Source organism: Polistes dominula, unplaced genomic scaffold (assembly GCF_049000335.1).
Source record: "Polistes dominula isolate Pdom_NZ unplaced genomic scaffold, Pdom_raw_medaka contig_82, whole genome shotgun sequence".
NCBI lineage: Eukaryota > Metazoa > Arthropoda > Insecta > Hymenoptera > Vespidae > Polistes > Polistes dominula.
The window spans coordinates 5764327-5877104 of NW_028301046.1; the positions used below are offsets into that span (position 1 = coordinate 5764327).

General features: G+C 38.8%; 3 protein-coding genes and 2 long non-coding RNA genes across 5 annotated transcripts; 3 read left to right on the top strand and 2 right to left on the bottom strand.

Annotated features, from left to right (window-relative positions):
• Positions 1–269: 269 nt before the first annotated feature.
• Positions 270–5577, bottom strand: LOC107074706 (uncharacterized). The gene is made up of 5 exons (XM_015336371.2): positions 5458–5577; positions 4709–5360; positions 4463–4570; positions 2744–2854; positions 270–1849 (listed from the first exon to the last, which is right to left on the bottom strand). Exons 2-5 carry the CDS (start codon positions 5028–5030, stop codon positions 1329–1331), a joined length of 1062 nt encoding a protein of 353 aa, XP_015191857.1. The 5' UTR covers positions 5031–5360; positions 5458–5577; the 3' UTR covers positions 270–1328.
• A 527-nt stretch (positions 5578–6104) lies between these two features.
• On the top strand, positions 6105–30778 carry LOC149031652 (uncharacterized). Its single transcript, XR_016177583.1, has 3 exons — positions 6105–6450; positions 17057–17230; positions 29601–30778. It is a non-coding gene; the product is annotated as an uncharacterized LOC149031652 (long non-coding RNA).
• Positions 30779–37824: 7046 nt separating this feature from the next.
• On the top strand, positions 37825–56770 carry LOC107074707 (uncharacterized). Its single transcript, XM_015336375.2, is given in 8 exon segments — positions 37825–38738; positions 40898–41577; positions 42335–42565; positions 48054–48179; positions 51502–51696; positions 53744–53863; positions 53866–54033; positions 54342–56770. Coding segments are annotated over 7 exon segments (1503 nt in total). The 5' UTR covers positions 37825–38738; positions 40898–41258; the 3' UTR covers positions 54686–56770.
• An 11294-nt stretch (positions 56771–68064) lies between these two features.
• Positions 68065–100117, top strand: LOC149031653 (uncharacterized). The gene is made up of 6 exons (XR_016177582.1): positions 68065–69823; positions 82144–82385; positions 82462–82573; positions 93649–93865; positions 93959–93998; positions 94072–100117. It is a non-coding gene; the product is annotated as an uncharacterized LOC149031653 (long non-coding RNA).
• LOC107074683 (uncharacterized) lies at positions 91225–112433 on the bottom strand. The gene is made up of 7 exons (XM_015336347.2): positions 108137–112433; positions 107663–107893; positions 100383–100496; positions 100128–100214; positions 93657–93857; positions 93367–93549; positions 91225–93203 (listed from the first exon to the last, which is right to left on the bottom strand). Exons 1-7 carry the CDS (start codon positions 108447–108449, stop codon positions 92491–92493), a joined length of 1842 nt encoding a protein of 613 aa, XP_015191833.1. The 5' UTR covers positions 108450–112433; the 3' UTR covers positions 91225–92490.
• Positions 112434–112778: the final 345 nt, after the last annotated feature.

The following is a 112778-nucleotide window of genomic DNA, read 5'->3' on the forward strand; positions in this document are numbered from 1 at the left end:
AGAAAATAGAAGAAATATAAAAAGAAATAGAAAATAAAAAAAGGAAAACCTAGACAAATGAGAAAGGCAAACATTTTTTTTTGTCGCATAGAATTCAGTTTTATTTCTCTCGTTGCACTCTTTATATATTTACTTCTTTCTTTTCTCTTTTTTTTTGAACCATCTTTTTACAACAAATATCATCTCTGACTTATCAATAATAGCAATACTTTTCGTCTTTTTAAATAATTTTTATTTTTTTTACTTCTTTTATCTATCTTTTCACCCTTTTGTTTTTTTTTCTTGCACGTAATCAGGTTTCAACAAACACTCGTATATGTTTATATAGGTATACGTGTGTGAGCAGTAATCCTTCCACTTACACGGTTAATTGGTTCCACGATAACAGCGCGTAAATGGAAGCATGAAAAGCTATTTCAAATAAAAATCTATTCTACGTTTTAAAATATGAAATAGGTGTAACAATTAGTTCGGTGTTTTAATATTAAATTCATTGCAACAATTTGGTAGTTCATCGAAAGGTGTGAATTAAAGTCATCGAAAATAATAGAAACTATTTGGAAAAATAACGGATGTATGATTATTTTATAAATCAACGCTATATATGTTTAAAAGGCACCGAGTTAATTGCTTCACCTAATATTTAGTTTCTAATGGGATAGGAGAATAATTCTACACGAATAAGAAATAAATTACACTAAGGAATCACAGAATTAGGGTTTTATCGTAACTCGTTAAAATGAATCCCCGCGTAAATGGACGGAATCCTGTACATATGTGTGTGTGTGTGTGTGTGTTTGTTTGGGTGTCTGTCTATGTATATATGATTTGTTTTAGGTGGGAGTCTATTTAAGATTTCACACACACATATATGTATACACGTATAAATATATAATATTTATAATCTATATAGTATCTTTTTTTACTATCACTGTATTATTGTCCATGAACTAAATCTACACATATATACAAATTTTACAATGTTAACAATCTACAGTAGAAGATATTTCGTCTTATGAATATGATGATACATTAAGCGAGGTGTGTGTATCCTTTCCCTAATACAAAAGATATCAGCACGCGCGTTTGGTCTGTTATATTGGTTTCCTTCGTAAAACCGAAGGCAGTTAATCGTATATGAATTCAGTATTAGAATCATTTACGATAAAACTCGATAAACGAAGGAATCGAAGTATGATATTGGGTTCATGTTTTTTTATTTTCTAGACTCCTAACATCTTCCTTCGCGTGGTATCACTAGCCTTCCAGGGGAACAGAGGATCTAAGTTCCTTCATTTCTGTTTCATTTTTGATCTTTCCTATAGAGTTCAGTAAGGCCTCCAAACGACAGCTTTCGTAGTAGTTGTAGAAGATAACTTGGTGGTCGTCGTTGACGGTGTTGTTGTATTTGGTGTTGTCCTTTTTGATGCACTTTTGTTAGAAATATATGCCGTTGGTGCTTTCAATTCGTTTCTGGTACCTTCCGTCGGTTTCTTCGGTATAATTCTTTCGGGCGAAGATGAGGACGGTTTTGTGACGGGTGGTAAATGGTGTGGTAGGGTGTTCTGCCTGATTGGAACGAAGGCGCTACTACGAACTTCTTCGGTTGTGACTTCGCTACCGGATTCACTTGGACTTCTTGGTGGTGTTGTTCTTGCTGGGCTGCCAGGTATCGTTAATGGGGCTGTCGTTGTCGTAGTTGTTGATATAGTCGACAATGTTTTTCCTGTTAATGGTATATACTCCATTGCATATTTCGACGGATGATCAATGGAATAAACGGCGGGTAGTACGCTAGTTGGCGAGAACGGCTGTTGAAATATATCAGTCGGTGGTAATTGGAGTGTTCCTGAAAAAAAAATCAAAAACAAACTTTCTTCCCTAAATTCTTCTTTTTTTATTTTTTTATTTCGTTTCATTTCGTTTTATTTCGTTTCATAGGGGTAACAGGTTCGTGAAAAATCTTTTTTTTTTTATTTCGACAAGTTGTAGATCATTGTTCTTAAGATTGCATGCGACATTTATTTATATATATAAATAGTTGTTGTTTTCATGCGGACTGTTTTGTCGATGGTGAAAGATAGAAAGAGAGAAAGAGAGAAGCGTTCTTTGTGGGGGAGAGTGGGCTTGTAAGTCGTATTGTTGTTCTAACGGAAGGGATGTATTCGGAGGTCGAAGGGGGTCCGTTGTGGGAAAAGGGAGCACAGACTCACCCCTCGGTCCAGCACTACGAGGTATGAATCATCGCCAGGCGTCGCGGACTCGACGAAATCGATAACACGAGTTCTCTTTCTCTCTTTTTCGTTTGCACGCGCGTTCTCTCGACGAGCGAACGAACGAACCGAACGAGCGAACGAACGAACCGAACGAACGAACGAACGAGTGGGGCCTCTTTCGAGATCTTTTTTTTTCTTTTTTGTTGCTGATTCGTCAAACCATCACGCGTACACAATGTGTCCGTTTTTTTGGTTTCTTTCTATTCAAGTATTTACGTATCCGTGTAAGTGCAAGTTCCTCGATAACAGGAGAATCCGATTTTTAATATCCAATTGTGAAACTGTTTCGAAAATATTTTTTACGAGTCTGGGTTTTACAAACTTTCGAGATAAAATGAATTGACTATTTTTCAAAGAATTTATACGCACTCTACCCTACTATCCACGATTCTATCTTTTATAGTTTTTCTTATTTTTATTAGTGTTATTTCGGAAAAAGAAATGTATATTAAAGAAAATTTCCTTACCTTTCACTAACGCTGGATGAGGGTACGGCCATGCGGGTGAGCAAAAGATCGCGCTCTCCACCCACGGAGAGAATAGGCCAAGTTGATGGAGTCCATGACCATATTGGTAATCTGTAAATTTAACGTTAGAAATTTAGATAAGAAAAGAAAGAAGATAAAGGGAGAAGGGAAAATAGATATCAGATTTATCGATTGAATCCTAATCATAATATTAAACTTTTCTTCAAATTTATCAAATTGTTTTTCATTTTTCTAATAAAAATAATTGAATAGAATAATCCCTGAAGAAAAAGAAATCAACGGTGATACGAAAGAATAGTTGACGTAAAAAGCTCACAAATTTCACGAACGATTTGTAAGAGTGATGAGAATAAAAGTAAAAAAGCAAAAAGAAAAACAAAATTATCTTTTTTAGCGATGAACTATGCGTTTCTTAACGAGAAGGAGTAGGAGGAGGACTGGTAAAATCTCTTTGGCGGGCGTAACGAACTGACAAACACCGTGAAAAAGAAGATGCCGGCCACCCAAGACCTATAAAACGAGGATTAACGACGGCTCTCTCCGACTTGGCGGCCCGGGTTGAAGCGGGACTTGTATCTTATGTTTATATGAGCTTGGTTATAACGTTCTTTATACGACGCGCCGCGGATTCTCGTGGCGCGCACATGCTACCGCCATATGTGGCGCGATAAACAAACGCATAAACGCGGCTTCTTTATATTCGTTCTCTCTTTCTCTCTCTATTTCTTTCTCATTTCTTTCATTCTTGCTTTCTTTCTTTATTTCTTTCTTTCATTTTTATTTCAACGACTAAGTCTCATCGTAATCTTTAGCCAAGAGATAGAGATGATGAATGATGAAAGAAGAAGAAGACATAGATAGTAGTATTAGTAGTAGTAATAGTGGTAGTAGTAATAGTAGTAGTAGGCTAATAAACAACGTCTTTAACTAACTCACGGTCCAATCGAATAGTTCGACTTTTCGGAAAATAAACAAGAACGTCGAAGATTGAGAGAGGAAGAAGACCTACGATAGTCGCGGCTTGAAAACTTGCCAAGTTTTCTTCTGTGCGTTTGTGTGTATGATGCTCGTCGTGTTCTCTTTCTCTTTAGATGCGTGCTAAATGCGTGTAAGAGAGAGGAATAGAGAGAGATAGAATGAGAAAAAGAGAGAGAAACGTGTCTCTGTGCGCGGGCGCGTGTGAATGCACGTGCCGTGTAAGCGGTTCCACGTTTGAGAGTAACTGAGAGAGCAAGAGAGAGAGTATGTGTATAAGAGAGAGAGATAGAAAGAGAGAACGAGAGAGCTTGCAAGCACCGTCCTGTGACCGCCGCGGCTCGCGGTTTGAGGTCCGCCAGCTATACGCCGGATTATTAAACGGCCGCGAGCTTCCAACACCCGTTTGTGGATTCTCGACTGGTCACACCGCCTCCGCCGATGAGATGAGTCTTCCCTCTGATACTTTCTTTTGCAATCTTTTCAATTTTTTGTTTCTTCCTATTATTTTTACGATTCTATAAATTCTTTCTTATTTTTTATCTTTCGACGAAGCATCGATACCTCAAATAATACACCGTTATTTATTTTCAATACTTATCTCTACTTTATCTGATTCTCGTATGGCGATTCGACGTAGAAAAAAAAAGAAAAAATATAAAAAGAAAAAAAGAAAAAAAATTTTTTTATATTTACTTTTATTACATTTTTGCCAAGACTTACTAGACTTGGATCTTGGTTCTCTTGGTCCGTCCACGGTTACTTTGATTGCCTTGTTGTAAGTTGCTATTTGATTAGTACCAATCTGTATCGTCAGTGAGAAAGATTTACCTGAAAGTATAATCTACGTTGTATTTCATTCGTTTCGGACGAAATTATGATTTTATTCTCGTTTAGTATATAGAATTTAATACGATACGAGATTGTATATATATTTATAGATAAATATAAACGGATATGAATTCTAACCTCTGCCGCTACGACCAACAAATCTTAGATCATTGAACTTAGCGACCCCGTTCTTCATGATCGCCGTGAAGTTCCTGAGTTCGCCGCAACAGTTTTCATCATTTCCTGCCCTAATCGTGACAACCGTTCCGTCTTCGACGTTATCAAGTGTAACGACCTTGAACGCCAACGGAAGCGACTTGTTCGATCTCCAATGAGTCGGTAACATACTGCAAAAGATTGCTGGACTTCCAGTTTGTACGAGATCCCCATGACAATGTGCCAGAGCATCGCGAATCGCCTGGATTGGATCCAGCGGTAATGGTCCCTCTGGTAGATGCATCTCCAATGATCCTACTGCGATCGTAACCCCCAAAGCGCCAACGTTTGAAACTTTTGAATGATCCACTTTACTTGCGTTACACAATTATCCTTAGTTTAATCACTTTCAAATCTTTTTTTATCTTATTTCTCTTTCACAATTAATTTAAAACACAAACACTTAATCTCTTTGTTATTAATAAAATTATTTATAGTCCTGGAGGTTATTATTATTGTTATACTCTAACAAATGAGATATAGGAAGGGCCAACGAAATGAAACACGAATATATCCAGTTTGCCGTTTGTGAGTTTCACGCTTTACATATATACATGTACATATATGTGCGCATCTAAATATACATATAGGTATATGTGGATATATATATATATATATATAGATATGTATACATAAGCATATATATATTTATGTATGTATGTATCCGTTACTCTGAACACTGTATACTCTCTCTCTATACGTATCTTCCCCCTAGTTTGGTGCGAGCGTTACAGAAGGAAAATGGTAAAAGTGAAGTTTATCGCGACGCGCACTCGATGCCGGCTGAGCGGATTCTAGTTTTTCGTGGCCGCAGCCGCAGCTATTTAGAGGGGATTTTTCTCCCCTCCAATTTTTCCGGAGCCCCACCCAGGGCAAGCGCGTCGACCAATGAGGACGGCGGTCGTGTTGTGGCCTCCGCGGCTCGCCGCCTTCGCCCCTAACCAGGCTTAGGGGGTCGCCTGCCTTGCGAAAGGGGCTGCCTGCTTGCCTGCCTTGCTTGCTCGAACCGAGTTGAGGGTGCCTTTCACCTACCATCTCTTTCTTACCTCGCCTTCGTTCTGTCTCTCTCCTTTTTCCTCTCTCTCTCACCTTTCTACCATCTCCCTTTTCTTTCTTTCTTTCTCTCGTTTTCTGTTGGCTGTCCCTCTTCTCTGTCATTCTCCTTCCATTTGCTTTTCTATTTCATCCCTCCTTCCCCTCCGCCCTTTTTTCCCTCTCTCTTCGTCACTCTTTCTTTCTTTCGTATTATCTCATCGTATCTCGCCTTCTCCTTTTCTACCTTTCCTACCTACCTACGAAGCCACCTACGGCCACGCTTACGTGACGACGTGAATTTTCACGCGCACGTGTTCAACTCGCCCCACTATATCACCGTCGTCGTTTCAACCACCACCAGTTCTCTACCACTGCCACCACCAAACTTTCTATCTCTTTCTGTTCAAATAGTTCTTCCTCTATCTTTCTGGCTGTTAGTCCGACTATCGGTCTGTTTGTCTTTTCTATCCATCTATCTTTCTATGTGTATTCCTATCTTTCTCTCTCTCTCTCTCCTTCCCTCAACATTTCCCATCCAGAGCCACACACGTTTCTTGACCTCGACGGCCTATGCACTTGTGATTGCAGTTACGTTGGATTATTAGATCGAACAACGATCCTACTTTTTGGTAATATTTTATTATACGCTTTTTCTCATTGTTTTATTTTATTTTATTTTATCTTATTTGAAATTTTTTGTATTTTCTCGTATTAAAATTTCTATACCGAACGTACGATTTTCGACAATAATTTTATCTATCTTTTTGTTTTACAACTCATTCTTACCTTAAGGTCTTATTATATTTTATATACTCGTGATATAATTTCTCATATAAATACGGTCGTAATGAGAAAGAAACACAGCTTGTTTTATAACTTTAACGATCGGAGGTCTATTTTTGACCTAGGCCAACAATTTTACGAGTTTTCTCGTCGAAGCGATTAAGGTCGTTTACGCCTAAACTCGTTTCACAATTTCCTTCGAAACTTTGGGAATCTCTAATCGGATTTCTCTATGAAGCTTTAATGTAGCTCATGAAAGGGAATATAGATCGATAGGTGTAATGTTGTGATATTTGGACAAAAAGGAGTTCGCGCAAATCCCATCGCGGGTGGTCTTACAGGTCTTTCGAAATATTGGCTGATTAGTTTGGCGAGCATGCTGCTACATAGTATCGTCCTCGCATTAGAGTCAACGAGTTTCCCTCGTTTCAACAAGAAACGTATTGATGAATCATAATTAATTGTGACTAGTAAGTTCCATGAGTTTTATATTCAAATTTGCGATTTTGACCAATTTAATTATCGTTTAATAAAAAAACTGATTTTATTATAATTATATCCGATAAATATATATATATATTTTTTTTGCTACTTAGCATGGTGACTTTCTTACAGTTTCATTGGTTAGAATGACCAACCTTTTCCCCCCACTTTTGCTTAACGTCGCTCTACTATGCATATATATTTTCCTTATTGGTAGATTTACGTCCATTAACTCGAAATTTGACCTAGAAGGAGAAAATGAAAAACCTCGAAACAGTAGGACATCGTAAAAGCGTGGATATTGAAATTTATTTTACCTATGGTTAACTATAGAATTTAAATATGCCCACAAAATAAATATAAAGAACTTAGGACTTTGTCAGAAAAGTCTTTCATCATTTGATTTGTGAGAGTCAAAAGTGAGAATAGATGGATACATCTTGACCTTGTGCCCTTTTTCCAGATGCTAATCATGAATAAAGAATCATTCTAATTCAACTGTTCAAATATTTCTTTTTGTGAAAGAAATGTTCAATTTTTAAGTATTGAATATGTAGATACGCTCCTTTCTTGAATACACAATCCTGAAATATCTTCATTGTTCATCTCTAGATATCTAAATTAGAAAAAAAATACCTAAAACGAAACCAGAAAAAATGTAATTTGTTGTTTGAAAATAAAATATTAACAAATAGTTGATAAAAATAGTTAAAATATGGTAAGTTCTTATTCCATTGATTTTTGTTGTAAAAGAGAGCCCCCAATTTGAAGCTTTTCGGTTGCTATCAAAGAACGGCTGATAGACTAGCTGACGGTATAGTTGTAAAAGTCGACTGGAACCCATTTCTCCTTTATGCGAAACTCAGGGAGGAAAATTCAAATCGATCTCCGACGAGTTCTCAATGTGAGAGGATCCAACCCTTTGATTTTCTAGGTCAGCGTGTCGTTGTCGGGTGGATCCGAGCGAGATTTACAACGAAATTGCAGCCACAGCCTTGCCTCTTCCTATCCACCAGCTATACTATCCACCACTTCCACCTAGAATCCACATCACCTACACCAACACCAATACCAACATCAACGTGCTGCCCTTTAACGAGGCCAGATTAATTTTCTCGAACGCGTGACTCCTCGTTGCACTCTGTTTACGTCCATCTACGTAACGTCCAACTGAATCGTTAGTTGGATAGTTAAAAATACGACAAATTTATCAGTCACTTTTTACTTACTTTCTATAATATATTGTAACTTTGTAAAAGGACGATTTTTCATCATAAGAAAAATTTAGAAGCCTTGACATGTTTCCATTTGATCGTTTTGAATAGATTATTGTAGTAATAATTTATACCATATCATAGTTGTCTTTATTTTACTAGAATAAGAACAGTGATCTATATAAAAAGAGGTTTAGTTTAAAAACTTTCTGGTGATGGAGATTTAGGAAGAAAATCGTCGTCGGTTGTGCCGATGAATGGAAGAGTTCTTTTTTTTTTTTTTAATCACCATCTCATCCTTGTAGGGTAAAAGTTCTGACGAGTCTTGAGACATTTTTTTTACACCTTGACGAGGATTAGCTCTAGATTAACCCAATTTTTCTCCCCTACTTTTTTACCATCCACACAAGTTTATAGCTTCAACCTGGCCATATTGTGGCATTTTTTTACATTGCATCTGGCTAACTCGAAACCCGAAGGGGAGAAACGAGAGAGAAAGAGAGAGAAAGAGAGAGAGAGACAATAAATATTGGAAAGTACGAACGTAACTACCGGTTCTTGTTTTCCTTCTTTTTCTCTTTTGAACATTTTATAGGTTTTCGAACCGCATTAGAAATTGCATGATGATTTTTTCCAACGTTCTCAGAAGGTACACAAGTAAAAGCTAAGGTTTTCAAGAAGAGTTCTTCTTTCTCTTTCTTTCTCTCTCGACCCCTTACCATCTTTATTATATAAAATTTTACCACTCGTGAAAAGATTTACTAAAAAGAAATAGAAAATAAAAGGGAAAAAGGAAAGAAGAAAAGGAAAAAAAAAAGGAACAAAAAGTCATAAAAAAGAAAAAAAAGAAAGATCGGCAAAGAAAATATCTGGGAAAGAAAAAAAAAGAAATATAAGCACAGGAAAATGGTTAGTTAATCGTGAAATAGTATGCATTACGTACATATGGTATATAAATAGTTACATGCATGTGTATATTTTTTTATATAAAGTGTATGATAACAAGGGTAAAGCGTGCATTGTGTTTCCGACGAAGGCTGAGTGCATATACATGCACCACGAATGCATCGTCAACTAATTAAACGCATGGCTCTCAACGAGATGGCGAAACGAAGACGCGGAAAACAAAAACAAAAAAATAGAAAAGAGAAATAGAGAAAAAGAAGAAAAGAATGTGTGAAAAAATGTTTGTGTGTGTGTGTGTGTGTGTGAGAGAGAGAGAGAGAGAGAGAGAGTGGAATGTTATTTTTGTCATTTTTTGAGAACAACAGAGACTAATTTCTTAAAAAGTCCGTACACGTTAGGCTTCCGTTTCCTCGTCAGTGACCAGCAAAAGGGACGGCTTTTTTAATATCACCTAGTGCTGCTTGTCGGCACTAGGAAAAGGACAATAAAAGGTGAATGCGCACCACCGTGTGTCGAGTTTGGCGTCAGCGTCGGCGTCAGCCTTCGCGTTCCCGTCGGTTTGACTTTCGTTGAGAAGACTACGAGGCTGCCAAATACGGCCTCCTGTCTGACTACCAAATAAAGACCTGCCAGATTTTAAACGTTCATGCAAAAATAAGTTTTACTACAAAAATCTAACGAAGCTTTAACTTGGATAGGATAATTTAAATCATTATATTTTTATCCTATTATTACATTTCAAATTGATGTCATTGGTTTATTCATTATTAAAAAAAACAAAACAATTATAATTCGTATTATTTAATCGCAATTGTAATTAAGAGAAAAAGAAGAAGAAAAAAAAGAATGAGAATACATAACATTTTAATTATTTTACGTAACTTTGAGTTGCGCGAATTTTCGAGTCAGTCAAATTTTTTTAGAAGAAGAAGAAAAAAGCGTAGGAGATAGATTGTGTGAGAGAGAGAGAGAAAGAGAGAGAGGAGGAGGAGCCCTTCTTTCTTGTAGGGCAGGGTCACGCATTCTGATTATCGAATGTTGGAGTAACAGCGGGGGTGCTTTACGAGATGCATAGAAATCGCGCGCGGGTTTTGACGCAGAGTTAGAGAAAGAGAGTGATAGTGTGTGAACGCTAAAAAGAATAAGAGAGAAGAAGATAGAGATAGATATAGATAGATAAATATACGTATATGGAAAGGGAGAGATACGCTAGTAGTGAAAGGTTGGAGGAGCAAGCAACGGGGCACAGAAGTTAACACGGCAGCTCGCATTGTGTGTGGTGAGCGAGCCGGAAGCGTCGCCATACTGCGTATCTCCCCGCGCCGCTTTTGTTTCCGTTCTCGTTGCCCCGATCGTTTTCTATCCCACCTCCTGCTCCTCCTCCTCCTCCTTCCATCTCCTCTTTTCACCTCCTACACCGCGTTCTACACCCTTTTGTTTCTACCGCTTCTCTCTTTCGCAAAACTTTATCTCTTTTTCTTTCTCTTTCTCTTTCTGTTCTGTTCAGTGCTACGAGAAGATCTCTCTCTCTCTCTCTTTCTCTCTCCCCCTTATTTCTTTCTCTTTCTTTCTCTTTGTGTTTCTATATGTGTAATACTACAGAAGTTTAATTCGAGCTCGAATAGATCCCCCGTATCTCCATCATTTCTTCTTATATCACTTTTGAAGATTATTATATAGGGTGAGAATTTATGCGAGTATGTTGAGACACGAACGATTCAAAAGTATTTGTTATTATAAAAATATCTTAAGCGATCGCAATGATAAAAATTTTTATGAAACAACATAAAAAGAGTTGGAGCATAATGGTAAGAGAGAGAGAGAGAGAGAGAGAGAGAGAGAGAGAGAGAGAGAGAGAAAGAGAGATAAAGAGAAAGTGAAATAGAAATCACAGACAATTTAAAGTTGAACGAGATTTTGGATGATTTCAGTGTTAGAAGTGTGGTATGTGTGTGTGCATATATGTGTATGTATTATATATACCTAATATTCGAGATACGTCAATCGATAAATATTACGAGATGCGTTTTTTTATGGAAAGATGAGTGGGGAATGTGACATATTTTTAAAGTATTCGAAATACCTTGATTGTTAATTAATCGAAAGAAATAAAATTTATATTTTAAAATCACGAAGTATAAGTTCAGGGAGAGAAAGAGAGAAATGTATTGTCTTCTTTGAAATCTACCGTTAACCTCGTTCATTATACTTTATAAAAGTTAAATGTTGTTATTTCTTCGGAAAGTCATATAAATAAGAATAAATAAAAACATGTTAATCGACTTTCATTGATGATATCGAGTCAGTTCATTGTTGGATTTCGAAGAGAACGATTGAACTTATACTCCGTGCTTTTATATTATAATATATATTTTTTTCGATCAATTGATAATCATTTAAAATATATCGCGTATTTTAATGTACTTTATTAATATTTTAAATTGTTTGAACTAAAGTACACTTGTTTTATAGGTTCTTGGCCAGTATTAACTTTAAATTGAACATTTTCAGATCGAAATTGTTATTCCAGGTATATTAATAGATATTTCATTTTTAAATAAATGTATTTTGTATTATTCTTATTTTAAGGGGTATTAAAGTGGTTTTGATACTAAAAATTAGGTAAGCTATGTTTCGATATTTTCTCTTCTATTGCACAAAGATTTTTTCGTAAATAGTGTCATAATAAACAATTTAAAATTATTTACTTTAAAGACTAAAAATTTCATTCTATTTACATGTTTGAAATAAAACCCTGAACGTTAATCATTTCAATGATCTACTGCGTTAATCATTTTCAATCAAACATTTACAAAATATTTCATAAGAATTTAATTAAATTCAATAACAATATCATTATAAAGATCAATTTGTTTCTAATATTCTAGAACTGACATAAATTTCAGCAAATGTTTCATTAATTTTTTTGGGGAATTTTTTCTATCAAAACCGTAATAAATTTGTGATATATTTTTTTTTTTTTTGTAAATCTCCATTACAATCTCCTTTTTATCCTTCATTACTTTTTTTTTAGAGGGGAAAACAATCATCCCACTCACCGAATTTGGTACAGTCGTCGAACGCATGAGCGAACGCATATTCACGAACGATATCGTGAGTAAGGGCGGGGGGCGTCCTTTGATATCCATTATCACCGTCCGGTTACCTGCCATTAATGGCCGATATCGATGGCTATTAGTCGGCGCACCTAATAACCTACAAGCCAACTATAATGCTACAACACGAGGCGCTCGAGATTCCAGTATACCCGTGGCACATTCTCCGACCAAATGCCAGGCTCGCTCGCTTCGCCGATAAACGTATCCGCGTCGTCTCCAAGCTTCTCTCTCTCTCTCTCTCTCTCTCTCTCTCTCTCTCTCTCTTCATTCCTCTCGACGTTGGCATCGACAGCAGCAGCAGCAGTAGCAGCAGCCGTTCGCTTCTCTCCTCTGCCGTCCTTAATTCGAGTCAAGATTACAAATTGATTCCGTAGCAGTCTGTGTATGAATCAGGCGTCACGTGTTTAGGACGCACCCCTCGAACCGTTCGCTTCTCTCATACACCCACCCAATTCTCTATGTGTGTGTGTGCGTATATATACGTCTCTCTCTCTTTCTCTTTCTACTTCTCTATTTCTGTTTCTTTTTCTCTTTCTCTTTCTCATTCATTTTATAAATATATGCGTGTATACACGTATGTTCTCTCATATTTCTCCTACTCTCTTACACTTTTCTATTCGCGTGAAAGCCTACACCAAATTCGACTCAGTTCTGCTACCGGTAAAAAGAGAAAGAGAAAAAGAGAGAGTGTATCGAACCTACTAGCCTGTTTCGCAAGCGAGTGTACGGTTTCCACGCAAACTTCGGTCCATCGAATGGCTCGATAATTCTTCAAAGTGCCTCTTCCCTCTGTGCTTTTAACGTTTACTCTTCGACTTCGTACTACCTACTACTACTACTACTTCTACTGGTAGCGGTAGGAGTATTACTGGCCGTTGGGTACCTATTAATTAACGCGGTAATAGCTCCAATGATACATCTTTTTTTGCGGTACTTCTCGACTAAATTGCTACTCGTTTTTATCAAATACACCTCATGCCCCCAATCCCCCCTCCCCCACCTTCTCCATACACCTATCTATCTACCTCATTCCTCCCGATTGCTATTATTTTCTTTTTATTTCTCCCATTTCCCAACCCCTATTCTCTCTTTCTCCGACTTATATCTCGCATGCAAAATGTTTTATTTCGTTTATACTAATCTCTCTTTCTCTGCCTTTCTTTCTTTCTATCTATTTCATCAATGGTCCGACATTATTATAAAATTTTGTATGAAGAACGTTTTCGATATCTTTTACACGTATAACCGTATAAGTTTGCTGCGTTTGCCACATGATTGATGCCCCCGGCCATTATTACTTGCAGCCCCTTACGTAGTATTGTTACGAACCCCACGCAGAGAACGAAGCCGAAGGAGGAGATCGTGATGGTGGTTTATATAGGAAGGGATGAAAGAGAAAGAAAGAGAATGAACGAGAGTGTTAAAGAGAATCAGAGAGATGAACGGGGAATGTTCGTGATGCGTGTGGAAAATCTATGCTACGTGACGAATTCTAATTGAACGATTTTAGACCGACGAAACGATCGGGATATTATCATCTCGATAAACACATTTACTGTGTCCAATTTCTTTTTTTTTCTTCTTTTATTATTATAATAAGATCCTTTGTTAATCAACGAAGAAGATCGAATTGAAAATCAAACGTGGGAAGGTGTGAGGTAAAAAAGAAACAAATATTTGATAAGTAATTTTTTTTAATCGTTTGAGTGCTGAATTATTTTTAATGAAGCGCCTTAATAGGGATAATATACATTATTTCTAGCGTAGTTGTTCCATTAACTGATGATATTAATCGTAGCTAATGATAAATTGTAATTTTGTTATTCTTTTATGTGAAATAACACAAGAAAGTACTTTTTTAAATATAATTTTAATGTGACGAGACTCAAAAAAATACACACCCCAACATTACATTATTAGCAATCATATCGACAAACACATAAAGTAAATTACATTAATATTTCAAATCATTCAAATTTTATGTATAAAAATTTGACAATATTGTATTACAAGATAATAATAATTGTTTTAAATTAACAATTGAAGTACGAATACTTTTGAATTAAATGTATACGCGTCCATAGTCCACGTTGACAATTTTTATCAAACATCATATGTGTATTCACAATACTCAAAGGATTGAGAACAATTTTGACAATACAAAGAAACGGTTAACTATTATCATTGAATTATAGTGTTTTTGGTTTTGTTGTATTAACTTTATTAGGTTATAAAGTGCGATACTAACGACCGATCGCGTTCATAAATGTCGTGAAGTAACGGCATAAGCATGGTGGGTATCGTCCGAAGACGATGTAATTCGGTACGGCTCATCGAGTTTAGATCGAATGGGAGGGATCTTTCTCTATCTCCCTCTCTTTCTCTCTCATTCTATCTCTCTCGTTCTATCTTTGTTCGTATTGCCTCATTAGTACCCTTTCCATCGAGGTCTATGCGATACGGTAACCCTTCGTCGGCATTTCTCGTCCCTTTAAACGCTCTCACGCGAACTCCTAAGTAAGGTCACCCAGCAATTTCCGGTAGCCATCTTGGCCGTCCTTAGACGCGATGGTATATTTCCTCTTAGCTATATACTCTCCTTCAAGAGAATTCGTTAAGATATAGGAGTACCACCAGTAGATTGTTCATCTTCCTTCAACCCCCGTTTTACTTCCTTCTACTACATGCTCGAGAAGAAGAAGAAGCAGAAGAAGGGGGAAAGTTTCCAGAGACGAGGGCTTCAACGTGATTTGTTTCTAACCCTCGAAAACGATGTAGGTGTCTCCGCATTTTCGGGTCTTTCGAATATCCTGTCCAGCTAAAACTTCGAATTCGATCGTCTTTGAAACTTCGTTAACGTAACATGCCTAACGAGAAAAAGAAAATAAGAACAGAATATTCGCGTTAAGAGAAAGAATAGTTCTTCAGTAAAGATTTTTCACGAAAATGATTTTTTTTGTTCCCTCTTTCGAATAATTTTTCTGTAATTTTTTGTTATGAAAAAAAAAACAGACAAGAAATAAAAGCAACAAAATAGAAAGAAAAAAATTATCAACCATGCGCATTCTCGAAAAGGGGGCGAAACGTACGATGGTACATTGGAAGTTCTTTGATCGAAATAGTAGCAAAGTGGAATGAGAGACTTTTTGCAAAAAGTAATGACGGTATCGACGATAATAATCCGTTTAATTGGCGCACCAACCAAATCCAGGCACAATGGGATTAATTTAAAGCAGCGGTGCTGTTCGCAGCAGCGCCGGCTTGCAAACGCGCTGCGCGCATGATTTATTTTATTAGAGTACCTGCGCTTCAGTCGGGACAAGCTGGCCATCATTAGAGTCGTAAAATGCGATGCTGTGCTATATTAACGTAAAACACTAATGAGAGAGTACAGAGCAGAAAGGAGAGGGTGGGTAGGGGAGTTTAGAGGGTAGAAATACGCGCGTATACTATAGATAGAGATAACGTACGTAGATAAATATATCGGATATCAAATCTATTAGATCGAAAAATATAATTTAAATTGATCAATATGGTTTGACTCATTTTCAAGATTACAGTTAGTCGCGGTAACAAATACCGATACCGAGGGGTTCTTTTCGGAACCTGCTGGTTGCTTGGTTGCATGGTTAAACGCGTTTCTCAATGGTTGAAGTGAAGAAGGGTCGGAACGATGTATCCGCAAAAAGAGATCCTTTGGAAATTGTGACAGAGCATCTGGCCAAATGTGATCCTCGCGAATAATTGTTACCATAGGACATAGTAAAGGAAGAAAAGAAGGAAGAAAGGAAGGAAGGAAGAAAGAAAGGAAGGAAAATTTAGAAGACCCGCTTTCGAGTCAGGGGACTTTCGGTCTAACCGAGGTGTTAATTCCATTTTAACGTTTCAACTCTCTCCCCTTTGCCACCTCTTCTACACCTACCCTCGTTTCAACCCCACCCAACAACCTCTTCCCTATGTCTCTCCTTTAACTCCCTCTTTCACCCGATCGAAACTACCCTCTAAGACCGTTGCATATTTTACGAACCTCCACTACGTTCATCGGAGACCGAAGTCTGAAGACTGGCCGATCTATAATTCATGCTCGTGCCTCTCGACTCTCTATCGATTGCCTCATAGTGGGCTAGCGAAAGAACGAGAGAGAGAGAAAGAGAGAGAGAGAGAGAGAGAGAGAGAGAGAGAGTGGCTTTAATGAACTTTATTTCAAAGTGATCCCGCGCTGGCGCGAGAGAGGATGTCTCTTTCTGTCTCTCTCTCTCTTTCTGTGTACTTCCTCCTCCCTATCTCCCTCTTTCTCTTTTTCTCTCTTTCTCTGTCTATCTATCTCTGTCCGCTTTCCAATATTTTCGTAATGTATACATGACGGGACGGTGGTCGAAGTAATTGTTTCGAAACCGCGCTTCGGGGCTGCTTGCGATAAAAGCTTTCTCTCTCTCTCTCTCTATCTCTCTCTCTCACACACACGCGCACACATACATACGTACACACAAACACATTCTCTTTTCTCGAGCACTTTCAGTCATCTAATTCTTCGTTATTGTGTATTGCTTGAATAATTGTTACTTTTGTAAATAAAAATAACGACAATTTTGCTCTCTTTTTTTTCGACGAAAGTAAAAAAAAAATAAAAAAAAATAAAAAAAAATAAAAAAGTAATAAAAATAAAAAATTAAGAAATGATAGGGAAGACACGTTTTTTCTATAATCTAATCCGTTCTTTACATTTTCAGATTTATCCACGAGTATGTTTGATCAAGAGACACTTTAATCCTCTTACCTTCGACCATTCACGAGAAGATAAAAAGAGAAGGATGACAAAATGATCGTACGGGATTACGCGTAGGGGGGAAGAAAAAGGATATTCCACAGTTGTCCTGATTTGTTTGATAGACTCGAGGAAAGAGGTAAACATAAGTTGGGTTCTCTGTCATCCGATTCCAAAAAGGGAAAACACACAGTGAACTCTTAGAGGAAAAGAAGCTAGATAAATGTTACTGTATGTACAAACATCTTTAGGAGAGGAATTTTGCGGAAGGGCGGGATGGGGGGAAAGGGCTCTACTCTACCCCATATACTCCCCATTTCGTTTCGTACCGCATGATACAAAAAATCATTCCCATGACATAACCTCGACTATCCGCTTTGTGTATGCTCTGACGTGTTAATCGCATAGATCGTGCACGAGAGAACGATCATCCCTAAAAGTGTGCACGCTTCTCTTTCAAAAACTGACGGATGGGATGTAGATCATAGGGAAGAGGGGTAGGAAGGTAGAGATAAAAAAAAGAAAAAAGGGCTTACAATCAGCAGATGCCAACGGTGGTCGAGAACTACTCGAAAAATTGTTTACTTTTTGATCCGAAATGATTTTGAGAAGGAGGGGTCTGCTTATTTTTCTTTTATACAAATAATTCGTTAAATCGTTTTTTTTTACTTTATTTTTACTTTATTGGCTTTATGTTCCTTTTTTTTCTTTTGGCTTTTTCTTCTTTTTTTTGATAGCGACCATTAAAATCATACCCGTTTGCTCGAGTATATTGATACGAGCAAATATTTGTTTAACGTCAATTGTAGAGTACCTTATTCGATTTTTGTTTGTTTTTTTTTCGTAGATATAAGTAGCAATTGAACAGAATTAATGGATAAAACGCAACCGTTGCAGTAACTCGTAGTTAATCTGTTTTCTAAGGATTTACCACGAGAGATCCTACTTCGACTAATACAATCGTTTCTTTAGAGGTATCGACGAACATCAGTAAACATACCGTCTTTCCTTCGGCAAACCTCTAATTCTCCGTCTTTGAGGCTTTCGAGCTGGTAGCTCGAGGTTAAAGTTTAAGACGAGCTTGGCACACGACCAGAGGCTACGAAAAAAAGAAAATAAATAAAAGGATACCTATCCGTCCTTTTATTTTCGATTCTTTTTTTCTTCTTCTTTATATTGATTTTTTTATCTTTCGTATAGTCGATATTTCAACGTGATAATTCTTTCAAAATATGAAGTAGGTAGATATCACGAAGTATTCCTTTAATCAAATCTCTAAATCCGATCTTCTATAGTATGAAAACAAATATATGTAAAAGAGCGTAAAAAGAGAATGACCTTTGATGGGGACGTTGATCATCGTTAACAAAAAGATGAGATGAAGGGAAAAAAAGAAAAGAAAGAAAAAGTGTGTGCCGCAGCAACGGATTTTCTGGAAAGCGCGTTCTTTCTTTCATAAAAGTAGCTAGTTTTTCATCGGCCTACTCCGAGTCGTTGAATCTCAGATTCATTGAACTGTTCTAGTATCTTATTTTATTCCGAGGGATAGTTTGGAAAAGAAGCTAGCCGAGAAGTAGTAGCTAGTGACACGTAGAAGGGAAAAAAAAGATAATGGGAAGAGGTGGGGTGAATACTGTTGGGAGGAAAAAAAGGAAAATAAAAAAGAGAGAGAGTAAGAGGAAGAGAGAGAGATAGAAAGAAAGAGAGAGACACTACTATACTCTCGAAGCGTGCTTTGTGCGAATCGTTCACCTGATTTAACGCGGACACAGCACCACTAGGGGGAGTGATACCTGACAGATGTTTTGGGATTTCGAGTATTTTCGGTTCCGCAAGACCGCACTCGAGAGCAAGCGAGAGAGACTTTGAAGTAGCCGGCTGGTCGTGCGTCGACATCTTCTTTCCTTCTTTTTTACTTCTTCTTCTCCTTTTCTTCTTGTTATTTTTATTTTTATTTTTATTTCATTCATCCCTCTCTTCTTTTATAAATTGATTTTCTTCAAGAAAAAATTTCCAACCTATTCGCGATCCTCTTTCTCGTCGGCACAATTCCAATTCGTTTTGCTGCATTTTACACATTATTTCTTTTCTATGCGAACATTTATAAATATACTTCCTTTAAGTGATTTGTTGTTGTTGTTGTTGTTACAGTCGTGTTGCATTGTTGCGGTATTCGTAGGTTCTATTTCATCAGGTACTTTAATTTATTCCCACAAATTTAAAAATCTTCCTGTATATTTTTTAAACTATAATCTATACCAAAGTAGAGTATTTATAATTATAAAATTAATGATATAAATAATAATCTAATATAATAAATGATGTATATTCGAATAAAACACCCATATGGGATCAGAGAAATTTTAGCAATGTTTGAAAAATTCTTGGACGCTTAATGACCGATAATAGCAATAATTAAAAACCAGTCAAACAATACAACGAGTATAGTATATTTGTGAGTTTATGATAGTGAAAGGAAAAATACCGTAAAGTCTATAACCACTGTCCTTAAAATATTTTTTCGAATAAAAAAGATTGTTAAGTGAACAATTTTGGAAGTCTTGGTAGAAATTTTTTTTATTATCTGTAAACTATGTATATAAATTAAAACTAGGTATAAAAAGAGATTATAAATAAATTGTTAAATATAAATAACAACAGAAGCAATACTATCAAAATTTCTCAACATACAATTTTTACATTGCGAGAGAGAAAAAAGGTAATAAAATTGTATTTCAAAGATTCAAGAACGTCAATTCGTATGTGACAATAACTTTGTATGGAAGAGAGAAAGACAGTATAGTTTCGCGATTGGAAGGATGATCGGTTTTCAGAATCGTAGGTTGAGGGGCAAGAGTTAGGTCGATCCATCGACATCCGTGTGGGTTGGCTAGCAGTGGCGCGTAAACCGGTAATTCCATTGCGTATATGAATCCCAAAAGCCGAAAGCCAGCTCTCTGTTTCATGGAAGCTTCTCTCTCTCTCTCTTTCTCTCTCTATCCCGCTAACTCTCACTCTCTCTCTCTGTTCAACAATGCGTTGCAACCATGCTACCCCTGGAAGTTATCGAGTAATCAGTCGCGCATTGTTTTACGAGTCGCTGAATCGGAACGCCGATTGGACGGCGATCACGTGTACGACGATGACGAGCGTCCACGGTCGGCTAATTTGGCACGGCGCGATGGCGAAAGTATTTTCGGCCATTTTTTTCAATGGTTTTATTATCTATCTCTGTCTCTTTCTCTCTTTAACTATCTATCTATCTATCTATCTATCTATCTATCTATCTATCTATCTATCTATCTATTTATCTATCTATCTATCTTTCTCTGTATGTCTACCTGTCTCTCTTTCTCTCTCTTTTTCTGTGTATTTTTCTTTTCATCTTTCACTCTGTCAATCCAAGTACTTGCTGGCTTTGTACCAAATTCGCAAGGGCGAAAGTTTTTCACGATAAAAATTTCCCACTCGCGCCTCCAGTACAATAGCTTTGCGCGTCTTTGTTTGAAAAAAATGTTTTTTTTTCCGTGGTACGACTAGCCGTTAGCGACTACTACAAGAGAAAGAGAGATAGAGAGAGAGAGAGAGAGAGAGAGAGAGAGAGAGAAAGAGAAAGAGAGAAAGAAGAGAGAACCTCAGTGGTTTTGACTTTTTGGTGCTACGTCGATGTAGAATCCGAGGACCAACAGGTGGCGTTTAAGTTTCTGCTACTTACAAAAATGTCTGACCCTCCTATACGGATACCTGATCCGTACTACTTACGAATTAATGATCATGCATGAATAACTGACTCGTACTACTTTAATAGAAGCCCCGTTCAATGGTGATTCTTAGCTTGTTGTTTAATACTTTCGAATGTATGAGAGAAAAAGGAATACTCTCTTCAGATGATTCGATGAAGCGTTTTTAATAAAACGTTATACAAATTAAATTATATGAAGAAATACAGCAAAATGCGTCTATGGAAATATTGTCAGTAGATTTTTCATTGATTTCCATTTCCATTAATGTTATTACGACCCTTTATTAAATAACAATCGTTTATATAAATTTAACGTAAAAATAAAAAGAAAAGAAGATTTTCTTTTTATTTATTTTAATTTTGTTATTTTGTTTTATTTCGTCATCATGTTTTTTTCCGCTATATCGGGAAACTATATCGGGAAAGATCACGAAACTTTGTTATCTTTTAATTACGTCGTGGTAATTACCCGAAGGAGTGCTCAAGGTAACATTTCAAATAGCTTTGAGGATATTTGTCGCGTCGTCGGCCAGAGAACCGCCCGTCGTGCCGTTGATTAGCGGTCGAATCAGTCGTAATTGTCCGTAACCGAAACAGAATTATCGATCGATCCTCTTCGTTCGACTGTCGCGTGTTGTTTCTGCAAGTCGTGCGACTCCGTGTGTACAGATCGGTAAAAAAGTCCTGGTCCCTGATCGCGAGTTTGCTATTTAGCAAAATCGAAGAAACAAGTCTCTATTCTGTAAAATTTAAATAAAGTCTTTTTAAAAAGTTACGAACAATTTTTTTTTTATCAATATTCTTACAGATATAATAAAAACGTCAAATAAAAAACGTAAGTAGCAGAGGGTGCACAAACATATCGTTTAAATTTTAATATCAATTTATTCTAATTCAAGCATCATTCGAACATGGAATATAATTTTGTAATAAGCAATTTAATATTCATGATTAAATAGCACCCCCCAAAATTTAATTCGCCATTCAAAGCTACCTCTCTCTTTTCGATATTATTAACAGACAGTGAACTCATAGGCACGCACGGTAGATATTTTATAATCACCCTGTAGAGAGACTCGCGAGGCAGATCGTGGGGGTGGTGATGGTGGTGGTGGTGGTGGTGGGTGAGCTCGGACGAGAGGTTAGTGGACTGACCAGTAGGGAGAGGGGAGGGGGAGAAGGGAGAGTAGTGGGGAAGGACACATATACCTACCCGTGTTAGCAACCCCATTGATCTGGCGGTGGACGCGGCAAAAACGAGCTCGAATAGAAGAGGAGGTGGGGGATGAGGTGGCTCGGGACCGGTGGAGAGAGGCATGCTGGTGTGGGTAGTGGATGAGAGTAAGCGAGAAAGAGATAGAAAGAGAGAGAGAGAGAGAGAAAAGGGTGGCGGTTGAAAATTTGCGGAGTGCCGAGCTGCACTGACCAGTACTATTTCTCTTTCTCTCTCTCCCTTGTTCTCTTTTACTGTATCCATTCCATCTCATTCTTTCTTTTTCCAACTCCATATCTATCTATCTACTTCTCTCTCTTTCTCTCTCTCTGTATCTATCTATCTATCTATCTATCCATTTCGTCTCTTTCTCTCTTGGGCCAGCATCGGCTCTTTTCATCTCTTTTTGTCGCGGCGAACGAAGCTTTCGTTGGTGGTCCACACGGCGTGTGCGCTGCGCTTCGAGTGGCCATACTTTCTTTCTCTTTCTTTCTTCTCTCTCTCTCTCTCTTTCTTTCTTCTCTCTCTCTCTCTCTCTCTCTCATCCACTACTTCGTCCAAGCTCGTCCACACGAGGGAGTCAACATACACACACACACCGCGTTAGAAACTGGTGCGGAGTGGTGACGGTGAAAACGCGGCCTACCCATCCGTCCTGTCGAGATTCGGCCGGTTTGTTGGTCCTACGATATATGAATAGGTACTCTGCTAAGCTCTCTTACTTTCTCTCTCGTTCGTATACTTGCTCATCGTTACTCTTACTCCCTCTAGTTTCCTCCAACCCTTTCCACATCGCGCAGCCCTATTCCTCTTCTCTTTTCTACTCATCTCTTCTGTGTTCTTCGAACCCTTTCGTTTCTACTCACGATCAACATCAGAATGACCTATCTATTTCACTGGGTTACCGTTACGTTTACGCATGCCAAGAACATATGGAATTGACGTAGGAGCAAATTATTTTCAGAAACGGGGTTACTACGCGAGATACTTTTTTAAAGTATTTTGTTGTTTTACTTTAAAGTATCATCTCGAGATCTACTTGCGTAGCGTTAAAGATCTTATGTACAGCGCGTTATCCAATTCTTTTGCCATGAAGATTGTTGGAAAATAAAAAAAGAGAATAAAATAAAATAGAGAAAGAAAATTAAACAGAAAACAAAAATATAAAATTCTTCTATCAATATAAACGAAGAAGCACGCGAGCGCGCGTAACACTTCGCACACTTGTTGCTAAGAGAGAAATAATAATTCAGTTGTAGAGGAGCGTACCTTTCTGGATGGCGGTAATAACCGGCGCTTCCGAAGTGAGGATATACGAAAGGAAGGGACGGGGGCTTGGTGGACCATGCTCTTTTGCCGTTTCCTTTCTCTCGAAATATTTCATTCAACGTATATTTTCTGTTTTTTAAAACGCCCACTGCGAGTGAGTATGAATCTGTTACTATAATACATTGGTCAGTATGTATCATAAAGTATCTGCCCAATGTGTTTTCCATTTCGTTCGTTTCGTTTTAACAACGAAAATGCATTTTAATCAGTTTCCTCTCCTTTTTTTCATTTTCATTATTATAATTATAAAAAACAAATGGAAAAAGAAAAGTTCTTAAAAAAAGGGATCTCTTTTCGTTTAAAACTTTTAACGCGTTCAGCACCGTCGTCGTTGTTGACGTCATCATTGTTGTAGTATTGTAGTTAGTAGTAGTAGTGGCGACGATTTTTGACGAAGAGGTGAAACTCGCTCAAAGCAGTGGTAACATCAACGTATAATCAGGCAGATCGAGGAAAAAAGAGGAAAGGGTAAGGGGAGTAGTGCATTCAGAGATGAGCGACATCGAAAAGGAAACGTTGGTGAGTCGAAAAAGAGAGCAAGAAAGGTTAACAAAAAAAAAAAAAGTTAAAACGAAAAAGATAGAAAGAGGAAAAGAGAACTAGAAAGAGAGAGAGAGAGAGAGAGAGAGAGAGAGAAAGATAGAAACGGAAAGAGAGAACGAAACCGACTCCAGCATACGTATTATAAAAATCCACAAAATAACCGAGGCGGTGGCCATTAGCGATGCTCTTTTAACCCTCGCCATTCAGGTTCGCCCTCGTGATGCGTGTAAATTTTCCAGCGGCGGTCGCTCTCTGGCTACATTTTTCGTCGAGTGCCACTGTGTACCAGCGTTGGCCGGCGCACACACATAGAAGAGAAGAGAGAGAAAGAGCCAGAGCGAGAGCGAGCGAGAGAGAGAGAGGCATCGGCCGCCACTGGCCACCCTTTTCCTCCCTCAACCCCCAGCCACCCGGCGGCGACCTCGCAGAGTCGACCCAACGACCCCCTCGAATCACCCTCCCGGTGGTAATCCGACTGGCTAGCCACTCACGCCAACAAATACCCTCACCGTCAGCCACCCGCTGCCACTACCCTTTCCTCCCACCCCTATTTCACTTCTATCCTCTCTCTCTCTCTTTCTCCTTCTCTATTTCTCTTTCTCTTTGCTAGCATCACATTTCCCCGTTCACCCTCCAACTCTCTTCATCTCTTTACCTCCGGCAACGGCTCGCACACGGTGGACGACTCATCCCACCGTTACCCAACCCGCGGTACACTCTCTGGTGAACCACCCCCGACACCCCGAACACCGCGAAATGCACGCTCCTGGTCTCGTACACGGGCCACCACACGTCGACGGGAAAATTTTTCACGGCTACTTCCGGCTCTCTCTTTCTCTTTCTCTCTCTCACTTGTACTATAGCGCGCGCGCGTACTATGGGGAAAGAGGTAAAGAGAGAGAGAGAGAGAGAGAGAGAAAGAAAGAGAGAGAGTTCATCTCGTCGAAAGATCGACCAGGATTCGCCTAGCCTCTGGTAACGTTTATCGTTAGACGTTCTCGAACGACGATTTTTCTGCTTCCCTTTTTCTCACTTCTCTTCGTTTCCGTAGTAAACAGACTTATAGACAACAATTCTGACGTCTATTCGAACGTTCCAGAGATTTTTTTTACCTCTTTTTTGTTCTCTTTTTCATTTTATTTTATTTACTTTTTTTCTGGTTTTATTTTTGTACTTTGTTTATTTTTTTATTTTTCTGTTCTCCTCCTACCCCCTATCCCTCTACCCCATCGCAATTCTTTTTATTCCACTCGAGTTATCTCACGCAGGTTTTTTCTCCGAGTCGATCTAGGGTATATTTCATACACTTGTTTCCTGTATATTTGTTTGCTTTTTGCAAGCTTACCTTTTTTTATGATATCGTTAGTCATGTTTTTGGAGTAGGATCTATGTACAAATAGATACCCCGATCCAGCTATGGTTAATATTTCAAATTGGGAATCAAATTCGATCGATTTAACAGGAACAACAGCCGCTCTTTTCATTTTCCGAGAGACGTAAAACAATATTATGCGTTAGTTAAAGGTTTCAGTTTTATAAAGCGACTGTAGGCGGAACATTCCTGGCTACCACCGATGGCCATGAGGGGATGATGAACGTGAGTCGGCATTTTCCAGCATCCACCGACGTGTGTCCAGCATCTCTCTCTTTCTCTCTCTCTCTCTCTCTCTCTCTCTCTCTTTCTCATACATGTTCACTCACTCTTCTCTTTCTCTTCTATCCCTCTCTCCTTCTCCCACTTTTCCTCTCTCTCTCTCTCTCTCTCTTTCTCATACATGTTCACTCACTCTTCTCTTTCTCTTCTATCCCTCTCTCCTTCTCCCACTTTTCCTCTCTCTCTCTGTCTCTCTCTTTCTATTTCTCTCTCGTGTACACGTTATGGCTGGTTCGTACGGCGAAACGAGGTCCAACGCAGAACCTGTCACGGTCCTCCTGCATCCCCCTTCTCAACAAACCCCCTTTTTGACCACCCCTTTCCATCCTCTTCTCCTTCTACACCCACAACTGTTCGTTTGCTCACTCGCTCACTCGCTCGTGGCTTCGTTGAACGAATTGCTCGGTTTTTAGTTAATGCCTGCCGACCCCGTCACCTAACCACTCGTGATGGACTCTGAAGTAACATTTATGACTTTATTAAAAATGAAGAAACACTCTCCTCTCTATTGAAAGAAACAGGATTTAGTTCGCATTATTAATGGTTCATTCGTCTAATAATCGTAATATTTTGCAACATTTGCCAATAATCTCTGTGTCATTTTTGTTACCCTTTTACTATAAAGGTGGATAGTTATTAACGGTGACTAGCTCGATTTTAATATGAAAGTTTCGTTATATGTGCTAGCAATTACAACGATAGGCTACGTTCAAAAATTACAATCGATTTTTTATTTTTTTTTAATGATTTATTCTGTATTATATATATATATATATATATATATATATATATATATATATATGAATGATAAAAGAGATCATATAAAATAAACATTGAAAATTATTAATTATATATAAATCATAATTATTAATTGTCACAATTATTGGCATATTATTTTGAAATGAAAAATTAATCTAATAATTGAAAAAAAGAAAAATAGCCAAAATTTCAATAGAACTTTTTTTTGTTTAAAATCGATGAAAATAATAATCGTGTAAAAATGTAATATAAATCGTAGAAAATCGATCGGAAAAGCGGATCGAAATCAATGGGAGGAAAGATAACGGTCCGACGCTAATGGGGTATCGGAGCTGCCGATATACCGAGTACCTTTAAGTGGCGGCAAAACAGTGGCCGTTCTCACGAACGGCGACAGTTGCGTGTTGGAAAGCAACAAACTACACAACGGTCAGGTATTCGTAACATCGCGCTCGGCCAACCGGTTAACCGGCAATTAGCCGATCTCGCTCGTAAATGTAAATTAACCGTCGGCCGGCCGGATCGGTAACCGAAAAAAGAGTAAATTATCGCGAGGTAAGGGCAGGTGAGCGGATGCTCACGGACGGAAATGAGGGTGGTCGAGAAGACTAATCGTTTCGTGCTTTCTTTAGAAAATTACTCTGCTTTTATCTAATTTTTTTTTTGGATGAAAAGATTTTTTTTTTACGATTTTCTTATTCACTTTAATCGTCGATAAAAATGCGTAAAATTTTTGTCTACATCTAAAAATTCCGTAGAATTTAATTCGATCTTTTAAATGTCATAAGATAAATCTAAAAAAAAATCTACATAAAGAAAGATCAACCGACGTATTGTAAAATTGAACGAACGAACCACAAAAAGTTTTAGAAATTTGAAGAAAGGATCGAATAAATATCACAATTTTGTTCATGTAAGTTCGGTTCAGAGGTCGTTCATCATCCAGTTCATTTAGTCCCAAAGCACTATACGCGACCGAATTGTTGTCTTGCTGACGACGTAGATTCCGAGGCGCTGATAGGATGCTTCGGAGTTTCCGGTGCTGAGCCGGTTTTCCTCTGGTTATCTCTGGAGACCCTTCTTCGTGTGGAGTACACTCCGTCTCTCCATTTCCGATCGCCCTCGGCTTTCCACTCGGACTTTATATATCCAGTCACTAAAACATATTGTTCTCCGGAACGTTTCCGCGACAAAACGAGTCGGAAGCACATCGGAGGAAACGATTTTCTTTTCTCCCGCTAACACAAGAAATTGATTTCTTCTCTTTTGTAAAAGTTAAAGAAAAAATAATATAATAAGAATAAACGAATAATCATATATTTAAAAGAATAATCACATAAAAGATGATCGATTTGTTTCTCAAATTTAACTACATTTCGAGAAAACGAAGCGGAACGAAACGTTGACCTTATGTCGTTTCCTTTCCGGGCCAATTAATAATTCCAAGTAATGCCATTGTATATCAGCCGTACGTCAGAATGCCTTTCTTAATTAGTACGCATCTTCTTCACGTCGAATCCGTAGTAAAGAAAAAGTGAGAAATAAAGAGAGAGAGAGAGAGAGAGAGAGATAGATGGAAGGAGGAGTCGAAGTAGAAGCAAAGGAATTCGGACAGGTGCGTGATAGGATCAATTACTGTTTAATCTTCCTTTGAATTTACCGACTATGACACAGACTCGACTAATACGTGATTGAGAGATTATTTAAGCGATGGTGATGGATACATATTTGATAAAGATACCAACTATTTCATTATTTTCATCTCAACGTTTATAATTTATATCCAGAATTCTATGATATACATCTATACCTTGGTTATAATTTTAAATTAATTTACAAAAAAAGAGAAAGTGAGAGAGAGAGAGAGAGAGAGAGAGAGAGATAACAATGAAATTACGTAGGTACATTTTATAATATTTTCATTTATAAGTATTCAAATATTCTATAAAATAAATGATACCTATTAATAAATATATCCGATAGGTGAGATTAATTTAATAAGATAAAATGAGTTAGAGAAAAGATTAGGGTTCACGTTCATGAATCACGATCTTTTGCATTATCCGGATGACGATTTCTTTTACCTCGGACATCTCATACCTTTGTGACAGGACCTACCATGGTACCATGATCGGCCCACATTCCGCTACTTGTGGAATCATGCCATGTCGCTTACATTAAGTTACTACGATCGATGCGGAAGTGCAAAATTCCCTCTTTTATCACCAACCTCCTCACCGACTTTTCCACCCTTTTCCTCTTTATGTTTCAGTTTTTACGAAGTCACCACAGAGTATTTTGCGATACTCTTAAAAAAGTATTATACCAATCGAGTGATGCTTTTTGACCCCTTTAGGACAAAAAGTTCTTCCCTTTCTTTCTCTCCCTTTCTCTCTTTTTCTCGCAACATGTAACAAAATTTTTGCGAGTTCGTTTTTTGTCACGCCGCAAGCTTGTCCACCACCACTAGCATCGCCACCACTTCCACCACTATCACCACTACTATTACAACTACTACTATTACTATCAATACCACCACTACAACTATCACAACCACTACTACTACCATCAAAACTACCACTACCATTACAGTCTGTGTTAACGGCAACTAAAAAAGAAAAAAAGTCGAACAGCAAAAAAAAAATATAGGAGAAAGAGAGAGAGAGAAAGCAACACATTTGCTAGATGGAGAAAAAAGTGTGTGTGAGTGAGAAAGAGATAGAAAGTGATAGAAAGAGAGGGCTGACGTCACACACTGGTAACGGCGCTTTATCGAACTCTCATTACCAGCGAGAGAAGGTAGAGAAGGGGTAGAAGAGGGTAGGTTTGCCGGAGAGTGTGTTTTTCGGCCTCGTGTGGTCGGCCGCCACTCCCTCGCGTTGCACGCCAGCATCCACCACTGCCACCCACTCACCTACCAACCTACCCCGTCTCTCTCTCTCTCTCTCTCTCTCTCTCTCTCTATCTCTTTTACTCTCGTTCGTTTGCTAGCCAACTCTCTATCTCTCTCTCTTTTACTCTCTCACTTGTCCTGTCGCCCTTCGTACACCCCACCACCATCCCTGCTCGCCTAGCCCTTTTGACTGGCCCCACCGTTCCTCACCCACCCTCTACGACCGCTGGAAGCAATAATAAACAACCGCCGGTCACTATGGCGACGCGTCCATCGCGCGCGAACAAAACACTGAACTCTCGCCCCTTCTCTCTGTCCTTCTCTCTCACTTTCTCTCTCTCCCTCTCACTCACTTATTCTCTCTTTCTGTCTTTAGCTAGCTGCTCGCCATGTTCTTCTCTCTTTCTACTCCACCACCAGGACATCCACTACCACCAGTAGTAGCTCTTTCTCTATCTCTCTCTTCCTCCTCCTCCAGCCACCCGAACCCACCCCCTCGATCTTTCTCTGGCGAGCTGCACTCCGCGGGTTTGTCGCTCGCGCTGTGTGTTACGCGTACGATGCACGTCCAACGACAAACTGCTACTGCTGCTACTGCTACTGCTGCTGTGTTGTTGTTGTTGTTGCTACTACTACTACTACTACTACTACTACTACTACTACTACTACTACTACTATCTCTAGATTAAAAGCGGGAAACGAAAGCGTAGGGCTCTTTCAAACGATGCCATCTTCTTAAGACCGATCAAAAATAAATTACAGCGAGATTGATTGAGAAAGAAGAGGATATTTGATGAAAGTTTTGTTATTCACATTGCGATTTTTTATTATTTTTAATCATTTGTTATAATCAAAAGGAAATATTGAAATACTATTTTCACTGTAATTATATTGCGAATTTATTTTCTTTTCATTTTTGTGAGAGGGAAGATGAAACATTTACGATTATAATTTTAAATCTGAATAAAAATAATATCCTCCTTTTTTTTTGCATGTTTTAGTTAAGAAAAATATTTATAAGTTTTAATTATTTATTTTATAATATTATTTGTACTAGAGTACTTTTATTTTTTAGATTTAGTATCAAATTGTATCCAAAAAATATGAATAATCTTAGGTATGAATGCAATAGTTATGTTTGTTGAGAGAAAAACGAAATGAAAGTTATAGGATTTCTATATCCGTAACTTCCAAGTTACATTGGTTAATTATAGGAGATTTATTTTAGATTTATGAGTATTTAATGTCTTTCTAATATTTTTATCGAAATTCAAGTTGTCACGTTGACGTAGTTACGTTAAAAATAAAATTACCGAACTATTTTCGCCACATCTGTCAACTTTACAGGAAGCATCTAACTGCAATAATTTATTTCTTGCCGTTTTTAATTCATTTTATCTTACGATAACAAATGAACCAAAAAAAATATAGATTTAGATAAACAAAAGTGATTGTGTTAATTTTTGCATAAATTCATGTTTTCTTGTTAAAACATGATTCTGCATCGCTATACCAATTGTAATTGACATAAATTCTTAAAAAATTAAAATTCGCTATTTCTTTTTACTTATAGCAGGAAATTTGTAAAACTGATAAGTTTACAGGTTTATAATTCATTTTTTAAATAAAATTATTTTAATTTATAATTTTGAGGAATTCGTTTTTATTTGACAAGGGTTTCGTTATTGTTAAAAATATTCAATTAATATAGATATAAAAATAAATATCAATGATTATTATAACTCCAAAATATAAAATCTGAAATGTGTTAAATTAAAGGTTTTTATTTAACGATCGATCAATCGTTTTTATTTTAGCGGACGTCTAATTGATCTAGAATACAAAACTGCTAGAAGATATTTAATTCGTTAACGTTTTACGATCGTTTGAATTATTCTATTTCGAGTCTATTTATTTCTTTTTTCATTGTCTTGTTTTTTACATTGTTTTTTTAATAACACATCCAATGTGGATTACGTTTCTCTATCGATCTATTAAAAACTTTTAATTCAAAATATCGGTTAGTAAAATTTATCGAATTAATTTGTCCATTTTTCCTTTTCTTTTTACTCTCTCTGAAATTGAAACAATATTTTTATCGAAAGTATTATGTAAGTGGGATGAGCTTTCAACCCCTTCGACATAAAGAGGCTTTTCATTTCATTCAGAAAATCGATAGATTATTTTGTTTTTATTTTTAATTACAAAATGCAAATAGTTGTGATATTAAATATCTATACAGTAGTAAGCGTATCTTTGAGAGAAGGGTGATTTCAAAAACTGTTTCCTTTTACATGGGAACAACCTTCGGATAGTAAAAGTATATTGATGCTGCCATCTCTGTACTGAGAGCTGAACGATAGTCTCACTTTGTGTCATTCGCGCAGCATTTTAGCGCCGAAATACGAAAGTTTTCTGTACTAATATTCGAATGTGAACACTTATGAAAGATTTATTATACAATCGTTTTATTTAAGAGAAAAAAAATTATTAATTAAGAATAATTTTTTAAATTACAATATATAAAAACAGATAAAATTTAAAGTTATTGGCAAAAATTACTTTTGCTTTTGTCAATGTACGTAGAAGTTTTCTATAAAAAATAATTCAAATATTTGTCCAATATTTTTGGAATGAAATTTATGTTAGTTAGTTTTATGAGAACAATCGGATGTCTAAGTACATACGTACGTACGTACATGTATGCGCGTTTGTGTAATATTTGAAAGATTTTATTAACTTTATAGGCGAGTATAATCCAACGTGTAAACTCGTTCGAGCTCGTTCGTCTACTTTTAGAAGCTCGAAAATCCATCTTTCTCGTACACGTAGGAGGCACCCCTATGTCCGTCTCACTCGTGCTTGCAAAGTCTGGAACCGATCCCCCCTCTCTAAAACCGCAAACTTCCCTTTACCCTCCAATCGTTCTCGTACCACGTCGCTACTAACCATTCAAGAAATGTTTATTCTACCCTTTTACCTCGTGCTTTACAGGAGGGGATGTGTTTTTTTGTTTTACATTCTCGACTTTTCGATTGAGAAGGATCAACGACTTCGGTGTGTGCTTGATGAGAAACTTTCGTGCACAAAGCTCTCTGAAATTATTTACAGTCAAAATTCGTCGTTTTTCTTTTTTTTCTTTTTTATTATTTTGCTTTTATTTTTATTTCTTCATTTTTTTATCGTTATCCCAACATTTTTTAAATTCTATCTGTTTCGGAGAATTAATTAAAATTTCTATTTTATTTAATTATGGAAAGAGTTCGTCATACGTCATTGCTTTGAAGTTACATGAATTCTATCTTCTTTTCTTTCGTTAATATTTCCATTTCAAACAGTTTCGAACGTTATTAACAACTTTAAATTCATAAAAAAATGATAGAGAAAGAGAGAGTTAAATTAATTTTTTCTTTTCCTTTCAAAATATAGATTTTTATATTCCATATAGTTTCATATTAAAATTAATAGAAATTTTAAAATTACAGAAAGTATCGAAATAAGGACAGGGAAAAATATATTTAAAGAATTTATTGTTTTTAATTTATTATTATAACGTAAATTATTTCGTATTGAAACAATATTACTGCTGATGTAATTAAAATAAAAAATAATTTCAGAAAATAATCGAAACCAATTTTGCAACGATGGAGAAAAAAGGGGGAAAAATATCAATTGATATTAATCCTTTTAATACTATAAACGCATATATGCGTCCAATGAAAGCAATCCGCATTGATTAAGAACACATATATACTATTATAGATTTTTTCGATTTTTCTTGGTTTGGAAGGAAATTATTTTCCTTTTTATTCTTTTATATAATCAAAATAGTTAAACAGTAAAATAAAAAAAATCACTTATCCCCAGCAACTGCAATCGTTAACCGAATTCCACATTCAAAGGGTCAATCGTGTCACTTAACCCTTTGCACTCCTATTACTCAACATTAGTTTTTACCTCAGAAGATATCATAACCTTGAAAATTACAAAATATAATAATTATGTGAATAAAACGGATATTTAATTGAATTTTTTTTTCCTCATAATATTTATTTACATTGCTTCATTGTTTAGTTAAAATAAATTTTAAATAAAAATTTAAAAAAATTGGAAGCTGATAGAAACAAAATAGAAAAATAAGTAAAAGCGCAAAGTGTTAATGTTAAAATATTAAACTTGGTGGAATAGGAAAAGAAAAAAAAAGAACAAAAAGAAAAAACAAAAGTCATATGTTTTTGTAAGAGAATAAGAAAATATATGAGACTTAAGGAGAGATCTTACGTTTAGTCTGGTTTGATAGAGAAAGAAGAGAGAAGGAGGATGCGCCAGTGGGCCGGGCAGGCCACAGGACCGCCCCTCGACTCTCGACTTACTTTTGCCATCTTGCCTCCGATTCTGCGGTTAGCCCCACTTCGACCAGAAAGCAGGGAAAAGCCGCGTTCGTATCGTTCGTTCTCTTTTCTCTTTCAAGAAAAGCCGTCGCGTCGTTTTACGCTAACAGCAGCCAAAGAGCACCCGTGAAACGGCACATGCGTTACGTTCAGACGAGTTTTCGATTTACTCTAACCCCTTCTTAGACTTGTCCAAGGGTCCTTCAACTATAGCCAAAACATTCACCTGTTCAGTGGTTTCTCATTGCCTAAAGTTACTTGTTTTACACGTTTAATGATATTACTCGGAGTATCTTTAAATTACATTTCAACGCTAAGATTGTAAGCGTATCATATTGATTAGTCGATTGCTATTGGGTTTTAAAGAAAGATTCTTTTCGTATTACGCAATTAAGATAATTTAATACAAATATTTCTTAATAAACGACTTATATTAATGAATAGTATGTGTGCACGTGTATTTGCAATTCGAAAACTAAAGTGGATCTTGATTAAAAATTTGTGTACCTTTTTGTTGACCGTAGGGATATGAGTCTCTCTCATTTGAGTGCCTTTTATCAGTGTAGAACATTTAAACAAATGAACGAGTAGTACTTTGCATAAGACCAACTATACCATGAGTAAAGTATATCCATAGTAGACAGAAAACAACCACCCTCATCGAATTTCAGTTAGATCATTTCCGGTTCATTGCTTGCTTGCCAAACATTTAAATATTACTTGCACAATTCTAAAACCCAAAAATAAAAATTCTATAAAAATTTTTCTCAGTACATTTATAAAGAAATTCTATTATCATAAGTAGAATTGTTTAATAATGTTTATCTATCCATAAAGTTTTATTCAATGCAAAATTTTAATTTCCAATAATTTTTATCGAGTACGAACAACAAAATGTAAAACACACCGTGTAATATAATAAGGATTAACGACAGGGCCCTGGTTAACGATGAGCCGCGATCATTTAAGCATTAACCAAATAGATGTTCGACTCGCTGGCGCGGAACGAGATGCAAACGATTCTTTTGCACCGTCCAACGGGCAGGAATTAACGCAGATTCGTCGTACGTCTCCATTGAACGGTTTAATCGAGCCCTCGATCGATAACGCGTTTTCATTTCGCTCTTCTCTCTCTCTCTCTTTCCTCTATCTCTCTCTCTCTCTCTCTCTCCCTTTCTCTCTCTGCCACTCCCGAAGCCCGTCGGGCTATTTAGAATCGCGTTTCTAATTACGGCCGCTTTCTACTCACGAATTAACGGCCATCGATGATTTCAAACATCGAGCGAATCAAAGAATCGCCTAAACCGAATACGAGAAAACATTAACGTGGATTATGTTACCCATCAACGCGTAATAGTGGCGGTGGCGGCGGCGGCGGTCAATGGGAATTGAACTAAGTGAGACAGAAAAAAAAGATAAATGTTATTAATAAAAAAGGGAAAGAAGTGTTAGGAATTTTGAAAATATCTGAAGAAGGCACTAGAAAAAAAATTGAGAGAGAGAGTATAATAAAAAGAGAAAAAAGTAAGTAATAGCGATGGTAGTAGGTCGAGATAATAATAATAATTTTTACAAGGCCGCGGGCGCGTAATCAAGGCTGCGTGTTACACATGTTCACCGCTGGGAGTCGAGATATAGAGAAGGTAGAGGAATAGGAGGAAGAGTAGTAGAAAGATGAAGAGTAGAAGGTAGAGGAGGGAGGTTGGATGTCTAAACGGCATCCTCCCTCCAACTTGGAGGAGCACCCCCATCGTCGTCGACGTCGTTGTAGGGGTGGTCGAGTCACGTGGAAGGGGCGGCACACGGAAGGGTAGGGGTGGTTGGAGAAGAGATAGGGAGGGGAGAGAGTTTTGCTCGTGGTAAAGGTATCGGGTAGGAAAGAGAAAGAGAGTTGGTTGAGTTTATCTCTGTCGTCGTAGCATAGTGGAGAAGAGAAAGAGAGTAAGAGAGAGAGAGAAAGAGAGAGTAGAAAAGGGTCGGCGGAACGAAAGGGGTGGTTTAGCGTTCACGCGGTACGGTTGCTGCTACCGTTGGCGTTGCTGGTGTGTTGCTGGTGCTACCGTCAGCTTTGTTTCTCGCATGCACGCACGTTACCATTGCACGCTGCCAGTATTCGTTTCTCTCTCTAAGCCGCTGGTAGAAGAGGCTTCCTCGGTTTCGTAGATATCGCGAACGAACACCAGAATCGGTTTTTAAAACTCACACCGTTTGTTTATTCCTTTTTCCTATCTACCTACCATCTTTTTTTCTTTCTTTCTTGACATCGATCACTTATCACAAATATTTTTCATTCAATCGTATGTGAACTACCACATACACGTTGTCTTTTTTATCTCGCTCGTTGAACGCTAGAGCGAATTGTCATTCTCTAACCAACACTCTTTTTCTCTTTCTCTCTAGCGTGACAACACACGTGATCGCTACAATCCTCTTTCGTGAAACCATTATTTGTTATTCCGATAGATTCTATTTCTCATCGGATACTCGACTTCTCGAAGATTCGAATTACTCTTCGATGATTCGTGATCTCGTGACTGGATAAAAGTGTGATATTCATTTAAATAACTTCATATCGTGATTATCGTGAGTGACCAGAGACTATTTCGGATCCCCAAGTTGGTATGTACGTACGATCTTGTCATCGTCCACATTGTAAATTGTATCGTATTCCACGTGGATAAAGAGAATGCGAAAAATAGGGAGACACACACAGAGAGAGAGAGAGAGAGAGAGAGAGAGAGAGAGAGAGAGGGAGAGAGAGGGAGAGAGTAGAGTGAAAGGTTAGTTTTCATTTTCCCGATCGACGAGAAGTGCATTCGAGTATCAATTATCAATCGACGACGAGTCCATTCAGTGATATCGTGTCCGTGTGACATCCTGTGGGTTGTTTCCCCTTGCTCGTTTTTATCAACGATTAACCTAATTTAAAAAAAAGTTTTCCCGAATAGCTAAGATAAATCCTCTGAAAAGTGTCTCGATGAATGCGGTGTTACAAAAGTATCTATCAGATTTTGAGATAAAAAGAATACAAAAAGAGAATAATATTGAAATAAAAGAAGAAGTGTATGTCAGGTGGAGGGGTTGGCGTTTAGGAGCAAGAAGGGAGTAGTCGAAGATCGGATCGAGTTGTTTGGAACGCAGGAAGTATCTCGTCGGCGAAACGCGTTGATCGGAGCGTGACGAGAGGTAATTGAATGTAGGTATGGCATTTGCATTGACAAGCTCCAACAGAGATAATTCGAATCTCGTCGAATGCAGCGGTCCACACTGGCGTTAGGTCGTTTGTCAATACGACGACGGCCGTCCAGTTTCCACGTTTCCACCGTATCGCTGTTTGTCACCGTCTCGTCGGTGATCGTTCGACTGGACCTTCGAATACCACCCACTAACCCCCCTCCCCACCTTTCATCGATACTCGTACTTTTTCGTTCCTCTCTTTAACATTCCTCCTCTAGCCTCTCTTTGCTTTTTTCTTCCAAATTTTGAACAATTAGAATTATCTTTAATTGTTTTTCAATTATTTTTTCTTCTTTTCATTTTCTTCCATTTTCTTTTTCTGTTTTTTCGTCTTTTAAGCATGGAAAAACTTTTAAGGAAAGGATTACACTCTGTCATGTTCCCAGATCATGAGGAATGATCGACATCTTTGCAATGATAGTTTCGATTCTTTACCGAGGCCCAACATACTAGCTCAACTCGCGATATCATTCGCGTCGGCATACGGCGTACAATGGAATACGGCTTCACTTTCGAAAATCAAACATAGAGAGTTCGCCGGGCGCATCCTCACGCTGCACTGTTTGTACGAATGTGCAAACAATGGAGCTACCCATTTCCTGCGCGAATATATCCTGACGATATCCAACCGGTCGCAGACTTGCCGGCAGGCAAACACGCAGGATAACCTCGGATTTCTCTGAAAATACGATCATCATCTATTCGGTAGCGCATAGGTAGGGTTGATTCGTTACTATGAGAAATGAAAATTCTTTTTTCTCTCTCTTTCCTTTTTTGTTTTTCTCTTTTTTTTCTTTTTCTTTTCTATTTTTTTTTCACTTGATCGTTTCAATTTTATCACTGTGTCATTTGTGAATCGTTAAACCTACTCTCTCTCTCTCTCTCTCTCTCTCTCTTTTATCTTTTTCTCTCTCTTTCTTTTTTATTATTATCAGAAAGAATGGGTTAACAAAAATATAAGGAAAAAAGGAAAAAAGGAAAAATAATAATATAAAAGTGTCAGGAAGTTAAGCCGACTAGAGAGAGAGTTGAGAGATCATGATTTTGCTATGAAAATCCGTGGGCGCTTAATTTTGCAAAACTCGCAAGTCTCTTCGCGAACGATCTAATAACGATGGTGGCGAATTCTTTGAAAAGAAATCGCCGAGGACAACGAACAAGAGGATGAGGAGAGAGTGGACCACGGGGGAAAGCGATCAAATCGAGGTTCGATCGATCGATCAAAGCCGAGCTCCCCACGGATGTCCAGCACGCGAGCCATACCGCAAAAGGGTTCGAGGGGAAAGAAGGGAGATAGAAAGAGAAAGAGAAAGAGAAAGATAGAGAAAGAGAGGTGGGCATCGCGAGAGGGAGAGAGCTTCGAGTCCGGTGGGAGATAAAGCGATAAAGAGCAACGTGGGAGAGAAAGAGAGAGACGGATAGGGATAGAATGAGGGTTTTGAAAGAGGGAAAGAGAGACGCGAAGCGCGCCAATGAGAGGAGCAGCGAAAGAGAAAGAGGGAGTTGGAGCGCGCATTGGGAAGAGAAAGAGAGAGAGAGAGAAGGAACGATGGCTGGAAGGAGTGGGGTGGCAGAAGGGTATGAGAGGAACCAGGAAAGGGGAAAGGGATGCTGCGTGTGTTGGCATGGACCAGTGCGTCAACGGCTGTTGCCTCACACGAACCGCTGAAATTATAGTTAGTGACCCCAACGGGTGTTCCGAAATACACCACAGAGTACCGTAGCACGCCCAGAATAGAAGCACCGAAGACTCCTCACGGATATCGTCCTATCATCCTTCTGGAATATTGTTCACGAGTTACCTCGGAACATCCCAAGAGGACCTTTCAAGGAATCTCGATGATCCTGCCAAGCCAAATCCTACTACCCTCGGATAATATACTCATGTAATCGTCTTTAACTTGGTTTAATTGTGCATTACGAATTTTATAACCTTTTCTGTTATTCTTTTTTATTATTATTATTTATTTGATTTATCTTATTGTTTCAAAAGTGAACACAGTGAACGGATTAGAAATTGTTTACAAATGATGGTTGTGTTAATATTTTTATTTTTCCATTTTCCGTTATTTGTGTCAGAAGAATTCGTGTGTGAATAAAGGACAGTTGTCATTATTCGAGTTAGTGTTGTGTTATTACCCGTGTATCTTGGATGCAATCATTTTGGACGATCATTTCAGTGATTAAAATTATTCCTACACGGAGAATATTTCTTACTCGGAAAGGGAAATCTTTCGCCCGAGTTATTTTAAGTGTTGTTTGTGAATCGTGATGTTCATATCGAACAAAGTTCCTTCTTCGAAATAAGAATAATAACGGTGTTAACGTTCGTTCGTATTCGAGATTTTAACTACATCGAAGATCGTTCGTCCAATCGATTGATCTCGTCATCGAAAAGAAAAAGAAGATCATTTCAGTCATTAAAAAAATTGCCGATAAAAATCACTTTATTATCATTCTGGATCTTAAAATAATTCATTTTACAAATCTTGTCGATGCTTCAACAATCTCAAACTTCGAACAAGTTGTTTGATGACAGCTCGAATTTCAACTAATACTTGTCAAAATCGTAAACGAATGTTCGCAGAAATATCGAACAATTGTGTCTCGATCTGCCTATCGTTTTTTTTTCTTTGGAAAAGGCAACAAGCAACGAGCTTGGTAAGAGATTTGAATGCGAAGTTAAGCGGGCATCTTAACCGTCGCAACGTCGTCGAAGAATCTTACGAAAGTTTCTCTCGTAAGATCTTCGAGAATTCCTTGGGACTATCGATTGCAACATTTTGTTCATAATCTTTCATTTTAAATCGTTAAAACGCATCAATACAAACATTTCTATGGAATATATTGTCGATTCTTTGTAAATTCGTAACTTCTTTCAAAATTTCAATTCCGTCATCGATTTCTTTCGGTTCGAAGGAAAAAAATCATGGGATCGATTAGGTTCGCAATGACGGTAGTAACGTTCCTCTTTATATTTGTATGAATTACTCATTTAACGAGCGTAATGTAATAACACTTATCGATTCTACATAATTTCCCGAGCGGTTTCTGTTCATTGGTAATCGTAGGTAGCCAATAAACGATCGATTCAAATATTATGGGAATTATTACGGATTTGAATAAATTTCATATCACTGACACTATTTTTTTATAACTTTTTCATCAAAATAATATCCTCGTTAAGAAAACTTTTCAATTAGATCAGAGACCACAGACCAGAGATCGATTCGAAATTTCTAATAAGGCCTGTTTTAACTAACTAATATGTTACTTCTTTAAGTTGTTAAAAATAAGTTATTTTTTCTTTTTGGCAACGAAGTAGGAAGGAGGAAAGACGAAAGACGAAGAATTGACAGAGAACAACGTGGTAATGTACCACGTGTAGTTTGACACGCGGTCGTAGTGCGTAGGGGTTGAGAGTATTCGTGTGTGGGGGTTTGCCTCACCGCTGGTGGCCGTTCTTTTTCCCCTATTTTTTCCGTCCCCACTACTAGCTCTCGCGAGTCTGCCCCTCCGTACCACCTGGATACGCCGTGTCAGCTCCGGTGACGTGCGCAAAAATTACTGAATGAACGGTGACGTCACCAGCCGCCCGCGTGAAAAGTGTGCGAGTCGCTTCGTTCGTGTCAACCGTTTTTCCCCTTCCTCCCCTTCCTCCAACTCCTCCATCTCCTCATCCTCCTCCTCTTCATCCTCATTCTCCAATCTCTCCCTTCCCTCTTTCTCTTTGTAGTATTTTTCCTGTTTTTCTCTATCTACACCATCTATTTCTCTTTCCCTCTTTATTTTTATCTTTCTCTATATCTTTCTTTCAAACTGATAAACATTCTGTATATACGAATAATACGATCCGTATTCTGACCTATCCTCGCGAAAAAAAACATATTATTTTGATTATTTATTTACCCTTCGTGCGTTTTAGAACGTTTAAACATCAGTATATACATTCCTACGTTTAATTCGTGCTTTCATATTAACGTCGACAATATACGGAAGAGTTAGGCTAAAGCAATTTGAAAAATGAAGATTTCTCTGGTTGCAGATCTCGGTGAATTCGTAGCTGGATATCATATCGTCCGTTAAACTTTAATAACTATTTGATAAGATCGACAATAATTGAGAAAGTTTAAGCGTTGAAAGATTAATCTTAATCTCAATAATGTATTAGAAAATTTCTCGATAAAGTTAAGTAACAAGATGGTAATGTTAAAATATTGAACTTGCTAAGAATAATTATTATCGGTGAAATAAATAAGAAGAAAAAGAAGAAGAAAAAAGAAAGAAAAGAAAAAGAAAAGAAAAAAAAAGAAAAGGTGTTAAGATTTGAAGATCTTTTAAAAAGTGTCGGTTTGGTGTTGTACGAACCGAATGGAAGGATGTTTCATCCGGCGTTCTGACTGCCTATGGATATATTCGACCGTTGCAACAACGGTGGCGGCGGCGGAAACACGGTAACCGGAAGCGGCGGCGGTGCTTCGGTGAGGACATCGAGCAACGAGTCTGGCAGTGGAACATCTAGCGGTGGAAGCGAGAGTAGCGGAGGAGGAGGATCTTCTTCCAGGATGCAGTTGACAGGAGCTTCGGCTCCTGGGGCGGCTGCCTCACCGGAGTCCGGCGTCTCGCCATTGACGGACGCCTATACCAAAATGACCAGCGATATTCTTGCCGAGAGAACGCTTGGTGATTTTGTTAGCGAGCATCCTGGCGAACTCGTCAGGACAGGTGACTTTTAATTTATTTTTCTTCTCAATAATTATTTATAAAAATTCGTGTCGTTGGACGGGAAGACTGGCGGAATTTGGTATTCGTGACAATAAACTTTCGAGTTCCTAACACTAGTTAATAATAATAGCAATGATAATAATAATAATAATAATAATAATAATAATAATAATAATAATAATAATTCGTGACGTTATGTCTTGCGTTGTCACTAACTTTATATATTTTTTATTTCATTTTATTCTTTATTTCATCTATTATTTATCTATTGACATATATGTAATGTTATTTTTTATGTTATAGTACTTTTAATTGTTATTTCATTTTATTCTTTATTTCATCTATTATTTATCTATTGACATATATGTAATGTTATTTTTTATGTTATAGTACTTTTAATTGTACCAGTAATTACGATAATGGAATAATTTAGAAAATAGATGCACATTTATATTATTATAATCTATTTTGTTGATAATGTAATTCATTTTAATAAAAACTACTCAGTTCACAGTCACAATTATCTGTACAATTAGTATTGCGTTATTGTATTAATACAAGTAACAGAATAATTCATTCCCATTGTATAATTGGAAAGATTAATAAAAAAATTGCATCATTTATGATTAAATTTTATGTACATTGATCATAATCTTCGTTGACATCAGTAAAAAGATTTGTAAAATCATAGGATCATACTTTGATTTGAAATAATTTTCATTTTCTTCTCATTATTGAAATGATTCCTCTTCCACAGGCTCACCACATTTGGTCTGTACGGTTTTACCAGCCCACTGGAGATCGAACAAGACGTTACCGGTGGCATTTAAAGTGGTAGCTTTGGGAGAAGTTGGCGACGGTACTTTAGTGACAGTTCGTGCTGGTAACGATGAAAATTGTTGCGCCGAATTAAGGAATTCTACGGCATTGATGAAAAATCAAGTAGCTAAATTCAACGATCTAAGGTTCGTCGGTAGAAGTGGCAGAGGTGAGTAAAGATTTTCCTTTAAGAATTATTAGTTAGAATAAATTTATCTCTTAGAAGACTATGAAGAAGAGAATAGAGTTATGAGAAAATTTCAAATGGTTTTTCGCTAAACCGAAATTCAGAAATTCACGAAAACATTTTCATTATTGTGTTACTCGATACGCGTTCCAAATTAATTCTGAATCAAGAATATTGAAGATAGTAAGAAAGAGAGAGAGAGAAAGAGAAAAAAAGAGATACACTGATCGAAGAAGATTATTCTTGATCTTAAAAGACGCTGAACCTTCTTGGCCTACTTTCCCCTTGTTTCATTCATAAAAGTAGAAAGTTGTTTGGCTTCTGTCGACGAAGCGTGTCGCCCCTTCTGCATCACGAATGAAAACGAGAAAGAGGAAAGTAAGAAAGGGAGAGGTAGGGACCCTTTTCGTACAAGGAAGAATCTTCGTTGGTCTTGTAGTAAGGGTAGGTCGTGGACGTCTTGAGACACCCTCCTTTTCTTTATCCCTTACCAAAAGGGAAAAGTCTTGGCAGTCTGTCTTTCCAAGCTTCCTTTTTGGGTTGACATTGAACGAACAGTAGCTAACTATTTCTCTCTTAGTATCTCTTTATTGTGTGAGGATGGTTTCGAGGAGAAGATCGTGACGAAAACGATGAAGACGACAAAGACGACGACGACGACAACGACGACGAAGATATCTTAGGGATGGGTAATGGCTTTTATTTGTCCGCACTACTACAGACCAATTCAACGTGTTTATTTCACCCACCTTCCTTCATCGTTAGAGAGTAACGGAAGAAGAGCAAAATGGGGAAGAAACGTAACGCAACGAAGCCAAAAGTAGGGTGGCTGGTGCTGATATTAATTGAGGTTTCAGACGGATTTTAATTAACGTTATTAGCCTAGGTACTTCAGCTAATCCAATTCGACCTTGCAACGGAGAATTTCTACTCAGTAGTTCGACCTACTTTCGACGATACAATTATTCCTTTGAATAAGAATTTCTTTACTTTCTTGTTCTTTTTTTTTTGGTCTCTCACTTTTTTTTGACGAACGATTTCCAACAATTTAAGTTTAAAGAAGATAACGATTAGAATGGTAGGATATGGTCTAGAGAAGAAAACATTAGATTTTGTTCAGATCTTAGGAACCCTTTTCGCGAACACGATTCGCTCTTCGTAAATCACAGATTTGTCGAATTCTCTGTCTCTTCTAGTCTTACTACGAACGAGAGGGAAACTTCACCCTCTTTGGATTTTAGAAGCTCGCAAGCGTCTGTCATTTGTCTGGGATTAGCTCTCGATTGTTTTCGCTTGGCATGGAATTAACATAAGCTAGGATGAAGAATGTAAGAGAAGTGTCTCTCTTGTCAGTTTCTCGTCTCTTCGTTCATTCGTTCGTTCATTCCTTGAATATTCCTAGAAACCGATGTGCACCGAATTGTCGCCCTAGAATCCATAATGATCCTCTTGTTCTCTGAACATAAAGGTACTCAGACTCGTACGAACTTAAGTCTCAAAGCTCATTGAATTTAAAAGGTTCGTTGGATCATCGAATCTGCATAGTTTGTAATTTTTAATAAACTTTATTCGTGAACTATGAGACGAACAATCCTTAAACTTAAAGAAATAAGAAGAAAACGAATATGAAGAAGAAGAAGAAGAACAACAACAACAACATCAACAACAACAAGAACAAGTAAGAACACGAATAACATCATTCGCGGAGAAGACTAGCACGATAGTATGATAGTCGAGAGCTTTGCAATATCGATGATAAGCCGGAGACCCCTTGCCGCACGTTCAACTGTAATGCCTGCTCCATCAGAGCAAAATCTACCCCGAAGGTACTGGATCGTTTCTACCCCTTTGCCTCTAAGCCCTTTAACGAGATAGATCATTTGGGTGCTTATAGTTTCAGCCTAGAATATAGAGGAGTACGTTGGAACTTTGTTATCAAGGATGGGATTTCCTTCCTCTCGATTTCTAAGATGAAAGTGCTTTTTCGTCCTTCTAATCATATACATATATACGAGGCCAACTTTACCTAAGTCACTCTTTTTTTATCAGATAAAAGCATCATTAATGTTAAGAGCCTGTCTTCTTTCATATCCTACACTCAACTATAATTAATTCGTTCGTACGTGAAGTCGTTAGAATAAAATTGCTCATTCTCTCTCTCTCTCTCTCTCTCTCTCTCTCTCTCTCTTTCTTTCTCTTTCTCATTAAATGTTCACAGTTGGAACTAAATTTCGTGAAACGACCAACGCTTATTTTCCGAAATTTAGAAAGAGAAAAGGTATAGTAGCCGCAAGCGATAACGGCTCGGCCTGCGTGTCCTGACCATAATCAATTCGTTATCAGGCTACAATAGCGCATTTGCGATTCGTTCCGGGTAAAATTGAAATTAATTAATTGGCTCGACAGCACCCGGACAGCCTCCACCTACAAACGTACACACCTATTCACTCCCAACATATACACACACACAACACACACACACACACATGTATATATATATGCATAACATGTTAATGTCGATAGTATATACACACGTAGGCGTACACCTTTCATGGAGAAACGTATGCTAACGAGCATAATCAGCGAATCGACGAGGACGAGCTATTACTCGATCGACTCTCTTCTCTATTCGATTTCATACAAATTCAATTTCGTGTCTTCGCGCCACTGGTTCTCTCCTCCCCACCCCCACTTCCCACTAAACCCCCCTGACTGCCCTCCCAACTTCATCGTTAAATGAAACATGCCTGTAAAATCTGATTTCTAAAATTGTAATGTCCCTTCATTTCATAAACAGAGAAGTTAATAACGCATCAAGTAATTTTGGTATTTTATATATTTTTTGGTTGAAAAACAAACGTGTCAACGAAATGTCATACTTTTGAAAAGACTTTTTACATTGAAATGCATAGAGGTAAGTGAAAAGGGGGTGTAGGTTTGAAACGAGCAACATTTTCGGTTTAAAGTCAACACACAATACGTTTAACAACTCGGACAAGTATAAAGTTTAAGTAAAAAACATTTCTAGGAAAGGAAAGAACGAACGAACGAAAGAACGAGTGAGAGGAGTCTCGCGTTTGAACAAAAAAAAAAGTAAAAAAAAAGGTTGTCTCGCGAAAGGGGAGAAAAGACTTTTAATGGTTGTACGGTGACTGGCACCGAGGGTGATACCATGTACCTACGCGTACCTACCTAACTACGAGGCATAGGTAGGTTGTAGGTGAAAAGGCTCTGGCAGGCAAACAGGCAGTAGGCAGATCGAGGATGGCGTGACTCCCAGTAAACCTAGGTGAAACTTAAGCTACATTGCTCGTGGAAAACGAGAAGCTCGCGTGGCGAACCACCGTGTGGCCACGCTCGACACTCGCCATTATATTTCGCTTTTTATTTATCCATTCTGTTAACTATCTCTATTTTCTAAAAGAAATAAGACTTCCTAAGGTCAACTATTGTATTAATTATATTTTATTTCAAATGAAATAATACGAATGTACATTGGGTGGAAACGCGTTTGAATAAACGCATAAAAAAAAAGAATTTCAAAATCCGTGTAAATGTTTATAACAATTCGAATGATCGTTCTATTTAGTCAGATTTTCCCTTCCATTTAGATAATTTTTTTTTTCCTCATATTTTCATTTCGAAAGCAAATTCAAGATCATGCATGGCACCGTCCAAATTCGTCGACCGCAGTTTAATTACGATCATGAAGAATGTAAAATAAATACCATGTCGTTCAGTTAGTGCCAACGCGTAGCAACGAAACGCAAAAGTTGTATCGCTTTTGTATACGGATATAAATAACATAATGCGTTTGAATAGCCCGTTTTCTAAACAGTCCGGAGGCAAAATGCGTCGGTTTATATTATAGCATCCGATTACACAGAAATATACTAAAATCTCGCGTCCATTAAATTTCCACTCGGTTAGCGATAAGTCCCTATAGTATATATATATATATATATACATAAATGTATATATATATATGATCATTCATATAAATTGGAAATACGTAGAAAATAGTAATAACTAAATAATCATCTGGCGTTAAAAATTTCAACAAAAAGATCAACCATCAATTTTGCATAAACTAAAAAAAAATTAAACTTTAATTAATCCTTGCGTAACGATAAACAGAGGATTGGAATCGAGAAGGGGTGGCGATTTAGGGATGGCCCAATGGGGTTTGACGAGAGGTAACAGCAGTAGCAGTAGGGGATGGTGGCATTGCGGTGAACCTCCGCGTGTTCGACGGACCGCTTGCTTGTTTTCCACGACGGTGTGAGTTTTTCCGCGACATTATTCCCGGTTAACAGGCTTTTTAGCATAATTCCGAGCCTTCCATGCCTCTTTCCCTCTTACTCTTTCTATCTCTATTTCCCTTTCCCATGCATGCGTGGGTGCGTGGATGTGCGCGCGCGCTCCCGTATACAGGTTCGACTCTTCTGGCTGGCCACCGTCACTGTCGACGACGCCCTCGATACATTACCGACGGCTAATTCGGTTACCACGGAGTTTCGCACGGCTAACCACGTTTGCGAACTTTCAGCGCCGACGTTGAATAGGTTTCGCGTTCGCTTTCGCGAATCGACGCGCTGCGAGAACGGCCGATGCGATAGAGAACGAACATTGCACACACCCACACACACACACACACACACACACAAGAGATAGAAAAAAGAATGAATGAGTGAGTGTGAGAGAGAGAGAAACAGAAACAGAACTCATCCTACTAACTGGTCTCCACGAACAAACCGAACTCGTTTTGCGGTTCGTCCAACGGTTGGGAATTCGAAGAATTCGATCATCGTGCTTTGATTCCTTCCTGTTTCCCATGAAATCTCGATTTTAGAGATTTCCCTTTTGTTAAGATCTTTTCTTTATTTTTTGACCTGGTCGAGAGATGGACCCTTTTCACTCTTTTTTCTATGATCTTTAAAGCATTAACTGCCACCAAGATATGTATCGCGATCTTAAAAGATAAGAGAACAATATAACTTTATTTTTATTATACCATAGATAATCTTTAAGTTAAAATATTTCATTGTTGAAATGCGTTCATTTTTCAGTTCATGGTATTGTCCGATTTCCTCTGACGTTTCGAATTCTGTATTTGTCAATATCTGTGTGTGACTTTAAATAATAAAACATTTTACGCGGTCAATTTATCATCACAGTAGTCCAGAAAAGAAACAAACTTTAGTCACTGATGATATGACGTGACAGAAAACGTATTGTTTGCATCGAATAAGAAGAAAATCAGGTCTGTCAAACTATGGGTATCCTAATTTACCTGGTTCTACACAATAGTCATTTGATACATTCAATTGAGTATCTTAAAAAATAAAAAAGTTGTATTTACTTTTTCATTAATTTATTGTTAATTAGTAAAAATATAAAATCAAAGATTAAAAATCGCAAAAGCCAATTGTAATAATCTGTGAATGTTTTTTGATTTGTCTGTTTACAGGAAAAAGTTTTACATTGACGATAACGGTATCAACAACGCCACCTCAAGTGGCAACTTACACGAAGGCTATCAAAGTAACCGTAGACGGCCCACGCGAGCCGCGATCCAAGACCAGTGAGTATCACTGTAAGCATTTCTATTCTTCTCTAATTTTCTATTATATGTAGTGAGTGTGTTATGCATGCTTATTCTCGTAGTCGAAGAATCCATCCAATGGTCATGGCTTAATAAGTGGTCTTCGGAGAACTATTACAATTTCGAAGGTATTGATCTTTGTTATCGCGTGTACTATTAATCCTGACCTATATAATAACAATTTCACAAAGCTTTGATCATAATCATCTGATTGCTAACAATTGTCTCTTGTATAATCTCTCTCTCTCTCTCTCTCTCTCTCTCTCTCTCTATCTCTTGTCTCTTCTTACTTTCTCTTTCATCGATTTCCAATCTCACGCAGTAGGTCATCTGATGAAATTTCCATGAAAATGTTCTTCCTGATCATGTAAATCCATGTAATACGTGATTGTATAGGTAGAAACTTGAAATGGTCTCTCGTGTGCGGTTCCTTCTCGACCTGGTGTCTAAGTTTCGTGCAATTGCCATTATTTATAAGTAGGGCCTGGTTGGCCGTAACATTGACAAAGGGTTGCGGCGTTAGCCCCGCGAAGATATTGCGCGTGTTATGTCGCTAACACACGCTTACGCAAACTTCTCCAAGTAGTTCTACTACTCATGCTATATTCGGGACATACAATTACCAGAAACTCTGTAATAGGAAGGGTAAGAAGGTCCTAGGGCTCTTCTCTCCTTTCACCGGAAAGGAGTAACGAAACGTCTTTCCTCGTTACGTAACATACCTACCAAACGTTATTTGCTTTTGCTCTACTCTGTGTTGTTTCGACCCTCTCGTCCAAGCGAAATTTAGATTCCAACTGGTTTGCTTACTACGAACATTACAACCGGACGTAGGTAATACTCAACGGTGCTGTAATAGGGTTGGTGCTAAGAAACGAAAGGAAATCGACTCGAACTTCTCAAACTTCCCTATCTGAAGTCGTCCTCCCTATCGATTTCATCGGACATCATTCCCCTTATTCGCGGGATGACTGCCAGGGAATTTCTCGAGAGTTACCAGCTGGCAACGACAGCTCCTCATTTCGTTCCCCGTCGCTACCCGTTTCTTCTCCTATCTCTTTCTACTTACTCATCTTCTTCTTCTGTTCTCACCAAACATTAAGCGACAAAAAGAAAAAAAGAAATAAAAAGATGTCCGCTCAATTTCGATCTTTTTTTTTTCACTTCGTACAACATGGATTTTGAATTTCGGAGAAGAGAAACGTTTGTTAGAAAGAACATTCGTGCGAAGAAGAGGTGGCAGAGAATGAGGAGGAAAAGGAGGTAGTGGTGGAGGTGAAGGTGGAGGTGAAGGTGGAGGTCGAGGAGGATAGGAGGCAAACCTCTCTCAATCAATTTCCTTGGTCTTGCCGCCTTTCTGTGGCGGCTACCTTCGGCTACGGGACGAGGGTAGAATGTGTAATGAATTGCTTGTTTAATTAATTACGACCCTCGCGCGAGGCTACCGGAGAAGCTTCAGGCTAAGGCGCCTCTCAGTCTCTCTCTCTTTCTCTCTTTCTCGTTCTCCTATTTTCTCTCCTCGTGCATCACGCCCCCTTCGTATTTTCCCAAATGGATTTTGGGATTTCGATGGAGAATGCTTTTACGCTCTGAAACGAGAGAAAAGAGTCGAATCTTTGGATGAACGGGTTAAGAAAGGATGAATTCGATTCCTATCGTTCTAGGGAGTATATTATATATTTATACCGATTACAAATTTAATTGTTGGATATTATTGAATTGGAAATAACGTTGTTATAAATTTATTCGTAATTATAATAGTTAAAATTCTTGTATGCATTCAGTCTTTTTAAAAAAGGTGCAATTTAAAAAAAATCTGTGTTACCTTTTTTTGTAATAAAATTATACTTTAGATTTGATATTAAAAAAAAAGAAATATATAAAATTTGACCAAACGAGTAAAAACACATTGCCGTTTCTCCCTATACGTTTTATATCGTGATTGTTGAACAAGTGATAATTATAGGAGAGAAAATAGAAAGGGTCGTCGTGTTGGAGAAAAAAACAACACAGAGCCCACCCACCATATAGGTGTATATCAAAAGAGGGTAAAATCGTACACAGTCAGTGATGACCAAAGAACCGTACGTAGGGAGGGAGGCCCACCCAAGAGGGCTCGGGGTCCTTTTATCTCTCGCCGCGTCCCTTCGAATTGTCGTGGCACACATCACAGTACCGTTACAAGGCAAGCGTTTATTTTAACCGGAGAGATCCAACGAACCGACCTTCGCTGCGATTATTTTTAACCGTCTTAACTGGTAGTGTTACGGTTCGGAGTTTCGTGTTCCTTTTGATTTTTCACAAATTCGACAAGAGTTTTCCTTGAAATCGACTACTAGACAACTCGTTTCCAATCTAAATCTAACGAGGTCATTTTCATTCTAATATCGTTGGATGGTCGAAGTTCGTTTCAACTTCGTGATCTCGCAAAACGTTTCAAAGTTCGATTTACATCCATCGGTAGGGCAAACCTCAAGAGCCTGTAGGAAGATCGTAGGGCGTATCGATGTTAAAACTGATCGAGTTCTCCTACATTCGAGTTTAGTGAGAAAGCGACATCGAAGAGGTAAAAGGGGATGTAGAAAGAGAAAGAGAAATAGAAATAGGGGAAAGGTTGGTGGAAGAGGGAGATACATTTTATTTCCCTGCAAGTACGGTGTCGCCAACCCAATTAAAGACGTCCCAACAGGCGAGAACCGTCCTTCTGTCCTGCGGAACCGGCTGTCCCTGGCGTTTTAGGTTAACGTACGGACATACACACGGCCAAGGCAACGGAGAACCCGAGTGACTGTCGGAGGATAGAGAACAAGAGAGAGAGAGAGAGAGAGAGAATGAGATAGAGAGTGGGAGGGAGAGAATAGAGAGGGTGATTCGCACTCGTATACCGTGCGTGGGTGGGCATGGACGAGGGTGTGGACGTGGGTAGAGCGGAAGAGCCAGACTCCCGTCGTCCCGATAATCCAATCGAAGCCCTAATTCTAACTCGGCAACCCGAAATTCCCGCCGGTTTGCTGAATAGGGTATGCTCGATCTGGAGACACAATGGGGGCGCTACCATAGAATATCTCTAAGTGAAGACCAACCAAGAGATACGCTTAAACGATCGACGATTTCCACCTTGAAAATTCGATGGGAAGAATGTGAAACGTTGGAAAAGGGAATGAATCAATGAAAGATAGACAGAAATAAAGAAAGAAAAAAGGAAATATTAAAAGAATAGAAAAGAAAATAAGATAGATACACCAGTAGGTGGCTTGATTGTGTTCGTTGAGCGTACCTCAAGTCCAGTGGACAGGCGCACGGTTGATCGCAGTGCTATCTCTTTTAGGGCAGCAACAACAGTTTCACGCATTCGCCTTTGCCTCTCAACGTGGTGCACCGTTTTTCGCATCCCCATTGGTGGATCCTCTGCAGTCTCTACCGAATCCTCTACAGCCGTTGCCGAACCCGTTACAACCACGGGATCCTCTGTCGTCTTTCAGGCACGCGATGCCTGGTAATTGTCAGAGTGAGTACCTTCGTTCGACCTCCTGCTACTATGTACTATTACTGCTACACTATTACTTGTCAGTTCTTTTCTAGACTTTCTACATTGTAACTTGGTCTGTTTGTTTGCACCCCAACACTCGTTCTCCTGCTCGCATTTACGCTTTTGCATAAGTTCTCTCTCTCTTTCTCTTTCTGCTTTTTTTTCTTCTTTTTATTTTTTTTTTTTATCAAGATTTATCTAGGTGTTCAACTAGCTTCGGAATTCTATTGTTATTATTTGTAACGATTGAAAATGACTCTAAATGTAATTCGTTGACATGAAATATCGTGAAAATGAATATTTCTATGTAATAAATATTTCTATGACTTTACGAGATCATATCGAGCTTTCTCGACTACCGAGAGAAAGAGAAATAGTGAAGGAGAAAGACAGAGAGAAAGAGAGAAAGAGAACAGGCTTCGAATTTGAGAATATTTCCAGACAGGCATTGCTACTACGGGTTGGGTGGATAAGAGGTGGAGGAGTAACGCCGTTGCTTTTGGGTAGGCTCGGAAGCTAGCTTCTCGGCTTCAGACGCGGAAACCGCAAGCCTGTTCAAAGCTAGATTAAATATTATATTAAAGGGGTTGCCACGGGAGTACGACCCCGTCGGACGCCAGCGTGTTTTAGGGTGGCAACTTCGTCTCTCTCTCTCTCTCTCTCTCTCTCTCTCTCTCTCTCTCTCTCACTCCAAACTCGTATTACGGATTCACATAATATTCATACGTAAAGTCATCCTCCTCCTCCTCATCGTTTTCGTCGTCAGAATATTCGAAATCTCGGAATGTTCATTCTCTGTTCAAATCGGTCAAAAAATTCTTCGATTAACCGATTCCTAAAAACGCCTTTTAAACGAAAAAGAAAAGGAAATGAAAAGCACAGAGAAAAATAGAGAGAGACAGAGCCAATAAAAAAAAAAATAGAACGAAAGAAAAACAAAAGAACTTGCATCAGCAGAACGTTGATTCAAGAATCAATTTAACGAATTACTTCAGACGAGAGAGAGATCGGCTAGTCTGATAAAATTCCTCGATAAAGTATGAAGCGCACGGAATATTTCCTTTATTAACTTTATACCACCCTGCCTGCCTCTTTCTCATTGAACTCCGGTTGTCCGATAATTCGAAAATTCTAGGCCGATATTTTGAAGTTACGGGTTTACACGTGCGAAATCGCAGTATATAAATTGTGACTAATGGGGCATCATCTTCGACCCGTTTAGTTTTCGACGTTGAAATTTCTGCTGATTAAAAAGTAAGGTAGAAAATACATATAAAAAGGGGGGACTCATAGCCATTTAGCGGCACTTTAATCGCAACGCGAATTCTTCTTATGCGGGCGGCTCGGACGAAAGTTGTATGGCTCTCTTAAAAAAAGGGAGAACAGGAAAAAGTATAGGAGGAGGAGGTGGAGGAGCAAGGGAAAGGACGCGGTGTGGAATTTGGTGGAACCGGAACGATGTAAAAGCATGGCGGGATGCAGTATTTAGGGCTAGCTCTCGTGACGACGGGCCAGTGGCTCGTTCGTCGGCCGGAGCTCGTCGGTTATTTGAGTTGGCCGAAGGTACGCGGGGGATGACCAACCCTTTGATCTCTGTACCCCCTCTGCCTTGTCCGTTGCCCGCTATCCCTCTTCATACCCCTTCATACCTCGCCACCGAAGCCGTCACGCTCGTCCTTTCTGCCCTTCTCCTACCCCGCGAACCCTCACCCAGTGACTCATTGGAAAATCTATCGGGGTAGCTGCCTATATTCTACGAAAATATATTCGGCCAAGAGAATGAGAGAGAGAGAGAGAGAAAGAGAGAGGGAGGACGAGTTTACAAGTTACCTTGTGCAAAGTGCTTTTAATCGACAAATAATATCCTACATTTTTTACCGTTAACTTGCTTTTTTTTTTCTTTTATTTTCTCCTTTTATTGAGGTTTTCGCTTTTGTTTTTTTTTGTTTTTATGCTTTCAACATCAATTTACGAATAATCTACAATCTTCTTTGACTCGCTAAGTTTTATACGACCTTACACACAGACATGTCTCAATTCGGTTTGACGGCAAGCAACTCTTGGGGATACGGAAGTACAGCAGGATATGCTGGCTACCTTCCCGGTCCTCTTTCGTCTTGTGCGGCCCAAGCGTCTTTTCCACCCCCACCCCTCCTCCTCCTCCACCACCACCACCAACGTCTTCTTTGGCATCATTCGCTGGTACCGCAGCTATGACCACCCCGACGGCTCCTGATTCGACAGCGGGCTCAACCGTAACTTCTGGTACCACTGGTACTACACCTCAACAGGACGCTTTCACCGGAGTATCCTCGCGTAAGTGTTTTTCTATTTAATTATTTTCTTTCGTTAATGATCACATTTTGAAAATAATAAGTGGAAATAACGCTTTGCGGTCGAACTAAATTTTGCTCTTCAAGAATATAGGAAAATTTCTCCTAGGCCTAAATCGTGAAACAAGTGCACATTCATTCGTGTTTCATAAAGATAATAAAAGAAAACTAATTATTTAAAGTTGATCCAACGAATATAGTATAACTTTAAAAGTCAATCGGACCGCAAGGAGTTAAAAGGTCCGATCAGCTGATCGATTCGTTTGCGATGTTTTCTTTTGATCGTCACAGTAGTGCCGGACACAACAACGCCTGGTCAATCCGATCCATTGGATCCACTGAGCACGCTCATGTCCGGTACGACAAGTCAAAGGTACCAGGACTACGTTTCACCGAGGTCCTTGTCAACGGACTCTAGCACCACGGAAAGTCCCGTTCAAGAGGAGCAAGGGTTCGGCCAAAACTACGGCAATTACTTTCCAACGCCAGGTGTTTTGCCGAGTATACTTTACTCACAGCTTTATGGAAATCAATTCCAAAACTCGGAGAGTCCTGAACAAAGAGCCGTCACCGAGAGTTGTAGTGTTAGACAGGAAGAAGTCAGACCGGATAACAACGTCTGGAGACCTTATTGAGAGATAAACATGGCGTCGGGTCGTCATTCCCGATCGTCGTTGACTGTTCGGACGTTTTAAAACAGACTGTGATAGGTATTCAATTTTTTGGATTAAAACAACGAGAATCGTTAGCGATGAAGCCGGTTGTTGTTATTTTTTCATTAACACGAGCTGACCGAAACAACGACTCTCCCAATTAGGTCCAACACATAAATAATATTATACATATATTATGTATATATAGTATATATTATTTATTTATTTATATATACAATATATTATATGTTTTTAATTGATCGGGCCACTAAATTTCTTTTGAATTACAATTGTTATTTACTTTGTAATAAATTTTTGTTACATCCTCCTTTTGCATAAATCCAATCGAATTTATCGAGATAAAATCGGATCTTCGAAAGTATCAAACAAACAATCGCTTGACTGTAAACGCACTTATTTTCTGTAATTCGTGCGTTAAATGTTAAAATAAAGTGTAGCTTTGCCAATGGGCCACACTTCCGATTGTATCTTTCTATCAAGTTAAACTTTGCCGTGATACAAAGAGACAATGGAAAGAAAGGTCTGTAATTAATTACGAAAATAGCTCTTGCGAGCACAAGTGTACGACACGGCGGTAGAGGCGACGGCAATTGATATTAACGATTAGGCCAAATGGCGATATTGTAAATAGTTGTACATAGATAAAACATTTGTCGTCGAGTTGAATTCATTAATCGACAATGACAATGCTGATAATTACGCTGATGATGATAATGATAATGATGACGATGATGATAATGATGATGATGATGGTGATGATAATGATAGTGATGATAGTTATGGTGATGATGATGATAACGGTAATAATAGTGGTGATGATGATGATAATGATAATGATAATGATAATGATAATGATAATGATAATGATCATTACGATAATAATGATAATGATCGTGACGATGATATTGATATTGATAGCAATGACTACGATATTACTACTGAGGTACTATGCGAGAGACGATTTATTTCTTTATGTTTTCATAGTATATATAAATATAAATATAAATATAAATATAAATATAAATATAAATATATATATACGATATTTATATCGTGGGAAACTTGTGCAATTTCTCGTCGAGTTAAGTCTCGATGTGATCCGACGCTTACGGTGTTAACGTCCAGCGACGTTACGATCTCTTTCGATTCTCGACGGAACTCGATTAAATTTGATAAACTAATCGAATATTACGATAAAAAATTAAATTAATGATTAAATCATTATGTGGAATTTAGCATCTTAATTCGAAAAAAAGTAGGCATTCGTGAGTAAGTTGACCGATGGGATGTGGGTTCTGAATAGTTCAAAAATTAAAACAAAAGAACCACGTGTTCGAGTTTCAGATCTATTCGGTCCAATTTTTTTCACGAATCTTACAATAATAATAATAATAATATTAATAATAATTATAATAATAATTATTATAATAATAATAAAGAACAGATAATAAAATTAATAATCGTTCCGAGAGAGGATAGGAAGAGCGTCTTTGTCGCATAGCGAACGAATGAGAGTATGAGAGTGAAAAAAAGAGTGTGAAAGAGAGAGAGAGAGAGAGAGAGAAAGAGAGAGTCAGAAGAACGACGGCGGTGTTCGTTCGCAGATTACAAAGAAGCGATTCAACGAAGAAAAGGTTTTCTGCGCCGGTGGTACGCTGCCGAGGACCTCACATCGAAATTTCTGCTAAAGTAACGAAATTCGAAGTCCCAAGCTTCGATTTTACTCGCCTCGAGAAATAGTAAGAGTTAGAGAGAATAACGGGGAAAAATGAAGGAGAGAAAGAGAAGGAAAGAGAGAGAGAGGGATAAAATCGACGCTCGAGATTTCTTTTTTCATCGTCAGCCCGAACCTCGAAATTTTTCCCCCTGGTCGTCGGCGACGCTTATTCGTTTTTCCACGCCGACGACGAACATACACAGACACACGCGCGCACACACAGACACACACATATTGCGTTCACAAGAATGATTTCCGATATACATATCCATTACCTATTGTTATCGTAGTTTTTGACCGAGTCGAAATAAAAAGTGTATTTCAAAATATGATATTTGCATTGTCTCGTAAATTCATTACAATTAAGGGGTGGCACTACTCTAGAGCCTAAAAAAAGCCTTTTTTTAGCGAACACTACATAAGGAATAGGATTTCTTTTTTGAGGGTTGGTTAATCATATATTGAACCATATAAAAAAATATTTTTATTGATTTTAGATAGAAAATGGCGCTGGTATTCGTGGCTGAACAAAGCCCTTTTTTTGGTTAAAACGAGCGAACTCATACTTAAACAAGTATGAGACTTAAAACAAAAAACTATGTACTATTATCTAGAGAACTACAGAGAGATTTTTCCCTAAGTCAAATTTTATAAAAATGGCGCAACCTTGAATAAAAAAATTGACTTTTCGACGAAAAAAATGTCGAAAATTGCTTATAAAATTAAAAGTTTACATTCAATCGAAAATCGGCTCTGTATTTCTCAAGAAAATATTACTATCAAACTATCTTCAAAATTTCAAGTCAATCGGTTGAATGACGCTCGAGGTATGAGTCCGCCCAGTGTAAAAAATGTAGTTTCGAGAAAAACGCGTTTAATCCGAGTGCCGTGCTGGAGCGCTCATCGCACGCTTCGAGGCGCTACGGTAAAACCAGGATTTCGCCATGTTTAAAATTTTTTTTTTGCTTCGGGACCAAGTGCATATTGGTTTTAGACATCTAAAGTACACTTTTAGGCTAAGAAAAAAAAATCGATTTTTTGAAAATTCTAGAGTGGTGTTACCCCTTAATTCAAATATTCACATACTTGTGTTCTTCTATCTTTATATATTATCATTGTTGAATATTTTTATTTGTTTATATATGTATATTAAATTAATCGTTACTTTTATTTTCAATATATTTTTAATCATTTCACTTTTCATTCAGGTTTTGATTATTGAGATATAAAAGGATTTAAAGTTTATTGTAATTCACCGATTTTACGTTCCTTTTTTATTTACTATTGTTTGTTATATTTCATTGTTTTTCTTATTAAGTAATTACCACAGTATTTACAATATTTTTTAATTATGTTTTGTTTACATTAGAAGATAACATTGAGATAAAAAACGAAAGTAAGAGAGAAAGAGAGAGAGAGAGACAGACGGAGAAACAGACAAACAGACAGACAGATAGAGTTAAACTCGTTTTAATTTCAATGACTGATCCTTCCAGCGATATCCTTGCCTTCCTAATTGCCCCTTCGTCTTCGGTTACGTTCCAGCGTGAATGAGGAAGCTGCTGTTAGCTAGCGTTGGTTAGTGCTGCCGTCGGAGCGTTGCCGTCGTCGTCGGAGGGTAACGAGACGACGAATCTCTACAAAGGACCCACCAGCAGCCTGCACTAAGGGTTCTAAAGGATTTTCCGCTGAAGGTGTGTGTATACATATGTAAATTCGCAAAAGATTTAATTAAACCTAAACGTGGAAAGGAAGGTAACAGCTAGACTCCATCTCTTTCTCTCTCTCTCTCTCTCTCTCTCTCTCTCTCTCTCTCCTTCTCATACACAGCTGTTTCGTAAAGAGAAATAGAAATAGAAAGAAAAAGATAGGGAGAAAAGGGAGAGAATGTAAGGAGAATATCTATAAGTACGACTATTATTTTTCTTTTGCTTTTAATTTATAGGAAGAATTTAATCAACATATATATTGAAAAATTCATTGAAATAAAACAAAATCGTAGAAGCTTTAACAATAACGAAGTAATAAATAACAGATGAAGAGTCTATTAGCGTCAGAGTAAATAGATATAAAAATTAAAGAGAGAGAAAAAGATAGATAGTTAGAGAGAAAGAAAAGAGAAAATAAAAAATAGATAGGGAAGAAGAAGCATCGACAAAATTTGTTCGGCAAAGTAGACGGGCGTTGTACTTTTACCATTTCGGCCGGTCGAAGTTACCGCGAATAATGTTTATCGCTGTAGCACGAGGGGGTGGCATACGAGCAAGCTGATAGACACACGGTGGTTCGTCGAGTGGGGGCGGAGCGGTAGGACTCCTCGTTTATACGCGGTGCCGGCATAATGGAGTAGAGTGGAGTAGAGCACGGATAATGGAGTATGAAGAATAGCGTGCGGTGAATGTCGGGATAGTCCCTCTCACCCTTCGAACTCTCCTACCCCTTCTATACATAACCCTCCCCTGTACCACCACCATCCCCCTACATATCCCAAAACCTACGCATACCCCCGTACACGACACAGCCTCGTCTCTGTCTTTCATTTCGTTCTTCTCTCTTCTTCCATCCAGTTTAGTTCCCTTTTCCATCCTGCTAACCCTTCCGTCCTCTCGATTTTCCGTCTTTCTCCAACCCTTTCTCTTCGTTCTGTCCATTCGTTTTCGTCTCTCTCTCTTTCTCCTTCTCTCTTTTGCGTGCGTGCGTGTGTGCGCGCGCGAGCAAGTACACAGACGTACGTGTTCTCTCTATCCTTCTACTCACGCTATGCTGCGAGGGGACGGCAAACTGGACACGGCTCGTTGGCTCGTGCAGTTGGTCATACCGATTTATCGTCCTGTGACCGAGCCGAGCCGAATCGAACCGAGCCGTGCTGCATTACCGATTCGCGGTAAATTCACTTCGTGTCGACGACTTTTCAACATTTTAAAATTATTCCACTTATATTTATCCCATTATTTCATTAATAATCTAATAAGTATAAAGTGTGTGTATGCGTGTGCTATGCAAAGGTAGGTTCTTTCTTTTTTTATTTTTTGTTTGTTTATAACAATATTTGTGTATATTTTCTTTTTCCAATATTTGAACACGTTTTATTTCGATTAGGAGATAAATAAGAAAGAATATAAATTTAGTTCGATACATGGAAAAAATAGATAGAGAGGAAGAGGGAGAGTGAGAAAGAATGAAAGAGAATGTGTATGAACGATCAAATGATTGAAATTCAGCACGTGAACCACTTTCTCGTTGAATTTCACGGGCAAGATGAGGGAAAAAAGTGAATGTGTAGAAAAAAGGATGCAGCAGAAGGGTGGAAAGAGTTGAAATTGTCCCAGAGCCCCACATACCAACGGATCGAATACATCGGCCGCGAACGCATACACGGGTTCTCTCTCTTTTTCTCTTTCTTTCTCTCTCACACATACTTTCCATCTCTGACCACTCACCTTTTCTACGCATAGAGCGCACGTGGCGTCCGAGTCGTAAACGCGTTCCAACCACGGCCGCTCTCGTGTGTGGTGGAGGGTATACGGGGAGTAGGAGGAGAAAGAGTAGGAGTAACAGTAGTAGTAGTAGGAGTTGAAGTTACTGGAGGTGGAGGTGGAGGTGATGGTGGTGGCAGTGGGGAATGGCGGGAAGTAGAAGGGTAGGTCGTTACACGCACCGGTCACTGCCACCCCCGTGGCTATCGCCGGTACGACCCCCCCATGCAAAATCACCCTTTGTCCCGCTCGATGGGAAATTACTTTTTGTCCGTCGATTACGGGGTGAATTTTCGGACGACGAGAGACCCGATCATTTCGAACGAGACATGAGGAAAAAAGAGATAGAAAAAGAGAAAATGTTAAAGAGAGAGGGAAAGAGATGAGCTCCCAGATATTCTAGGAAAAAGAGATGCCCGAGCCTTGCGGCGAGCCGCCGCTTTTCAAACGACTCGTTTTCGTTAAATTGTAATTAATTGAAAACCAATACACACGATACTACTCTCAATCCAAGTATACACATGTTCGTACCGAGGCTTTTCCGTTTGTAAGAATGTTTCCAGAGAGAATCTCTTCCCTCCTACTAATCCTATTTTTTTTTATTCTCTCTCTTTTCTTTTCTTTTTATCATAGATTATTCTATTTCAATTTGTCGACAATTGTCGAACTCAAAGGTTAAACTATTTTATATTTATTTTGAGAATGTATAAGTTGCATTGTTCGATTGTTTTCGAGATATACTTTGAATATCATAATAACTCTCTCTCTCTCTCTCTCTCTCTCTCTCTCTCTCTCTCTCTCTCTCTCTACTCTTCCGTTCGGGAATATCATAGCTCTCGAGATCGTGAATCGCATGACGACAAGCAGAGAAATAAGTGAGACTTGACGAAGCATGCCCGGGGGGCCGCAACCCTTGATTACCAAGATCTTCATCTACATGCTAAACATCGCTCCTCGGCGCCGTCTTGAATACTCTTGTACTTACGTATGTATCTAGATCCACGGTCTGCCGTTTCCTTCACCGTCCTTCTTCTCCTCCTTCTCTACTTCCTTCACTCTCTTTCTCTCACTCACTCTCTCTCTTTCTCTCTCTCTCTCTCTCTCTCTCTCTCTCTCTCTCTCATTCTCTACTATTTCACTTTCCCATCTCTCTGCTTACCCATCCAAGTTTCCAACCCTCTCCTCGAAGCTCCATGCCACCTCCGCGAAACACATTCTCTCTTCCTCCCTCTACTATCTATATGATGTTTGCTTAGATTAAATTAACCGACCGTGAATGCACCCTTTGTTCTTCCTACTGCCATGGGGATGGGTGGCCCCATCTACTCCTTTCCCCCGTCTTCCTCCTCCTCCTCCCGTTCTCCTTTTCTTCCTTTTCTATTCCCCACGTATGCGTATGTACAATCTTCTCTAATCCTGAAAGAGAAAGACTCGTGGAAAAAAGTATTCTCAGCAAAAGCTTTTCCACCGGGAGCTACCAGACCTTGGTAAATCGATCCTCCATGTTATCTCGTTTTGTTTATTCTCAACTTTGAATACAAGTTTTATTTAAAGATTCGACAAATTGTTGTTTATTAAAAATTATAATCTTTTTCATTATGTACTCTTATTCGTATCGTTATTATTATTTATGTTATAAGTATGTTATGGTGTATTGTATTCAAAAATAGGTCGATTATTTCGAACGAAAAAAAATGAGAAAAAGATCGTAAGTCTCGAGATATCGTTTCGTATTTCTTAGAGTATGGCGCACCCGTCTTAAACGTCGAATTCTAGTACTATCGTCGTCATCGTCTTAAAATTTCATCTGCCGACGGCGCCACTTCTTTAAGAAAGTTTCCTTATATTCTTTACCTTTCTTACCGACTACATTGGCACATTTTTATCCTCCCGTTTCTTCCATGATCATCTCGGTTGATTATCGGTCTGTGAGAGACTATTGGTGTTTAACAAAAATAATTAATCAAATAGATAAATCGTCATTGCAAATTTTTTTCAGTTTTTTTTTTATTTTTCTCTACGAATTTTTTTTCTCCCCTTTTTTCAACTTTCTTAAAGGAAATCTTACCGACATTTTCCTTCCGTGAGCTACTTTACCAGAAGGGGCGTCGTACGTTTCCTTTCTTACGACCCTAAGAAGGGTGGAAGAAATTCTGGAGGGGTGAGTTTTCTTAAATGTCTTTGCAATTTTACTCGCCGGAGGGCGACACGAGTATCTTGTCTTGTGAAAAAGTACGAAAGAACAGAGAGAAGAAATCGTTGAAAGGAGTGGGGGCAGAGAGGAAAAAGAAAGAAAGAAAAAAAGAAAAAAAAGAAAACCGTTCGTCCCAGAGCTTATCGACTATCTCCGTTTCTCTCTCTTTCTATTCTCTTTTTCTCTCCACCGCTTTATCTCGTCCGGCCGCGATTACAGAATTTCGATAAGCTGGTTTTATTGGAGCCAAAGTGTCGCCCGTAGCGACGTCAAAACGACGATAACGATCGCTCGACCAACCGCGGCCGATTTGTGCGGACAATCGATTTGGTTTTGCGCCGTCCACGTTGATTTAAATCCGAGCGGTTGACCTACAATTTAAAGTTATTTAAGAAAGTCAACCCAACGAGGAAAAATTACGATAACCAATAACCAACCGATTTCACATCGGATAGGAGAGAAAAAGAGAGAGAAAGAGTGTGAGAGAGATAGAGAGAAGTTTGAGGGTGAGGGCAAAGTTTCGAGGGATTTAAAATAATACACTTAGCGGACAACGAAGTCAATTGTCAACGTTTCATTAACGATCTGGTTCTGTGTATAGTATATAAAAAAAAACACACACACACAAAAAAGAGTAAACCAATATAGAGTAGGAAAAAAAGAAAAAAAAGAAAGGGGAAGTTGATAAGAGAGTTTTATTTTTGTTCGACTAATCTTTCGACTTTTAATTAAAACAGTTTCATAGAGAATCTTAGATCGTTATCAAAGACTTCTTCTTCTTATTTTTCTTCTTATCTATAAAGTACATGCTAGAGATTATTGCAGATAGAGCATATGAGTGAGAGTAAGGAAAGACCGTTTGCAATTTTGATTTTTCGTCATCATCCATTCGCTGACGGTTCGGAGAAGCATCAAAGAAGAAACTGGTCAAAGCCGACGGAGAAATATGCGAACCCGAGGTGAAGCAGTAGAGAGATCTCGGAGTATCTTGGCCGGGTCTCGCTGGTAGCTAGGCAACCCACCCCTAGAGCCACCACCTCCTTCTCCTCACCTCAATTCAACCCCTCCCAACCCCTTGCCACCTTTTCCTCCTTCTCCTCTCTATCTCCGCCTCGACCTCGACCACCGACCCTCTTTCAAAACCCCTTGCCTCCTTTCTCTCCTTCTCCTCCAACGAAGGCACCCGACGAAGCCATCCTCCCTTAACCTCTTTTCCCCACTTCCTCCACCGTCTCTTTCTAGCTTGCTTTCCTTCCTTCCTTCCTTCCTACCTTCCTACCTACCTACCTACCTACCTACCTACCTACCTACCTACCTACCTACCTACCTACCTACCTACCTACCTACCTACCTATCTACCTATCTACCTACCGTTTCTCCCCTCTCTCTTTCTCCTTGTCCTCCTCTTTCCTCCTCTTTCCTCCTTCTCTTCCACGTCTCTCACGCATCGCGCGGGTGCGGCATCCCCCTGCCATCGCCACAACGGCCACGCTGGGGTACCTCAGAACCCCAGGCTCCTACCCACCAGAGTTCGCCCACCTCCTCCGTCAGGTGCCAAGACTCGTGAGAACTCACCCAGAAAAATTCTACTCTATCACCGACCTGACGAAAGCTTTCTCTCTCTCTTTCTCTCTCCTTTTTTTTCTTTTTTTTTTCATTCTTTTTCTTTCCTTTTCCTTTTTCTTTTCATTTATTCGATACTTCTCTTTTCCTCTTCTTAATATCTTTTTATCTTTTCATTTTCTTTTTTCCTTTTTGTTGTTTCCAAGAAAAGAAATAAAGCTCTCTCTTCTCCTTCGTCATCTCATTGAATGCACCTTTGATGACGACGATTAATCCACGAGAGTCTTTCCTCGAATCGTTGCGTCCATTAAGTACGATCGAATTCATTTCGTCTTTTTTTTCTTTATTTCTTTTTTCCTTTTCAGAAAAATATACATAATTATTATATATATATTGTATTTAATATTTATCTTTATCAAATAAAATGATGCAGCTTGACATTTTATTTTAGAATATGATTGAAATCGTTTGAAATTGGATAGAGAAACCCTTTTAGGGTGATTAGTTCGACGCCATCCGACGGATCGAGGTCGACAAGTCGTTTAGATCCGCGGGGCTCGTTGACGAAAAGCCGACGGTGAAAAGCTTGTCTCGTTGTCGAGTCACCATTTTGTTTTGCGGTCGGAATGCGCGATGCGTACGTGAACGAGGCGGTTCTGCGCATCGTCTTGCGGTTGGTTTGTGGTCCTGGGGATAGCTAGGCCCGATCATTGGCCGTGGGGGTGTCGAGGGTGGTTTTTGGGGGTGTGGTGGCACCTTGTGGTTTGCGGGCTGATCTGCCACCAGCAGGGGGCGGCTCTCTTATCGAACTTCCATTGGCTCTTCTCGGACCGAAGACGAGTCGTTGACGTTAATAAGATAAATCAAAGAAATTCATTATTGGTATAATTCTCTTATCATAATTTCCTATTCCTTCCTTTGTCGATTCGAACTATTACTAATACTATTTGCTGCTGTTAATCATTCAATTTTCGAAATTATACTATAAAACTACGTCAATAAGTTGAAATAACTTTAAAATAAATTTCGTGTTTTGTTAAAGTACATTTGTTAATTATTTAACAAATTGATTTTAGTTAACACACGTAAATAGAAGGTAATTTGGAAAATGATCCCCCATCAATCCTTTCTACGTGGTACTAATAAATATATAGGTATTAGATGATTTTGTAGGCCACTCGCTCGAATTCGGTACTCCAATCGTGTCTGTGTAATCAGCACTGATACAACCCTCGACAGGGGTAGTTCCTGCCAGCGTTTAATTACGCGTCCCTTCCTAAACCAGGCACGGAGGCTCCCTTTCATTAAGGCAATAATTTTAATAATTTTTATCTTTCCATATAATCTGCCTAATTAAAATTACGCTTTGATCGCGCCCGCTCCCTTAATTTCCCCCTTTTTAAAACATCCCGCGTATCTATCGCGGTGTTGCTTCCATCTATCTGCTTAACGCGACAAAAAGAATCATGAAAAATAAAATAAAATCTAATAAAAAAAAAAGGAATAGAAAAAAATATTACGAAAAGAAAGATAGGAGTAAAAGAAAAAAAAGAATACACCGAAATCGTTGGAAAATTTCTGATCCATACAAATGTATGGTCAAATTTGTACTTAAAATATGAAAGAATTCGAATCGAAGTAAAAGGGTAAGAAGAAAGACTTGAAGCGAGTGGTCGGCAAAGACCTTTTTGTCTTACGAAATGCAAGTTCGCCACTCGAAGGATTTTCAACGGCGAAAATTCGTAGAAGCTGGCAAAAAGGTCAGAGCAACAGTAGAGGAATGTCTTTTGGAACGCTCAGCTTCTGTGTTTATCGGTGGATTCGTCTAACGCTTTCTCGTTCCAAGCAACACTTTTGAAAAGTTTTCAACCTCTATCCAGTAGGGGCTCTGTCTCTACAGCTTTTCTCTACGTCTCTTTCCACCATCCAGTTTCGTCTATATCTGTTTCATCTGTTTCTCTCTCTCCTTTTCCTTCTTTCTCTTTCTCACCGGGTCCATGCTCTTTTCGCAGACTGCCTGTCCGCGGAGGCAAAGAGATCTAAAGAGTCGGGAGTCGTTTTGGGAAGAGACCGAAAGATAGAAAGAGATGGTAAGAGAGGCTCGTATTCAAATGTTGATGAAATTGACCAGACGGGCTTTGATCTGGCCTCTTCAAATATTCGCCAAGAGATTGAAGTGAACATCTGAGGAGAGCGTGAATTATCTTCCTCGTTGGACGAGTAGGAAAAGAGAGAAATGCGCTTTACTTACCCAGGAAAAGCTTTTTACAATAGCCGATTCTCTACTGATTTCTTTTTCACGAGTCACAAACTTATGCGAACGACGATAAAACTCATTCCGGTTGATGGGAAGGTGAACGAAAGGAAACTGTGCATAAGATTCGTAAATCTTTAGTGCAGTTGACCGACTTTTTTCTCTTACATTTTTATCCAAGTAGATAGATTTTTTTTTTCTTTAGTTTTATATCTTTTTTCTTTTTTTTTAAAATACGTACACGACGATCTCCCCGTTAGATCGATATTTCTCGAATATTTCTCGAGTATTTTATCGGAAATATTTCATATATCCTACATTACTTCTTTTATTTCACTAATGCTTTACTCTGAAAAAACTTTTTATTTATCAGCACGGTTATCGAACATGCTATGGCGAGTTTGGTTAGGAATGTTGTAATCTCGTTCGGATACTTTGTATATCAGGATTACATGCATCAAATAAAAGCTTCAGTACATTTTCTTATTAAAAATCTAGCATTCATGAGTCGTAGGGATATATTTCGTGTATATCGTACATAAGCTATACGGGGTGTTTGGAGTACTTTTCTCTCTCTCTTTCTCTCTCTTTTCGTAAGAGCATTTCCTGCATTAGTATGCTTTATGCTTGGAACGAGTGGAACGAAACGAAGGTCGGCAAGCTTCTATAGCGTATCCACCCTTGGTAGGATTTAATATTTAAAAGCGCATCTGAAATATGTCGATTCTGGTCTATAAACACGTAAGGGGTGGGTATACTCACTCTCGTGCAATCTTTCTCTTTCCTTCTCTTGCTCTCTATTATTCTTTCAGATTTTCTCTGTCTTTAACTTTAGCCTCTTAAGACCACGGAATATCTCGAATAATTTATTTCGTCGCATTATTTCTTAACCTACGAGGTTTACCATCACCGAAATTTACATTTTTATCTTGCATCACGTTCGGATTACTTTTCTCTCTATCTTTTGGTAGGAAACTATGAATTCTTTTTTTGTTTTGTTGCGTTATTATCGATTCTAACTTGAAATATAAATCATCTCGAATCGTTTAAATTCTCGATTCATCGTTTATTTGTATTTAGATTATTAATTTAACATTTGTTCATTTAGCATTATATAAATTTATTTATCGTCACGAAAAAAATTCGAGCTGCGAAGCGTTGAAATAAAACGTATCTCCATTATTCATATTTGTGCTTTCTCATATTATATATATATATATTTTTTTTTATTTCATAAATATGTATAACATTGTGTATACGGTGTGCATTCGAAAGCGTGGTACGAATCGAGAGAGTGTCGAATCTATTCGTAAAAATAAGTCAAAATAAAAAGAGTAATGTTTATTTACACGTTTTTTCATTTTCAAGAAAATAATGTTGAAAAATTCTGGGAAGTATACGTACACGTTCTTCTGTTATCTTATCTATCTGTGATAAACATTTTCTTTCGTTAACATTCTCATATACATACTTTGTTTTCTGCAATTTTTACATTTAACCTTCGACCGAACGACTTATTCATTCGATATTTAGTTTGCTTTTAACAGCCGAGCACGAATCATAACGTTACATGACAGCTACCGAATATTGCAGACAACGATTTCCAAAACTTCATCGTTCGAACGGAAAGGTAATTCAAACATTTTTAATTTATTATCACGCATTAAAATTCATAAATTGTTCACCTTACTTCTAAGAATTGACAAACATAATTTTCGTATCCTCAAATGATAAAAGTGTTGTTCTTTCTGTTGTTTTTTAAACTTACATTTATACATATAATTCTCACAAATCCCACTGTACTCTTCTAACTTTTATTCTTCTCGTCTGAATATAGCTGATATATATTTTTAACGATATTTATTTTACTACAAACTGACGATGAATAAAACCTAAATAAAATATAAATAATGGTTTATTATCCTGGTATAGTATATTTGATCGATAACCAATCATATTGATTGGTCTATTAGAGATAAGTATGCGTTAATAATTTGTAATTTTCATGCTAAATAAACGCGTATATTAATTTCGATCTCTTATTTTTGTTTTATTATAGAACGATAGAAATGTTAAACATTGAGATAAAAAAGTACCTAGTAAAAAATCAGATTTTTAGTAAATAATACGTTGAAAGGTCGTTAAAATATTGATGAAAGTAGAAAGAGTTGAAAAAGTTAGACGTGCAAACGTCGGTAGCTCATCAGCGTTCTACCTAATTAGAAAGTTGTAGGAATAGACAAGGAAGAAGGGGAAGAGTCTGGAAATTCCAGGAAGAGAGAAGATCTGGTAAGAACTCCCTCATCTCCTTTGGAAGTTATGTTCGCAAGGTTTCGCCCAGCCCTACAATACAGTAAATTCAACGGTAATGTGCACACATGAGACGAGAGCCCACCCCAAGGTGGCATTGCTTTCCACAGTCGCGCCCCTTAAACGCGAATTTGATATTCGTAAATCTGCCGGCCGTTCTCCATAAATCAAAAGGACCCTTCGTGGCTGGTCTTTGTATGCCTGATAGAGAAATAGAAAGAGAAATAGAAAGAGAAAGAGAGAGTTTCGTCACCCCTTCACACAACCCCCTTTTAAACAACATCCGTTCGACATGTAGCGTCTGTAAAATTGATTTCTTACAGTTCACTTATTTTTCTTACTAATTTTAAAGTAAAAGCAACATTTTTAAAAGTTTCTACGGTGATCCCCTATGATAGATCATAGAAACTCAGTTGGGACACTAGCCAACTCTTCGTTAGGAGTTTAACATGAGTTATTAAACAACGTAACGTTCGAGCCGAAGGATTCTGGGTTGTAGCAGATAGGCAGCGGGCGGTGGTAGTTATAGGCAAAGGAGACAGAGGAGGAGGTTTTTCAGCGAAATACCTCGCGTGATACCGGAAATTCTTGGCGTGGGAGTCACCGCCGCCCTTAATTAAAAATCCAACGAACCCCCAAAAATGAGCCTCCGCTAAAGAGAGAGTAAGAGAAATGGAAGAAAAAAGCGACAACGTGAGAGAGAAAGAGAAAGTTAGAGAGAGAAAGAATGAATGAGAGAGAGAGATGAAGAATGAGAATAAAAGAGAATGAGAGAGAGAGAGAGAGAGAGAGAAAGAGCGAGAGTGAGAGAGAGGGACTAAGGGGGTGAGGCAAAGTTAAGGGTAGAAGGGCTAACTGGTCGTACGTCGAGGCAGACCGCATTCTTTCGTTTAATTCCCGCGAATTTATAGGAACGAGAGACAACACACTGTGCCGCAATATCCCTACACGTTGTTTCACGGCCTTTTCGTGTCCTCCTGTTGTGGGTCCGCCCTTAAAAAGTATTACCATCCTCGGAAACGTAATTGAATTCGACGTCGCTCCTTTATTGCACTCTCCTCTCTTCTCGCGCTTCGATGATCTTCAGGAGAGATAAAGAGAGAGAAAGAGAGAGAGAGAGTGAGAAAACAAGAATACAGAAAAGTGAACATCTTTGATATCAAGAAACACTCTTGAAGTTCGTTTTAATGATTAAGTACGAATCGTTGAGTTCGTCTGATAAAACTTGATCATAGTAAAATTCACTAATTATTATAAATACTAGTATATCTGCCTAATATCGTTTTTCTATACCGAGCACTTTTAATCAAGGTTCGATGTTCGATAATTGAAGGAAAAGAAAAAAAAAAGAAGAGAGAGAGAGTGAGAGAGAGAACGATCTGCTGGTCCTGTCAAGCTCGTTTGGCCTTTCAACGAGTCAGTTGTCTCACGAAAGGAGAGAGAAGAAGGTAACTAGGAAGGAGAAGAAGTAGAACAAGGAGAAGAAGAAGGAGAAGAAGAAGAAGAAGAAGAAGAAGAAGAAGAAGGGCGCCTGCTCTAAAATAATTAAACTGGCGCAAGTTTTTACGACAAGGTGTTCATTACGGTGGGTAATTAAGACGCCCCTTAACTAGACCCGCTAACCACCCCTGGGGGTGGTAAACCAACTTCTCAGTCGGTACCGTGGGGAGATCGTAGTGCCTTGAAAAGCGTCAGGAACGGCAACGGTGGCAAACGATGTCGGTGATGGTGGTTATGCTAGTGGCGGTGATGGTATTGGTAGTCGTAGTGGTGGTGGTGCTGACGGTAGTAGTGGTAGTGGTAGGTGAAAACTCTTAGGATGGAGCAAAGTTTTCTCGTTTTTATAAACGAGGACCGACTATTATCGGCGATTATGTTAGAGAAGGGTTCCCGTTTGTAACTTTAAATAAACGGATATCGTTTTAATCCGTTCTCACACCATCATTATCATCATCATGATCATGATCATAGTACGATACCTATCTAATATATCATATGTTTGATATTATATCATTGTGATTCTCTGATCTAACGCAATTAAGTTCCTTAGTGGAAGAAGAGTCCAGCTAAACAACTCACTTTATTCGCGTGCACTTTGAATCGTCTATTATATAGCTTGGATCCAAATAGCAGCTAAGTCCTTTCTAAGCCGCTTCTTGCCTATGGAATTACTCTGGCCCTGTGCCCGCATTAATAAGTGACCGTCCTGTGCAAACAGTGCCAGTGATCCCCTGATTTTAGGACGAGAACCGAGACTCGGATTTTGCCGTATTAGTACTCTCAGGTTTCAAAATAGATCTATGTTCGCCAAACGATATTCCTTCCTTCCTTCATTTATTTCTTTCTTTCTTCTATTTCCTTTTTCCTTTTTCTTTTCCTTTATTCGTTAACTATGATTAACACGCGGATAGATAAAATTAAACTAATAACCAAGCATTCCTACCGATTTACATGTAAAACAGACAGACCACCGTACGTGCGTTGGGGAACACAAATCTTGGAACGGCCAGTCTCAGACAGATCTTGATATATATATATATATATATATATATATATATATATATATATATATCAAAAATAGTGGCGTGCGTCCAGCGTCGTCTATTCTCTAGGAGCAGAGAGTAAAGAATAGTCTGAGAGTAGATCGGTGGTAGGCACTACGATGCAGGGCTGTACATTCGAGGGGTACCATAAGTCATTCCCATGGGTCACCGTCGGTGATGTACGGCGATTGTGGGACAGCACAAAGTATGGGCATTCTCTCTCTCTCTCTCTCTCTTTCTTTTTATTTTTTTGAAGTTGTTTAGAGAGAGAGAGAAAGAGAGAAAAAGAACAAGAAAGAAGGGTAGATCAGCTCTTAATAAGCCAAAGTGCACGAGAGCTGAGTACGAAAGAAATATTCTCTCGAGACATGAGGGATATAGGATCTTCCTTTCGTCCATTATTTACGAGAAGATGGCATAACGTGGTCACTCGACGATATAACAAACATACCAAATCATACTATATAAATATATCATAAATATATATTATCGATTATTATTATTACTATAATTATTTTTAGTTTTGCTTTTTAAATGATTTTTAAATAAAATTTTACTAAATACAATCCAACGATTATTCGATAAAAGGAGAAAAGAGTTCTTATAAGTATGAAGCAGAGACTATTTCACAGGATAGAGTACAGAAAAAAAGGGAAAGAGAGAGAGAAAATTCTAGATAGAAGAATTATGAGTCTTCGAGGTGGCGACGCTCGGCTACGTGTTTCCAGGTTCTCCAAGAAACTCCTTTCTTTTTGTATCCGGTGTAAAAAAAAGGAAGTACGAGGGACAGAAAGAAGGAGGAGGAGGATGGTGGTAGATCGAGGATGAGGGTGGGATAGGAAGAAGGGGGGATATAGGAAGTTAAAAACGGAGAACGAAGGAGAGAAGAGAATGAGCTCGAGAATATCCTCCAGCCTCGTTTAAAAATGATAAATGCGCAGCTGGGTATATGACTGAGAAAAATAACGCCAAGGGGGTAGGTGAAGGAGGAGGAAGAGGAGGAGGGCGGTTGGAGTGGAGACAGAGAAAGTCTCGTCGATCGGGGCTCGAGGAAACGAAAAACTAATATCCGCCCCCGGAGGCCGTTTGTTTCGTATTGTTTCGGACTCCTGGCTCCCTGGCGGTTGTCTTTGGCGTGATTGAGTGTCGCCATTCTTCATCAGTTCGAAGCTTTCTTTTTCAAACTCTTCGCCACCTTTTCACTGGCGATCAGTGTATACCCTAGGATTGGCTAACGATTTAAAGTAGAATGAGTTTTGGAAATAAAAATAACAAGTATTATATCTACGTATACTAGATGAGATTTTACTTTGAAACTGTAACATAATCCACAGAGAGTGTTAAAAAAGATCTGTTAGGAAGTGTGCTTAGAGGAGAAGAAAATTGGATAACTTGGTAGAGCGTAGGAGAAAGAGGAAAGGGTGACTACTCCGGGTTGGTGCATAAATGCGATAGATCCTTCTGCAAGGGAACTAATGACAATTTAAATGCATGGAATTAAAGTACGCCTAAGAAGGAAGATGCTTTGGGTCTTTTCTTTTCTTCTGTTCTTATCGTTCGTCGTCGAAAAGATTCCGCAAGAATATAGCATCAAATATACAACGTTTTACCCACGTGGCTCATTTCTTTTTCTCTCATGGTCCAATTGCGTTCGACTATTTAGAGATGTAAGTCTCTTCAACCACAAAGGGTCGAATGCATCAGGAAAATTTCTATAGACTAATTTGATACTTCTTTTGTTTTATCATTTTCTTTTTCTTTTTCTTACGCAAACACACACACGCACACGTATACACGCAACAGATACGTTTATACGTATGAGAGAATTCCTCCCAATAGATTTGAGATAATAACGTCTGGAGGTTGGAGTCTCCCTTTCTTAGTCTTTAATTCGTCGACATCGGGCAAGTCGATTGGCCAAAGACCATGCAAAAATAGGGGTAAGAGATGAAACGGAAGGCAGCAGCCGTCTAACCGAATTTAGCGATTTTTAATTCCCAGGATTCGACGGACCCGATCCAATACTACGAGGGGTGCCTCACCCTAAATCGCTAATAAGGCTTCACAAACCTCTGTACATCCCGTCGACAGGGATTTTCGTATTTGGTTCTCATCCTCTTCAATGACGCATTGAATGCACGATCAAACGATACTTTTTTCTGTTTCTTAATACAATCATATAAAGTATTTAGTCTTATTGAAAATACCTAACTTCTTCCTATACTATAATTATTTTTCTAATTTCTTCTCATTCGACTTTAATTAATGTTACGTGCTTTTAATATCTCATACGCATATACATTCCATAGATTGTAAAGTAAATTTTAAACTATATAATTTCATTCTAAATTTGTTTGATTTAAATAAATGAAACGTGTGGGAATTGATTGGAAAATTTTAAGGACAAATATTCTCGTATTTCCAGTATTGATATCGTAGTAAGATGAGTTATAGATTAATATAATTAGACATTAATTCGTACCTAAAAGAAACATTGTTATATTATCACAAAATAATTATTGTACAATTCGTAAATTCGAATGAAAAATTTAGGAAATAAAGAAAGAAAACCTAAATAAATATATGAATGGTTCTTGAGTATTTACTAAGCATCGATACACAACGAAAGCGAAGTTGAGAACCATTGGGTATTGATGCTCGATCACGCAACCCCCGGAGGTTTAATTAAATACAACTCCTGCTTCCTACGTTTCGCCACTAAGGCCGATGAAACGAAGAGATATTTTTCACAGAAACCACGTCGCAAGACTAGCTCATACAAAAGTTTAAATAGTGTCCCATCACCATGGTTTAAACATCGAATAGTCATGCTAAGTAAACAATATGATGAGATAAAAACAAATTCTCTTTTCTTATAGATATTCTTTAGTTTTAGTTTACATAATTTAACTTCTTGATATGTTTTCCTGTATCATGTAATTCACGACGGGATATATCGTTCTATTTAAATTGGTGGTACGGAAAATAGAGGGGTTGAACAATAAGAAGAAGAGAAGAAGAAGAAAGAAGAAGAGACGTGAGAAGAGAAACTCATAAGACGAAACGAGATTCCAGACTTTAGTCTAAACGACCGATTTAGTAGCTTTCCACAGCAAATATCCCGCAGAGTTAATAACCTTAATCCGAGAAAACGATATTGGTTTGCGTTTTGTTATCAACATTTCAAAAAAAAAAAAGAATAGAATTACGATTATAATAATTAAATTAATAATTAAAATAAAATAAGGTTGTTGATTAATTACGAAAATAAGAATCTACGTGCGGTAAATGAGTGAAAGTGAGAGAGAGAAAGAGAGAGAGAGAGAGAGAGAATGCGTGAGTTTACATATGCGTGTATGTGTTTGTGTGTGTAGAAGCTATCCATATTAGATTGATCGGTTGGTTATAGACGATCCTATCGTACCTATCGGTTTGTGACGTTGGTAGCAATGCTAGTAGGGATATGACAGGCGCGCATGGCACGGGCTTTGCAACACCCCCCGCGTCAAGAATTCGCGTAGACCCGATGGGGGACCATAATTAACCGAATACCAATACTCAGCCACGTTCGCCCGACTCCATCTGCGACATACGCGATCCACCATGCGCGTAATTCTCTACGCACCTGTTCTCGCTGTTCGTGCGAATCTAGGTAGAGGTACATGCATACCTATCTGTAACACACAGACACTGGAGATAGACATTTAGAAGAAAATAAAAAAAGATTATAAGATAAAATTTAAATCGTTGTCATATATAATTTCGATTAGACATCCTTTTTTCTTTCTTGATAAGAAAAAGGTAAACTAGGTAAAGATTTTTCTATGGTAAAGGATGAAGTCGATAAATTGAAGATTCTTCTTTTTACGATATAGAAAAGAAGAATACTAAGAAGAAGAAGAAGATAGATACTGATTAAAAATTCTCTTTCACAACACAGTGTAGGTAACGTCGAGAAATAAAAAAAGAACAAGAAGAAGAAATAAAAGGGAAAGAAAAAGAAAAAAAAAGAAGAAACAAGAGAGGAGAGAACCGTTATGTATGTCCCTCCGTGTAACATCTGCTATTCTGCAAAAAGAGGCAAAGAAATAAGTAGGATGAGGATAAGGAGGAGGAGAAAGCGGAAAAGAGAAGAAAGAACTACCGGTATCTTTCTCGGTTGTTAGAAACATGGAAGAAAGAGGGAAAGAAAGAGTAAGAGAGATAGTAGTAGTATTCTCTGTAAAGTCCGACCTCCCTTCAAGAAGAGAGAGAGACTCCCACCCACCCCTTCCTGTCAGCAGAGAACCGAGTGCGAGAGAGAAACCCCCACCCCTTTACGGGTCTGCCGGTGGTGGCGGCGGTGTCGTATCTTGGCCTCCGTGGCGCGCCGCTCTATCGACGTACAGCCGCGGCCTCTTCCTCACCTTCTCCCGTTTCGTCGTCTCTCCTTTCCTCTCCTTTCCTCTCTCTCTTCCTTCTCCGATTTATATATATATATATATATGAGTATATACACGTCTTTCTCTCCTTCTTTCCTTCCTTCCTTCCTGCCTGCTTTCCTTCTCTCGACTCTTCCCTCTCCTCAACATCCCACAGTATTTCTCCGTAACTCGCGATTGCCGAGATAGCGAGGATATAATTCGAAGGATCTCACTCTCTCTCTCTCTCTCTCTCTCTCTCTCTCTTTCTCTCTCTCTCTCTCTCACTCCCTCTATATCTTCTCCTGGTACTTCTACTAGAAGAGACAGAGACAACGGATAAGAACGCAACGTTATTGAGATATCTCGGAAACTTCAGTCAAATCTACTACGCGTATCAACAGTTTCTATAGATTCTTACCTTAACGTAGATCAATGAGATTTATTTATTACGAGAAACTTTGTGTATTATTAATAAGGATAAAAATCGATTCTTGTTTTTAGTTAGACTCTGGACACGTCTGTGCATAAAATGTATGTATATGCATATATATATGTTACACTATATATTATATGTACATGTATTATATCTATGCATATACATTGGAAAAGTGTGAAGATCAAGAGGACCGGTCAGGTAGTACTCGCGGTGTACTTGGGGAATACGCGTGGTCCTAAATCAGGGTTGATATGCTCGAAACAATTCGACCCTCGGAGGATGGTGTCCGGCTACACAGGCGCTTGCCTCGGCATGGGTATAGCACGGAAGAAGATTTAATTAAGCCGGGACCGATTTATCTCCCTGACAGCTAACTCCGTCCTTTCTACCCATCTCTTCCTCCTCTTTCGAATCCTCGTCCCCTCAAACCCTACGACACGTTTCTAGGCGTCTGGACTTGCCGAAGGGCGAAACCCTTTCGACGGAGAGGAAGCGACTCCGTCGTAGGTGTTTCCGCTACCCGCATTCCCTTTTATCGATACCTTCAAACCAGTTCTACGGAATCAAATTAAAGCGTGCGATAAATACCTACGTTTGTTTCATGAACACTTAGGATCTCGACAGGACTTTTGTTCTTTTTATTTTTCCCATTCTTTTTCTCTTTTTCTTTGTATTTTTTTCTTTCTCCAGAAAAAAAAGGAAAAAAGTTATTAGGGACCGTAATTTTATCCGGAAGAAAAGTAAAGGAGAATATTTCATCGACGATCGATGATCTCTAACCAAGGTTGCGAGCACGTATGATGCTCTCTTCTCGGTTCACTCTTCTGCCTCACTCGAGGGACCACCAGCAGCACCCTCCTGCAATTATTAATTAACGCTCCCCTCTCAAGGCATTAACGCGGCTAAGAGCAGTACCCTTCGCGTCTCTACCACCCTCACGGTTTCCTCAAACCCCTTGCCACTGGCTCAAAGCAGCTCGAAGTAACGATACACCTTGCTTCTAGAGTACCGAGTCGTGTGAAAGTGCGAGTAAGATGAAAATAGGAAGATAGAGCGAAAGAGAGAGGGAGAGAGAAATTTCGACCTACCGATCTTTACTTTCTTTTAATAAGAACGATAACTATCTTTTTTGAATATCTAACTATCGTGAAAATGAAATCGTTGGTGCAGTTTAACGGACAATAAAGTTAGTCTCCCAACGAACGGTATGACATATACGTCATACTTTCTAACACGCTTATATGTGTGTGTGTATAACTCGCGATACGGAGACAAAGGGCTCGCGAATTCAACATTACATATTCTTGGGATGGAGTATAGAATTCTGCATTTATATATATATGTATACGTATATGTATATGTATATGTATATGCAGTACCAACAGCTTCTCTGGGTCCTAGTGGTCCGCGTAGCGGGATAAGGATTTATAGTTTAATATCTCGAGCGGCCGGGACGCCGTCACATTTTCAACCCCCGAGAGAAACTATACGTACGACGTTGCTACCACCAGGACCTTTTCTCTAACCCCCTCCCGCCGGATTCTCCTCCTACTTTCCCCTAACACAGAGTCCGTCTATTCACCGAGAGCTTTCTAGTCTCAGGACATCCGAAGCGATGGCTTTGCTACATATCCGTGTGAGGACGATCACGGTTTTAGGATTCCAAAGAAGATTTGTTTCGATTTGATAGTGTCGTTTAAAGGTGTTGATACGCTCGTTAGATTGGAAATGCGTGACCCGAGCTTGATGTTCAAAGCTTTACTGTTTTTCTGAAAGGAAGAAATAAAGAGACAGATAAGGTATATGCTTGGAAAATAAAAAAACACTAAACAATGTGTTTTATTTGAAAGATTTCAAACTAAGAAATTTTTTTTTTTTGTCAATTTTGAAGGATTAGTTTAAACTAGAATTTTTGTTCGAAATAATGTTGATCGTTGTACGATAGATGGATGTTGTTCGTTGAATTAATATTATATTTTAAATTACTTTTTTAAAAATAAATATCAAAGAGAGAAAATAAAGTTTAAGTTTATCAAATAAATTTAAAGTAAACTCTCTCTATCTCTCTCTCTCTCGCTCTTTCTCTCTCTCTCTCTCTCTCTCTCTCTCTCTCTATCTATCTATCTATCTATCTATCTATCTATCTATCTATCTATCTATCTATCTATCTATCTATCTCGCAGTAGTAAGCAAAGAAATCTTCTCTCAGTGGGTAGATGTTTTCATTTTAATCCGTACTCTGCTATGTACCCTTTTGATTTCTCTCTCTCTTTCTCTTCATTGGCCAAATTTCTCACAATACACGCACGTCATTAGAACGAGTTCGGACTATTGATAGCTATATCCGTTCGCTGGACGCTATCTCGTGTTCACCGAATAAAAATCCTATTTTGTGAGTAATTTTTTTTTCTCGTTTTCTCCCTTATTCTCTCTCTCTCTCTCTCTTTCTCTCTCTATCTCTCTCTTTTTTACCACTTTTTCCTTTTTTTTTAACTACAATTTATCCAAGAAAGATTTTAATGATCTTTCCTTGAAAAGATATTACATATTGGACAATGAACTCATCTATTAAAGAATCGCAATTTTGATAAATTTTTTATTAATATATCGAGCAATCGCTCAATTTATTTTTTAGATAATTTCTCACAATACACGCACACGTCATCAGAATAGTTTGTACTATCGAAAGCTATATTCGTTGGCTTGACACTGTCTCGTGTTCACCGAATAAAAATCCTATTTTGTGAGTAATTTTTTTGGCTCGTTTTCTATCTTTTTCACTTTTTCCTTCTCTTTTAACTACAATTTATCCAGGAAAGATTTTAATGATCTTTCCTTGAAAAGATATTACATATTGATCAATAAATTTGTCTGTTGAGAAATCACAATTTTGTTAAATTTTGGATAAATCGTGCTATCGTTCGTCAATTTATTTTTGAGAGATAATTTTGTAAGAATCTTTTTAAATAATAAAAATGTGAAAACATTTAAACACATCGGATACAAAGTATCCTCCGGCAATATAATCTCGTCCGGAAGTCTCTAAGATTCACAAGAATACAAGTCTGGATCGACAGGTACCTAGGGTCGCCGCCTACGGATATTAAAGGAAATGGCGGTATGATTAGTCGAATACGTGCGCTGGTTTCGTTTTAAGCGACTGAATTTCTGGCCTAAACTTTCGTCGACATATTCTATCCACTTTTCCGTTTGACGTAACGCGTGTTTAAATGTTGCATCGAATCAAAGACAAAATTTGTGCGTATTTTAAGGAAAAAATGAAATAAAGTTTTTTGATATTTTAAATGCAATTTATTAAACTCCAATATGTGCTATTTTGTTCGATAATTGTTTTCGTTATTATTGAGCAAATTCTTTCCATACTTTTATTGACTTTTCCAGGGATAAATGTTCGATCAATGTCATCTTTGACATCAAAATGTTCATATTACATGTCACAATTATGGGAACTATAAAGCATTGTTAAACAAGGGAAGTAGAAAAGTGAAATGGTCGAAAAATCGTCGACATTGTAATCCCGTGCATTCTGGTGACCACAAATGACCAAGAGGCGGCTGTTGAACTGCCTAGATCCTCGTGTTTTCGGAGGCTGTTTGCTTGATTTAGGGGCACGAAGTCTATGTAGTAAATAATCCTTTCTTCCACGTGTTACATGTTACACAGAGCAAATTCATTTGTTTTTCGACAAAAAGTTTTAAAATTCTTGATAGAAAAGGAATCGTTATTTTTCGATGAATTACCAACAGTCGAGAATCTTCTAAACCAAAGAGAAAGTTAGAGTTAGAAAGTCGGAGAGTTTCTAGGACGACAGTGAACGTAATTAAAGCATGTGTACAAGTCGAGGGAAACCGGTTCGCAAGTGCAAACATTCGGATTATTTACATACGAGCGGGTGCAAGCAGTGGTCTCTCTCTTTCTCTCTTATGGTTTGTCTTATAATATTAATAAGGGTAGTTTCCGGGCTGGCGTGCCGCGGATTCGGGGAAGGGCTCTGGCAAGAGCTATGCTCGCAATGTCCGGCAAGGGTGGCATATTGTAGATAGTCGTTCGTGTGGACCCCGGAGGGATGAAGTCTGGACCTTGTTAGAATGAGAATGCTAATTTATTAGGGCTTTTTGGAGGATGGGGATCGGGAGTACAGATACTACGATTTTTGGATTCTTCTTGGACGAATTCTCTTAAATGTAGATGGAAGAAAACAAAAGATATTATCAAGAATACATCAAAATAAAAATAATAAATATAATGATCGGTAGTTATGTAACTGTCAGTAAGAAGATTATGTTGATCCTAGTAAAAGTCGATAGGTGGAAGACAGGTTGGTTGGTTGGTGTGTTGGTTGGTTGGTTGGTTGGTTCGTTGGTTGGTTTGTTGGTTGGTTGGTTGGTAGGTAGCTAGGAAGGAAAGTTGTGCAAGGCACATCTTATCCAAGACGGCTGAGTGCGAAGACGCGAGTTGAGAGGATGTGAGACGAAGGAGGAGAGTAAGAGAAGAGGAGGAGAAGGTGGAATGTGGAAGGTAGGCGAGCCGAGGAGGTGGGGGTTCGGTGTGTTGTAGCCGAGTGGGTACCACCAGAGGTAGGTCTGGTTGGCCGCGGCGTCGGCGTCGGCGGCGTCGGCGGCGTCGGCGGCGGCAGCGACGGCGGCTGTCTTGGACAAAATCAATACTGTGGCCACCCATCCCTCGGCACCCCTTTCCTCATCCCTAACTCCCTCCTCTTGCTCACCCACCTAAGGTTACGGAGCAAGTCGGAGGACGAGGCGGAGGTGGTGGACGTGGCCTGGCGCGGGGAGGATGGCTGCAGATGCCGCGTAATTACCACCCTCAAGACACGTGTGGCGCTCGCGCATCCCCCGACACAGCCACCCTACTTCACCCCCTGCAACTCCGACCCCGTAACACCAGCCACGCAACTCAAACGCAACGTTGCATCGTACTCGATCCCGATCCTAGACTATCACCATCTACCTCTTCCTTCCTTCCTTCCTTCCTTCGTTCCTCTCTCCCTCTCTACCTACCTATCTTTCTTTCTACTTTTTTTTCTCATCCTCCTTTTTTCCAAGGATATCTCTTTATTAAAAGTATAACTCCTGATATCCTCCTCATCAGTGTCGGATTCCTCTTATCCCTTTTTCTCTGCAAGCTGCTTCTGCTATTGCTAACGGTGGCTCGTATCCAACCCACGACGAGTTCGTGTTCTTCTCTCTTTCTTTCTTCCTCTTCCTTTCTTCGTTCGTTCGTTCGATCGTTCATGCTTTCGAATAACTTTCTTTCTCCTACAGAAAGCTTAGCGCAACAAAAACTTTACTGAACTTGCTAAGTTTATTCGGATACAATAAAGATTTTAAATATTGTTTGAACATTTTCTTTATTTTTATAAACATTAATTATTCAAATTAGGAAATATATTGGATATCGATATTTTAATGCAACTTGATGTGATAGACGATATATCTATTCAATATATCTCATGCATATACGTTTATATAGAAGTTATATAATAGATACATATGTGCCCTTACGACTCGGGACGGTTCACCCTTAGCCGAAGTAACGATAGTTGAGAAACTTGAGAATGCTTGGACGGCGACGGGGCAGCGTGAGATCCGCGGCATCTGGTTGGTAGTTAAAATGCATGTAGTCCTCTGTGAGAGTCCCGTATTCAAATACAGGATCAGTCCTTCTTCGGCCTCTCTGTAACTGATCCCGATCTCGATCTCGAACCCTATCCACCTCCTGCCTCGGGAGAAGAAGAACTTTTCTTCCTCTTGCTTTACCAAGGGTTTTCAGAATTCTCTTTCTCTCTTCTGTTTCTTTTTTTTCTTTTTATCTCAACGTGTACTCGACGTTTTCTCAACTTAGATTTTCCCACATGCGTTTCTCGACCATACGATTTCTCCGGTAAGAACGGTGCAAGCTTTTACTGTACGTTTAAAAAAAAAAAATTCGACTTCGTGTTTTTATTTTTTTTAATTTCTTTTTTCTATTGTTCTCGAAAGAAGGTGAATTATTGAAAGCATAGAAGCGGTATAATTTTCGAACGATAGGATAAAAGAGAGCACGAGTAACAGAAGGAAACATCGAAAAGTTTCTCAGTATAATGGTCAGAGGGGGAAAACGAACGAAGCGTTCACAACGCTTGAAACGTTTTTATCGTCCGATCCCGAGAGTTCGTTCGTTGGTTGGGTTGGTTGGTTGGTTCGTTCGTTCTTTATCCGTAGTTTGGATCTCCCTTTTTCGGCCACTGCCATTCGATATTGTATTCATAGCCAGTGCTAAGAGACAGCTATTGGAGTGATTCACGATCGCGGAACCGACAGAATTCATATTAGGAGAAAAATGTCGTAGTCGTGTTCTTCCTTGCCCTATTTCAAAGCGTTCCATGCATTTATTTTCAGTTGAGGAAACTCTTTCCTTTTTCTCATCTACCCCCAAATCGAATGGTCACTTCTTTCTATCTCTCTTCCTTCATTTTATTTAAATTGTTTTGATTTTCTTTTAGGAAACTGACCAAAAAGCAAGTGGAAGTTTAGCTGCTACGAAATTGACTAGCATTTCTAGCGACACCGAGTCAGTCGTCCTGTTGTTACGTCGCGATCTGCGAAAAGAGTAAAGAGGATCACACGAGAGAAAGAAAAGGACAAAGGAGGTGGAAGCTGCTGCGAGAGCTCCGGCTACTCCATGCATGTATCCAGCTTAGCCGTGACCACAGTTTAAGGAGCTTTGGCTTTTGTTTAATCCCGTGTGAGTAAAAATGAGACGAGAGCCGATCCTACGGCGATCCTAACACACTAGCTCACACTGAGTTTCTGATTCGCAGGAAAATCCCTTTTGCGGAGCTCTGACGCGAACGAAAAAGGGTCACCCGTGAAACTAGAAAGGCTTCTCACCTGTTAAGTTAGCTGAACAACAGACCGATCTGTCACAACGTGGTAAGAGAGATAAGTTTAGTTTAAAAAAAGGAAAAAAAAAACAAAAAAAAAATACTTTCTGTAATAAAATAATTAAGAATCATAAAAGAAACGAAAGAAAAGAAAATCATCGTTTGAACGGAAATCTTGGAATATGCTCGAGTCCGATGACCGTTTGTATCGCGTTTTCTCCTCAATTACATCAATCCACTCACGACCCCCGCGTAACGGAGCGTCGTACTCGAATCGAAGCCCTCTGCTCGGTCCTTAATCGGTCAAGTGATCGTAGTCCAGGCTCGTCCTGGTCGGAAAGCGAGAGGAGAGAATCGGTTGGAGAAGTTGGAGAAGGCGGAGAGTGGAGATAGAATGAGATAGAATGAGAGAAACAGAAAGAGATAAACAGACAGATAGATAGAGAGAAAGGGAGTGAGGTCAGGAGAAATGGCTAATTCCGGATATTTATGTAGGGGGTAAAGTAGGGGTTGTTACGGGCCTCGAGATCGCCGCTATAACCCTAGAGAGCCAGAAGCGACCAACTGACCAGAAAATTAACCCTCCAGTCGATCCGATAGACCGGACCAGCGGCGGAACCGGACGAATCCTTCCTTCCTTCCTTGGCTTTCGCGTTGAGAAAGAGTGAGAAAGACATAGAGAAAGTCCGTAGCTGCTCTCTCGACCTTTTTCCACTGCGCATGAATCCTCGTCGGATTAATCTCTATCCCGGATCCATCTCCTATTAGACGTACACTCACTTCGATCGCGAGTTGTATCGTGAGTTGTTCCCTACCTCACTCGATTATATGCGCCCACTTATGACTCGGTATTAAAGGATTTGAACGCCTATGATCATCGTTCTCATTTATTCTCCTTGTCGCGTTTAAATTCATTTTCATATCAGACAGATGAAGAGAAAAAAAATAGAGAATGAGATGAAAAAAAGAATGGGAGAAAGAGAAAGAGTGAGAAAGAGTGAGAAAGACCTTACTTTATTAATCAGAGTTCACGGTGTTCGTTCAGAAGACACGCGTTCCTAGCAGCATCGTCGGACGTTTTACCAACACCAACTCGGCTGGCAGCAGCTCCCAATAAAAGTCAACAAAAGACTAACGATTCATCCGGCTAATGGAAAAGTCCGAAAACAGAAGCGCAGCCACGCCAGTATCTTTCTCTCTCCATCTCTCTTTATCTCTCTCTCACTCTTTATCTCTTGTTGCCCTGGTGCCTCTACTACCGCTCATAATTAAGCAGACTTTTAGCAGATTAGATCCGCAATTTCAACCACGCCACGTTCAGAGCATTCCCTGTCACGACGATTCACCTCTTACTTACAATTTTTTTGTCGAAATAGTAACAAGAAAGACGTAAGACTTTAAACACCGTCGGAAACTATCCGTGACCTTTTCGTTAGATCTTTTTTAAGAACGTAAAAGAATAATGAAATGGTATATTTTTTATTGTCCCTTAACCCTTTGAGTGCTATGAACGCATATATATGTCCAACGAAATTCAATCCGTGTACACTAAGAACGCATATATGTGATTATTATTTTTTTTCGAACTTCCTTGGCTTGAGACTCTTTTCGTTTCTTTTTATTTTCTTTTATTATATCAAAATAGTTCTAATTAGGAGAAAAATCATTCCATTTTCAGCGATTGCTAATGTAAAACATGCTTCGCACTCAAAGGGTTAAATAAATTATACGACTTTGACACGAAATAATTGCTAGTTCGATAAGTCGTCGTAGTCGTCGACTTGGGATTAGTCTTACTTAAGTCTTTGAAGAAAACGAAAAGGAAGGAGAGATAAAAAAAAATCCTTTGCACCCACTTAATCTGTCCTCGGAGTTTCTCAGGGTACCAAAGCAAGCCCCTTGTCGGCATATTGCAACCATTCGCGGCTATAAAAACCTTGCACGAGACTGAGTTTGCCTTAGTTAAAGAAAGAGAGAACGGTGAATGGGAGAGTAAGAAGAGTATGAGAGAGATTGAGAGAGAGAGAGAGAGAGAGAGAGAGAGAGAGAGAGAAGAACGAAAGGGGTTGTCGGATTGCCCGAGTGACAAATGGTTCGGAATAATACCACCCAGCCGAACGCCCGGCAGCCAACATCCAACATCCGGCATAGGTTCCCCTCAGCTTCCCCTTCGGCTTCCACCCCCGAGGCACGATATCGAAGGATCGTCTCTGACGGGGTGGCTGCGACAATATCGTTAAATGCTCGTCTTTGTTTTCCTTCGTGGCGTTTTCGAGGTCGAGACGTTTTAAAAAAGAACCCCCGCTGTAACCGTTCCAATCCTTTAGAAAATTCACCAACTAAAAAGAACTTTTCAACTTTCTTTTTTTTATCTTACAATATATTATAACGCGCGTTATTTAATGAATACTTTATTCTTCAAAACATGACAACATGATCGGGCGTTAGATAGTAAGACCTGTTAAGTTTAAAAATCTTAACGATGACTATAGGTATTACCATTCATCCATTCTTTTTATCGATATCTTTGAAAACTTCTTTGGAAGATAGAAAGTGACGTAGTAGTTCGAGATATAGATCCAGATTCGGTGGGTTTAGAGGGAGAAGAATAGGCTTCGAGAAATGGAGGACACAAAGCTACTTTAAATAAAGGAACGCTCCACCCATTGAACCCATTGTCGACCTCTGACGTTGACTGAACGAACGGCAAGTCCGCCGAATCCATCATCTCCATAGAAAAGCTTAATTATTTTCTGATGAAAGAAATCCCCTCGACTCCTGAATTGCTCCTTTTTTTTCTTCTTTTTTTCTTTTTTTTCTTCTTCTTCTCTTTTCTTCTCTTTCATCCTCAACGTCTTCTAGTGTTATTGTCGCGTATTCTTCATTGAACGGTACACCAAGAAGATTGGATAGAATTTTTCAATTGGAAAATTGTTTACCAAAGTTCGTTTCCCCATAAACCTTTATATTATCGCAGAACTAAGGAGAATTTTTGTTAGATTCGACATAATTTTTTGCTTAAATCAGTCAAATCTTCCGTTTGTAAGTAGATGTGCGGTCCTGTAAATGGATAATGTATATAGAAACAAAAATATGTAAGGTAAATAGGAACTCGTTTTGTTTCCGATGACATTCAAATGTGGCCTTTTTTAAAACCCGCTAACCCTAGAAGAAGCTCATCTCTCCTGTCCCTTTCAAATACCACCCTCCCTTTCGTAAAGAGTAGCGCCACGAGCAATCATGCTGAACCATATACACGAAAAAGTGTATCCATGCCGGCAAATAAATGGCGCTTGAAACAAACGAAAGACGACAACGACGTTTGTCTTTTCTCCGTGTTGGCGCGCGTGGAATTCAACAACCACCCTCGCTCGTCTTCTCTATCTCGCGAGAAAAAATAAGAAGTAAGAGAATGGGGTAGAGGATGGGGAAAGAAAAAAATATCACTGCCGGATTTTTGTGTCGGTTAGCCAAACGCTTCGGTTTAATGGTTCGTAAGTCTTCGAAGGGACGCCTCGAGCCGCGACTAAGACACTTTACCAAGCGGAAAAATGAGAATCTTCAAGGTGCATGGATTTTATAAAAAAGAAAAACAAAACAGAAACAAAAATAATACAAAATCCTTGGCAAATTTTTTTTCATCGTATTCGAATATGAAAAAAAATTCTTTTTACTTTTCTTTTTACTTTCTTCATTAATACGTAGTATCAAATATTTATCGATTATCGGGTTTTAATTAACGGAAAGGTTTTGCTCTTATAAAAATGGAATCATCCGAATCCTAATCGTTAAGTATTGGAAAACATAAAAATAAAAAGGCAAGAACATTTAGTTGTTCGTCCCTCTTTTATTTCGTTCTTTCAATACGTTAATGTCAATCGACGTTAGGAGTCTTTGTCTTCTGCTTCCCTCGAATGTTAAGGAGTGCAAAGGGGTTTTCACCACCACTCAAGCCTCCCGTACTCGAGGATGAAGCTTTATTTAGCAGATGATATTTACGACTTCCAATCCCGCGAGACCCTTCCAACTTTTATATTGTCTTTGGCAGAGTTACGCTTTTGGCGTTCAATGCCACGACTTTTACTATATTCCAAACCTCCTTCCTCACTTTTTTTTTCTTATTCTTATTCGTATTCTTTCTCTCTCTGGTTCATTTGAACATTTTCTCTCTCTCTCTCTCTCTCTCTCTCTCTTTCCTTCTTTCATTTCTTCTTCGATTTCATTCTTTTCCGGCAGACACCGAACTGATCGTTCTCCGAAAACGCACCTAAATGGAATTAAGGTCGTTTACCCTTTTTCGCGATAACACTTGAATCATCATTCGATATTATTCTTCTTGCTCTTGTTCTTCTTCTGTTTCGAACTCCAATGGAAACCTTGAACTCATCTGGATTCTACCAGCGACCTTGCAAATACTCAAAAAACACATTTACTATAGCCTTATTTTTACTTTTCAAAAGATTTTTCCCTTTGTACGAATTGATTTAGAGAAAAATGATCTCATATATATTTTCTGTTATATTTCCGAGGGTTAGTTATAGCATATCCGCAATTTTGTCGTCGGTATAGCCCTTCTCGTCATTCGGATATGAACCGAAGCAAACACATAGTAGGTAAACATAATATCATACGTAATAGAAAATTCTATCTCTTTTTTCTTTTTTATTAATTTATTTATTTAATCGAAAAAATCGATACTTCGCAAAAGTATATCATATAGGTATATATCGATTAAAGGTCGTTTTTCTTTTCGAAGATCGGTAGTACAAACGTGTAACTTTTGGGAAACAAGAAAATCGTGAACGGACATTGGTCGAAAGTAAGAAAATAAGGGTATACCATTTTTCATCGGACTAACCGAATTTGTCGAACACGGAGCTACGGGCAGGGGTTGGATCTAATTTCAGGGCCATTCCGATATATACGAGCGGCTACCCTCGCACGACCGATAGTCGTGAACTATCATTTGTTCGAATTACACTGTGCGACCCTCGACCTTTGTATCGGTGATCGTTTGTTACAATGAGTTCGAACGTGGCTTTTAATGATATCGCTATGTAACATCGTTGGTTATTTGAGAAATATACATGTATATATCTATATGTGTGTGCGTGATTATATGTACGTATATTTCCAATCGATTATAAATCAAATTAAATCAAATCGAATAAAATCAAGAAACAAATTAACAAAAGAAAAAGAAAGGTTGATTAGAATATTCAAATTTTCATGAAAGAAAGGAAAAAAGTAGTTTCTTTGACTCGGTTTGATTTGAACTTCAAAGAAACATCGACCGAAGGAAGAAGACCTTCCGATCCTTTAGCCTTAGAAGTAAAACCCTTTCATCCTCGATCCACCATCAAGAGGTCCTCTCTTGGTCCTGGTGTCCGCTGATGGGCTTCGAGCTTCCTGATCCACTCGAAGGGAAGGAAGGAAAAGGGGGTGCGAGGATGAAAATTATACGTACATAAGAGAAGCGGAAGGTGAGAGACTGGTACGTTAAAGAAATTAGAGAGATAATTCCTCGGACGAATACCCAATTTACCCTTTCGTCCGTACCAAGCGCCCTGGCCTTATTATCTAAAGTGCTCGGCTGGCGAAGGGTAACAAAAAATAAAAATAACATCCCTGACAGGAAGGAGAGAGAGAAAGAGAAAGAGAGAGAAAACTGGTGGAGGGTCAAGAGGAGTGGCAAGTGCACGCTGATGTCACTGGTGCGAACGAGAAAAGACAAAAAGTACCGAAGGATATCCTCCTTCCTTTTTCACTTCCTCTTTCTGTTCTTCTTCTTCTTCTTCTTCTTCTCTTTTTCTTTTTCTTTCCCTTTTATTTTTTCCTCTTCCTTCCCCTACTTCTTCTTCTTCTTTACCCTTTGTCTCTCTCTTCTCCACCATTTCTATTTTCCTACCAACTCTACACTCCTTTTCTGACTCGCGGACTATTCGAAACTTGGCCTGACACACGACGGGACGTCGAGATGCCAGGAAAACTTTTTCAGCTTTTATAATTTATTTACACCAGAGATATTTTCAACACTTATCTTTACCTTTACTTACATATCGTATACATATACTCCCGCACATACATACACTTTTTCCTGCAACTCTTCTTCCATCTTTCTTCGTTTTGTTTTTATCGTAGCTCGGAAAAAGCTTGCGAGAGGATACTTTAATCCGTTCAAATCCTTTACGAGGAAACATTCTAATCATAGAATGCATTTCTACCTAATCGTCTCCTTTATCTTTTCGGATCAAGATAAGTATCGATGTTATTTGAAATTTATAACTAATTAACGATCTATTTAACGTTGAGACGAGATCTATTTAAAGTGTTGTTTAATGAGATGACAAAAAATATTAGAGTAATGTTTCGAGATAAACATTAACGTTGATCAAAAATGTTTTTTCTATGTATAAATAAAAAAAAAAAATACTCTCTTACCGAAATAGACGCGTAAAAGACACGCGTATAAAATTTGTCTACATGTGTATACGCTTGATTGTAAAACAGATGGAAGAAGAGAAACACAGTCTTTCTCGCTATTTTGGGAGATGAACACAGGAACATGAATACGTTCGATCGATGAATCACTTCGTACAGCGTGACGTTGACGTTATAGAGAGTGGGATACAAAACGTTAGAGAGAAAGAGAAAGGACTAGAGTAAAAGAGAGAAATAGAGAGAGAAAGAGAAAGAGAGAGAAAGAGAAAGAGAGAGAAAGAGAAAGAGAGAGGAAAGAGAGAGAGAGAGAGGAAAGAGAGAGAGAGAGAGAAAGAGAGAAAGAGAAAGAGAGAAAGAGAGGAAAGAGAGAGAGAGAGAGAGAGAGAGAAAGAGATGGTTGTAGAAGGGTCGGATGCACCCCTTTGGCATATATGACAACGGCAGCTACCGGGTTGCAAGTCTAGGGTATGCAGGTGCGGGTGTATTAAAAAGCGGGGGTGGCTGCGGTCGCGTACCAATCACCCAACAGGGATAGAGGTTGAGGTAGAAGTGGTATAGGAAGAAGAGGAGGAACAGAACAGAGTAGCAGTCGACGCTGCTATAGAAAGAGAAAGAGAAAGAGAAAGAGAAAGAGAAAGAGAAAGAGAAAGAGAAAGAGAAAGAGAGAGAGAGAGAGAGAGAGAGAAAGGGATCGTACGGAGACAGTTTGTTCGATGAGAGGGAAAGAGATAGAAAAACATGACTAGACCCACGTGATCCTGTGAAATTTTAATCGTATCGTCATTGGGGTAGTTTGTTGCGATAACTCGACTGGTCGGGAAACGTGGAGAGATTTGGAAAAAGTGTTGGGGACGAAAGAGAATCGAGAGAACAACGAAGAAAAAGAGAAGAGAGAGAGAGATAGAATGGGAAGGACGATAGGGACTCTCTTTCTCACTCTCTTTTATTTTTAGGTTGGATCTAGTGACTTTTTGTAAACTCCTCTACCGGAAAACACGTGGACGTGCTTGTCTTCCATAATGGATATGGTAGTTTGCGAATAATGTTATCCGTGATCTTAAACAATAATTTGATATTTTTCCAATAAAGTTTTATTACACGAGGTGAATAAGATTGAGAAATTGTCAGATTAACATTGAAACAATATAAATTTTTGCTAAGCCCTATAGAAGTTGATTAGATTAGAAACTTGTCGTATCACCAACCTTTGTATATATAGTTTTGCAAGTTGACTTCAAATATTCTCCCAGTTTAACGTCTAATAACCGACCACTTGAATATTATTCGTGAAAAGGTAAAAGTGATTTATAACGAATTTTGTAAAACTACTCGGAAGTCGATGGAACGCCATCGGAACGGATCGAATATGTATTTTATCGAACGGTCAGCGCGCGAAAGGATATCAAATCTATCGCGGAAAGCGGTCGGCCGTACGTCATACATCCCACGTAAAACACAGACGAGTGGCGTGTGTCGACGGATATACGTCTCTCGTTCTAGGCACCAGAAATACAGACATACATAGAGAAAGAGAGAGATAAATATAGGAGATAGAGAAAGAAAGAGATAGAAAGATTCATGTACAACGTGTCAGTATTATTGCTCATTTGATCCGGCGTGCATCGGAAAATAATGTAGAAAATTGTTTTGCGGTCTTTTTATCTCGATTTCAGTGAATCGCACGAAACAGAGAGTGCGGCAGAGAGGGAGAGAGAGGGAAAGAGAAAAAGAGAGAAAGATGAAAAGAGATGAAAATATCTACGAAAAGAGCGTAGCCGATAGAGAAAGAGAGAAAAATAGAAAGAGAGTTGAACCATTGTATCCCATCAATCACGCGGACCTTTTCACCAAGCGGATATCGGGCCTGCCCGTTTTTGCGTGCGGTGCATCCCGCTCGATTGCAATCGCGGCGAATTATTGAATCCGCTGCATCTGCTTCAACTCCCTCACCACCTCCCTTGCCCATTCACCCTCTCGCTGCCCTCAACCCTTCTACCTCATCCCACTTTTAGATTAGCTTCGGTTACTTCGCACGGCTTGTCGAACAGATTTCCGTAATGTAATTCGTAATTTTTGAAAGAAATACGTCGATTTTACTTCGTATCTATCTATCTTTTTCTTTTTCTCAGGATATATCGATTTATCTGTATAAATTATGTTAAACTTACCTGTTAAAAATATCCAATAGTATTTTTCTTCGATCTTTCTGAATTCAGAATACGTGATTGATGAATAAATACAAATAAGGTACCAGACGTGGAACGGATGATATTACTTTATTTGATGACGTAGGTAAACAGTGAATGTTCTCTTGGTTTTTCGTGATCGTACGATGTCGATTTAATGACATATTCCGTGACCGACGCAAGTGTTTTTAAGAGACTAGAATTAATCGGTCTATCGTTTTTGTTTCTTTTTTTCACTTCGTTTAATCATTTTAACACATCGATAGAGATTTTCCCGTAAAAATAAGGGGAACTTTAACTTTGTGAGACACGGTGATTCGATTTTATTTTATTTATCGTTGAAATTGTTTTTTCTTTTTTTTTTTGTTATTATTATTATTCATTTTTTATTTTTTGTTTTGTTTTCAAAGGATTATTTAATATTTACAACGACACGAACATTCGCGATAGTATCGCCCATATCGAATTAAATCAAATTCGTCGTCTTATTTCTTTCAAATGAATTTAAAGTCTTTTTCTAGCCTAATGACAATGATGATGGGTGAGCGATTTATTGTAAAATAATAATAATAACAATAACAAAATAATAATAATAATAATAATAATAATAATAATAATAATAATGATAATAGAATAATAATAATAATAATAATAATAATAATAATAATAATAATAATAATAATAATAATAATAATAATAATAATAATAATAGTCATATCTAACTGGACAAATATCGTTGAAAAGTCATTTTCTCGTTTTTGTCGATTATTGAATAAAATTAGTCTGACTTGAAATTGTCCAGCAAGAACGATTGATCGTAATTAGAACAACGAGAGATAGGATGAGGCTTAATGAGTTTGACTCGAAAATCTAATCTAAATGGGTAATGATGATTGGACGTTACATATAGTATTTACATGGTATTACGAACATAAAACCCTGGTTAGTCCTCGAGTCATCAAAGTGATCTCCACGATAAAGTCTTAATGTGTTTCCTAAATTTTTACCTTTTTTGATTGTTGATTCTCGATCGCAGGTAAGAGTTTGATTATTTACATTAACTTATAATTAATATTTAAAATATTTGAAAGTGCGTCGAATTCGAGCGCATTTAAATGTTACATTTAAAAACAGCGATCGTCGTAATCGATCTATTTCTCGATCTACGGGTAATCGACAATGCCTACATTTTCCTATTCATTTGAGAAATCATCGATCTCGTTAATATCGTAACAAGATCGTTCCTTTAATCCTTAACGATTGAAATCTCTTCCTTCCTCGATTCCAATCATATCAATCGTCGTCTTCTTAAACGTATCGATCTTAGATTGGAACCCATTTAATAAGGTCTCCAGACGTGTCTAGGTTTGGGACTTCGTTCCCTGCGCGGTCTGATAGGTTCGATATTATCATCCTTCTTCCTAATGGTCAAATCCTGACCTACGTTCTCTTTATCCTGTCCCTTTTTTGTGCTAAGATCAACGGTACCTTCCAAACGAATTTTCACTGTGTAATCGTTGCTGAGAGATAACTCATGATCGTTTTGACTTTCCGTATCGTTGAAATTTTCTATACTTGGTCGAAGTAGTATCGGCACGTCCCGAGAAGTTGCATCTCTCGATGTCGTATCATCGAGATCGCTTCTGCTTGGAGAAACTCTAGGCGAGTCCTGTTCCAGAAATGATTCCTCGCTAACGCGATCCCTTTTACGATCTTGATCGTTTCTATCGTCAACCTCTATACTTCCATCTGGACTATCCATGCCTGATCTGTTCAAAGGATCTGGATCCTCTTGATCTGTTTTCCTGTCTTCTTTCGAACTACCTTCGGGACTATCGCTGGTACCTCGTAATTTTCGAAGTTCCTCGAGCCTGGCCTGATCTGGTCTCTGTAATCGCTGTTGGGCCATTCTGAGAGCTAGAGCGTGCCATTCAGGTTCCAGGATGTACTGTTGTGTGTGATAAAGCGGGTTGTAAAGCCATGAGGATTGAGGTAACAGTGGAGCGAATATCGAGCCAAAGATCGATCCTGTTGCTCCTAATAGATGAAGACCTGCATGAGTCGAAAGAGAAAGGCAAATAGAGAGACAGAAAGAGATAGAAAAATAGAAGTGTTAGAGAGACAAAAAGAGAAATAGATAGAAAAAGTAAGAGAATTAGCACCTTCTTGGTTTTTATGTTATTCAACACAGGTTAAATATTAATTTGAAATATACCTTGGAAATGCGGGTGATGTCCCGAGGGACTTGGGGTCGTAGTGGTCGCCGATTCGGCTGGTGGTGTCGGTGCAGCTACGGTAGCTGTCGTTAATAATCCTGGTCCGGGATTTCCTGGCGAAGTTGTCGGTGGTACTTCTCTCACCGAAACACTGATAGGACCCAAATCGTTTCTCGTCGAATCTTTATGATCAAATAAAAAAGAAAAAGAAGAAAATATAGAAAGGTAATTATAATGAACGATTCATCATGTAATCTTATTTTATATAATTTTGTTTACAGATTCTTACCGGTGTTGGAACTAGGCAGTCTAGGAGACCTCTGCTCGATAGCATGATGAAAGGGATTAAAGGCCGAGCCACCGGCCGGCGGTGGATGTGCGTGCGCGTGATGACCGGGTGGTGGCGGAAGACAATGCGGTGGTAAAGATCCTCGGGATAATCCACCCCATCCTTGATTAGTTCCTTGTTCCAAATTTAAATGTTGCAAACCTAAAAACGTAAGTGTTCCTGTCAACTAATATTCGTTCAAGATTTATCTTTAGATTTATATTAAAAACAATACATACAAAAAATTAATATTTTGTTCCAAGTTGGGATGAAAAGAATCTCGTGCGGTTTTCCTTTATACGCGTATGTACATTTATTTCTATTTCCTGTTTGATATATTTTTGTTTTTCTTTCTTTTATTTTGATTTTTGTTCAGAGAAAACGACTCAGCTATCTACTTTAATGGACAGACTATGATCGAGTGGCAGGTAGAGATAGAAGAATGCTTCCCTTTGACGTAATAGCATTCGCTTGACATGGATGGACAGGTAAATTTTTCCGGCGGTGAGTAGAAAAACGATTGCTCGGTCGTCTCTTTCTCAATCGTGGCCGATATTGCGAAACGATGGCCCCATGTGTGTATGAATGCAATTAAAACTCATGACATCAAAAGTTTGGTTTGAATGCGATACTTCAAAGACGCCGGACGGATGGTTAATTCGTTGGCAGGATGTGAACTATGGAGAAACGCTCGTTGGGAAACCCTTAATAATGGGAATATTCGTTAGGACATTTGGTAAAGAAAATAAAGCATAGGTGATATGAAAGCACATTATGAATAAACTACAATGATCCCCGTGTAGAGCATGAAGAGAAAGAGAAGAAGAAGAAAAAGAAGAAAAAAAACAAGAAAAGGAAAAGAGGAACAAAAAATAAGAAAAAAGATAGAGTGAGAGAAAGTGAGACGGGTGAAGGGTGGAGGGAAAGAGAGACGAGGTAAGCCTCGCCAGTCATCGACACGATATCGGTTTTTCGAAAGACCTTGATCAATAGCAGATTATGCCGTCATCTGTGCCAGGCAGTTTAAAAATTCCGTGAAAGCTCCGAAGCCACGACGCGGCGTGGCGCTTTGGCGGGGGAGCAGTGCGCAAAAGGGGTATAAAGGAGGGGAAGGTAATGGGAACGTGGTGGGGAGAGTTGTCCATCGAGTGGCAGGTGGGCGTGTCGAAAGGAGCTTGCGATGTGTTTGATTGGTCTAACCAACATCCCCACCGATTTTCAACCTACCACGGGTGGGGATAGAAAAAGCTCGGTAGGGGTCGAAGGGGTGATTTTTAAGCTCTCTTTAAGCCGAGCTTGCCAGAGAGGACACCACTATCTCGCGTTCTACCACACTGCCGTGGTGCGTCGTGCGCGTACAACACTGAGTCGACGGAGCTTGCGAGAAGAGCTTGAGAGAGGAGCTTGTAGTCCCGCTACTTTATGAGAGGATTAAGAAAACGATAAGAGAGCTCCGCCGGCACCGTGTGCCACGTTGGACGACTTTGATTCTACTTTGGATGCTTACTTTCCATTCCTCGCTTTGAATAATCAAACTTTTCTACATATGAAAAAATGTCGATAAAATACTACTTTTTACATCATGATTATTCCATCATAAAATATATGTATATATAAATTAATAAGTTGCATTTAAAATCAATGAAAAACTTTTGTATAAGAAGTAAAAGGAAAACTATAATCTAAATTAGAGTTTATCCAAAAAAAAAGTAGACAACTTTGAAATTGATGGAGTTCAAAGAACAAGGAGTCCCAAGGCGATTGTAACATATTTTCAATTTAATAAACCCCTGAAAATGGTTGGCACCCTTTTCGGCGTAACTCGTGTGTTGGAATAGAGGTATGGCGGTGGTAGTAGTGGCGGCGGGCGATAATTCCGAAAACAAATGAAGACTAATGAGGGGAGGGCCCTATGAGGCTTTCGGAGTGTGCGAGGGTAAGAAAGGTGTGGAGGGAGAGAAAGGGTTTTGAAAGGGTTCAAGGAGCCGCTACCCTTTAAGGGGTGAGAAATGTTAAGCTTAAACGTTACGGCTATAGAGTTAGTTGCCTTTGCAAAGCGCGCGCCTACCGATGGGGAAGCCGCGCTTTAAGGGATGACGTATTATCGAGTAGCGTGTTCAAAATGTGTTCGGTACTGGTCGCGCCACTTTGGGATGCGGTAATGTTACGTCACGTGTAATCGTTCGCGGGCTTTCCGGCAGTTCATTATGTGTCATTAATTTGCACTTTGGAAATCGATATCATTCAATCCATTTTCGGTGTTCACCACTTGATATTACAATAAAATAGACCCTTGGCTTAACCAACAACGAAAGATATATTTATCACGGTTAATATCAACATTTTCGAGTTTTTTTTTGTTTTTTTTTAGTTTTTCTTTTATCGTCACTTATTTACTTTTCCATTTAGAAATTACTTTAAAAGGTGTTAAATCTTTTGGTCCTTCGAACGTGAAAGGATACCAAAGTAAAGAGAGTAAAGCCGGTCGTTCTGGTTCTATCGTTAAGCCGTTAGAGCCTCGCACAGTAGATACATAATAAATTAATTCGCGTATTTTCCTGTCCTCCTTATCTATTCAAATCTATGCAAAACAGGCGTTAAAACGCCCTTCTTACTTCTAAGGCGTTAACCCTTGTGAAGCTCGCTTTCTCTTACCACCCCTTCCTTTCACCATCTCTAGAGTTCTCTCTATCTCTTTCTCTCTCTCTCTCTCTTACTCTTACTCTTACTCTCCCGTTCTCTTCTCTCGCTACCGTTGGTTAGATGTCTTTGCACACCCACCCTTTACGCCCGTTCTCATTATCGCGTCGCAGCAACCCCTAAAATGCCACCCTAGAAAGGTCTCTGGCACCGATCTGAGCTCTACCAACAGATATTTTCAGAAAGGACGAGAAAATTGCTGTCTCACTCTCTCTCTCTTTCTTCCTCTTTCTTTCTCTTTCTTTCTTCTCTTTTCACGAGTTCCTCTTCCTTTTAATGACAAAGGAAACAAAATGCATCCTCCGATCGACTCTCGACTGCATTTATTTCTTTCGATAGAAGTATCTTTTCAAAAAAAATATTATGAACAAAAAAAACAAAAATGATAGCAATCAAACAACACGACAATTATTTTTTATACTTAAATGTTTGGATATAAACACAAGAGATGATAATTTTCATTTCTCTTTCATTTCATAGAACGGAATATTCCGGCGTCTTAGGTTGATGGTTTCGATATCTACGGTAACTGAGAAGACGACAACGGGAGGTTGGGGACTGAATAGCAGAGGAGTGTCATTAGTTACCGTCGCTCGCAGAGAAAGGAGCCGGTCACCGGACCTGATTAAAAGACGGGATACCTAGTCGAGGGACGCCTTCCGAAGACTCCTGGGGGTGAAATGTGACGCGAATTTAAAGGATCCGCTGTGATTCGACACAGGAGTGGACAGGAACAACCCTTAAAAAGGTTCCCTTTAAGGACTCACTGGCGCATCTCCTGAAGGGTTGCTCAGCTTTCTCTGAAAAGGGCTCTTTAAGAGAACCTTTACCATGAATCAAGATTCGATGGCTTTTCATTCGTGTTCCCGGGAAAAGTATTATGTAATGCGTGCTCGACAGTATTTTATCTTCCTCTTTTTTCTTTTTTTTTTTTAATCGACTATTAAAATCGACGAAAAATATTTATTTCGAAGGAAAGATTTCGAAAGACGCAATTCTTCATATCTTTTCTCGATCATTTTTTCCTTCCTTTATATTTTATTTTATTTTTTTTTTTTTTTTGTCAAAAGAGAAATCCACTTTAAGAGAATATATTAAAAAACAATTTTAATCTACGTAGAAGAAAAAGAAATAAAAGAAGAAGATGATGATGATGATGAAAAAGGAGAAGGAAATAAAAACGCTAAATAGAGAAAGAAAGAGAGAGAAAGAGAGAGAAAGAGAAAATTATTTTCTTTAAAAGAGGCCACGAATTTACTGCAAAGCGATCCAAGAACGAAGCGACAGTTTTTAACTTAGCGCTCCTAACAATCTCCCCCAAATGAGGTAAAGGCCACCTTATTGAAACAGGGGTCGCGATTTTTCCCGTGCTCTTTCTCCGCCCCCTCAAGCATAGGCGGTTAATTGACACGGGAGGGTAGAAAGTGGGTGGGTTGGGGCCACTGTTAGCTTCTCTCTTGTTAACTCGAATCCCGACTCTCGCGATTTTTCATCCCCTTAGGAAGACTGACAAAGACGATGGCACGGCCTCTCGGGGAAAGGAAGCACGTGATCGGGATGTTTTTCTTCTTGGACAATCTCAGTTAAAGATTTTTTACGTCTTACCTGTCGTCTAAACGCATTCATTATTTTCTATCTCTTTTTATTGAATACACGAGTTCTCGAAGTTTTTGATCGTATAAAATAAAAAAAAAGGAAGAAAAAATACAAAATAACAACAACGAAGCTTTGATTGATCGAATTTTTTTTATATTCATCCGACACAATAAGGTCAAATTAAAATAAGGAAGGAAAGAAACTCTTGCAAAGGTACTTGGTTTGCCGGACTTGAAAGACTCTCTCGACAGCTTAGGGAAACGCGTAAAATTCGCCCCTTCTGTCGGGGTAGGCCGAACGAAATTTAATAACATCCCCCTAGTTACACCTCAATGGGCACCTTAACAACCCCGATATGGCTAGCTTCTCTTCACTTTCTCTCTCTTACTCTCTCACTGTTCCTTTCAACACGCGTCGATCGTCCTCTTATTTACCCTCTACCTCTCTTCTGGAACCTCTGATATCTAATAAACCAGCCCTTGAAATACGTTCTTATCCAGCCAGCGATATACCCTTGACTTCCGTACTTTGAAGTTACCACGATGACCGGCCGTCAGACTGGACGGAGGCGCGATCTATCAGCGTACGGACGAACTTCGAACGAAAGGGTTGAAAAATCTGGCGGGCACTACTCGAAATAAACCGATCGATATTCCCTTTATTTCCCTGCCCATTTCCATCACCTACCTCAAATGCAGTAATATTGACCCAGTTAATCCAACCGATTGACAAACTTTTTTAACCCCTATTTTCCTCGAGAAACATCATAATTAGTTTAGATCAAAGCTTTCCTTCAATCGACTTAGTTAAATTCGCGTTAATCTTCGCATACTTGATCGATACATAATTACTTGTGTACTACGTATAGTTTAATAACTAATAAATCTTAAAAGTAGAAAGAAAAATCTGACGAACGTGACCTTTTCTTATTGGTTAAAATTACAATAAAACGGTCCGAGGGTAAATTGAAGTTTTAGAGAAATCGGGTGCGGCAGTGCTCGGTTCTTGATTGAGTAGAACGGTTATATATGTTGATAAAGAGAGAAAGAGACAGACAAAGAGAGAGAGAGAGAGAGAGAGAGAAAGAGAGAGAAGGGGCGATTGGCCGGGGTCGGGGAAGAGGTAGCGGAATGGTTGGCGAGAAATCGACGGCAGGACGGGCTAACCTCCCCCGCCGCACTACCCTCGAGGGCAAAAGGGAGCGAAGCTCCGTTAAGCCGCTTATCATGCCGAAACAATACACTGTCGGTGCACCAGTATCAGTACCCGACCCTCGGTGCTCGAGGCTAGTCCCATCAAAATTTCGAGCTCCGAACGAGTTTCAATGGAATTCGAGCTTTCGAGCTTGCCCTGTCGAAGCAGCTGCAGTTCAAAAAACATTGCGCATTTGCGATATCGTATAGTTAATCACAAGAGAGCTTCGTGGGAAGGGAATGCGATCTGATTTCTAACGGGTTCGCGATGCGCTTAATGGAAAATTAAGGATTTTCTGGGATCGAAAATTGGTAATGGACTATGATGTACCCGATGTGACACACGGTCGAGTCGAAATAATTGTCGTGTATTAGATAGATAGTACAAATAAATAAATGAATAAGAGAAAAAAAGGAAAGAGGAGAAAAGAAAAGAAAAATATAATAAAAGTAATAAAATGAAAATAGTTTTAGGAGAGAAGAAATTCTATAGGTAAACGCGATCTCAAGAGTTTATATCGAAGAAAAGGAAAAGGCAGAAGCAGCAGCAGCAGCAGCAACAGCAAAAGCAGTAGAGTTCGCAGCGTCGGGAGCTTAATCAGAGTCTTCTCCACTTAGGCACCCGGTGGCAAAACTCAATTTTGAGTCTACGCCTGCCGACGCTCAATTTTGACACCCTTCCTAGCCACGAAGTCGGGCAAGTAGGAAGACAGATGAGGGTGAGGGAGGTGTACAGTGGGACGAGTGAGTCTGATGTCGTAGAAGGATGAAAGCAAGGATCTTGCCTTCGTTCGGATCGCGAGAGGGTGCAAACTCAGTTATCTATCAACGAGGAAGAGTTCTGGATGGTCGAGTAGGTGATAGAGACCGAGAACAGGTACGATTCACATTGAAAATTCGAAGAAAGAGACGAAGTATGTTTGATTAGAGAACACCCACTTACCGGACAGTTTGAATCCCAACGGATCCTGCGGGTGTCCGAATGGGAATGGTCGAGGTCCGAAGTGAAACGGATGAAAAGCTTGATGCCCTGAAACGTGAGACGAATAACGTTAGTACAACCTACCCTCGTCGTTCGCTTTTTATCTTTCAAAAGGTATTATACCTCTTGTTTGTACTTAAAGAAATTAAAAACTCTGTTTGAATTTGTTTACAGGAAACGATGATTGCCTACGGTAGGTAAAGTCGTGCGACTTACTTGTCTTGGACCTTGGCTCTCTGGGACCATCCACGGTGACCTTGATTGCTTTCGATAAGGTGGCTATCTGAGGTGGCGTTGTTTGCAGCATAATGGTCAGGGTAAAGCTCTTTCCTGGAATGAAATAAATAAATAAATAAAGTAAGAAATGGATAGAATGAAAGATCGTGTCGAAAGTAATTATCGTTAGGTGGTAAACAGAAAGAAAATACGAGTTTTTCCCACAGGATTTCCAAGACTTCATCTCATCACCGATGAAACATAAAAAGTCATAAGAACGAGGAGCAATCTTTTGGTTTCTCGTTTTCCACATTCATTCATTATTCAAGTTTCATTCTACTAGCCACGAAGATGACTAGATCTTACCTAACAATTTCGTCAATTTTTGAAGACATCACGATTCGACTCGTACCGTCGTTTTATCTTTTTTCCCCGTCTGCGAAAGATTCTCGATACTCGATAGGATATTTTTTATCGTTTCCCTCCGACTACCATCCCGAAAAACACGTCCGATGACGGGCGGGAAAAATGGACGGAAGAAGAGCTATGCAATTCGCTCGTTGGAAACAAAACACAAATGTGCCGGAAGTAAGGGGTGAACGAGTGGCGCCACTGCGTCGACCTCCAACCGACCATTCTCCCTCAAATCGTTCTGGATATGTTAATGTTGTCGAGCGTTAAACGTTATCCTCAGAAATGTCACTGATCGTCATGTGTGATATTTTCCACAAAAATTTGAATGATGTCGAATCTACGTTGTAACGCATGCATGTGTATAATAAATATACGCATTTGTTACACATACGATGCTTTAAGTTTCTATGAACGACCAAAGAGAAAAAAGTTTACGAGGGATAAAAGAGAGAGAGAGAGAAAGAGAGAGAAAAGGTTTGTTTTCACAGAAGCAAACAAAGTACTCGCTCACACTAACATTGGTGTATGGGTTAGAGCAATGAAACAGGAAGCCCGGCAGGTTTTCCTGCCGTTACTGAGTCAAGTAGTACAGCTTATAATGGAGTTGCCAAGCTCGAGCGTACGCGTATATGCACACTTCCGGGGGTAGTTTTATTTTATGGTGTCGAGACCAGAGCTCGGTAAACGAGTCGGTTTTTACGGTGAACCACGACATTTAACCGGCTTACCGCCGTCGCCAAGCAAAATATTCGAGTGGTCTTTGACTTCCAACGAGATGGAGTATGAACTTGCCAAAAAGAAAATAAATTGAGGGGAAAAATACAAGAAAGTAACGTGTCCAATTGTGGATTCAATAAAGTTCAACTTTGTTTAAATTGTAAGTCAGTTCAATGTATTACCAAAAGGAAAGAATGAAAGAAAATAATAATAATAATAATAATAATAATAATAATAATAAACAAATATATATAAAAAAAAAGAAGATAAAAATAAAATGATTTACAAATGAAAGAGAAGCGACATTTGAACGGAAGGCAAAGCAACGAGAGGAAAGTTTATTGCCAAGCCGTATGGTGTCAAGTCCGCGAGGGCGCCGACAACACGAATCGAGGGTGATGCCAGGCATTTTGAGGGTGTTTATGAGGCATTATGTGTAACTCGCTGGAAGAACGATCCTCCCTCTTGAGGTCTATTGCCCTCCAACTACGTGTACGCCTAGCGAAATTGTAATTTATTCCTCGCGTAACCCAGAAACAATGAGATTTTCTCTGAAAATGTTTAAAAGCTTCATTGGCGTGTCGCGTTTTTGATTTGATTTTTTTTTCTTTTTTTTCATAAAATGGTTTGTTTGAAAACTACGCTTGATCTTTTTTTTCTTCTTCTTCTTCTCTCTTTCTTTCCATTTTATTTCTGACTCTTGACGATAGTCCTACATACAACGTTTATTCGAAAAAGCCGACAAGAATTAGCACACCAGTTGTAACATTCGCGTTCGCCCTAAGTTTACTCTGGGATCATGCAGCGTTAAAAACTCCCCTGTTTGCTGGCGAGCCAAGCGCAAAAGGGGTAGTACCTACTACCTCGGATCGTTATTTCCGAGTGTTTGTCGTCTTTTAAGATTCTGACGTTTTGACTAGCCGAATCGGGATGGGTCAGGCCTGTTCTTGGTAGATCGATTGACGTGAATAGCAGTTTTAAAAGAAGAAGAAGAAGAACAACAAGAAGGAGAATATGAAAAGAAAGAGAAAAATTTATTGTTGAACGATAACCCTTGATAAGATTTATCGAGAACAAAAGAAGAAAAAGAAGAAAAAAAGATAGAATTTCAAAATTCGCCAAAGAAAATTTCGATTATATCAAGAAAATTAGTGGTGAAGGGAAGAAATGATTTCGGTGCGAAAATGATTTAATAAGTAGTAAAGACCCGTCCAAGTTGAGAAGGGTCGACATTCGTTTCTCCAAGACCTTTTAAAAATACTCCCTTAGCGTGTTCGGTCGAGGGAAACAGCTGTTGCGATCGTTTGCTATTCGAACGAACGACTCTATATCGGATCTCGACCGAATTACCTCAACACTACATGGTCACACAACTACACATGGAGTGTAGACATAATTGCAATTATACTCTTTCTTATACGTAATATCTTTATTGCTAATATTTACTTCATTCGAACCGCGAATAAATAAATATAATTAAAAATATAAACTCATAATGTTCTTTGGGTTAGGCTATCATTCCTATTTCTGAAAGAGTAAGAAACAATTGATATTAAAATAGAAAAGTTTAGTCAATTTAAGAGAACAATAAAAAAAGAGAGAGTAAATTTCAGGAAGAAGTAATCCGTTCTCTTCGATTCGAAGAATCGTATATAGATGAAACAGAATATCGTGAGAACGCAGTATAATGTTTAGTCGTATTCTACGACATGGTCAGTGAATCTCGTCGACCACCTCGACGACGTTTTTTCCAATTAAAAATTAAAAAATCCAGTTGCCAAGAGCGGCATAAGGGGGTCGTGGGTGAAAGAGAGATGGTTAGAAAAGGGAATGAGTGAGAGAAGAGAGAGAGAGAGAGAGAGAGAGAAGGAGATGTAAAGAGTGGAAGCGAAAGAAAGAACTGGACTCGTATGGTGGATGACTGCGCCCGAGCCTTTCTACCGATTAAATATTATTTTTCGCTCTGGTCTCCGAGCGACATTTCTACGTACCGACGATTCCGTTTCTTTTTTTTTCAGAGCTAATCCTGCGTTTTTTTCTCTGTCCTCCTCTTTCGATCTATCTCCAATCCTTCCTCTTTATCTTTCTATCTCTTTTAGTACGACGCGTTTACATTTGAACGGAAACGCTTCGACGATCGTTCAATCCTACGAAGTAGAAACTTTTCTCGCTCAACAACTCCCGATTATCCTTCAACGTATATTTCTTTCATAGTCTACGAATGTACCTTCTCCCTCGTACTATCAACTATCATTTCTCACCCAATATCTTTTCTTTCTTCCTAACCCACCTACCAATTTCTTGCTCCATGAAAAACATACAGATGAATCAAATAGATGCAAAATAACGTGGCTCTAAACAAAACATTAATTTCTTAAATGCAATAACGTCTAGAAAGAAAACTCGAATATACGTTGAGGACAACGGTAAAACGTTGAATTCTACGTACGTACAACGTTAGCGATATCATAGAAAGGGTAGAAAAAAGTGGGGATAGGTCCAGGGGGTGTTTCCACCGAGTGAATCGCAGCGATGATCTAAAGCGAGTTCCTCCTACCATACTCGAGCCGTTCGGATCAGAGCTCCACGAATCGAGGCGAGGGATTCCATTGCAGCAGGACATCGGTCAGGATCTGCCTGTCGATAGTCCACGTTTTCTCTCGCTTTTTTCTATCTTTCTCTCTATCTCTCTTTCTCTTTTCTTTTTTCTTTGCTCTCTTCCTGCTCGTACCTCGGTCGAACCGTCATAAAACACAGGTAACTCCGGTATTTATGTCCGTCGTTTTTACGGGCGTCGTTGGCTCGAACGTAGGGGCACTATGGATATACATATGAAGAGAAAGATAGAGAAACTCATACACACACACATATACTGATGCACTCATCCACCACCACCACCACCCTTCCAAATACACTTACTCACACATACATTTGTATAAATAGGACGAAGAGAAGACCGACGGCGCGTCTCGACGCGAACGGCCCGTGACTCCTAGCAGTCGGAGGTTGACGCTAATCCCTGTCCGGGATAGCGAAAGGGGTGGCCGAGTGATATACGCCCCTGCGTTGGTATGATAATATTCCTCCATCCACGAGCCCTCTTCCTACCTTCTCTCACCCTGCTTCGCTCGACGTACATGCTCGTTATGCCCACGCGCGCAACGAAACATCGACGATTTCGAACCTTAACTTAGCCCTTTTTTTTTGTTTTTTGTTATTTTTTATCATCATTTTTCAACGATCTTCTTCATTCCCTTCGGGATATGTGCTCGAAAACATAACTTTTACTTCATCAATTTTTTTTCGACGGCATTTTTTGTTTTTTCTTTCTTTCTTTCTCTTCCCTTTTTCAATTCGCCCTTTCTTTTTTTCGTTCGTTTGTGTTTTCGTTCGTCTATAAAACGAAATTCGTACTTTCTGATTTCTCTATCTGTCTGTCTATCTGTTTGTCTCTCTCTCTTTTGCTCGTTCGTTCACTCTTGACTACGGCGCGTGAGAGAATTTGATAAAACTACGAAATTGTAAGAGAGACTCGAATAGAACGCTATTAAAGTCCGTCTCATTATTTACAGCTCGCGAAATGAAGTACAAAAGAGAGCCCCGGCATACACAGGGATAAGGCCGAATCGGTTTTGATATTTCAGCGGGCGTCATTCCTGGGCAATAATCATTTATCGTTCAAATTCGTGATATTAAATTTGTCTCACAAAAGCCGCGAGCAAGGGTGGTTCAAATATTTGCCTTAACAAAAAATAAAAAAAAAGAGAAAAAGAAAAAAACCAGCCTATTCTCATATCCCGCGTGTGCAAAACAACAGCCGGGGATATAGAGAAAAAGAAAAGAGATGGATAAAAAGACAGATAAAGAGAGAGAAATAGAGAGAGAGAGAGAGAGAGAGAGAGAGAGAGAAATAGCACCTCGCAAAAATGCATACAAAATCTCCGGTGTAAAAGGGCTGCGAGTGAAATTATGCGCTATGTACGACGAGCCCGTCTGTCGATCGGGGCCGGCCAGTCGACAATTTCTCGTTTTACTTAACAATCGCGCTCGCACGACTACGATGTAATCATTCCATTTTTATTCGTATAACGATATTTCCAAGAGTAAATACGTAACGATATTTCATCGGTGCTGTGTAAAAAAAATATTTTATTGCAATACACTTTTATACATATATATATATATATATTCGTTCTCGATTTATTTTGTATCAAACAAAAAAATATAAAATCAAAAAGACAAAATTAATACAAAAATTAAGGATAACGTAGAGTCAAATCAAGAGTTCATTTTCGCGAGAAAAGTGATAGTAATAGTGGTGGTGATAGTGTAGAGATCAACAACGACGATGATTTCACGAGCAAAGTTTATTCACGTTTGGCGATACACTAACGATCTTGAATGATCCACCTTTCTCATAAAGGTTATAGAGGCAAATCGTTGCGTACCGACGGTAGTTAAGGGCTACCCGTAATACAGTAATGAGGGCTTACTGCCATGGAAACCAAAGCCGCTTACAGCCAACCACTCTACCTCCGCGCTTTCACGTAGGCACCTACCCATGCTACTCGTCTCATCGTTCCGATTTCCTATATATATATATATATATATATATATATTTGTAGTATATATATCACAGATATCCTTCTCATCTGCGGCTCTCTCGACGGAAAAAAATCCAAAAATCAACCGGAAAAAGTCGACCATTGTTAGCTTAAGCGAAAATTAACGAAATCCTTTGTGAGCCATTTTTCTGGAATTTTTATATGATTTAATTGTACCTATATACTTCATATTTCCCTATAAATTCGTCGTTTTGTTAAAAGCGATCGTTAATAATTCGATATCGAATAATTAATTGTAAAGATCAAGAGTGAAACACGTATACGAAATAATAGTAAAACCACATTGTTTTAAAAAACAATCCATCTTAACTTGAAAAAAAGGGATGCTGCTTTTGCTAAGGAGCTCCCAATATCACGGACCCCGCAATTTCCTTTTCCAATTTGCCATAAACAAGTCGAACAGCCCCTCGTTAACAGGCTACGCTCTCGCGACTGCTCTCTTGAAAGTTCGACGTCGCGAGATCGTAGAAGAGAAACAGAGAGGTGGGTTGAGTTTATAAGGTAGTAGTAAGGGATCGAGAATTGAGGTGGTAGAGTAGTGGTGATGATGGTGGTGGTGGTGGTAGTAGTGGTGGTGGTGATGGTGGTAGTGGTACTACTGGTTGGGTGCAACTTGGTCGAATTAAAGGAATTAAAGGACGCCTCGTTTCTCGTATCTTTCTTTCTCTTTCCATCACTTCCTCCATCCCTAGGACTCTTCTCATTCTCCTACTCTTTATTTCACCCTTCTTGTAAAAAGGGCGGAAGGAAAGGGAAAAAAAATACTTTACTCTTCCTTTTCTACTTCTTCTTCTTCTTCTACTACTACTTCGAGCCGAATCGGAAGACTTCCACTTATTCCCGATTTTCTTCGAGATGTGCGCGACGTTTGCATTAAGCGCTCGTAATGGTCGCGATTATTAGCGCGCATTATTCAGAGTCTCCTTGGAAGAAGCCCCATTTCTTTCCTTTCCTTTCCTTTTCTTTTCTTTTCTTTTCGTCTCTTCTCTTCTCTTCTTTTAAGTCTTCATTCCCTTTCTATCTCTCTCTCGGTCTCATTCTTTTTTCTCGAAGAAAGTAAAGGAACGAAACGGTGAATTATTGATACACGGAGAAAGGGAGAATTAAAAAAAATCTGTGGATACAAAATCACAAGAGACGGCGGTGCACGCTTTACCACCGTCACTGTCATTGCTACGTAGTATTCAACGAGTGAATTAAAAATGAAGATTCGAGTGGTCGTATCATGGTATGGGATTTGCTTTTCGACGTTGGAAAAACGAAACCATTGGTTAAGACCCAACCCCCTATCTTAACGTATCCTATTTACATTTGAATCATTTAAGATATTACTACGTTAAAAAAGATCACGTTAGAAAAAAAATAGAGAAAAAGATATAAAGAGAAAAATAATTTTGAAGATCGTATCGAGATCAAAGTTTTTTAATGAATCATTTATTATGTTTAAACACATTATATTTTTAATGATCTTTTAATTATTTCTAGATATGTTTTTTTTAATAAGTACTTAACTAATTCACTTACCTCTTCCACTTCTACCGACGAATCTAAGATCATTGAATTTAGCGACTTGATTCTTCATCAGTGCGGTTGAATTCCGTAACTCCGCGCAACAGTTTTCATCGTTGCCCGCCCGAACGGTGACCAAGGTGCCGTCACCGACCTCACCAAGTGCTACCACTTTGAAAGCTACCGGGAGAGTCTTGTTTGATCTCCAATGCGACGGAAGTACCGTACAAACCACGTGTGGACAACCTTTCGAATAAACAGATACTCTTGTTGATCTATTTTTCAATCATATCAATGATAAATTTGTAATAATAATAATAATAATAATAATAATAATAATAATAATAATAATAATAATAATAATAATCGTATTATTAATTAAACATAAAAAAATCTGAATCACATCGTACGACAAGAGATTAATTGTTCTTGTTAAAGATAAAAAAAAATCATCTCATTTTAATCATTTGTAAACGAAATATAAATTACCCGTTCGAACTAGTTCTCCAGGATGTTCAGCAAGTAAGCCATCCAACGTCCTTTCGGCGAGTAGATCAGCTGTGAGTGCATAATCGGAATGATGATTACCGCTAGTAGAACCTTGTGGAGGTACGTCGTTAGCTAGGTGCATTCTTCTCCTCGAGGAAGAGGCCCTAGTCCTACGTATTCTCGCACCCCCGATTTGATTAGCTGGAATCGCTTGATGTCCTTGATGATCACCGCGAACCGATCTAGGATCGGTATAATCTAGGCCAGGTGGCCGATCTTCGGGTCGTACGACATCTCGCGAAGGATTCGTCATGAGAGCAGGATCATCAAGCTTTTTCTAACTTTTTATAAGATAAACACTTCCTCCGATTTTTTTATTTTGTTCTTTTTTTATAACTGACGAGATCACAGGAAGAACACGATCGATCGAATTATTAGCGATTTTTATGATCTTTTAATAAAATGGGATTCTTACGATCAAACTGATAATCCTCTTGAAGAATCAAGAAGAACGCATTAAGAACGATAGCTTCTCCCGTAGGAATCAGATTTGTTGTTGGCTTCGAAAACGAATGCCATAGAGAATGGTTCACGATGTGCTTATTTGGCCTACGAACCCCACGATCCTTTGATCCTTATTTCATTATCCCGCTTTGGGAGAGGAGCATCCGTTTGCAAATTCTTCCTCCCGTCTCGATTGCCAAGTCGCGGAGAAAATTCGTTTTATTGGAATCGACAGGAAGTATCACCCCTCCTCTCTCTTTCCTTTTTACTTTTTTTTTTCTTTCCTTATTCGTCTCTTCGAACTTCTTCCTTCTGCTTCTATATATTTTTCTTTTTTTTTTTACTTGTCTGTATTCACGTCGAACGACATTTAATACAATGCTACTGTCTTCCCTTATTCTATAGAGAAGAGAGAACACACTCAAGAAACTGTTCGATGCTACTCTTAACTCTCTTCACGTCGTCAGATCACACAAGATCCTAAGGATCGAGAAGATCTTGAAGGGAAGGAAGGATCTCTACTACGCTTAAATTCACCCGCGTTCTAGAGTTCGCACGAAACAGAAGTCACGTGTATCGAATTGAATCAGTCCGTTTGAATCCGTCAAATTACTTCCTCTCAGAACTTCTGATCAACGATCATGAACATAATCACGTTTCATTAAAAACATTAATAAATCTTTTGTAAAATAAAAAAATAAAAAAAAATCTTTCAAACTCGACTATTTGAATATCCACTTGATTCAAATTCGCTTTGTGACACAGGACACTGAACGAAATCACTTGTTCTTGATCAGCGAATAATTGTCTCATTCGATTGATTCCAATGTTACATCGGTAGGATTTCTTCGTAACTTATATTTAAGATCATCCGATTGAAAAAAAAAAAAAAAAACAAGGTAGAAAGCGATAACTATCGTCGAATGGATCCAGTAGAGAAAGCAGAGACCAAATGAGATCTTCGTAGGTCGTCTTGATAACGTTTCTCGAACTGCTCGCAAGAATGACGAAGGTAGTCGTTCACCTGGCGATACCTCGGCGGGTGGCAGCGACAACTTGTACGGGGTAGGATAGGGTGTTTAACTCGCGCGGTCTCGTTTCGGTTCGGCGGTGGAAGATGGCGGCTTCTGCGGTGGAGCCGCGCGGTGTGGTTGCGGTGTATTTTTGAGGCTGCCGCCCCCAGCCACCACCGAGACCACCCCGGGTAAACCCCCTTCCTCCGCCGCCCCGTCCCTCCACCTCTTCCTCCTCCTCCTCTTCCTCCACGCCACTACCACCCTCGCCGACCCTCTCACACCCGTAAAACTCCCTCTGGTGGGGGTTGCTTTTTCCAAGCGGTGGGGAAAAATCTCTCTTTCTCTTTCTATCTCTGGCTCAATTCTCTCTGTCACTCTCTATCACTTTCCTCCACTTCGCTTTTCTCCTTCTCTTCTACTACTTCTATCTCTCTCTCTTTCTCTCTCTCTCTCTCTCTCTCTCTCTCTCTTTCTCTCTCCACCTAGTTTTATCCCTTTCTATCTTTTTCTCTCTCTTTCTCTCTTTCTTTCTCTCTTCTATTGACGCCAATGATGACACCTCACTGGATGACGCCTAAAGCTCTCTCTTCTACTCCTTACTCCGATCACTTTGTGTGGTGTTCGTTTCTCTTCTTCTTCTTCTCATCCTCTTTTCTTTCGACTCTTCGAATTTTTATTACGATTCATCTTAGCCACTTCGAAGCTCCTCCCGATATCTCGGATAACCTTGGATGTCTTCCTCGATGATCTTCATGAAGATTCTTCTCATTCCTTTCTAACTTTAACATCGCGACTATGATTTCTCTAGTTCTCTCTCTCTCTCTTCCCCCCTCTCTCTTTCTCTTTATCTTCCTCTCTCTCTCTCTCTCTCTTTCAAAAATACGTAAATAGATCGATTATCGATAAAATTGTCTGTCCATACCTACGACGAAGGATATAACCGCGTGGATTATTTAACATTCGATCGTTAAAACGCGGATAAGTATCGCTAACCCGTATACAATCTATCACTCTCTCGTTATGTAATTTATCTCTAATAATCATTGTCGTCATTGCTTTTTGCTGATACTCGAAATGATGATGGAAAGGTTAGCGGGTTGAATTACAATCGGTTATATTAAACATATCGACGAAGCTGACCACGTAAAACTAAAATTAACCATCGTCATAATCATCATCGTCATTTGTTTCTACGTTCGTTCGTTCGTTTGTTCGTTTGTTCGTTTCGGATAGTTAATAAGAACTATCCGTAATCAACCGCACGATTTCTATATTAATCGATTTCCACGCATCCTATTCGATATTAGATATCTCTGATTGACAGGTATGTATAGTTAGCGCCGTTCCATCGGGCTAATTACTTATTCCATTATTATCGATTATATCGCGACCTACCGTAAAATCACCGCGCGGTTACGCATTTTTACCTCGTTAGCCGGTCGTCTTTTTTATTTGCCTCTTTTTTCTTTTTTTTTTTTTTGATCGTTGTTTTTCTAGTTATTTTTTTAGTCCTTTTTTTCTTTTTTTTTATTCAGAGAAAAAAAAACCGAACACGCAGTAACACATTGTAAAGCCGCGATCACTGGTTCGCTCGTTTGTCCATGAGATTTCTCACAATGCTATCTCTCTTCGCTCTCCCTATCTTTCTTTCTCTCTCTCTTTCTCTCTCATTTATCTCTCTTTCCCTTTAATGGATTTTTAAACAGATCAACTTCGTATAAAATACCTTATGTTAGAAAATTAATCACGTTAAAGTAAAATTCTGACGAGGAACCGAAAAATCTCTATCGTTTTTAGGAATAGTTCGAGAAGAACTAAAAAAAGAAAAAGAAAAAATGATCCTTCTCGTGTCCTTGTTCCTCAAAGTCAGGCGACGTCGTATTATCCTTCTTCCCCGTCCGATTCCTTCCTGCTTCCGTCGTTCAACGACCGCCCCACCGCGCGAGACTGCGAAACGACACTGTGAAGAAAGGGAAAACAAAGACGGCAGAAAGGCCCCCTCGTGTAGTTGCGTTTAGCACCGAGTATATACCGGGGGTTGCGCGATGCTTGGGGCTCCTCTCTTCGAGGGTGCAAGCTGTTGAGTGAGTGAGCAAGTGAGCGAGAGAAAGAAAAAGATAGAAAGAGAAAAAGGAAGAGAAATAGAAAGAGTAAGAGATAAAGAGAAGGCAAAGTTAGGGTGAAAAGTTGAACTGAGATGACTACGACAGAGAATGAGAGAAAGAATGTGTGTAGGGTGGGAGAAGGGTAGGAGGAGGTTTGAATGAAAGAGACAGATATAGAGAGACACAGAGAGAAGAGAGATACACTTTTCCTTAACGTCCTCCCTTCTAGCAATAAGTTGCCTTCAAGATTCAAATGCATATTATAAAGCTAACACTAGCTTACTACTCCTAATGATTTCTAACGCGACTCGACGTTAAATCGATGATTTACGAGAACCCATCCGATTCCGACGCATCGCGTCGCGTTGCGTTAGGTTTCGTTTTGTTACGTTATGTTACGTTGGGTTAAGTTACGTTAACATTAACGTTTACGTTACGTTGCATCGCATAGCTCACTGTTACGACGTTTTTTATGTAATCGCATTTACGTACGATTAATCATTTATCTTACTTGTTTGCTCTCGAGGCTGAATTTATCGCATTCTGGATTTAGCCGATAAATAACCTAACAAATGAATAAATTAATAATCTAATAATACGATATATCCTCTACGTTATAGTTGAAATACCATATTTTAAATGTTCATTTTGTTTGCTTTCCTTTTTGTTTTTTTCCTTTTTTTCTTTCATTCATTAGAGATAGGTCAGAGATGATTTTCGAATTTAAAAAAAAAAAAAGAAAAACGAACTTCCGCAAGGTGATACTTTATCGCGATGTTCGATCGTGTTCGCGATGAGTTTTTAGCAACTTAATATGCGAGATCGAACAAAACTCTCGACGAGAGAGCGTACGAGACGCGTCACTTTTTCGAGCGCTGACAACGAGACTATCGATCATGATGTATCTATAGGAGAACCCCTAAATGAGAAGAGAGAGAGAGAGAATCTCGAACCCCCTCTTTATATGTGTATGTGTGTATATATAATCCTGCACCCCTATGGCTAACAATACAACGC

What these genes read in the sequence shown, in the direction of transcription:
- LOC107074683 (XM_015336347.2), bottom strand. Translation starts at nt 108,449, where the DNA reads ATGACGAATCCTTCGCGAGATGTCGTACGACCCGAAGATCGGCCACCT. An exon ending in GTTGGGATTCAAACTGTCCG is followed by an intron (nt 93,858 to 100,127) that starts GTAAGTGGGTGT and finishes TTACGTTTTTAG; the next exon opens with GTTTGCAACATTTAAATTTG. An exon ending in ACATCACCCGCATTTCCAAG is followed by an intron (nt 93,204 to 93,366) that starts GTATATTTCAAA and finishes CGACTCATGCAG; the next exon opens with GTCTTCATCTATTAGGAGCA.
- LOC107074706 (XM_015336371.2), bottom strand. Translation starts at nt 5,030, where the DNA reads ATGCATCTACCAGAGGGACCATTACCGCTGGATCCAATCCAGGCGATT. An exon ending in TGTTGGTCGTAGCGGCAGAG is followed by an intron (nt 4,571 to 4,708) that starts GTTAGAATTCAT and finishes TTATACTTTCAG; the next exon opens with GTAAATCTTTCTCACTGACG. An exon ending in TCATCCAGCGTTAGTGAAAG is followed by an intron (nt 1,850 to 2,743) that starts GTAAGGAAATTT and finishes TTTTTTTTTCAG; the next exon opens with GAACACTCCAATTACCACCG.